Raw genomic sequence first — 144,179 nt, forward strand, 5'->3', positions numbered from 1 at the left:
GCAATTCTCGGCCAAGTAATGGCCTTAGAATCCACCAGCTATAGCGGCCTGTTCAGAAGTTAGCAACAGTTAGGTGGTAAAAATAACATTTTTCTTTCCTGTCATTCCACTTTGCATTAATTCCTGAAAAGCACCTGAATGGTTAATTTCCCCAAAGTCAGTTGAAAACTTGAGTAGGTCCCTAAAAAAAAATAGGTTTTGTAAATTTCCTTGAAAAAATGAAAAATGACTGCTACAATATTAAAGCTTATAACATCCTGATAAAATAAAAGTACATTTTAGAGATGGTGCTGGTGTAAAGCAGACATGATGATAATGTTATTTATTAACTATTTTGTGTGGTAACACTGTCTGGATTAAAGGGGTAATCATTGAAAGTTTGAACACTTGCTAATTTTTATCAAAAATTTGACAAAAAAATTTGTGTTTATAAAAAAAAAAAAAAAAAGTATTTTCAGAATCACCAAGATGGGTTGAAACATTCCAAAGTTATTGCTACGTAAAGTGGCACATATCAGATTTGAAAAATTTGCGGTAAATAGTGCTGGTTCCAGAAATGACCTTTTTATATTTGCTATATTCATGTGATCGGATGGCTCTGCATGAGAGATATCAGGCCAAAAACAAGATCAAATCCTGCTACAGGCAAGGTCTCGGAAACTGTCAGACTTTAACGATCTTCAGCAAATTACTGGCAGAAATGTCATATTTCAATTACAGATGATTTCTTCCATCATAGTTTTGAACATAGTTTTGAAGGCTGAAGGAAGACCTTATGTCCATCTAGTTCAGCCTATTTTTAGTGCAGCTGTTCTGCATTGTTGATCCTGGGGAAGGCAAAAAACCCACAGAGTAGAAGCCAATTTTCTCCATAGGGAAAAAAAATTCCTTCCCCTTCCCCTATTGTACTTTTTTTGCAATTTCACTGCACTTGGAATTTTTTCCCATTTCTGTTACATGACATGGTAAAACCAATGGGGTCGTTCAAAAGTTCAACTCGTCCCGCAAAAAACAAGCTCTCACATGGCCATTTTGACCAAAAAATATAAAAGTTATGGCTCTGGCAAAAAGGGGAGCAAAAAATGAAAATGTATAACCAAAGATACCCCTGGTTAAGGGGTTAAGTAAAGCAATGCCTGACTTGGATATTATATCTGAAATAAGCATTCAGTGTTTTAGAATTCCACTATTAGTAGATACCGTATATACTCGTGTATAAAACGAGATTTTCAGCCCATTTTTTTGGGGCTGAAAGTCCCCCTCTCATCTTATACACGAGTCATATACCTGGGGGTCGGAGGGGGAGCGGGGGTGTGAGAGATCATACTTACCTGTCCTGCCACGGTCTCTGCAGCCCCCCAGCTTCTCCACTGTCCCTTCCTGCCTTCAGCGGTCACGTGGTACCGCTCATTAAACTTATGAATATGATGAAACGCGCGTTGGGGCGCTTGTGGAGGACCGCATTAGCCGACCACATTTACATGTAAGTGCTTTGAATAGACTTTTGTCTTCTGAACACAGCATCCACTGTTAGATGATATAACTGCAGTCTTTGTACTGCAATACCAATATATGGTTAATATAGACTGTGGTAATGTCTGTGTCATAATGTGCACTAATTTGCATATTCAGTAGGTCAGGCTTCTGTCGCTGTTTTCTCCTATGTCAATTCTGTAGTAGCCTTGATATTTTGTTTTTGCATATTATCTTTTATTATTGAATTATAGAATAAAGTAAATATTGACTTTACTGGCATGGTATACTTATTTTCTTGTTCTTCTGTGGTTGATCATATTAGCGAGTTGTGCCATTTTACTTCATGGGTTTTTGTACTATATATTATATTGTATGCCTGACCTGGCTTTTGGAATTGTCACAGGCATTTATGGAATGGATGCTTTTGTGGGTTAACAGGTGACTTAAAGGGGTATTCCCATCTCTAAGATCCTATCCCAATATATAATTGGTGTAGTAGTAATAATAATAATAATATTAGCAAATGCCTATAATTAGAAATGTAGTATTGTTCTTCTGATTTGCTATCCCCTTACACCAAGTATACGGCGGTAGCTTAGGTATTCATGGTTACGACCACGAACTGTCACTATATGAGTGGTCGTAACCATGGATACCTATGCTGCAATGCCCTGCACATGGGGTAAGCAACATAGCTAATCAGTAGAACTATACCACATTTTTAATTGGAGGTATTTGCTATTACCCCTACATGTTGGGATAGGATCTTGAAGATGGGAATACCCCTTTAAGCTCTCCAAACACATTAGACTATCGGACGCAGCAGCCGATATGCTGACAGGTTCAACTGACACTCTAATATAGTGATCCTCAACCTTTCTTACCTTGAAAGCCACATTTATTATTGAGAGGGTCTTGAGGCACATCCAAAGCACCCCCTCAAATAGTGACATTCAGCTTCTGCCTCCCCCAAAGTAGTTACACCCAAAGCCACCATTATTGGTATAATGACAGCCAAAGCTTGCCCCCAGAAATCACACCAATTCAGTTTACTTGCGTCTAGTGGTTCCAACCTTACTATCATTAGGCATTTTTTCATCAAGCACTCCCACTACACTATTGGATCCAGCTTCAAGCAGCCCATCTATCTGGCAGTATTATCTTATGTCCAGCTTAGATTTTACTAAATTTTTCTTTCCAACCCCAAGAGCACTACATGAGCATCCAGATATGATCATCTGTACACAATAGTCACCATCTGGAGACCTGCTCTTCATAGCTGTTTTCTTGGCCTGATGCTAATTCACAAAGCTGGCAGAGAGCCAAGAGCTACAGATCATGGTCCTGTGAACCAAATGTGTTTTTTGAGCCACAGGTTCGGGATTCCTGCTCTAATGTATATGTACGTGCTGCCCAAGTGATTGTCAGGGTAAATGTCGATCAGCATGTCTGATTGTGAACTACTGATCGTTTTCTTCTCCCGGAAGCTAGCCGCCCGCCAGACATGTCTGTCGGCAGCTTTTTCACCGAGAACACAGCAGTGCTCAGCCAAACAAGCACTCCTGTGCATGGGAGAAGATGGTGGTCAGTTGAACGACTGATAGCCATTTAATGTGCATGATAGGCTTTATTCTTGTCCTTAATCTGTTTTTTGTCTTTTATTAATTAAACTCATGACAGTGTTGCAGGACTCTCAATGTTTATGTTGAGCTTATATATTAAAAAAGAAAAGCTTTTTAATTTTCTTTTTAAGAGGTCTGATTTCTTGCTTTTTTAAATAAAGTTTATATATGTTAAAAAAAAAAAGTTACTACTGTTTTTGTACAGAAAATAATTGTCATCTTTTGGTAGGTGGGAGGCTGTGTAAACAATCAATTTACTATTTCGGCTGTGTCTGCCTCCCTTTCTCATACTTTTTCTCACTGCATTTTGATGCATCTCTATCATCTCCAGCATTACCCCTTTCTGCAATTTATGCTGCAGTAGCCCCTTCCATGGGATCGGTAGACGGGTGCTCATTTGCCAAGTGCATCAATAAATCAGTGGTTGTCCTTTTGTAGCTACTAACCACTACTTATTGGTAACCCCCCACAAGTTCTGCGAATTTGAAGGTGCTCTGACATGACAATTCGGCACTTCTCAGTCGCTCAGATCCCTATGTCCGTTTTCCCGTCGTTCGAAAATATCAACTTGAGTGGACTGTCCACATGACTAATATACTAGTCTCTTACCTGTCCACAGGTGCCATTGTCATGAGATGGTCTCTAGATGTTCAATGTGGCCTTATATTTTGGTGGGATTACTGCTCCTAGAATGCAGTACAGCACTGTAATGAAGCATTTACTAATTATTTGGCGGTTTCTTTTATTTATTTGTGTATATAAACCTTTTATGCCGAAATGTTCATGAAATAAAGATCACAAGACTGGTCTTGAGATTTATTTTATAGGTAATCATGGGGTGGCTAATCGTAGGGTAAGGGTACTGTTACACCTAGCGATGCACCAGCGCTCCCGACCAGCGATATGACGCGGTCAGGATCGCTGGTGCATCGCTAGGTGGTCGCAAGTGAGCTGCCACACAGGCAGATCTTACCAGCGACATCGCTGGGGACGGGGATCGCTACTTACCTGTCAGACGCGGCGATCCTGCGTCCTCCCGCCCGGCTCCACGCGTCGTTCGTCGGCGCCGCAGGAAGCTGATGACGAGAAACGGTCCAGGAGCTTCTCGCGCGATCAGCGATAACCAGCGGGGGAGCGGGTCGGAGGTAAGTATCACATGTAGCGATATCGCTGCTACGTCACAAAATCGGTGACTTTACAGCGATATTGCTAGCGATATCGCAGAGTGTAACAGGGGCTTAACATATTGGCCACATAAATGGCACAGTAAAGCTTTGATTTTGAATATTTGTCAAAGGTTGTTACAAGGTCACATCTCTAAATTGTCCAGAGCCAAACAGGGAGTATTTGCCAGCTTAGATTCTCTGTATTCTCACCTTTCCATGCATTAACTGGTTCCATCATGTCTGTGTTCTTCCACGCCATGCTGCCTGTTAAACCTGTATCTGATTGCTTACTACCTGTCTGCGTTACCTACAGGGCTGTGGCCCTTTTTTTCCTGTAGAATTTTCTTACTTGCAATGCTTTCTAATTTCCTTCTTCTATGTGCCTTCCCCACCCTCATTACTCATAGCAAACTCCCGCCACTTCGCGCTCCACATTTCTTGGCGGCAAAGACTTTGTCTTGTACGCGGGGGAAAGTTTGACACTCCTTGTAGACTGGCAGATAGCCCAAGGTGAAGACAAAGAGGTTATCCTTAGTACATAATTACACCTAAACTGTGAAAGGTGATGGGACTTACAAACCAGGGTGAATGTACAGTACAAAGTATTGAAATTGTATTCTTTTAACTGAATATATAGAATTGCTTTAAATATAAAAATAATAAAAAAAACTGAAGTGTAAAGGCATTCATATGTTGTGTTTCTATTTCAATAGTTTGATTTTTTGTGTTTGTTCCTCTTTTCTTGTGGATTGCTTCCGTTCCCAAATACATCTACATATTTTCAAGTCATCTGTTTGTCTTTCTGTTAACTGGTCATGTCTTGGATGATGCTGTTAAAGTATTCTAGTTGGGCTAATAGAGATGAAAGTTGGCATGTAGCCATGTAACTGCAAAGCATGTCTTGCCAAATAAGAAAAACCACAGATAAGCAATATTCATTATTATCTTACTTTTTAGCATAATTCACCCAATACGTAAACCTGGTTAAATTGGGTGTAAGTATAACCTGCTCCAGAGGGGAGATGTCATCCACAAAGAAGCCACTGCACTAATTAGAATCTGTGATGCACCTAACACAGTTACAGTTGTGCTCAAAAGGTTACATACCCTGGTAGAATTTTTGCTTTATTGGCCTTTTTTCAGAGAATATGAATGATAACACCAAAACTTTTTCTCCACTCATGGCTAGTGGTTGGGTGAAGCCATTTATTGTCAAACTACTGTGTTTTCTCTTTTTAACATCCGCAATAGACTACCTTAAAAAGCTGAAGGTTTTACAGTGGCCCTCACAGTCCCCTGATCTGAACTATAGGTAATGATTCACCACACACTTCCTTGGATATGAAAGTATTTTAGTTCACATATAGTGATGCAGATATAGAATGGTGCATGGATATGTGACAAGAAAATATTTTAACGTTTCAACCCTGCCAGGGTCTTATTCATAATGTCGCTGGGAAGCCAAAAGAAGCATTACATAAATAACAAGCTACATGTATACAAAAATATACATAGAAAATGCCTCTATCGTGTTCATCATGGATACATGGTAAATGCAAGAACATTCTTCAGCAGTCTGTTGGGGTACGTTCCCACAGTGAGTAAACTCTGCGGGTTGGACACTGTGTACATCCGCAGGGTCCAACCCACAGCTGCCAGATCTTGGAGCATAGTGGATGGAATTTCACGACCCCCTGGAAGTTGTCACCGAAGAATGACGTGACAGGGAGATTGCGTGACCATAGAGTAGGCCGGAGATGAGGCGTTACCATGGGAGCTGGCGATGTCCGCACCTGCGCAATGGGATGCAGAAAGAGCCCATCCTTAATGAGATAATCTCCTGTGTGGTTGGGAATAATAAATTTTATTTCTATAGTGCCGACATATAACGCAGCACTTTACATTTCAGAGGGAATAACAGCGTTGCAATGGAAATGGGTGAAACCCACTTCTGTGTTGTCATATGTGTTGTTAAAGTAATTCATCATGTGCAGTCCCCCCACTCACTTCATCACTTGCAGTCCCCCTCACTTCAGCATGTGCAGTCCCCCTCCACTCACTTCATTATGTGCAGTCCCCCTCTCCCATTCACTTCATTTCCAGTCCCCCTCCCCCCTCTATTTTCATCATTTGCAGTCCCCCTCCCCCTTGCATCATCATTTGCAGTCCCCTGTCCCCCACTCACTTCATCATTTGCAGTCCTCCCACTCACTTCATCATGTGCAGTCCCCCTCCCCACAACTTCATCACGTGCAGTCCCTCTCGATCACTTACAGAAGTTGCAGTTTCCCTCCACCTCCTTCCCTCACCCAATTTATTCATTTTATGAAGAAAATAAAATTTTTTCATACTTTTTCACAGAAGATCCCCGCATACGCGCCGCACCTCACAACACTTTAGTTAGTGCCCGGTGAGCAGAAACAGAAGAACGGGGCTTTCCTTGTGTGTAGCTTACTGTACATGTTTTTTTTTAGTAAACAGATTCCTTTCAGGGAAAAAAAAAAGGCTTGGGACCCCGTCATTTTATTAACCAGCAGAGGGAAAGCGGACAGTTGGGGGCAGATGATTATAACCTGGGAAGGGGGGGTAATACCCATGTAGCTTCCCAGGCTATTAATATCAGCTCATAGCTGTATACTTAGCCTTTCCTGGTTCTTAAAATGGAGGACCCCCAAAAAATGACGTAGAGTCCCCATGTAATTGATAACCAGCAAAATCTAGCAAGACATCTGCAGGCTAATATTAATAGCCTAGGAATAGGCCATGGATATATCTTGCACTCCACATATGTACCCCATATGTAGCCCTACATGTAGCCTGCTCACTCACAAGTACCTGTACCCCCATATGTAGCCTGCACCTCATATGTACCCCCACATATAGCCGGTACTCCTGTATGTACCCCCACATGTAGCCTGTACCCCTATATTTACCCCCATATATAGCCTGCACCCCACATGTACTGCACATGTAGCCTGCACCCCCTCACACAGCCTGTGATCCCATGACCTCCTGTCCCCTTATTATTTGTCACCTGTGCCTCTTCTATGGCATCCTACCGGGAAAACACTTCATTTGTACTCTGAAGCATGGCTCCGCCCATAAGTCACGTGGGCATTATGTCATCTCTATCATTTATCATCTTTAATCGAGGCAGAGAGAGAGGATCGCTGCTCCTCTTTTCATTTACCCCCCAAAAAATTAAAAAGTAAAGATGGTGGTTTCCTACCCAGTCTAGCGGAGGTAAGAAATTGAATTTCTGGAATATTCTTCATTCCTTGAGCTAAAAGCAAATGCTTACGAGGGAGGCTGTGAACAATTTTGCCCATTCAGGGGAATAATCCCAGGGAGGGGAGCATGAAGCCACATGTTTAGTCAGGGAGTGGCAAAGAGTGATGCCGAAGGGAGAGGATCTAGGATGTGTTCCTGGTGCACCTGGATAGATGGCCTATGGAGTTTAGAGATCAGTTGCCTGCTGGGCTAGACCCGTGCTACAGTTGAGGGATCTGTCGTCTGGATTTCAGGAACCTTCTTAAGGGCCGTTGCTGCTGGATACATGGGCTTCAGTTGTGTTACTTGCCGGCTAGAGGAGCTTGGATTGTGACTACAGGCTATACTGGTGGGAAATATGAAATTTGTGTCAATCAAAAGTTTGGAGACTGTGAGTATCGCCTGGTACGGGGGCAGTGGGACTACTGGCCCTGGAGAGGGGATTTTGTGGACTGGGGGCAATGTATTTTGGCCATCTTCCTGGAGTTGTTATAAAACCATGGATGTAAGGAATAAAAAAATAGTTGCATCGTTAACCTGCCTCGGTGATTATCACAACCTCAGATCTTCACAAGTGGTGGCAGCGGGTGGGATCACCTATTTCTGGACAGCATAAAAGACGAAGTAACAGGTGACTTGGCAGAAGAGATGGCAGACTCCATGTACAAGAGGCTCAAGAAGGAGGAGCTGAGAGCACTTTGCTCTGAGAGCTAGAGAGTTTGCCTGAGGACAACCGAGCGACCATAGAACAACACTTGGCCAACTGGGACTGTGAACATCCACAGGAGGCGGTCAGTTCAGACGTGGAAGAGGGCATCTCCATGGTGGTACCACAACCCTGGGCTGTCATCCAAATGTAGGATTGACCGACTGAGTTGAGGCGGAAGCTGGATGTGCTAGAAGAGCAGGCCACAGAGAGTGGGTGGCAGTGTTAGGCAAATATTTGAGTGTGAATGTAGCAGTACCACTACACATCTTTAAGGTACCGGGATATCATAGAATCGTAGAGTTGGAAAGGACCTCCTGGGCCATCTGGTCCAACCCCCTGCTCAAAGCAGGATTCGCTAAATCATCCCAGTCAGATGTCTGTCCAGCCTCTGTTTGAAGACTTCCATTGAAGGAGAACTCACCACTTCTCGTGGCAGCTTGTTCCACTCATTGATCACTCTAACTGTCAAAAAGTTTTTTCTAATATCTAATCTGTGTCTCCTCCCATTCAGTTTCATCCCATTGCTTCTAGTCTTTCCTTGTGCAAATGAGAATAAAGTTGATCCTTCTACAATGTGACAGCCCTTTAGATATTTGTAGGCAGCTATTAAGTCTCCTCTCATTCTTCTCTTTTTCAAACTAAATATTCCCAAATCCTGCAACCTTTCCTCATAAGACAGGTTATGCAGACCGGTCACCATTCTGGTCGCTCTTTTCTGAACTTGCTCCAGTTTGTTGATGTCTTTTTTAAAATGTGGTGCCCAAAACTGGACACAATATTCCAGATGAGGTCTGACCAACGAGGAGTAGAGGGAAATAATGACTTCACGTGATCTAGACTGTATGCTTCTGTTAATACATCCTAGAATTGCATTTGCCTTTTTTGCTGCTGCATCACACTGTTGACTCATTCAGTCTGTGATCTATTAGTATACCCAAGTCTTTTTCACATTGCTTAGCCCTATTCCTCCCATTCTGTATATGCTTTTTTCATTTTTATTGCCCAGATGTAGTACTTTGCATTTTTCCCTGTTAAAAACCATTCTGTTAGTTGCTGCCCACTTCTCCAGTTTATTTATATCCTTTTGAATCCTCTCTCTCTCTTCTCTAGTATTAGCTATCCCTCCTAGCTTTGTGTCATCAGCAAATTTAATCAGTTTACCCTCAATTCCTTCATCTAAATCGTTGATAAAGATGTTGAACAATACAGGGCCCAGGACAGAGCCCTGTGGTACCCCACTTGAGACATTCTTCCAACTGGATGTGCAGCCATTTACAACCACTCTTTGGGTCCGATCACTAAGCCAGTTATGAATCCACCTAACAGTTGCCTTGTCCATTCCATACTTAGTCATTTTTTCAATAAGGATTGTATGAGATACTTTGTCAAATGCTTTGCTGAAGTCAAGATATACTATATCTACAGCATTTCCTTGATCCACCCAATCAGTGATATACTACAGTTCACTATGGGCACCTTGGATATTGATGTACATCTCCGATTATTTGAGAACCTCTGCATGAGGTGTCAGTCAGTGACTGTCCCAGATTTGAGAGCATTGGTCTGACAGGGAAAGCAAGAGATATTTTTTAATAACTTGTCTTCTGGGGACCAGAGATGTTACCATAGCGTTCGCAGAGCATTACTAGAGAGATATGCCATCACACCTGAAATCTACTGGAGGAAATTTCATGAGACTGACAAGTCCGATGCACACACGCACCGGAAGTTTGCTAACACATTACGTAAAGCATGCACTTGGTAGATAGAAGGAATGGGGGCTAAGGAAGCAGAACATGTCTTAGATATAGTCATGTTAGAATAATTTATGAACAACTTTCCAGGTGACTTAAAAGAATGGGTGGCGGATAGAAAACCACTCAGACTGGATGAGGCTGCAAGATTGACTGAAGAGAGTTCTGCCAATCGACTTGAGCTACGTGAAAGGACAGCGCCAGTGAGTCGGGAACAGGAGCTTATGGGGAGGCCAGCAATACCCATGGACTGGCGAGCAGAGGAACTTCAGGGATTTTGGACTTCACGAAGAGGGGGAGGGTCCTAAGCCCCCAAGTACGGCCCAAGTCAGGGCGAGGAGAGATAAGCTGCTATAACTAAGGACGCATGGTACACTTTGCCAGGGAATGCTGGGAATGTTCTTGCTCACATCACAACCTAGGAGAAGGGTTGGTGTGCCACCGGGCCAATGTAACCTGAAGTCAAGGATCGGTTCCCACTGCGTCAGCCAAGAGGGAACAAAGCGATTTCAACAAGGCGAAAAATTCCCAAAATGCAATGACTAGAGTTGAGCGAAACAGGTTGGCCAGATTCATAAGTCGCCGACTTATGGCAAAGTCGGGTTTCGCTGACCAAAACCCGACCACAGTGTCAAGTCGGTCATGCGGTCGGCAAAACGAGCGCCAAAGTCGTATTCCCTAGAATGTTTGCACGTGACTTTTTTCAGCCACTGAGCACGGACGTACACTGTGGGCAACGAGATTGTTAGGAATCTGGGTCAGTCCATGCTTATGCAGCAACCCAGATTCTCACATTTGTCTCCAGAGGCTGTCCTTTTTCCCTGCTACTGAGCATGCTCACGGGACGAGCTCTCACTGGAGTTCAGGAGTCAGGTGCTCAGGTCCTGCTCCTGATTTGATTGGTTATGCTCGGGGCTCTGGAGATTTCCGGCAGGTCCCGTGCGCTATAAAAAGTGCGCATGGCCGCTATGCCATGCGCTAGTATTTTCTATACTTGCTGCTGTGTGCTTGGTGATGGATGCTTGGTCTGGTGTATGACTTATTATGAAACCCCTTCCCTCGGATATTACGTTTGTGTGAGTGATTGGGACAGCCAGTATTGCGCTAGCGCCAGCGCGCTCAAGCATCATTCATTACAGCAGCCAGCGTTCTGCATTGCGCCTGCTAAGTTCGCGCTTGCAGTCGTTTTTGGCGTCCGCAGTTGCGACGCCGTGCACACGGTCTGCCACGGTAAGTCTATCTGGTTGTAGTGTTGTCTTGAACTACTCCGATCCCTGGCTACCGCACATGTGCCGCTGATGGTCTGTGAAGCTGATACAGACTCAGCGTTCTTTGTATTTTTGTTTTGCTTGCAGCTCTGTCTGTGAAACAGCCTGCTTCTGCATTACTTTTCATGTGCAGCTCTGTGACCTCAACAGAGCTACTTTTGTGCACCAGGTCCAGTTAATCCTTGTGCACATTATCGTCCCTGTGTTCTGCCATTTTAGCAGCGGTTATTTCACCTGCCGCACGGTGGACCCCGGGCGGCGAACACGTTTATTTATATTTTTTTAAGCGTGTTCCGCCGTCGTAACAGAGATGACATGTGCAGCGTCCAGGGGGAGAGAGAGTTTTCGCGTACTTTAAAAAAGCGGTCTGGCATGTAGGTGTGTTTACTGTCCTCCACTCCCTGCCGACTTTGCTTCCCCATTGACTTGCATTGGGTTTCGTGTTTGTCGGACCTTCGACTTTTCCCGATAGTCGGCCGATTTTCGTTCGATTCGACTTTTGAGAAAGTCGGGTTTCATGAAACCCGACTCGACCCTAGAAAAGGCAAAGTCGCTCATCTCTAGCAATGACTGTTGCCATGAGGAAACTTGACCTGGGGAGGAGAATTCCATCAGGGAGGAGGCCAAGAGACTTCGGGACACTAGGTCTATCATCTCTTTGATCAGCCCAGGTACTGTCCCCCCAGAACACTATTTACCAGGCCTCCAAGTGACCATCCCCATAGCTGGGGGTCAGCACTCTGGGGTTGGATGCAATGGATACAAGATCGGTTCTCGTCAGGTGCGTGTGGAGTTTCCCCACATCAAACCAAGGATCAAGGGAAGAATATGGAGGACTACAGGGGAGGAAAAGACCATTGTCCCAGCAAACTAAATACAGAGTCCTCGTCTCAGGGCTTGCCCCATCAGGGAGTTGGCAGGATCTGAAAGATAATGAGAGAAGCTGGAGATGTTTACTACGCCGAGGTACACAGGGTGGAATGGGGACTGTGGAGTTTATTTGCAAAGGCAACATGGAATATGCTTTGAGGAAACTGGATGATATAAACTTTTGATCTCATGAAGGTGAAACCTCTTACATTCATGTCCATGCTGAAAAAGTGGGGGAGGAGTGTGAAGAGCTGGCCTTGTTCTGAAGACTATTGGATGTAGAGCGGAGTCAACGGCTCTAAGGGATGCAGACTTTTTCTAGTATAGTTACGTCAATATTATTGTGTTTTATTAGATTTGCTTGCTGCGTTTTATTAGAGATGTGCTTGCTCGTCAGTTCAGCCTCAATGTTTCCACTCAGTGACAGTAAGCAGAGGAAGACATGCTGGTTGGACCTTATGTACACATAGATGGACTATGGAGTTTGGAGATCGGTTGCAGTCTGGGCTGGACACATGCTACAGTTGAGGGATCTGTTGTCTTGATCTCAGGAACATTCTTAAGGGCTTTTGCTGCTGGATACATGGGCTTCAGTTGTGTTATATGCCGTCTAGAGAAGCATGGACTTTGACTACAGACTATACTAGCGGGAGATATAAAATCTGTGGGCCAATCAAAAGTTCAGAGACAGTGAGGCTGTGTGCACACGCTGTGGATTGATCCGCAGCGGATTCTGCTGCGGTGTACAATACCATTAAAATCGATGCAAAATGAAAACCGCTGTGCAGGCGGTGAGGATTTTTCTGCGGTTTCAAATCCGCAGCATGTCAATTCTTTCTGCGGATTCCACTGCGGTTTGGCACCTGCTCATGGCAGGTGTCAAACCGCAGGGGAAACTCGCAGGCTAAACTACAGATAAACCGCAGGTCTTTTGACCTGCGGATTTACAGCGGTTTTTGACAAATTCGCACGGATAGATCCGCAGGACAATCCGCAGCATGTGCACACAGCCTGAGAGTCGCCTGGTACAGGGGCAGAGGCTAGGGATGAGCGAGTATACTTGCTAGGATTTGGTACTCGGCAAGTAATGCGGTACTCGAATCCTGGCGAGTATTTCACTACTCGCCTTGCAATATTCGGCACAGTCCCTCACAGTACCTGCACAGTCCCGCACAGTCCCACACAATCCCGCACAGTCCCACACAGGCCTGCACACTGCGCAGTCCCCGCACAGCACCTGCACAGCCCAGCTCAGTCCCGCACAGCCCGGCACAGTCCCCGCCCAGCACACACACACAGCCCATTTCTCGCCTTTCCCATTGACTTACATTGGACTCGCTACGAGTACCCGAGTATTAGGAAGTACTCATAACGAGTACAGCGAGTCCGAGTATTTCACTACTCGCTCATCCCTAGCAGTGGCACTACCAGCCCCTGGGCCACAGCATCACATTGACTCGGCTTACTTGCCTTCTTGAGAACATAAATTATTTGTGACATAAAAGGAAACATCAATCAAGTCTGTTTTTACATGATTTGTATTTTGCTTAGGATAATGATATCTCAGACAATGATTCCATTCACTTACTGTTGATTCTCCAACTATATTGAAATTTTATTCCACGTGTTTACTTCTCTTTCAGTAAAATATTTTTCCACTGCCCTGTTGTCCACTCCTGATATTTAGGTACCCACTGATGTGTGCTATTCAGGCTGGACACTGGTTAGCATGACTCCGACTAGTCTGCAGCTATACAGCCCCATAAGCTGCAAGATGCTGTAGTGTGGCCCCTATCATCAGAATCATAGCGTAAAACTTCTGAAACGATTCCACATTTTTGCACAACTTGCAGCTGCATAAAAATTTTGCAACTTCTCGCATTTTTTACTCCAGCTTCGCCAACATTTGTTTGATCTTTGGTTTACGTATCCCTTTGTGGTTTGTCTCTTTTCCCAGGCCCTTGGTTCCTTTGGGTCATATATTTTGGCAAGGGTGTGCCACTATATACCAACTGAAGTCAAGCTGTTTCCCTGTCTTTTCGGACATCAAGGCATCCGATGGCTTTGAAATGGGACTATCTTAGCTCGTCCTTCAGAGGTGTTACAATCCTACGCATATTCTATCGGCTGTATTAGCCTAGACTGCATTTCTTATTTCTCATTTGTTTTGGAATTCCTGTCTTCCTCGGTCCCTCATTATGATATTGTACTAACTGCTTTGATACATGTATCCTTTTGGGGCCATACCTTGAAAATGTGGCATGGGCCTACTGTACTGTATTTTATATGTTCGCATTCATAGTACCATATTGGCCTCTCATTTGGAGATTTGTTCTACATTTCTGAGTTTTTCCGCTTGATTACCCTCTTCACAGTACCATATGGGACTTTGTATTGAGCTTTTTCACTGTACGTTCCGTGTAGGCATGTAGAGCTCTCTTTTACACACTGTTTGATCATACAAGCTTGATACTTACCCATATACTTACCTGATCTTTATATTTGGAACTGGTTTATTCAAGCAGGATCAACATTCTAGGGTGGTTGTACACTGGGACATATATATGCATGTACTTTTATTGTGCTGGGACTGCCATTTTTTTCCCTGTTGACTTGACACACTGGGACCACTATCCTATTTGGAATTTATGTTAGGAATCCAAGCTGCTTTCAATTTGTGGTGACTCTCTTGGATAAATTGTGAGATATCTACACAATTTGGATGTCTATACATGTGTATTTTCTATTGAGATAATAAAGTTTTTTGTATGTACATTATAGTATGTCATTTCATTATTATTCATTTTCTTTTCAAAAAAATTTTTACTTTTATTTTTCCTTTATATTAATTTTTATATTTTTCTTGTTTTCTTCTTTTCTTGATATTTATGTCATTCTTAGTTGGTATGTGTGGTTCATTTGAGTGTGAGGGGGCGATATATGCTTGTTTGTATGTGGGCGGCATGGGACTTTTTCATTGTTCCTTTCACACGGCACAACGATGTTGGTGTTGGGTACGTTATATTTTGTGTACTTTATTTTATTATATTGATTTTGTTTTGCACATTTTTGGTTGTGTCGGGCTTTGCCCACTGATATGCAAGTTATGATATACCATTCCGCTCATTATATGTACACTTGGCTTTTTCTTACATTCTTTCAGTGCCCTGGCCGCGCACGCGCAGTGGAGTTTCTCTGGCATATGCGCGGTGAGACGCCGGTCACACACTTTTTTGATTGCTAGGCTTTTGATATTTTGTGCATGTATTTGCCATCTTTGTGCATTTTGCTTGTCGTGGTTTGCGCATGCGTTGTGCAGTTTGCGTGCGCATTTGTGTGTTTTCAATATGAACCTCTCTTGGACATGCACTTATAGATGCTTCCAGCACTGTAATGTTACTGTGCATGCGTGATTAAGCATTCTTGGCACATGCGCAGTAAGGACTCTAGTTGACCATATAAATCCTTTCTTAGACTTGCGCTTTAATAGCCTCCAGCTTTCCAGTGTTATTGCGCATGCACGATTGAATACTCCCGGCGCATGCGCAGTATAGGATTCAACTGACTTTATTGACAGTGACTACGCACGGATATAGATAAGGTAGCCGCGACGAATGCTATTGCACACGCGCAATTGGATATCCCCGGCGGATGTGTGTTATAGATTCAAATTGACCGTACAAATCTTTTTTTGGACGTGCGCTTTGAAAGCTTTCAGCTTTAAAGTGTCTTTGCGCATGCGAGATTGAATACTCTCGGCGCATGCGCAGTATGGACTTCAACCAACTTTATTGTCATTTAGAGGCAAATGCATCTTAAGGAATTTAGCATATCTTACTCCAGGTCATTCTTCATCATGACTGTGTGTTCTGACATCTTAGCACTGAGTGCTACCTATGTGTGTGAACCTATAACGCTGCCCTTCACCTTGCCAAACAGACCTACTTCACCACCCTGATCTCCTCACTAGCCAACAACCCCAAGAAACTTTTTGACACTTTTCACTCCCTCCTCAGGCCAAAAGCACAAGCCCCTATCACAGACATTTGTGCTGATGACCTGGCCTCCCACTTTACAGAAAAAATAGATAATATCCGTCAAGAAATCTGCTCCCAACCACCAAGTGCTGTGACTCCCATCCCTTCCTACATCTCCCCTGGCTCACTCTCCACATTTGATCCCATAACAGAAGAAGAAGTCTCCAGACTCCTCTCTTCTTCTCGTCCGACTACATGCACTACCGACCCCATTCCCTCACATCTCCTCCAGTCTCTCTCTCCAGTCGTCACAACCCACCTAACTACAATCTTTAATCTCTCCCTCTCCTCGGGCATTTTCCCATCCTCCTTCAAACACGCCATCGTTACTCCATTACTAAAGAAACCTGCTCTCGACCCATCCTGCACAAACAACTACAGACCAGTCTCCAATCTCCCCTTCATCTCTAAACTTTTGGAACGCCTAGTTTACTCCCGCCTTACCCGTTACCTCTCCATTCACTCCCTTCTAGACCCTTCACAGTCCGGCTTCCGCCCCCTACATTCGACTGAAACTGCACTCATCAAAGTGACCAATGACCTTCTGACAGCAAAACGTAACAGTGACCACTCTCTGCTCATTCTTCTTGACCTATCTGCAGCTTTCGATACTGTTGACCACCATCTCCTACTCTCTAGGCTCCAGTCACTAGGCATTAAGGACACTGCACTCTCCTGGTTCTCTTCCTATCTCTCTGACCGCTCCTTCAGTGTTTTGTTCTCTGGCTCCACGTCATCTCCTCTTCCTCTTGCTGTCGGGGTACCTCAGGGCTCAGTCCTTGGCCCCCTTCTTTTCTCTCTCTACACGGCCCCAATTGGACAGACCATCAGCAGATTTGGCTTTCAGTACCATCTTTATGCTGATGACACACAACTATACACGTCTTCCCCCGACCTTACCCCCGCTGTACTACAGAACGCCAGTGACTGTCTGTCCGCAGTCTCCAATATGTCCGCTCTCTATCTGAAACTCAACCTCTCCAAAACTGAACTTCTTCTGCTCCCGCCGTCTACTAACCTCCCTAAATCTGACATTTCCTTCTCCGTGGGTGGTACCACAATAACACCCCGGCAGCAGGTGCGCTGTCTGGGTGTTATGTTTGACACCAATCTCTCCTTTACATCCCATATACAATCCCTTGCCCGCTCTTGCCGCTTACACCTAAAGAACATCTCTAGAATCCGCCCTTTTCTCACTATGGAAACAACAAAAACCCTCACTGTTGCATTGATCCACTCTCGCCTGGATTACTGCAACGCTCTATTAATTGGCCTCCCCGTCACTCGACTATCCCCTCTCCAGTCCATACTCAATGCAGCAGCCAGGATCGTCCATCTGGGTAATCGGTACTCGGACGCGTCCGCTCTTCGCCAGTCCTTACATTGGCTGCCCATTCATTATAGGATCCAATTCAAAGTACTTGTTCTCACCCACAAAGCTCTCCACAGTGCGGCACCCCCTTACATCTCTTCTCTCATTTCTGTCTATCGGCCTAGCCGATCGCTGCGCTCTGCAAACGACTTTCGACTAACCTCTGCACTAATCCGTACCTCCCACTCCCGACTCCAAGACTTCTCCCGTGCTGCTCCTATCCTCTGGAATGCTCTACCCCAAGAAATCAGGACTATCCACAATTTGCATAGTTTTAGGCGCTCCCTCAAAACACACCTGTTCAGAGCGGCCTATCACATTCACTAATCAAAGTCATTCTCTGTGTAAGTGTGTGTGCGTAGCCCATTCACTATCTCCATCCATCCTTCACTCCTGCAAGATGGCTGGACCTTCATTGTAAATACACCATTGTAAATACACACCTGTACTTTGTATCTCCCTCACCTCATTGTAGATTGTACGCTCTCACGAGCAGGGTCGTCTTATTTCGTCTTATTTTGCTTTAATTATTGTATTGTTAGCGTTGTTACTTATGACTTGTGTTTTGAAACTGTTAAACTGTAAAGCGCTGCGGAATATGTTGGCGCTATATAAATAAAGATTATTATTATTATTATTATTATTATTTAACTGTTTCATTGAAACCACTGGATTGTAGATATAATAGTTTCAGAATCTAAAAGGAGTTCTGTTGTCTTACGGTAATTTAAAGAACCTATTAGGGACAGTAGAAAATTATTAAAGGGTTAATCCCACAATTGTAGTGATTTTCGCAAAACACAGTAAAAGCATACTGTGATAAAACACTCCGGGATCGGCTTTGCTGGGGTCAAAGGTCACGTGCGTTCAGCATGAAACTCAGGCGCAGAGCTGGGATTCGGGTGTAACTGACCCTGGGTCAGGTTTATTAACGGTGAAAGCAAATGCAAAAGGAAATAAAACATAAAACAAATCCTTGCCTGTCCGGCACTAACTAAACAATGGACAACCTAACTACCAACTGGCGGGCTTCTCCCGTCCAGCCAAACCACAGTTGCAGTGGGCACTGCTTCCACTCACGTGTGTCTCTCACACAGACAGGCTCTCTGTGTTCCCAGGCTGAGACACTCACACAACCACCTGGCATCCTTTTATATCCACCTCCCATTATTCATTAGCAAGCAGGTGCGATACTGACCAGACTAGGCCACATAGGAAAGGAATCTGGGCGAGATATACCTGCCCTCATCCACTATTCCCACATGATTCTCACATATCCCCCCCCCTCTGCTCAGACCACTCCGGTCGAGCAATGACACCCGCCAAACAGTGCACTCGGGACAGGGCATCTGCATTTCCCATCTGTACCCCTGGGCGGTGCTCCACCGTAAAAGTGTAGGCCTGCAGGGCAAGGAACCACCGGGTCACCCGGCTATTCCGTTCCTTGTTCAAGTGCATTCACTTGAGAGGGGCATGGTCAGTGATCAGCCTGAATTTTCGGCCCACCAGGTAATATTTGAGGGCCTCTAGAGCCCACTTAATGGCGAGGCACTCTTTTTCTACGATTGCATACCTTTGCTCGTGTTTATTCAGCTTCCTGCTGAGATAGAGGACTGGGTGTTCCACTCCGTCCCTCACTTGTGAGAGTACGGCCCCGATACCAGTATCAGAGGCATCCGTTTGTACCACAAACTCGCTGCGGAAGTCCGGAGTCACCAGTACGGGCTGAGAGCAAAGTGCCCGTTTTAGGCTATGGAAGGCTTCTTCAGCCGCTAAACTCCATTTAATCATGACGGAGTCTTTCCCTTTTGTAAGATCCGTCAGGGAGGTAGCGATGGCTGCAAAATTGGGTATGAACCGGCGATAATAGCCGGCGATCCCCAGAAAGGCTTGCACCTGCTTCTTGTTGACAGGTTGCGGCCAGTCCTGAACCGCCTGAATCTTATCGAGCTGGGGTTTAACAACACCCCTCCCAATTACATACCCCAAATACCGGGCTTCTTCCAGCCCGATATGACATTTCTTGGGGTTCGCGGTTAGACCTGCCTCCCACAGGTCGTCAATCACAGCTTGTACTTTCTGGAGATGAGTCTCCCAGTCCAAGCTGTAAATGACAATGTCATCCAAATAGGCCGAAGCGTACTGCCTATGTGGCCTCAGGACTCGATCCATCAGTCTCTGGAAGGTCGCCGGTGCTCCGTGCAGTCCAAACGGCATATACACATACTGAAATAGACCTTCCGGCGTAGCAAATGCCGTCTTTTCTCTGGCAGCCTCCGCCAGAGGGATCTGCCAATACCCCTTTGTTAGGTCTAGGGTCGTAATATATCGGGCTTTACCTAACCGATCTATTAACTCGTCGACCCGGGGCATAGGGTAGGCATCAAATTTTGAGACCGCATTCAGTTTCCTGAAGTCATTGCAGAACCGGATTGTGCCGTCCGGTTTAGGAATTAACACAATCGGGCTGGACCAAGCACTATGCGATTCCTCAATGACACCTAACTCTAACATTGCCTTCACTTCTCGGGAAACGGCTTCACGGTGCGCTTCCGGAATTCTGTAGGGTTTCACGTGAACAGTGACACCAGGTTCCGTTACGACGTCATGTTTCATTAGCGTAGTCTGCCCTGGTTTTTCTGAGAAAAACTTCTGGTTGTGAAGTAGAAACTGCCTGACCTCAGTCTTTTGCCGCTCCGAGAGAGTCTCTGCAACCCGTACCTCCGGTACGGTATGCGAGCAGATGGGACGGGCCAGCTCCGCTGACAAGGCAGACCGATCTTTCCAGGGTTTTATCAGATTTACATGATAAATCTGTTCAGGTTTCCGTTTACCTGCCTGGTATACTTTGTAGTTTACTTCACCAACTCTTTCCTTAATCTCAAAGGGGCCCTGCCACCTTGCCAGGAACTTACTGTCCACCGTGGGGACCAGGATCAACACCCTATCTCCGGGTGCAAACGTACGGATCTTGGCGCCCCTATCATAGATTCTTTTTTGGGCTCCTTGAGCCTGCATCATGTGTTCTTTGACTATATAGGCATAACAGCCGCAATACGGTCCTGCATTTGTGTGATGTGATCTATCACCGTTTTAAACGGAGTGACCTGACCCTCCCAGGATTCCTTGGCAATGTCTAACAGTCCGCGAGGACGTCGGGCGTACAACAACTCGAAAGGCGAGAACCCCGTGGAAGACTGGGGCACTTCCCTGATGGCAAAAAGCAAATACGGAAGTAAATAGTCCCACTTCTTCCCATCCTTGTCTATCGCCTTTCTCAGCATCTGCTTCAGAGTTTTATTGAACCGTTCGACCAACCCGTCTGTTTGAGGGTGATACACGAATGTGCGTAACGGTTCGATTTGTAACAACCGGCAGAGCTCCTTCATTACCCTGGACATAAAGGGGGTCCCCTGGTCGGTGAGTATCTGTTTTGGTATACCGACCCGACTAAACACATGCACCAGTTCCTTTGCAATCGTCTTGGTGGCCGTGTTACGCAAAGGGATGGCCTCCGGGTAACGAGTGGCATAATCCAAGATGACCAGGATATGTTGGTGTCCACGTTCAGACTGTGGAAGGGGCCCAACTAAATCCATCCCAATCCTCTCAAACGGGACCTCAATAATAGGTAGGGGTATCAAAGGGCTACAGAACCGGGGCTTAGGCGCAGAGGCTTGGCAGTCAGGACAAGACTCACAATATACACGAATATCGTGATGCATGCCTGGCCAAACAAAACAGTGTAATATCCTTTCGGTGGTTTTCTGGACTCCCAGGTGACCTCCCATCACATGTCCGTGGGCCAGGTCCAGCACCTTCCGCCGGTAGGGTTTTGGCACGACTAATAGTTGCACCGTGTCTTCCCCCTTTTTCTCTATCCGATAGAGTAAATCATTCTCCAGAACCATGTAAGGATATGCCAGCCTAGAGCCAGGTTCTACGGGTACCCCATTTATTAATTTTACATTTGTCCTAGCCTGAGAAAGGGTAGGATCCTTTATTTGCTCGCTTTGGAAGTCATCTTTCTGAACTTCTAAATCTGGCAAACGGGGAGGTGGACGGCTGTCTGCCTCCTCCGCTTCCCCGGTCTCCTCCGTATCACCCGCCATGACTGAAAACGGGAACTGCAGGTCATTTCCCGCAGACTCTTCCCCCGAATCTTCCGGGGAGACCTCTTCCAGGGGTTCGGGACCCACACGCACCCTGGGAGAAGAATCATGTACACGATTACCTGAGGGCATCAACTGATTCTCCCACAATTGCCAGAAGTGGGGAAAATCCCGGCCCAGGATAACATCATGCAATAACGCCGGGACGAGTCCCACTTTATGTTGCACAGACCCATAGGAAGTAGTAATGCATATGACCGTGGTGAGGTACGAACAGGTGTCTCCATGCACACACGTTACAGAAAATTTGTCTGATGGTCCAGTCGGGGCTGACACCAGACTGGCCTTCACCAGAGTCACCACACTTCCCGAGTCTAACAATGCCACCACATTTTTGCCATCAACAGTTAAATCACACAAGTGTTTTTCCACATCCTTTTGACCATTCACACTCACTACCCGTGCAACCATAGACATGCGGTTTTTAGAGTCTGTGACATCGCACTGCATGGGTTCAGTAGTGACCAGACAGTTCGCAGCAATATTTCCCATCTCTTGGCAGCGGAAACACCTAACGGGCCCCTTGCTTAGACCATAGTTCGTTACTCTCGGCCTCACAGTGCGGGCAGTCCCGTTTTCCTCCCCCACTGTCTTAGGGATTTTTCCATCTCCCATACTCCCTGGAACAGTCTTACCAGTTCCACGTGGAGATGATGAAGAACGAGGTGGGGTAGCGTCGTCTCGGAGTCCTTCCGCCACGGAGTAACGTTCAACCAGATCCACTAGTTGATCTGCCGTCGCAGGATTTCCATGGCTTACCCACTTCCTCAGGGCTGGAGGTAGAGATCTCAGGTACTTGTCCATGACGACTCTCTGGATTATCTCTGGCGCTGTCAGCACTTCGGGTTGTAGCCACTTCTTCGTCACGTGGATCAGGTCGAACATCTGTGACCGCGGTGGTTTATCCGGCTGATAAGTCCATTGATGCACTCTCTGTGCACGGACAGCGGTCGTCACTCCCAGCCGGGCCAAGATCTCGGCTTTCAGTTTGTCAAAGTCCTGCGCAGCTTCAGGCTCTAAGTCATAATAAGCCTTTTGGGCCTCACCGGAAAGAAACGGGGCAATCAGGCCGGTCCATCGTGCCTTCGGCCATTTTTCTCGCACCGCCGTCCGTTCAAACGTGGTCAGGTATGCCTCGACGTCATCTTCGGTCGTCATCTTCTGCCAGTACCGACTCACGTGAATCACTCTCGACTCGGCTTCCAGGTTAACCTCATGTAGGCTTGCCAGGCGCTGCGCCACCTGCTGGAGAAGCGAACGATCGGTAGCTGTCATGTCCACCAACTCCTTCAGCTGGGCCATCATCACCCGATTAGCTTCTTGCTGGACGGCGGTGGACTGTACCAGCGCTTTCACCACGTCCTCCATGCTCATGCTTGCAACGTGTTGCCCGCGTTCTCCACCACAATGTGATAAAACACTCCGGGATCGGCTTTGCTGGGGTCAAAGGTCACGTGCGTTCAGCATGAAACTCAGGCGCAGAGCTGGGATTCGGGTGTAACTGACCCTGGGTCAGGTTTATTAACGGTGAAAGCAAATGCAAAAGGAAATAAAACATAAAACAAATCCTTGCCTGTCCGGCACTAACTAAACAATGGACAACCTAACTACCTACTGGCGGGCTTCTCCCGTCCAGCCAAACCACAGTTGCAGTGGGCACTGCTTTCACGCACGTGTGTCTCTCACACAGACAGGCTCTCTGTGTTCCCAGGCTGAGACACTCACACAACTATCTGGCATCCTTTTATATCCACCTCCCATTATTCATTAGCAAGCAGGTGCGATACTGACCAGACTAGGCCACATAGGAAAGGAATCTGGGCGAGATATACCTGCCCTCATCCACTATTCCCACATGATTCTCACAATACTTATTGTTAATATACAGACTAAGCCTAACATAACATTTGTTTCTCCATTTAACCCTTTGTGCATTCAGCTTCATGACGCCCCCTGAAGAAGAGGACGAAATGCGCGTCGGGGAGAGGGACGTGGCACTAGGCTCCACACATGTAAGTTCTGCTGATTGATTTATTCATTATAGTTACTTGCCCATAGCTTTTTGGGGATGACATTTTCTTTGCTCCATTTCTTTTTGCGGTACATTGGCTATGGCATTGGTCTGGCTGTGTGCAATATAATGGAGGCTGATATATAATTAACCCTTAGCTATGAGAACTTAAAAGGCAAGCACCAGATTCTTTTTGAATTTTGATATTGATGTGTTTAAAGTAGCCTTTAGCCTTTTTGAGTCCCACCACAGAGGTTACCTTAGCTTGTCATTTAGTCTTGTTAATTTTTTGTTATGTAAAGAAATTTTTCATGTGGCGTAATAAAAATATTTTTAATATTATTTTCATATTGTGCTTTTTTCTTTTCACCGGTCACTTTTCATGGAACAGATGGGTTTGATACTACCCAGTAGCACTTGATTCTCAATAGTTTAAATGATACAATTGAATCTTCATTGTTGTTACTTTCATCCCTATATATTCCATTCCTTCAACTATTCTAATTTATTTCCCCACTTATATCACCAAACTTTTCCCCTTCCCTAATAATTCCTCTCTTTACCCCTTGAGCTCATATTACCTATGCTTTATTATTATGCCCTAATAATTACAATTCCACAACTGTGTATTTTCTCAGTTCCTCTTTTCAGTGCCCCCTCTTCTCAATTTTATTCTTTTCCTACTTTCTCATATGCTCTTCAACATTGTAATTGCATTACCAAGAAGGAAAGGCACAGAGTTATGGAAATCGCAGGGTTGGTGGAGATGTAGAGAGATTAATGACTTGAAAATAATAAAAAATTATATACTGTAGATGAGGTTATTAATGGTCATCTGATGATTGTTCTGTCGTGCTGAATGCACTTTGGCACACAAGTCATCAGGATCCACTGCTGGCAGCTCCTTTTGCAATTTTCAGTCAATGATGATCAGATGTGCTCAATGGCAGACAAGTCCAGAGATACGGCAGGCCACAATAGGCACATTTAAGCCATGGAGGCTCCTGTCAGATGCATGAGTAACATGTGACCTGGTGTTGTTGTGTTGAAAAATAGTTCCTGAGAAACTTTGGAGAAATGGCTGCAGTACTGATTTTATGACCAAATCAATGTATTTTTTTTTCCTTACTCCTTGTTCAAATTAATGTAATGCCGAGCTGTTAATGTACCTGAAATGAAGACTAGAGGGGTCTGTCTACTGTAGGAAAAGGAAGAAATGTTCCAGCTTCTGGTAAAATTTTCACGAGCCAACGACTCATGTTTAGCAATTGCAGGAAAAGGAAGAAATGTCCCAGCTCCTGGTAAAATTTTCAGAGTAATATTATTCCATCAAAAAAAAAATTAAAAAATAGTGGACAGGAACAGGAGCAAGCGACGCATTTCGAACACGGTTGTTCATTATCAAGTAGCTTGATAAAGAACATCCGTGTTCAAAACGCGTCGCTTGTTCCTGTTCTCTATTTTTTATTTGTTTTTTGATGGAATAATATTACTCTGAAATTTTACCAGAAGTTAGAACATTTCTTCCTTTTCCTGCAATTGCTATACATGAGTGGTCGGGCTCGTGGGTCCGTGCACGCTGGACTCCTACAAACTACAGCTGTGAGCTGGCATTATCCTTCTCTGTTGTTTGTCTTCTGTACATTATGTCACCCCACACCATAATCACCAGGAGTAGGACTGGTGTAATTTTAAATTGTAAAAATTGGACAGCACTCCTGTGACACACAGCAGAGTGCTGCTTTTCCCCATAGACCCATGAAAATTGAATTGGTAAATTTCATCTGCAAATTTGATCACAAATGTAGGTGCGGTATGTTTTCTCTCCTTGTGAAAAACATAGAACACATATATCAAAAAGGGAAATATGAATGGGCCTTAGGTGTGAATTAAAGCTGTACCTACCAGTCAGCAGGAAATGATATTTGACACATCTCTGGGCTGTTTTAATGTTATGGCTGATCCATAGTGTGATTACAAAGTGTGATTACTTCTTTCTGGTTGCTAAAATGCCATTTTCCTGGTGATGAAATGAAAGTGCATGAAGTTATCATCATGCAAGACCTTAACTTTAACAAAATACTTTAGAATATAGGTATGGTCATTTCATTAAAGAAAACTGACTGCCAAAAGTTTTGCATATACTGTTTATTGATCACAACATAGAAAGTAATTCATTGTTTACAATGCCATAACTTACTATTTTGTAGCGTAACCTCTTGATTTAATTATTGCACCACACCGACGGGGCATTGAAGCCATTAGGGTATTCAAGACATCTTGAGAGATCTTGCTCCATTCCATTTGCAAATCTGCAAACAATTAAGCTTTATTGCTATGGGTACGGGCCCCAACTCGTCACCCTATCTCATCCCAAAACTGCTCTATAGGGTATAAATCAGTTGATCGGCTTGGCCATTGCAACAGGCGAACATTCTTCTTTGCTAACCAATTTTTTACTAAATTGGATGTGTGCTGGAATTTTCAGCCCCTGCCTACTTTGGTTTTACCATGTGGCAGCATTACATTCTCCAGTATCAGTATATCCTGGTACATGTTAGCATTCATATTTCATCAATTCTATGCAGAGGGCCAATGGCAGATACAGAAAAGCAGCCCCAAACCATTACATTGCCACCACCATGTTTCACTGTAGGTGTTTGGTACCTTAAATCTTTATGTTTTCCAATTGGGCTGTATGTACAGTGCTTGCCATCACTACCAAACAGATTGAACTTGGATTCATCCAACCACAACACCTTAGACCAATCTGTCTCTTTCCATTGGCTGTGTACTTTGGCAAACTCAATTTGGACCTTCCGGTTCTTTGCAGAGATGAAAGGCTTCTTGACTGGAACTCGTGCATTCAACCCCATTGCTCATAGTCAGAGCGCCACAGATTGGCCACTCACTGTGACCCCACATTCTTCGTTCATTTCATGTGAAATCTGTACAGCACTTTTATGAACATTAGATATTGACTTTTTCTTAATAATATGATCAACTTTGGAGGAAGTTTTCCATAGTCGTTCCCTTCTAGGTTTGTCAGCTGTTCCATAACCTTCTTTTTCTTCTGTTTCTTTCTTTATTATACCTGACACTAGATGCTGAGAGCAATTGAATTCCATAACTACCTCTTTTTGGCTTTTGCCTGACGTCACTCTCAGAATAATAAGTTTCCTGACAGCTGGTGATAAGTTTGGTTTTGTCTTTGCCATGTTTTAACACAAAAACAAAGAAACAAAAAATTTGGAGGCAAAATTCGACTACCCATGACAAAATATGCAAAACATTTGGCCCATCAAATGTTGAAAATTAACACATAATGGGATAAAACAATTTCAAACCCAATTTTCATCCTTATAGCTGACAACCATTTGCTTCCGGTTTACTAAAATCACCAGAAAAATGGAAAGTGGCATCACAACAACCAGACAGAAGTAGTTACACTTTCAAAAAAAAAGCTCAATATTTGGTACCAACTGTATATAGAATTTCTTATGCAAATAAGCATATTGTCTCTTCAGAGAGGAAGAAGACTGAACTCTAGCGCCACCTATAGGAAGTAGCGATTCTAGAACTCATTATCAACCGCATAATATGACTTAGGATAAATATAGGCACAAATATAGACAAGTACAATAAACATGAGAAAAACAAGGCACACACAAGTACAGAAGGAGAGAGGACCCTGCCCGTGAGGGCTCACAGTCTACAGGGATGGATGAGGGTACATTAGGAGAGGGTAGAGCTGGTTGTGCGGGGGTTCAGTAGACTGAAGATCACTGCAGGTTGTAGGCTTGTCGGGAGAGGAGCATGCAAGGTATTTACTGTAAGTCTCCCCATACTGGTGAGCCAGACCTGGCAAGTCACTCTTCACAAGGAGAAACCTTACCCCTTATGCAAAATAGAAAAAAAAAATGTGGCCGTGTGAACGAGCTCTTGGATTTATTTGCATAACTACTACCAATGAAATTTCAATGAAAGAAACATATCTCAATGTGAAAACCAAAGGCTCTATCATAGACTATGAACAGTTTATTTAATTTGGCTCATTGCTGACTCCCAACAATTTCTTTTTTCTTTTTTTTTAAAACCCCTCAGAATTTCCCACATTGAATCAGATGCATCTTTGTCTTGTAAGAGGTATACTTGGGGAGCGGTTCATGGATAATTGCTAAATAATGATATATAATGGTAGATCTGTATAATATTATACTGTGGAGGGTGTGGAATTGTGCTTTAGAAATTAAAAAAAAAAATGGGATAAAAGCATTTTAGGATTGCTGAAGAATTATGGACCAGGGATCCTTTTAATGAATGTTTAGTGTGAATGACTACTTTATTTTGTTGGAGTCCTATACATCTGCAGTTTAGTTGGTTCAGTATATTTTAGCATTGTTCATTCACAAAAGTATGTTGAAATCTATATTTTCATATCTTTGGACCATGCTGCCCCCTGCTGGTGTTTGGTTTTACGCACCCACTTTAGCTGCGATAGCGAGCAGAGGATTTCAGCAGACACCACCGACCAGAACAGGACATTTTATTGAATTAGATTCATAAGAGGAACCATCAGAGAGAAGCTTTCAGGTCTCGTGACACACAGAGCCCGGTAGCAGTCCTTGTAAGAGTGTCCATGTTCGTGTATTCTTTGTACTCTGACAAATGTTACATCTCGGCACGTGTAACACGAAATTACATGACTTCGATATATACAGTGTCCACACACGCACATATATATGTAGAACAGGCTGGGTGATGGCATAATCCACTATTCTACCCGATGATGGATTTTTTTGTGCATATTTGTGTTTTTGGTTGAAATTCTTGATCCAGGTTTATAGACGAGGCCTCATCACCAACCGACATATTGCAAATAACATGGAAAACTCTGGACATAGTGTGCTTGTAGGTATCTATACAACTCGTCATACAGCGCTATTTATTACAGTGTGTCCAGCACTTGCAAGTCTTCCATTTGTGTCTGCTCACTGGCCACCCACCATATTGTACCTTGCCTTTAGGAATATGATGATGGATCGGTAGATCTTTTTCTAGATTGTTATTATGACACTCAGAGTTGTATTAATACATAGGACTATAAAGGGCACAAAGAATAACCACAGAACTCTGTGCTGTACGGAGGACTATAGAGGACGGTATCTGCAGGGTAGTGACACGGCTGTGGACACCAATAAGAAACTTGGGATTCCGCCTTAAATTACAGTGACAGTTACTGACCCATAAAATATAGATTTAGCCCTTTTGCATACGCAGCAAGGGGCAATGCATGGGGATTGTGTACGTTGTAAAGCTATTGTACAGAAATATTTGCAGATGTCTTTACAGAACAGTAATTGACAATTAGACCTATAGGGACATGGGTGACTCTAGTACTCTGTAGTAAAGTCATGAACACAGACCACAGTGAAGCACTGGTAAAGGCCTTTACAAGGATCATTGATGTTCACAGCCTCACTACATTAGATGCAGGGTCAAGGCATTTGCGCGATTTGGAACAGAGCCCATCTTCTCTCTTACACAGTGTTGGTGCATGGGGACACATGCAATGGCTCATTGTAGGAGAGCTCTGATCTGTTTAGATGTGGTGTCATCATGGAGGTGACGGGTTGTATATCTAAAAAATAAACATAAGAGTTGTCATGAAACATGACCTTTTTATCATCTCTAGCCAAGCTAACTACTTGAAATCCCCCACCACACTCTAGATAGCTGTTGGGTTATTCAACTGAAAGCCCAACTCCTCATTGGAAAGAGGACACTCCTTGGTCCTTTATGAGGGAGCCGCTGCCAGACATTTTTGGCGGCAGCTTATCTCTTAGAGAACCAAAGGATCAGCTCTATGAAATTTGACAAACAAGATACTTCTGTCCCCCAAGATCATCTGGAAGCCTCCATACTCAATAGACTGTCCTCCGAATCCATCAATATTGTTGGGATTGTCCGACATTAGTCTAATTGAAAAGGTCCTGTCGCCAGATTAAAAGTGGCCCTTTTTTTGCTGTTATTTAACTCCTGCCACTCCCCTGAGTAGTCTGATTTTTTTTTTCCAATCCAACATACAGTTCCATAGATATGGATCTTTTCATGTAGTGATCATAGAATCATAGAATCGTAGAGTTGGAAGGGACCTCCTGGGCCATCTGGTCCAACCCCCTGCTCAAAGCAGGATTCGCTAAATCATCCCAGTCAGATGTCTGTCCAGCCTCTGTTTGAAGACTTCCATTGAAGGAGAACTCACCACTTCTCGTGGCAGCCTGTTCCACTCATTGATCACTCTAACTGTCAAAAAGTTTTTTCTAATATCTAATCTGTGTCTCCTCCCATTCAGTTTCATCCCATTGCATTGATATTTTTTGTGGCCTTTACAAAGGGCATTGCTTACAGAGTAATAATGCAGAGCAGCCTTAATACACCCCCCCAAGGAATACCATCAACATCTCTGGAACCAGATGGCGGATTGAAACAACAAAATACGGATTAATCAGGGTTGCAGAGGGAATAAAATTAGGCAAAAATTGGACAACATTGATCTGGTACTAGGCTTTCTTTAAGAGACACTGTACATACCTGAGAGCATTCAGTAGACCTTCTGTGCTTGTTGATGGCTGGTCTTTTAGCACCTTGATACAGCCTTTCATCTATAAACAAGATAAATGGATATGTAGATATGAGATTTATATTACCAGTTTAAATAAATTGTATGACAATATTCATATAGTCGCATACCATTTCACATCTTTTGAATGTTGGGCACCAATAGAGGGAAGAAAGGAAAGCTTTGCCAAAGCAAACTCAATGGACCCAAGAGATGATTTTGACAATGAACCTTTAAAATTATATTCTATAGCATGTTACAAAACAGCCTGCTAGATGGACAATGAGCTTTACTTTAGTAACAAAATGAAAGCTTTTACTTTAATTGACTTGTGTTTTTAGCAGTGAATATCATTATTGCATTTACGCCTATTTTTTCTAGTTTCTGAAGCTTTGCGCCCAGTTTTTATTTTAATTTGCGCCTTTTCTAAACTCTATTTTCTATGTGTTCACTTATTTTTTTTATTATGTTCACCATTGACAGCGAGTTTTGAGGTTTCCACATGTTTTTGGATGATTCATCAATTGTGACTTTTCAAAAAGTCACAAGGGACACGAATGTACATCTGTTACCCACCGCAGTGATTTTTTTTTTAGCAAAACGTGCAATTTTTTTGCTCTAGAATGTAATATAACAGTTCAAAGCCAAATAAAGAACTTTTTTTTTTTTTTTTTTTTAAGCAAAATTCATGTACTAGTAAGAAGTTAGTGTAAAAAAAATGTGGTCAATGACATAATGCAAAGGAAAAATTTAAAAGGAAAATTGACTTAAAATAACACCCAAATAGGAATCATGCCCCATGAGTTCGGCTGTAGTAAAAGCGTAAAATTGAACAATGCTAGAAGTGTTAAAATAGTCTTATGTTGATAAGATCTGATCTCGAAACCCATGACCCATAGAATAGAAACCAGCAGGAGGCGACTCCTTTCCGGTCATGTGAGGACGGTCAGTAAACACTACATGCAGCATCTTCAGATAGTTCTCATATAGCGGCTTAGTTATTTCTATAGTGTCACTGCTGGAATGATGAGTTATTGGTAAGAAATCCCAGCATCAATCACATATCCGACATCACTCACAGTAATTCCATTCATTAGATCCCTCACCCATACAGTTAGGTCCATATATATTTGGACAGAGACAACATTTTTCTAATTTTGGTTCTAGACATTACCACAATGAATTTTAAACAAAACAATTCAGATGCAGTTGAGGTTCAGACTTTCAGCTTTCATTTGAGGGTATCCACATTAAAATTGGATGAAGGGTTTAGGAGTTTCAGCTCCTTAACATGTGCCGCCCTGTTTTTAAAGGGACCAAAAGTAATTGGACAATTGACTCCAAGGCTATTTCATGGACAGGTGTGGGCAATCTCTTTGTTATGTCATTCTCAATTAAGCAGATAAAAGGCCTGGAGTTGATTTGAGGTGTGGTGCTTGCATTTGGAAGGTTTTGCTGTGAAGGAAACATGCGGTCAAAGGAGCTCTCCATGCAGGTGAAACAAGCCATCCTTAAGCTGCAAAAACAGAAAAAACCCATCCAAGAAATTGCTACAACATTAGGAGTGGCAAAATCTACAGTTTGGTACATCCTGAGAAAGAAAGCACTGGTGAACTCATCAATGCAAAAAGACCTGGGTGCCCACAGAAGACAACAGTGGTGGATGATCGCAGAATAATCTCCATGGTGAAGAGAAACCCCTTCACAACAGCCAACGAAGTAAACGACACTCTCCAGGAGGTAGGCGTATCAATATCCAAATCTACCATAAAGAGAAGACTACATGAAAGTAAATACAGAGGGTTCACTGCACGGTGCAAGCCACTCATAAGCATCAAGAAAAAAAAGGCTAGACTGGACTTTGCTAAAAAACATCTAAAAAAGCCAGCACAGTTCTGGAAGAACATTCTTTGGACAGATGAAACCAAGATCAACCTCTACCAGAATGATGGAAAGAGAAAAGTATGGCAAAGGCGTTGTACAGCTCATGATCCAAAGCATACCACATCTTCTGTAAAACATAGTGGAGGCAGTGTGATGGCTTGGGCATGCATGGCTGCCAGTGGCACTGGGTCACTAGTGTTTATTGATGATGTGACACAGGACAGAAGCAGCCGAATGAATTCTGAGGTATTCAGAGCCATACTGTGTGCTCAGATCCAGCCAAATGCAGCCAAACTGATTGGTCGTCGTTTCATACTACAGATGAACAATGACCCAAAACATAAAGCCAAAGCAACCCAGGAGTTTATTAAAGCAAAGAAGTGGAATATTCTTGAATGGCCAAGTCAGTCACCTGATCTCAACCCAATTGAGCATGCAATTTCACTTGTTAAAGACTAAACTTCAGACAGAAAGGCCCACAAACAAACAGCAACTAAAAACCACCGCAGTGAAGGCCTGGCAGAGCATCAAAAAGGAGGAAACAGCGTCTGGTGATGTCCATGATGAGTTCAAGACTTCAGGCAGTCATTGCCAACAAAGGGTTTTCAATCAAGTACTAGAAATGAACATTTTATTTACAATTATTTAATCTGTCCAATTACTTTTAGTCCCTTTAAAAACAGGGTGGCACATGTTAAGGAGCTGAAACTCCTAAACCCTTCATCCAATTTTAATGTGGATACCCTCAAATGAAAGCTGAAAGTCTGAACTTCAACTGCATCTGAATTGTTTTGTTTAAAATTCATTGTGGTAATGTCTAGACCCAAAATTAGAAAAATGTTGTCTCTGTCCAAATATATATGGACCTAACTGTATATCCTTTATCACTGATTTCTGTGAAGCTTGGTATAATTAGAACTAGTGTTTTATATTGTAAGTAACAAATTGCAACATATATCATTTAATTATTATTCTGGTGCTGTCAGCATCACCGTCACATTCATACTTATAATGAGTAGGGACACCATAGAGATGTATACAATTTCTTTTAACATATTTTTATCGTCATATGCACCATTAATGAAATATTAATAAAATATATATGTTTTTCATTATTTGAGCTGGAAATACTTATATCAATTTGTGACCAGCCTTCTAATATGTTCCCTGTATAAATTTATTTCTAATTTCTTCACAATATTACAACATGGGCGGACACATAGCCTGTGCAACCTGTGGAGGAGATGGGGGGCCCTTTCAAACAATATTTTTAGAAGTATAAGGGTACCGTTACACGTAGCGATGCACCAACGATTCCGACAACGATACGATCTGGCTAAGATCGTTTGTGCATCGATAGTAAGCAGTCATACAGGCCGACCTTCATAATGACGCATCAGCGATCAGCGATGTCACTAACGACCACGGCGATCGTTGGTACCGTGTCACACACTGTCTATAATAGCGATTCAGACTTTGAATAGGCGTCCTTCAGCGCTATCTATATGAGTTCGGAGTCACCAACGAGGTCGCTCGTCGTTGATAAGGGGCGTCAAACACAGCGATGCATGCTGGTCAGTGTGACGCCAGCGATCAAAAAATGATCCTGAACGTTCGCGCACGATCAGCGACATCGCAGCAGGGAGCCGGTCGTTTCCGCGTGTCACACTTAGTGAGATTGCTAGCGATGTCGCTGTTGCGTCACAAAATCGTTGTCGCTTCAGCGATATCGCTAGCGATCTCGCCGTGTGTAACGGGGGCTTTAGATCGTTGTACTTGGGCCCCACCAGTGTATTAGGCAACTTATGGCCCCAGGAAGTTAGGGTGTTTGTACCAGGGGGATAACGCCCTAATTGATGGGGGTCCGCCCGCAACGATTCACAGCGATTTTTAGAATGGGGCTCTGAAGAATCCCCATCTGGTATGGCGCAGAGGTCGAGCATGCGTACCTCTGGTCTATTCATTCTCAATCTTACTGCTGGATGTCACTGAGCACAGCACTTGGCTGTCTTCACTAGGCCTCCTTCACACGTCCGTATAAAACCGGTAACGCAAAAACAGTATTGGTGTCATCAGTGTGTCATCTGCTGCCCAATGTCATGCTCACCATAACTGCATGCACCTGGCACAGAGGCTGTACAGCGGCACATGGACCAGGTACTACGGGACAATGCATGGTCTATTGGTGCCGAATCAACACGGCTATTTCCCTTTGATAGTAATAGAGATGGAGAAAAGCTTTATACAAACAGCTTCTGATGGGTGCATGCCACTAGAATGGCTTTATACACCTCCATATTAAAAAAAAATTAGGGGGCATAAAGATGGGGGATGGGAGACATGGGAGACCTATTACAGCGGAGTAAAAAAATGGAGCCAATATGGCAGTGTGCATGAGGACGAACTGTGTATGGTAGGTGCTACCGATCTTTACATTTTTATGGAAGTGAAGATAATTTAAGATAATTAAGCCTACATCTCTTCTAAAGCCCACCATACACAAAAGATGTCTGTCTGACAAATGATGGTCCTGCCAGTTGTCAGCAGCTATTACGGCCGTCCCTCGCGTACATAGGATCACTCCTGTTTTCTCCCTCAGTTATCCTATGCCAGACATCTATGGAGGGGGAACAAAAGAATCAGCAGTCCAAAATCGTACATGTCGGATCCTTAACTCCCCTGACATAACCTGCCTGGGACCCCATTACATCGGGCATGTTTGGTTGACTATAAGGGGGGTTTACATCAGGGTTGCTAACCATCCAGAACTTTATGATTATGGTTTTACAATGAGTCTATATATTGGCTGTCTGTCATTTTTGGATTAGTTCTCCAGAGAAAAAAAATAAAATAAATTTAGTAATCCTGAGTGAACTGCAAAATGTCATGTACTTACATCAATTTTGGAGGTTTTTGCAAATGCTCCAACAGGATGCACATGGTCATACAGAATGATAACGCCGACCATCACTCTCATACAGAACAGAAGTGTCTCAGTGCTGGTAAATCTGCTGCGGTACCCTCTGAAGTGAAGGGAAAAAAAAAAAAGTATAATGAATAGCCTCTTACACAATAATCCCATTGTGTGGTCTGGCAGCTCAAACCATGCTGAAGGAAAAAAGATTATGTGTATGTATGGGGTCCCTAGCTTTTAAAGGGAGGTACCTAAAAGGGGGCCTCTGCTGTGATTTTCATAGGGAATGTGAAAGCTTTAATAGGCCAGGCCTTCTAATGACATTTCACATCTGCTTTATATTGCCTAATAAATAATAGGTATACAAGGAGGGGAGAACCTTCCTATAAAAATATTAATTCTTTCACAATTTTTAAGATTTTTGCTTGCTGTCAGTGGAAAAGTTGTTCTTTTCATTGAAAAGCTGTAAACCTTTTCAGAGCTAGAATTATATGTGAGCTGCAGTAAGTCCAACAGTTCCATTTTTTATAATATGTCATTATAGACTGTACTAGTCTAGGTTGTTTCACTAACAAAAGATTGCCTTGATGGGGTAAAAGTGGAACAAACTCACAGTATTAGGGCTCTCTCACACGACTGTATAACTTGGACGAGCTCTATCTGATGTTTTATAAGATAGCACTCGGACCGGTGTTATTCTATGGGCCAGTGCAGATCTGCGTGTTTTTTTCTCATGCCGATAAGATAACAATCGCAGCACGCTGCAAGTGAGTCTTCAAATCAAATGTTTTGCACCCACTCAAGTTTACAGGTGCGTGTAAAACATCGGACTGCACTCGGTTGTCATCCGAGAGAATCAGATCAAACTTTGATCTTAGTTTGAGCCGAGTGTCATTACCGTAATCGATCCGATTCTGTCGGGAGAGAGAGTCATTATTTGTGTCAGTGAGCCCAGACGTGTATGGACAGTGGTGCACTTGACAGCCTCAAAGGCATATATGAGATGGTTGAGTTCATATTGGGAGACCCGCATTACATCGGTACATTATTGGCTATACACGTGAACAGAAATGTCCTTAAAGTTGAAAGCAAAGACAGATTTTGAAAATGAAGCAGTATTAAAATACAAACCATATTTAAAAATGTGTGGTGTAGAGAAAAGATAAAGTGGCACTCACCAGTCTAAAAGTTCATTCTTTATTAAACATGCGGTTCACAGCAGATCGACCCGTAGAAGCGCAACAGCGCGAAATGGCTGTCATCACTCACATAATCCATCTCCCATTCTCCCTGTGGACATGCTGTGAACCGCGTGTTTAATAAAGAATGGACTTCTAGACTGGTGAGTGCCACTTTATCTTTTCTCTGCACCACTATTACCAATACTTTTTTCTATTGGTGTGCACCCGAAGTGTTGGGTTACATGTGCTCGTCATGGCTTATTAAGCAGCAACGCACCTTATACATGTGGCGGCTGTGATTTAAGTGCGGTGCAGTTCATTTCCCTGCTTGCTTAGAGAATATTTAAAAATCTTCTGAAATGTTAAATTATGATTAAAAAATTTAAATTGGAAACTCTATATTACTGCTACGGGGCTTTTAACTTAGAACACGTACATGAAGCTCTGATGTGTGAATGGGACCTTAGCTTTCTCTTATTCGGGCATCAATCAGGTGTTTGATTGCAGTGACAGGATGAGAATGTACATGCCATGTATGTGTGACTATCAGCTTTTATAACAAGATCATGTCTGAGTACTTACGGAGTTTCCAGCATGACTCTGCACACGCATGCCATTGTGCTCAGGCAGTCTGTTGTGTCCTCAATAGGCAAAGACTTGTTCTAAAGGGAATTACAATAAGTATATTAAGTATCATCAGCTTATGTGTCCAGTCATCACTTGGTCCCCAAAGCAGATGTATACCAGCTTGTATATACATCGCTCAGTCTCCGGAAACCTATATATCTACTACAACCTAAAACAGTGCATGCGGAAAGTATTCAGACCCCTTTACAATTTTCACTCTTTGTTTCATTGCATCCATTAGGTAGATTCAAAAAAGTTCATTTTTTTTCTCATTAATATACACTCTGCACCCCATCTTGACTGAAAAAGAAAACAAATGTAGAAATTTTTGGAAATGTATTAAAAAAAAACAAAACCCTGAAATATCACATGGTCATAAGTATTCAGACCCTTTGCTCAGATACTCATATTTAAGTCAAATGCTGTCCATTTCCTTGTGGTCCTCATTGAGGTGGTTCTACTCCTTCATTGGAGTCCAGCTGTGTTTCATTAAATGGATAGGACTTGATTTGTAAAAGCACACACCTGTCTATATAAGACCTCACAGCTCACGGTGCATGTCAGACCAAATGAGAATCATGAGGTCAAAGGATCTGGCCAAGGAGCTCAGAAACAGAATTGTGGCAAGGCACAGATCTGGCCAAGGTTACAAAAGAATCTCTGCAGTACTCAAGATTCCTAAAGGCCCCGTCACACTAAGCGACATACCAGCGATCCCGACACCGATATCAAGGTGTCAGGATCGCTAGTAAGTCGCTATGTGATCGCTGGTGAGCTGTCACACAGACAGCTTCACCAGCGATCAGCACAGCGAGGCCGAGCGCCCGGCATCGCTGGCTATCGCTGTAAAAAATAGAATCAAAATAAAAAATATAGTTATTCTCACCTTCCGACGTCCCGTTCAGCCATCCCGCCTCTCTCCACGCTCCGGTCCCAGTGATCCTTTGCACGAATGACTGCGAGATGTCACGGTCTCGAGGGATAACAAAGTCTCGCGGTCATTCGTGCAAAGGATCACTGGGACCGGAACGTGGAGAGAGGCCGGAAGACTGCGCGGGACATCGGAAGGTGAGAATAACTATATTTTTTATTTTTTTTATTATTTTTTACACCTGCTCGCTGGTCTCCCACCTGTCACACACAACGATGCGTGCTGGTCAGCGGGAGACCAGCGACCAAAGAAATGTCCAGAGATTTCTTGCAGCGATCAGCGATACCGGCAGGGGGGCCTCTCGCTGATCGCTGTCACACATAGCGATCTCGCTGGTGAGATCGCTGTTACGTCACAAAAGTTGTGACTCAGCAGCGATCTCGCTACCGAGATCGCTTAGTGAGACGGGGCCTTAAGAGCACAGTGGCCTCCATAATCCTTAAATGGAAAAGTTTGGGGCCACCAGAAGTCTTCCTAGACATGGCCATGCAGCCAAACTGAGCAATCGTGGGAGAAGAGCCTTGGTGACAGAGGTAAAGAAGAACCCCAAGATCCTTGTGGCTGAGCTCCACAGATGTAGTAAAGAGATGGGAGAAAGTTCCACAAAGTCAACTATCCCTGCAGCCCTCCACCAGTTAGGCCCAACGGAAACCTCTTTTCAGTGCAAGACATATGAAAGCCCGCACAAAGTTTGTTAAAAAAAACACATGAAGGACACCCAGACTATGAGAAATAAGATTCTCTGGTCTGATGAGACGAAGATAGAACTTTTTGGTGATAATTCGAAGTGGCATGTGTGGAGAAAACAAGGCACTGGTCATCACCTGCTCTATAAATTCCCAACAGTGAAACGTGGTGGCAGCATCATGCTATGGGGGTGTTTTTCAGCTACAGGGACAGGATGACTGGTTGCAATTGAAGGAAGCATGAATGTGGCCAAGTACAGAGATGTCCTGGATGAAAACCTCTTCCAGAGTGCTCTGTGTTAGGAGTGGCGGAAGGCACTAAATAAAAAATATAAATAAAGTGCGTTCGCCACTCCGGGTCCACCGTGCAGTAGGTGTTGAAACCGCTGCTAGCTGGTGGCAGAGCAATCTGGCGGTAGTGTGCACCGGGTTAGATATCACCCAGGTGCACCAAGCAATCTCTGTTGAACACACAGAGCTGCGAAAACAAAAGATAATATAATAACGCTGAGCCTGTTAGCGACACAGGGACTCAGCGACACAGAAGCAGTAACAGGTCACCGGAGTAGCCTTAGATGACGGCACTACATCCACCTAGACCTACCTTAACTGTTCGTGTGAAGAGCGTTGCAACTGTGAACGCAAACTAACGCTGCTACAGCAGCGCGGTGTGGAGAAAGCCGCAGGGTAGCACCGCAGTAACGCAAGCGCGATGTGGGACGCTAGCAGGTGTGCTGTGGAGCAATAGCGCGCTGGCGCTAATACTGGCTTTAACTCAATCCCTCACGCAATCGTAATATCAAAGGAATGGGGTTTCAAATGAGTCATTCACCAGAACATGCATCCATCCACATACACACAGCAGCAAGTATGACTATACTAGCGCATGGCGGAACAGCCATGCGCGCTTTTTATAGCAAACGGGACCTTCCGGAAGTCTCCAGAACTCTGAGCTGGGCCAATGGAATTAGGAGCAGGACCTGAGCACCTGACTCCCGAACTCCAATGGGAGATCGTCCCATGAGCATGCTCAGAAGACGGAAAGAAGGACTTAGCCTCCGGAGAGAGTTGCTGCAAAGCAATCTCCTCTGCAGTCTCTTCTGTAGTAGAAAATGAGCAGGAGACTGCAGAATGTGAGGGTCTAGATTCCTGCATAGTAAGGGCAGAAATCTGACTCCTAACACTCTGGACCTCAGACTTGGCCGATGGTTCACCTTCCAACAAGACAATGACCCTAAGAACACAGCTAAAATAACAACGGAGTAGCTTCTGAGTAACTCTGTGACCATTCTTGACTGGCCCAGCCAGAACCCTGACTTAAACTCAATTGAGTATCTCTGGAGAGACCTGAAAATGGCTGTCCACCAATGTTCACCATCCAACCTGATGGAACTGGAGAGGATCTGCAAGGAAGAACGGCAGAGGATCCCCAAATCCACGTGTGAAAAACTTGTTGCATCATTGCCAAGAAGACTCATGGCTGTACTAGCTCAAAAGGGTTCTTCTACTCAATACTGAGCAAAGGGTCTGAATACTTATGACCATGTGATATTTAAGTTTTTTTTTTAATAAATTTGCAAAAATTTCTACATTTCTGTTTTTTTTCCAGTCAAGATGGGGTGCAGAGTATACATTAATGAGAAAAAAAGTGAACTTTTTTGAATTTACCAAATGGCTGTAATGAAGCAAAGAGTGAAAAATTTTAAGGGGTCTGAATACTTTCCGTACCCACTGTATATCTGCTTACAGCACTTTTCTGTTTGCAAATGAGCCCTGTAGATCCCAATTTACTACAATGCAATGTTAATAGTCATCGCTTTTGTACTCATTACACCTGTCAGGAACACCGCACTGCACTTGCTCACTGAGCCAGTGCGTGTGTCCTGAGTAAAACAAACTGTGCCCAAAGATACCTGTGGAGTGGGGCAGCAGCGGTGAAAATGCGTGCTTCAGACAAACAGGACCTGAAGCACGTGACTGCTGAGGGCGTGGCCTAAGCTCCGGAGAGCTAGGAGCTGTAGGAAAACTCCTAGAATGGTAACTACAAGTCCAAACACACAGTAATCTCCAGCGATCTCAGGCAGGAAGGTAGTTATAAAAAATGTTCCTTTATGTCTTTTCGTTAAAAGAACATGTTACAGGTAGTGGATACCCCGGTGGATGGTAAAAATTCCAACGCGTTTCAACTCAAGTCTTAATCATGGATCCATGATTAAGACTCTTTTGAGTTGAAACGCGTTGGATTTTTTACCATCCACTGGGGTATCCACTACCTGTAACATGTTCTTTTAGCGAAAAGAAATAAAGGAATATTTTTTATAACTACCTTCCTGCCTGTGATCGCTGGAGATTACTGTGTGTTTGGACTTTTATCTGTGGCGCCCCTGAGGCTCAGTCGCCACAGAGGTCCTGCACCTTCTCCTAAGGTGTAGTGCCTCACCATCCAGGTAAGGTGGGAACTCCTTTCCACGCTCCAACACTCGCACCCCACACAACAGGGTAGTTCTGCACAACCACATTGCGGCTAAGTGCTTAGAGAGTGGCAGAGCACCTCTGGTGGTTCCCTGCATGGAACACTGGATGTGCTGGGAGGTGGGTGGAGTTTAGATATATAAAAGAGTGGGAAAGTGTAGGATTAGAGGTGCAGTCTGGCAGAAGGTCAGGCGGGTAAGAAGTCACTCAGACAGGAGTGCGGATCCCTGGAAGAAGGGATGGAGGAAGGAGTGCTGCAGCTGCCTCAGTGATCTGAGCCAGCTGGCACGGGAAAGGAACAGAAGGAGAAAGACGTAGAACTGCAACCTAAGCTTCCATAAGAGAGAGAAGGATCAGTACGGAACAAAGGAGTAGGAGAACAGAGAGGAGACGTGGGTTGGAAGAGGAACCCTGCCTATAGGTTCTCAGCGCAAGGCCGGGGCCCGGTCCCCGAGGTTGTATGGACACTTATGGTTCTGCAGCAGACACCGGTGGAGTAATTGGCTGTAAATGCACTACTCCCAACTAAGACTTGGGGCACAACAGTAATCGAATAGAGAGCCAGGACTCTGGAGAAAGGGGTCCCCGAGAGAGGCTATAGCTGTCTGCCATACGAGTAGAATTGTTAGGAACATCTGACAGGAGGAACTCCAGAGTACCACAGTACTGGAGATCTTCACACCCTAAGGCGCAATAGAGGAGTCGTTCAGGAAAGGTACATGTTGGCAGAGTGTTGGAGGAGCTTTCCATCTGGCCTGGAGGTTGGCTGAGTCTCTGATCCGGAGGACACGGCCCGGAGGCAGGCACCCTTGTTTACAGCAGACTGTGAGTAAAGCTTTGAAACTGCAAACCTCGGTGTTCTCCATTCATTCTTCCGCCAACCCACTCAGCACCGCTACATCTGGGTACCATCTTTTACACTGCCTGCGCCTTTCCATAACCATTACAACTACATTGCCCTGGGACATCAGCCCTGCCTGTGGAGGGCTATACAACCACTGCTGCATCCTACCATCTGTCCCAGAGGATCTGTCTGCAGCGTCGGCTTAACACCTCCATTGCCGAGCACCACAGGTGGCGTCACAAACTTTTCCATTCTATTAACTACATATACATTCCGCCATTGACTTGGGCGCCCAGGGCCACGGTCCAGGTCACTGCTGCTGTGACACATTCCCCTGACACCGGCCCGGTACCGAGTACCCCACAGCACTGGGAGGGCGACCCATATCCACAGGCCAGGGCGGCTCCGTGCGACGGTGTGGTTCCTGCTATCTGGAGGACGCTACGGGGTGAGCTGAAACATTTTTTGGAGAATGGTAACTACGGGACAAAGTTACCAAGGAGCATAGACAGGGACGTAAACCAGATCAGTTCGGGGTCCAAGCATGAGATAGCATGACAGTACCAAAGGATTAGACAGAATGGATAGTCAGGACGTAGCAATAGATCAGTAAACCAGAACGGGCAATAGATGGTACAATAGGGACAAACTGTAACGGAGTAACAATAGCCAAGCCAGGGGGTCAAAACTGGAGAAGACAATAGTACTAAAACGTGAGACAGAGAACAGAGTGAGCGGACAGACCAGGTCATACACGGGAAGCAAACAAGCAATGCAGTATACACGCACACCAGGGGGTCAGACACACAGACAGAACAGCAGTATAGCTAACAGGGAATCCTAGTCTAGAGTGAGTATAAATACCCCTCCCAGATCCAAAGGGAGGCCAGCAAAAGTTAACCCTGAGAGAGCAGGACATAAACCATGTCCTATATCATGACAACACCCACCTCAGAGACAAACTTAGTGGTTGCATTGCTCAGAGTTTTCAGCATTGGAGTGGCATCCGCATAAAATAGGGACATGCGATTGGCCATCTCATTGTTCACATCACAGTCAGAGTCCACCTGATAGACAAAGAAAACTCCTGAGAAATAATAACATACATATAGCAAATCTGTTAACAGGTTTTTGGCACCTAATAATGTAGAGACCAAGACCCTGATTCCAGTGATGTGTCACGTATTAGGCTCCTTGCTGTAGTTTTAATAAAATCACTGTTTATTTTTTGCTTTCTGCCTATGTGTACACAGAAACCTGCCAATCAGTGATGTGGGCGGGGTTATACAGAGCTCAGCATTCAGATAACTAGTAGATCTGCAACAGATAAAATAGTGATTTTAGCAAAACTACAACAAGCAGCCAGGTAAGTGATACATTGCTGGATTCATGGCCTCTGCCCCTACATCATGCTGCTCTCAGGGTAGCAAAAACCGGGTTACAGATTCCCTTTAACACCTTAATGTCCAATGACGGACACAGTCCGTCATCAGACATCTCCCCTGCTTTGATGAGGGCTCCGGCGCTGAGCCCGCATCAAAGCCGGGACATGTCAGCTGTTATGAACAGCTGACATGTGCCCGCAATAGGCGCGAGTGGAATCGACGTCGGCCCGCGCCTATTAACTAGTTAAATCCTGCTGTCAAAGCTGACAGCGGCCTATTAAATAGCATTTCCGGCCGCCAGGCCGGAAATGACGTCATCACCGACCCCCGTCACGTGATCGGGGGTTGGCGTCATGTTGCCTGGACAACCAGAGGTCTCTGAGAGCTCTATGGTTGTTCCAGGCATATGGCTTTCAGCGCCACCCGGTGGTCGGCGCTGAAAGCGCAGCAGTAAATCTGTTACATGTGGGCGATCTGCTCATCGCCCATATGTAGCAGAGCCGATCAGGTTGCACATGCTTCTAGCCTCACCCCCTTTCGCCTCAATCAAAATAAAACAGTAAAAAAAAAACCCACATACACATATTAGGTATCGCCGAGTTCAGAATCGCCCGATCTATCAATAAAAAAAAGCATTAACCCGATCGCTAAACGGCGTAGCGAGAAAAAAATTCAAAACGCCAGAATTACGTTTTTTTGGTCGCCATGACATTGCATTAAAATGCAATAACGGGCGATCAAAAGAATGTATCTGCACAAAAGTGGTATCATTAAAAACGTCAGCCCGGCACGGAAAAAATAAGCCCTCACCCGACCCCAGATCATGAAAAATGGAGACGCTATGGGTCTCGGAAAATTGCGCAAATTTTTTTTTTCTTTTTAGCAAACTTTGGAATTTTTTTCCACCACTTAGGTAAAAGAGGATATAGACATGTTTGGTGTCTATGAACTTGTAATGACCTGGAGAATCATAATGGCAGGTCAGATTTAGCATCTAGTGAACCTAGCAAAAAAAACAAGCAAAAAACAAGTGTGGGATTGCACTTTTTTGGCCATTTCACCGCACCTGGAATTTTTTTCCCGTTTTTGAGTACACAACATGGTAAAACCAATGGTGTCATTTAAAAGTACAACTCGTCCCGCAAAAAATAAGCCCTCACATGGCCATATAGATGGAAAAATAAAAAAGTTATGGCTCTGGAAATAAGGGGAGGGAAAAATGCAAAACCAAAAATACCCCTGGTCGTTAAGGGGTTAAGTTGAGCGGCCATACACAAGGTGGACATTACCTGGAAATTGTTCAGCCGGTTGCGACTCACAGTCCTTCTATAGTAACTAAAGTCATTTTGTATTGCAGGATTTGTCATCTAAGGGGAAAGAACAGTTACATTATATGAGAGGCTAGAAAATAATATGACAAAAATACTCTAAAAGAGTAATAATGGTTAATAGTGAGAAATGTGCTGCATGGGAAATAATTTTAGGTTACAGTGATTACATTAAAGTAAGAACCTAGAGAAGAAGGGCTCTCCTGAAAAGTCTTGGTGCATTTACAAAAGTCTAATACAGGCAGCATGTATCTAACAATGGCTGCACAATTTCAACAATACACGTATATGTTTAACTCTGAAATAGCTGCAGTTTTTCAGGGAAAAACATAGTTTAGTCCTCGCTGGGACGAGACTGAGCAGCACGGGAGACTGATCGGGCAGGCGTTTCCTCGGCAGCTTCTCCCTGCCAGTTGCCCTGGAGTGATAGGTCTCTCCCTATACATGCACGCTAGGACAGACCTATCATTCCAAGGCAGTGGGAAGCCACCAGGGACCCACCAGCCAACTAGTCTTCCATGCGGTTCAGTCCCGTCTCAGTGGGATTCAAACTATGTTTTTCTCTGAAATGCCGTTGCGTATATGGCTGAAATCACGCGGCTAGTGTCTGATACATGCTGCCCATGGATTGGGTAGCACGCATTAGCTGTCAGGTTCAGTTTAATTTCTTACAAAAGTGAAGGTACCTAATATTAGTATTATTGAATAAATACGAATAATAAAAAATCTTGATAGTGGTCAGTTCCTTCATACCTTGAGCTCATCGAAGCTGAGGGTGAAGTGCAGGATTTCGGCAAACTGTTTGGCCAGGGCCTGCTCCCTCTCCAGGTGCTGTGTCGGAGCATATGGGGGGGATGTAAGAGCTTCTAGAAGGCTGTGCAATGCGTTTTCTGTGAAGAACAACAAGCTAATGTCAAACATTTAAGGAAATGTTTGCGTTTTGGAACATTAGCAAGTTACCGCAATATAATGCTAAAATTAAACTTTCATTATACATTCAGATTGTTCACTTTCTTTTCTTTCCTTCTTTTTATTTCTTTCTTTAATTTAAAAGTTATTACTAACTCTTTTTTTGCTTCAGTGCATTTACATTGTAAACCAATTAAGTTCTTTGAAATAACCTGTTTAGCAGATCCTGTCTCCACCGGCTGCAGGAGCACAAGGTCCAGTCGGTAGAATCACATTGCCTTCTATAATGTAGGCTAGCCTAGTAGACACAGGAACCTAAAAGATACATTGATCCTCTGTTTCCTACTACATAAATATGTTCGGGATTGACCTGAGACTGAATCTACAATACAATGTTTTTAGAAAATGATTATTGTGCAAACTTCTACCCTATAATGTTAATGTTCTCGCTAAATAATTGGAGGTACACTTTTAGCCTTTTTTTTTTTTGTTTTACAGGAAGTAAATTACTAACCAACTTACCAAGTCGTAGAGAAAATTCATAGAAGCGTTTTAGTTTAGCTACAAGAGGACAGACAGCTCTCCATGCTTCCTCTTGTAGGTGCACATCTGATGGATTCTGGATGGCCTAGGACAGGAACATGATAATAGTGAGATGCCTATATGTTATCCATATAATTCCATTAACTGCTGCGCCAATCAATCAGAAGGAAATGGTCCTAACGTTCAGCATATACAGTATTACAATGGAGAGTAAGGAGAGTATAGTCATGATACTGAGACTAAAATACATTACTAGTGCCACCTTAAAGCTAATATACACAGTGGGTACCATGCAGGGCTGGACTTTGGTGTACGATGTGTGCGGTTGCGCAAGGTGATGTATAGAATTAGATTACTTTAGGTATTGAATTCTTCTTTGGTCATCAAGATTGGACAGCAATGCATGGACAGGTTGCGACTCTCCTGATCCAAGCATAACAGCTTCATAGAAAAAGAGTATATGAAGCTGTCACAATCAGGTTGAGAGAGCTATGGCCAGTCCGTGCATTAGCAATCCATTCTAAGATGGATTGCCATGAATGTCTGAATGAGCCTTTAGTAGTAGCGTATAACATCTTGGCAATGTATGGTGGTGGCTGCTCTGGTCAATGTATCAAGCTGATATTTAAAGTGAACCTGTCATCCAGATTTTGCTAAGTCAACTACAGGCATTGTCAGGTTGACAGTGTAAACTGATTAAAATGATACCCAGGATGAAGAAATCTGTCTTGTAGTTCTCGTGCAATTAGTGTGCTCTGCGGCGGGACTGTAGGCAGAGTCTTATCTTCCTGCTCTAGGCCAGAGAAACCAAGGAGAGACCTGCCCACAGGCCGTCCCAAAGCACAAACGTGTTCCTCATCATAGAGACAGACTGTTTGTTCTTCGGGGCAGCCCGTGGGCAGGTCTTTTCTTAGGTCTCTGGCTTAGGACAGGAAGACAAGACTCTGCCTACAGTCCCGCCCCAGAGCACGGGTATATCATTAACTGAAAACTTCTAGCACTGATTATACAAAAACCACAGGATGGATTTCTTCACCCCAGGTATCAGTTTAACAATGGCAACCTGCTAATGACTGTAGTTTACTTAAGGTACTGTCACACTTAGTGATGCACCAGCAATCCCGACCAGCGATATGACCCGGTCAGGATCGCTGGTGCATCGCTAAGTGGTCGCTAGTGAGCTGCCACACAGGCAGATCTCACCAGCGACATCGCTGGGGATGGGGGTCGCTACTTACCTGTCAGACGAGGTGATCCCGACGTCCTCCCGCCCGCGTCCACGCGTCGCTCGTCTCCAAAGCAGGAAGCCCAGCAGGAAGCTGACGACGAGAAACGGACCAGGACGTTCTCACGCGACCAGCGATGAGCAGCGGGGGAGCCGGGCGGAGGTATCAGACATAACGATATCGCTAGCAATATCGCTGTAACGTCACAAAAACCAGTGACGTTATAGCGATATTGCTAGCGATATCGCTTAGTGTGACAGGGCCTTTAGCAAAATCCAGCTGACAGGTTCGCTTTAAGGATTGGACTGTGTACCACTTATGGTGAGGCACTTTATGGTATGGGTATTTGAAGACTGTACGACACACACCATATAGTAGGGGTGACACCACAAGAAGGTAGGCAGTATCCAATGTAAGGCTACCTGGAAACAATGGATGGAAATGCAAATCAGGCTATGGACACAGAGCATTTTTGGCAACTGTTGGGTGCATATGCTCCGGAGGTACAGTCAGAAAATATCAAAATATCATTTCACTTTAGGCATTTAAAAAAAAAATAAATAAATAAGTATACTGTATGGTATGTGTTTTGTGGTGGCATGCTCTATAGTGAAGCGCAGTCAGCAGGTCTTTCCCACACAGCTACGCAAACAGCATGCAGATGCATATCACTCAAACGGAGTTCAAAAGAACACACTTTTGTCCTTTTTCTGGTGAACGGATGCTTATGAGAATGCTAAAATATAAAAAATGTTTAAATGCACAGATACATTGTGCATTTAACGTTAGACATGGTAGCACATCTTCCTTTCTTTCTTTTATACTAGCTGTAATAAATGAGACATGCTATACTGTTAGTAAAACGAATCTGTCACAAGGTTTTTGCTACCTAATCTGAGAGCAGCATAATGTAGGGGCAGAGACCCCGATTCCAGCGATGTGTCACTTACTGGACTGCCTAGTGTAGTTTTTATAAAATCATGTTTTATCAGCAGGTGATTATCACTGGAGGACTACATGGCCTGCTGCCAGGTAGTCTAACCCCACCCCACCACTCACGGCAGCTTTCTGCCTATGCACAGTGTGCAGAGAAAGCTGCCAATCAGTGGTGTGGGTGGGGTTATACAGAGATCAGCACTCAGAGTCCTGCTAGATCTGCAGCAGATAAGTTTTTAATCAAAATTGCAGAAACCAATAAAATGAGTGAAACATTGCTGCAATCAAAGACTCCCCCTACATTATCCTGCTCTCAGATCAGGAAGCAAAAACCTGGCGACAGATTCTCTTTAAGACAGTAAAATATGTGTCAGTTTGTTAAAAGCCAGATTTTAATGAGCCGTATACTGATCTCTTGAAAGCATTTCTGAAGGCACAAGAAAGAGGCTGACAACTCCTCCTGTCTTATGTGTAATTATGCACTGAATAAACTGTAATTAGCAACAAACACCATAATTAAATAATTGCTTAGTATAAAGCTATTCTGGATGAAATGTAATAACAGCCACCTTAACATCAGAAGACAGTGATCATTACAAGAGGACAAGAAGTCTCACCTTTCGTATTTCCTGCCCAGCGCCCCGGTATGACTGCAGCTCAGCCAAGATCCCCTGGGCCTCTTCCAGAACGGAATTGACTTGGTTCCACACTACAGTCTCTGCCTCCGTAGGCTGAGCATCTGCAGGCACCAAACATAGTTAGACAATGTATACTGTTACCAATACAGAACCTGCAGTAAAAGTAAATGTTTGTGGGTCTATGTCTCTCATAATGGTTTAGTGCAAAGATCAGAAAATAATTATCTTTTTGTGAAAGTGTAAGGATATGTCTCCACGGTCAGTATAGGCAGCACTTAGGACGCAGCTCCGTCCAAGCGCTGCCCCCTTTTTGTACGCACGGTGATTCTGCATGTGTTCATTGAACTGTGCGGAATCGCCGCATTCTAAACTTAGGACTGTGATATTTATCTTGGGGAGACTGAACGTCTCCGCAAGATAAATAGACATGCTGCGGTCTACATAAGATGTTCCGCATGTACGGTTACGCAGGGATGCCGGAGGCGTTCCTGCACGCATAGTGGAGATGGGATTTCATAAAATCCCCTACACTATGCTGTAACATCTGGACGCTGCAGATTGGAAGTTGTGGCTGTACGCAGCGTCCAATCCACAGCGTTTCCTGACCATGGAAACATACCCTTAGACAGAAAAATATCCGTAAGTGCCCTTGGGAATGTCTATGAGAAAAAAGCAGATTTCACCTTCTTATACTCTGTCTAAGGCTGGGTTCACATTAGCGTTCGGGGGTTTTGCCGAGGGCTGCGTACGTCTTCCGTTAAGCTCCGCCTACTTCCGCATAACTTCTGCATGCGTCCTGCATACCTATCTTTAACATTGGGTACGCAGGACATGCAGATGTATGCGGATGCGTCGTTTTGACGGGCCCGCCGTCCGCACAAAACGCAACCTGTGTTCCCGTGTGGTCGGCGGGCGCATCAAAACAACGCAACCACATACATCCGCATGTCCTGCGTACCCAATGTTAAAGATAAGTATGAAGGACACATGAAGAAGTATGCGAAAGTAGGCGGAGCTTAACAAAGGAAGTACGCAGCCCTCCGCAAAGCCCACGAACGCTAATGTGAACTTAGCCTAAACCATTGCTTTGTTTCCAAAAATATTTAACCACTCTGCATGTGCCTGCAGGTTCATACATACAGCGGTCATACAGTGGTGCAACAATTACATGACCTGGGTGTTATAAGGGCATATTGTGCATATCTAAGGCTGGGTTCACATCATGCTTAAATGGGTTGTCCCAAGAACAAAGTTCATTTTAATCAATAGACCTTGGAATAATACCAAGTTCCACAATTGGATGTGTTAAAAAATATTTTCCTGTGCTGAGATAATCTTATAGCTGTGCCCCTGCTGTGTAATTGCTGTGTCTGACCGTACAGGGACATGGTCTGATCATACCACAGCTCCTGGGCAAGGGAGGAAGAAAGAGTATACAGACAGGACAGCATGGGACTGCAGCTGATTCTTTTTTTGAGGTAAAACATTGTTTAAAAACAAGCATGGAAATGTTTTACCTCACAAAAAGAATCAGCTGTGATCCCGTGCTGTTGTGTCTGTATATTCTTTTGCTTTCCCCCTGCCCAGGAGCTGTGGTATGATCAGACCATGTTCCCTGCACGATCAGACATGACCATTACACAGTACACAGCAGGGGAACATTAATAAGATTATCTCAGCACAGAAACATTTTTTTTTAAACAGATTCAATTGGGGCAATTATTATTATTCCAAGGTCTAGTGAATTAAAATGAACATTGTTCATGAAAAAAACCCTTTAAGTGCATTTGAGGAAGTCTGCCAAACTTATTCCCTGGCCATACATAACTCTATTCCTATGCGAAGTGGCTCCTCTGTCCACCCGCTACGCTAGGGAACTGCAACACAGCCCTATTCGTTCAATAGGAACATTTATTTCCGGCATCAGCAGGGTCCCACAAGCCATTCCCCAACCACCCCATGCAACATGTCATAGCACTTTACGTTTAGAATATATGAATGTACTATATATATACAGTGGGTATGGAAAGTATTCAGACCCCTTTAAATTTTTCACTCTTTCATTACAACCATTTGGTAAATTCAAAAAAGTTCATTTTTTTCTCATTAATGTACACTGCACCCCACCTTGACTGAAAAAAACAAATGTAGAAATTTTTGCAAATTTATTAAAAAAGAAAAACTTAAATATCACATGGCCATAAGTATTCAGACCCTTTGCTCAGTATTGAGTAGAAGTACCCTTTTGAGCTAGTACAGCCATGAGTCTTCTTGGCAATGATGCAACAAGTTATTCACACCTGGATTTGGGGATCCTCTGCCATTTTTCCTTGCAGATCCTCTCCAGTTCTGTCAGGTTGGATGGTGAAAGTTGGTGGACAGCCATTTTCAGGTCTCTCCGGGGATGCTCAATTGGGTTTAGGTCAGGACTCTGGCTGGGCTAGTCAGGAAAGGTCACAGAGTTGTTCTGAAGCCAGTCCTTTGTTATTTTATCTGTGTGCTTAAGGTCATTGTCTTGTTGGAAGGTGAACCTTTGGTCAAGTCTGAGGTCCAGAGCACTCTGGAAGAGGTTTTTATCCAGCATAGCTCTGTACTTGGCCGCATTCATGTTTCCTTCAATTGCAAGCAGTCATCCTGTCCCTGCAGCTCAAAAACACCCCCATAGCATGATGCTGCCACCACCATGTTTCACTGTTGGGATTGTATTGGGCAGGTGATGAGCAGTGCCTAGTTTTCCTCACACATACCGCTTAGAATTATCACCAAAAAGTTCTATCTTCGTCTCATCAGAACGGAGAATATTATTTCTCATAGTCTGGGAGTCCTTCATGTGTTTTTTAGCAAACTCTATGCGGGCTTTCATATGTCTATCACTGAGGAAAGGCTTCCGTTGGGCCACTCTGCCATAAAGGCCCAACTGGTGGAGGGCTACAGTGATAGTTGACTTTGTGGAACTTTCTCCCATCTCCCTACTGCATCTGTGGAGCTCAGCCACAGTGATCTTGGGGCTCTTCTTACCTCTCTCACCAAGGCTCTTCTCCCACGATTGCTCAGTTTGGCTGGACGGCCTGGTCTAGGAAGACTTCTGGTGGTCCCAAACTTCTTCCATTTAAGGATTATGGAGGCCACCCTTGAGTACTGCAGAAATTCATTTGTAACCTTGGCCAGATCTGTGCTTTGCCACAAGTCTGTCTCTGAGCTCCTTGGCCAGTTCCTTTGACCTCATAATTCTCATTTGGTCTGACATGCACTGTGAGCTGTGAGGTCTTATATAGACAGGTGTGTGCCTTTACAAATCAATCCGTTTAATGAAATACAGCTGGACACCAATGAAGGAGTAAAACCATCTCAATTAGGATCACAAGGAAATGGACAGCATGTGACTTAAATATGAGTGTCTGAGCAAAGGGTCTGAATACTTATGACCATGTGATATTTCAGTTTTTCTTTTTTAATAAATTTGCAAAAATTTCTACATTTTTGTTTTTTTCAATCAAGATGAGGTGCAGAGTGTACATTAATGAGAAAAAAATTAACTTTTTTTAATTTATCAAATGGCTGCAATGAAACTAAGAGTGAAAAATTTAAAAGGGTCTGAATACTTTCCGTACCCACTGTATATCCTCTTTTTAAGTTACTAATGGTAGGGGTATGACAAGGGTTACATGATGGTTATGAATGGGCTAAAGCTGGACATAGACATCACTATTATTCTTATCTCTTAAGGCCCCGTCACACACAGCGATCTCGCTAGCTAGATCGCTGATTTTGTGATGCCACAGTGATCTTGCCAGGCAGATCGCTGTGTGTGACGGGGATCAGCGACCAGCCCCCCTGCCGGGTATCGCTGATCGTGCTCGATTGGCCTGGGCCATTTTTTGATCGTTGGTCTCTCGCTGGCCAGCACGCATCGCTGTGTGTGGCAGCGAGAGACCAGCGATCAGCGACGCTGGTTTCTAATGTAAACATTGGGTATCCAGGAGCTGCGGCTCTTGGATACCCGCTGTTTACCTTGGAAACCGGCGTACATGCTGGTTTCCAAGGTAAACAGCGGGTATCCAAGAGCCGCGGCTCCTGGATACCCGATGTTTACATTAGAAACCAGCTTGCTCGCTGGTCCTGATCGCTGGAGGGGCTGTCTAACGATATCCCAGCGATCCCATCCATGTCGGATCGTTGGTGGGATCGCTGGGACATCGTTATAAGTGATCTTTTATGCAAATGGAAGCAGCGAGGCCCCATTGATTATTATGGGGTCCATTTGGTGACCATGTTTTAGAAATGATAAAAAGTCTTGAACTTTAAAAAAAATATTTTTTTAAAAAGAACCCATACAGACCCCATAATAATCTCTGGGGCTCTTCTGCTTCCATTTGTGTAATTGATGCAAGAAATCACTTATTCTGTTTTCTGCAGACAAATAGAATATCAGATGTGACCAGAGTCTTAGGGTGTATGCACACGTTGCAGATTCTGCAGCGGATCCGCAGCGGTCTTGGTCCTGCAGGTCCGCAGCAGTTTCTGCTGCGGTGTACAGTACCATTAAAGCAATGGAAAATGAAAACTGCAGTGCACACGGTGCAGATTTTTCCGCACGGATTTGCTGCAGTTTCAAAACAGCAGCATGTCAATTCTTTGTGCGGATTCCGCAGCGGTTTAGCACCTGCTCCATGACAGGCGTCAAACCGCAGGGGAAAACCGCAGGCTAAACTGCAGAAAATATGCAGATAAACCGCAGGGTTTTTGACCTGCGGATTTAGACAAATCCCCGCGGAAAATTCCGCAGCAGAATCCGCAACGTGTGCACACACCCTTACAAGTTATGTTTTACGATTATTCTGAGAAAAAAGTCTCCTATCTTGGAAAAAATATTGTTTGGTGCATGTTTCTTTACAAGTATTAAAGAAATATTCTCCATCCTGTAGAATGTAAGCCCAAAAGGGCAGGGTCCTCTCTCCCCTCTATATGAGTCTGTGATTGTTAGTTTGTTTACTGTAAGTGATATCTGTAATTTGTATGTAACCACTTCTCATGTACAGCACCATGGAATCTATGGTGCTATATAAATAAATAATAATAATAAATAGAAATAAGAATGCTGAGATCTGGTAAGTAGTTTTGTTGGCAAATCTTTATGTTTATGATCAGCTGTAATGGGAGAAAATTATTGATAAAGTGATTTTATGGGGGTCAAAAAAATAATATACATTTGATTGCAATTATTTTTCAGCTTTATATCTCATCTTGTGAAATCCAAAAATGACAGTGTTGCATATATTAAAAAAAAAAAAAGAAAATTAGCAACACTTGCAAGTCTTGAAGCAGCAAGACGTAATAATAGTCTTGCAATGTATTGTGAGCTATGTGCCTACCAGCTTTTAGCTACGCAACCACAGATCACTTTGCGTTGAGGTTAAATGTGTCTGAATGAGTCATCCTGAAGTTGCCTTATACTGAAAGCAGACAAACCTGTAAATGTGCCACCTCTGATTTTAATGCCAAAATCAGGCAAGTTGGGACAAAGTAAAGGAAATAAAGCTACAAATATATCAGGCAATACTGGATGACTTGCATTAGACTACATGAAGAGCTAAAGGCAGAAGTAAGATTTATGAAACTGAACGAAAATTTGTATTTTTTTTTTTACCCATAGCAAGCTCATACATTGCAGATTTGTTATTGTGCTTTTGTAAAATAAAAGTTGTCCCGTGACCAGCTTTTCTTTTAAGTAGTTTTCATAAATTTGCTTTTTAGATTCTTTCATAAGGTATTTATATAATTAAGAACATTTTTGGAAATATTACCAGCCAGACTCTTTCATATTCAGTGGGTCTTGGTCAACTGTTTAAAGGCTGGTAGATCAAAGGATCCCTTTGGGAAATCCAACACGCCAAAGCATTCCAGGTTGGGAGGTGGTCAGTCATCCATACACATTGGGATGGCCAACATATATCTAAAACAGTGTATCCCAAAGGCCGGGATCACACATGCGAGAAACTCAGACGAGTCTCGCATGTTAATATCCGGCACTGCCGACGGCCCTCGGGAGCGGAGTGTGCGGCTGCATGTATTGCCCTACTTATTGGTTGAGGGACTTTGAAGTGATCATGTTCTTCACATCATTTCAATAGCTGCAGCCATGTTTAGTTTAACAAAATATATGACTCATTCTGTACTTATTGTAATAACTTAGTGATTTCAGAAGAAAAAAAGAGAAATGTTTTAAATTTTATTATGGCGTTTCACAACACATGGCGAAGCCCAAATGTCATCTTGGCCTGTCTGGTGGGATCTAAGCATTATATTGGTCTGATGAGGTTTTAATAGAAAAAATTGAGAAATCCTGATCGAATGTGTACGGACAATTTATCAGGCAGCTATGATGACAGCTATAAAAGATCACAGCCTAATATTGTCTCATAAACCTTGGCTCATAATTATCCAGAAAAATGTCTCAAAGTGTCCTTGCTGACATGAGCTAATGTGCATTTTAAAACAATGGTTACAGTTAAAGCACTACTCCAGCCTGTTTTTTTTAAATTTTTATTTCAGCGATGGAGTGATGGCAGTAATGTAAGTTCCCTGACACTAGTATTATACTCACCAGCCAGAGTCTTCAGCTGTTCTCAGTGCCGCTCCGGTACTGACTTGCCATCTTGTGACCCCCAACTTCTGGCTGACTGGAAGTGAGATGTAACGGTCATAAGCTCTCAGTGTAAGTCTATGAGACCCTCGTTCTGGCCTTGTGCTGACTCTCATTGACTTACATTAAGAAGTGATCACCAGCTCACCCCCAGCAAACAGTGGAGCGATCCAATAGGTCACAAACTGCAGAAGATGACTGGAGTGACACGGAGAGAAGAAGAAGATGGCAAGTAGTAAGTATAATACGGACAGGAAACTTATACTAGTGCCACCCCTTCAGCAGCTAAATAAAACACAAACAACTGGAGTAGTGATATAAAAGAAATCAGATGATGTTTAGCTTCAATGGATTAGTCAGGTATACTAGATAGAGAATGCAAAGGGGCCATATTTCTGCTCTTAGGTGTTAACCAGTTACGGAAAATTTCTATTTTTCCATTTTGCTTTCAAGTTTTTTTTAACAGCCTATTTTACTTATGATTTGTAGCGGTATAAAGAAGTGAACTATAACCACAAGAATAAAAAAAATATAATGGCATGTTAAAAATGAGAATGTATATGTGCAATTTGTGAAATCCCTCTAGCTTTTAGTAACCCATGTTATCTTGTAGCATGGGACCATATATTTAAATAATGAAACCTTATCAAATGAATCATCACAGTATAAAAATGCAGTGCTTTATGATGACATCAAATAAAAACAACATAAAAATAAAATGAAAGCAAAATTAAAAAAAAAAAACATGGAAAAATAAAATGATCTCACGTTCAAAGTCAAGGAAAAAAGTGGGACACTGTTCTAGGTCGCTATAAGACAAGACTTTTAGAAGGTTCCCCATCTGACACCTAGAAAAAAAGACAAAAAAGGAGGGAATGATGGAGGGAAGCAGTGTGATAAGCAGGGGAAAGTGTGCCCATAAATTGGTTCTCCAGGATTTGGAAATTGGTGATATTGATTTCAGCATGAAATGTTGATACTTTTCATGATCCAAATAATTTAACTGTCCAAAACCCAGAGAACGCTACAACTTACAGAGATTTTACACAATAGCTATTATATTCAAAGCAGATCTGTCAGCAGATTTCTGAATACAAACTACGTACATAATTAAATAAATCTCACAGATCTGTTGAGGCTATTGTACTTTCTTTGAAAATCCATCTCAGAATAGCTGTACAATCCTGATATTAAAGCAAGCACTTTACGAAAGTGAAGGCTCAAAAGGTCCAAGTCTATTCAGTCACTGCCCACCCTGCCTGACTGACAGCTGCAGCTTGTACTAAGCTGTGTGAGATCTCAGGGAGGGAGGAGAGACACTGAGGAGCTGTCCCTCAGGCAAGGACGGCAGAGACTTAATTTACATTTTCAAAAACGATTAGCCATTCTTATTTATTTGTTTTACTCACTTATGTACATTCTGTCATGTATTTTCAATGTCGTCACACTAGTCTGATAAAGTCCAGAAAATCAATTTAATAATGTGTGCATTTTGCATTGTGAAGTCTAGTGATGATTAAGAAACAACCCTCTTACATACAACATATCTTATCTGTTGATATACATTTGTTACTTATATTTTCACACCTGAGAGCAGAAAACCTGGAGTCTAGTCTTAACCTGATTTTATTTATATAAAAAAAAAAATAACAGAATTAATTTACAGTGGCACAAATTTCTCTCGTTCTGAGGTCAGAGTCAGACTGGCCTACCATACCAACAGAGAAACCCTGGTGGGCCCAGGCACTGACACAGGAATGGGATCAACTAGTCGAGCAGAAGACAACGCCATTTTGTCATTTAGATCTGACTTTGGAGCTAATTATTTGTCGCTAAGGTTGAATTTTTGGGGGTTGATTCACAAATAACTTATTAGATCATACTGATGATATATCTGATTATTTTACAAGTAGATATGTTCTTTATTTCAATCGATAGCCCATAATGTTCTTTCGTGAGCCCAAGCCTGAGTATAGGTGTAATCTACTGTGCAAGAAACCCATATAAAGACAAATACCGGAAATAGAAACATTTTACATTTCACTTTACCAATGATTCCTGCAGTCATCACAGCCCTGGGCCCAGACACTGATAGAATCATCTTCCTCTACCTCACTTAGGCTTGGTTCACATTAGTGTTTCAGTCCGCAGCGTGGTGCTGCGTACTTCTTTCCTTAAGCTCCGCCTACTTCCGCATGCATCCTGCGTGTACCTATCTTTAACATTATGTGCTCAGGGACATGCGTTGTATGCGGATGCGTCCATGTGCGTCGTTTTGATGTGCCCGCTGAACACAAGGAAATGCAACATGTTGCTTTCGGAGGGCACTTCAAAACGACGCACGCGGACACGTCCGCATACAATGCATGTCCTGCGTACACAATGTGAAAGATAGGTACGGAGGACGCATGCGGAAGTAGGCCGAGCTTAAGGAAAGAAGTCCGCAGCACCATGCTACGAACACAAATGCTAATGTGAACCCGGCCTTAGGGCCACGTCACACATAGCGACGCACCAGCGATCCCGACAACGATATGACCTTGTCAGGATCGCTGATGTGTCGCTACATGATCGCTGGTGAGCTGCCAAACAGGCATCTTCACCAGCGATCAGCACCAGCGACACGGGGGGGTAACAAAGGACACACATCGCTTAGTTACCCACTGTATACCTTAGTTACCAGCACGCTGGTGCAGGGAGCTGGTAACCAAGGTACACATCGGGTTTCTAAGCGGCGCGCGGCACTTAGAAACCCGATGTGTACCTTGGTTACCAGCTCCCTTCACCAGCGCGCTGGTAACTAAGGTACACACCGGGTTTCTAAGCTGCGCGCCGTTAGAAACCCCACGTTTACCTTAGTTACCAGTGCCAGATCGCTGATCGCCGGTCTCCCGCCTGTCACATGCAGAGATGCGTGCTGGCCAGCGGGAGACCAGCGATCAAAAAAATGTCCAGGCCATTCCAGGACGATCAGCGATAACCGGCAGGGGGGCCGGTCGCTGGTCAGTGTCACACACAGTGATCTCGCTGGTGAGATCGCAGTTGCATCACAAAACTTGTGACTCAGCAGTGATCTCGCTAGCGAGATCGCTATGTGTGACGGGGGCTTTATTCATAGAATCATAGAATGCTAGAGTGGGAAGGGACCTCCAGGGTCATAGTGTCTAATCCCCTGCTCAAAGCAGGATTCACTAAACCATCCCAGACAGATAGAAAAAGAAAGAGTTTTCCAGCTTCCAAAAAATTCAAATTTATTGCCTGTGGTGCGGGGAAGCATGGAAACCATGGAGTCATCACGTAGGTTCAATAGGAAAAGGAAGAGTTTTCCTGCTTCCAAAAAATCCAAATTTTTTGCAGATAAAAGCAAAGTCACAAAGCATACAGCTCACATGATAGTGAATAGAGCAACGCGTTTCGAACAGTGAAATGTTCTTTCTCAAAGCTTCTCAGTGCTTTGAGAAAGAACATTTCACTGTTAGAAATGTGTTGCTCTATTCACTATCATGTGAGCTGTATGCGTTGTGACTTTGCTTTTATCTGCAAAAAATTTGGATTTTTTGGAAGCAGGAAAACTCTTCCTTTTCCTATTGAACCTACGTGATGACTCCATGGTTTCCATGCTTCCCCGCACCACAGGCTATTAAGGTGAGCTGGTTCTTCCTTTTTTTCTTTGTGCATCCCAGACAGATGTCTGTCCAGTCTCTGTTTGAAGACTTCCATTGAAGGAGAACTTACCACCTCTCATAGCAGCCTGTTCCACTCATTGATCACCCTCACTGTCAAAAAGTTTTTTCTAATATCTAATCTGTATCTTCTCCCATTAACTTTCATTCAATTGCTTCTCGTGTTTCCATGTGCAAATGAGAATAAACAATCACTATATTTTGCAGGGAAACAGCTTGGACATTACAATCAGAAACCTCAACTGGATTTAAAACATCAGTCAGCAGCAGGATAAATGAAGACAATTTGCAATCAACCTATGTCTATGGGCTTACTCACATTACAGTCAAATTTCATACTACAAATCGTGACTGAATGATGCTTATAAGTCCTATATGTGTCTACAGATGGGGAAGCTTCATTAAGCTCTTCCCACTGGGAGTCAGTCATCCCCCAAACACAATTTAAACTAAGCAAATTGTAATATAGGAGACTCCATCCTTGTAAAAGTGATACCTTCACTATATAATCTGTTCTTCATTTTGCAAAATATGTTCTTTATTCTCATATGCTAATTGGGTACTTGGTTTGCCCTTTGCGTGGCTTCAGTACACTTTTCCTCTGCCCGCATTTGGATGCCCCACTGGAGTTTCAGCATGCCACCACACAGCTCTCTCCTCCTTTGTGCGTAGTGGAGGCAGGGGGTATCCAAATTCAGGAGCAGATTTATATAGGAGATAAGTGCCTTAAATGCCTTTGGGGCTGGTTTCAATTGTGTTTTTGTGGAGGCAGACTCCTTTTATAGCTGATAGAGCTTTTTTTCTCTCAGCCAAAGCCTATGGTAGTTTTAGACTTCTCTTTTTTTGGTGACAGTCAAAGTGTTTCCATCTTCCTTGACTGACAACAGCACACAGATTCCAAACATAGCATTTGTTTCTATACCGCATACTACCCTTTCAGAGCTGATGCAAGACTAGTAGCTGCTTCTGCTTCTTTTGGTCTGGAAAAAAAGACTGTTAATGATTATATCAACTTATGTATTGATATAAGAAATTTTACAGTCAAGGAGGCAGAGGATTGAGAAGTGCTTTGACACACCCTGAGCACTTAAAGTTCATTTGCATATGAATTAAAACAGCTGTTTTTTTTAGTCAGGGAGCAATGTATTGCATAAGTAAATATGTGGATGACATTATCTTTCAAAGTAATATAAACATATAAACAGTTTAAGGATTGATCTTGCTGACAGGATCAGTTGCTGTCTCTTGTATAGGTAATGCTGCCCACACCATAGAAGCAGAACAGGGAAATACTATAAAGCCCCCGTCACACATAACAATGTCCCAGAGATCCCACCAACGATCCGACATGGATGGGATCGCTGGAACATCGTTAGGCTGATCACTGGTGAGCTGTCACATAGACAGCCCCTCCAGCGATCAGGACCAGCGACGCTGGTTTCTAATGTAAACATCGGGTATCCAGGAGCCGCGGCTCCTGGATACCCGCTGTTTACCTTGGAAACCGGCGTACACGCTGGTTTCCGAGGTAAACATCGGGTATCTAGGAGCCGCGCGACTCCTGGATACCCGCTGTTTACCTTGGAAACCAGCGTGTACGTGGCTCCTGGATACCCGATGTTTACATTAGAAACCAGCGTCGCTGATCGCTGGTCTCTCGCTGCCACACGCAGCGATGCGCGCTGGCCAGCGGGACACCAGCGATCGATAAACGGCCCAAGCCGCTCGAGCACGATCAGCGATAACCGGCAGGGGGGCCAGTCGCTGATCCCCGTCACACACAGCGATCTCACTGGCGAGATCGCTGATGTGTCACAAAATCAGTGACAGCTAGCGAGATCGCTGTGTGTGACGGGACCCTAAGATCCATTGAGAAAAAAAAATCCTCAATTCATATTCACAACCTCTTGGGTTCCAATTACCAAAAAGAGATGGAACTCATCAGAAGATTATGCTGTCACTTGACATTAGTATTGTTGAAGTCATGCAGGGGGAATAAACCGATGCTATGAGCCCCTCACCCATTTATTTCAACCCATTCAGTTACACCCCAAAAAGACAGCGACACTAATTTTCTTTGGAAATTTTTGGCCACAGCAGCCTTTATTTAAACAAACAACAATAAAAACATTGCAGTATAAATAACATTTGACACGCTGGGAGGAGTTCTTGAGGCTTCCAAAATCTGGTGATTACCAAAACATACAGTGAACATAACATACCAACAATTTACTCCCAGCCATTACCCCACTGGCTCGGGAGCACCAAAACACAAGGGTTCACTGTTCACTAGAATTTTCTGGGGATCCGACCACCCTTGGCGAAACTCCCCTCCACATTTCACCAGATCCACACCATCTTAAATCCAAAAAGAGGACACCATATACAAATGGATCCCCCAGACCAATTTCCAACCAACTACAAGGACTCCCCCCAACCGCCACAATGAGGGCCATTGAACACTTCAAAAGGCCCGGGAATCCCCAGACCGAACAGCTATGGCCCTCTCTATGCCTTTTTGTAAACCGAGGGCCCAGATGTCACTACCCACCGCATTCAAATGAACCCCATCAGCCAACCAAAAATCATTCTACCATTTCTCCAATTCGAAATGCCTCACTGTAACGCCCCCATTCCTGGAAACAAAAGAAGACACTGCCCTATTGACCTTTATTCTGACTTTATTAACCTTCACAAGCGACCTCATCTTGGGCCAGTGTTTTCGCGGCACAATTTCAGACCAAACAATGGTAATTCCAAAATATAACAACCACAACCACAGTAAGTCATGCTTGATATCTTTCACCAACTCCCTGAAAGGCCGAAACCCCAGATCATTACCTCCCACATGCAAAACCAAAAACAAGCTCTGTCCAATCGGGCACTGCTATGTATCTCCTGCAGAACCCTGTTCCAAGACATCCCCCTAAAGCCGAGCCACCAGATCACCTCCGTACTCCTGGGAAAACTGTGCTGTCTACTCTCCTTCCTGACGTCAGCTCACAAAGCTCCCCAGTAGAAAAATGATTGGACGAAAATCCACACAAGTAGCGAAGTGGTGCCTGAAAAACAATATACAAAGTTCTAAAACACATCATAACAAAAACCCTCAAACAAAAACCCTTCACCCACAAAAATCCGCAACCACCGCTTGAGGTCTAACGTAACTGCAGTAATGTTTGGACTGCCACCCCCCAATACTGAATAGCTTCGACCCCCAGACCACACACAGCCGCCTCAGTTGCTGCCCCAATACAAAAGGATGAGGCGCAAAACGAGACTCATGCAAACCCAGCGAGTGAACAGCCTTCCTAAATACAGCTTTAAGCTGATACCTGGACAAAAAAGACCCGTCCGCATGACACAACAATGAACCCTCCCGACTGAGCTGAAAATCCCAGAACACTTGTAAACACCTGACTGGGCACCTCAAAGAATCTTTGACCGGGCCCAACACGACCCGCCTACCCCTGCCCTCCTGATCTGTATTTGACCTCTGAAACCAAAACTCCACACCACCCGATGTGACTACATCATCTCTGGCCAAAAGCCCACCCATCTTTCTCTTACTTGGCAAAACCAGTTCCCCCACTCTCAAAGCCCCAAAAAAAGGCAAGGGAAAAAGCCAACCTGAAAAAGCAAACTTCGAAAATCGACAAACATAACGATTCCAATACCCCCAGTCTTTCCAACAAACTGAAAGAAACCGGCCGCCTCATGTCCCCTTGGCCATTACTCCAGCGAAATCCTTTCACTGCCTGTTTCTCTAAAAAGCCTTCGTCAAATCCTGTTGGCCCAGTAGCTTAAAACAAAAAGACATCACTCTCTCCTCAGGTAGTCTGAATTCTCAATTGACAGTGTCAATAACAATGCCCAAGAAATGTAAACACATACTTGGACCTTCCGTTTTGCCTGGAGTTAGCGGCTCCCCAAAAAGCTATGCCACCCTCTCAATTGCTCTTAAAATCCTGTGACAACACGCCGACTCGGCCGGACCAACACACAAAAAATCATCCAGATAATGAATGATAGAATCAAAACCTGAAACATCCCGAACCACCCATTCCAAAAAAGAACTGAAGGCCTCAAAAAAGGCGCACAATAAAGAACACCCCATAGGCAAACACCTATCAACAAAAAACCAACCTTCTCAATAACAACCCAACAATTTAATACTGTCTGGATGAACCGGTATTAACCGGAAAGCGGATTCGATATCTGTCTTAGCCATGAGAGCCCCCTTACCACACTACCTATCCCACCTTGTTGCTTCATCAAAAGACCCCTAAACCACAGAGCAGAGCTCCGGGCCAATCCCGTCATTCACCGACATCCCCCGAGGATAAGACAAATGATGAATCAGCCGAAACTTATTCGGCTCCTTGTTAGGCTCAACCCCCTCAAACTACCAAATCCTCAAAAGAGGATCCGTAAATAGGCCTGCCATGTGACCCAAAGCAACCTCTTTGCCTAATTTCTCGGAAACAACGTCTCCATATAACACCGCCGACCGAAGATTCTTAAGAACCCGCAGTATGGCAAAAGGAGGAGCCGGGATTACAAAACCTTCCTTAAAACCTGAAAACAGCAAGTCCGCTTTGCCCTTGTCCGGATATCTATTTAGATAAGGGACCATCTTTTCCAGGTTCACTACTGCCTCCCACTTTGGGCTTGCCTTTCTTGAAACACTTGGTGGCCCCATGTGATGAGCCACTCCAATGCGAGCAGAGGTGCTTAAATTTGCAGTTCGCTCCAAACTTACACTGGTCATCGTTAAATTGCCAGCACAGGCCCAATTTGTGTCCCCCTGACTGTCCCGCCTGACCCCCCCGACCCTGATGAGCTGGGCTGATTATTGACCTTGCTGGCGCTCCTGGCCCCCCCCATGAAAAGAGTGACCAAACTTATTTTGTGCCATGACCCGCAACCAGAGACATACAGTGGGGAAAAAAAGTATTTAGTCAGTCAGCAATAGTGCAAGTTCCACCACTTAAAAAGATGAGAGGCGTCTGTAATTTACATCATAGGTAGACCTCAACTATGGGAGACAAACTGAGGAAAAAAAAATCCAGAAAATCACATTGTCTGTTTTTTTTTTCATTTTATTTGCATATTATGGTGGAAAATAAGTATTTGGTCAGAAACAAAATTTCATCTCAATACTTTGTGATATATCCTTTGTTGGCAATGACAGAGGTCAAACGTTTTCTGTAAGTCTTCACAAGGTTGCCACACACTGTTGTTGGTATGTTGGCCCATTCCTCCATGCAGATCTCCTCTAGAGCAGTGATGTTTTTGGCTTTTCGCTTGGCAACACGGACTTTCAACTCCCTCCAAAGGTTTTCTATAGGGTTGAGATCTGGAGACTGGCTAGGCCACTCCAGGACCTTGAAATGCTTCTTACGAAGCCACTCCTTCGTTGCCCTGGCGGTGTGCTTTGGATCATTGTCATGTTGAAAGACCCAGCCACGTTTCATCTTCAATGCCCTTGCTGATGGAAGGAGGTTTGCACTCAAAATCTCACGATACATGGCCCCATTCATTCTTTCATGTACCCGGATCAGTCGTCCTGGCCCCTTTGCAGAGAAACAGCCCCAAAGCATGATGTTTCCACCACCATGCTTTACAGTAGGTATGGTGTTTGATGGATGCAACTCAGTATTCTTTTTCCTCCAAACACGACAAGTTGTGTTTCTACCAAACAGTTCCAGTTTGGTTTCATCAGACCATAGGACATTCTCCCAAAACTCCTCTGGATCATCCAAATGCTCTCTAGCAAACTTCAGACGGGCCCGGACATGTACAGGCTTAAGCAGTGGGACACGTCTGGCACTGCAGGATCTGAGTCCATGGTGGCGTAGTGTGTTACTTATGGTAGGCCTTGTTACATTGGTCCCAGCTCTCTGCAGTTCATTCACTAGGTCCCCCCGCGTGGTTCTGGGATTTTTGCTCACCGTTCTTGTGATCATTCTGACCCCACGGGGTGGGATTTTGCGTGGAGCACCAGATCGAGGGAGATTATCAGTGGTCTTGTATGTCTTCCATTTTCTAATTATTGCTCCCACAGTTGATTTCTTCACTCCAAGCTGGTTGGCTATTGCAGATTCAGTCTTCCCAGCCTGGTGCAGGGCTACAATTTTATTTCTGGTGTCCTTTGACAGCTCTTTGGTCTTCACCATAGTGGAGTTTGGAGTCAGACTGTTTGAGGGTGTGCACAGGTGTCTTTTTATACTGATAACAAGTTTAAACAGGTGCCATTACTACAGGTAATGAGTGGAGGAAAGAGGAGACTCTTAAAGAAGAAGTTACAGCTCTGGAGGCCTCACCCGCCGGGGATGTTGCTCCCACAGTGCAGATTCATCAACTGGCCCTGCGTTCCCACTGATGATCCCGGCCACCTGTCTCTCAAGCCAGCCCTGAGGCTGCGTCAATGCTGCAGTCCTCCAGCTCTCAAGGATTCGCGCCATGCCCGACATGGTGAGTGGAGCTGACAAATCTTAACCCCAGAGAGCGGGAACTGAACGGGCCCCACCCCAAACCCATACATATATATATACATATATACAATCCCACTAGAATCCGCGCCTTAATTAAATATCCCCCAACTCCTCCAAACCCCCGTCATGCCGACCTCCGCCCATGCCATTGGGGGGCGGCTCTGCTCTGACCTTTCTTTTCTCCTAAAATGGAAAAGGTAGGAGTAAACAAGGTTCTGGTGGGGTATGTGGTAGCAAAGTGAGCCCCCAATCAAATTTTTGTTTCTATGCCATTGCTAATGGGGATGAATAGTCTAAATTCCCTTCATTTGGCACACACATACGTTTATACCTATTTTAAATGAGACTAATGAAATTAATAGCACATTTTTGGTGTGTTGGTGGCAACTGCAACACTTGAGGAAGCCCACATAAACATGTGAACTGCATGCACAAGTTAAACCGATTTAGACTCTGGACCCTATTCTTCTAGGCCAACTATCCTCTCAAAAACCCAGGCGAAACCTGATTTACAATTCTCCCTTTACAAACCGAACAACACTCATCCACATTCCCCATTAGATTCTTCTCTTGGGACCCTTAGGTCTGAGAAAAGAGCCACTGTATATTGCAACTCCTCTTCTGACCATTTTGAACAATAGTGTATTATGGCAATTAGCTAATCGATGGGAAACTCCATCAAAATCAATATTCCTCTGCTGCATGATTGACACCGGTTAGCAGAAGCTGGGCACTGCTAAGATTGTCTTTCTGGTGCCATCTTGTTATACAGGTTCGGTGTTCTACAGTTGTGGCCAAAAGTATTGACACCCCTGCAATTCTGTCAGATAATACTCAGTTTCTTCCTGAAAATGATTGCAAACACAAATTCTTTGGCATTATTATCTTCATTTAATTTGTCTTAAATGAAAAAACACAAAAAGAATTGTCCTAAAGCCAAATTGGATATAATTTCACACCAAACATAAAAAAGAGGGTGGACAAAACTATTGGCACTGTTCAAAAAATCATGTGATACTTCTCTAATTTGTGTAATTAACATCACCTGTAACTTACCTGTGGCACCTAACAGGTGTTGGCAATAACTAAATCACACTTGCAGCCAGTTGACATGGATTAAAGTTGACTCAACCTCTGTCCTGTGTCCTTGTGTGTACCACATTGAGCATGGAGAAAAGAAAGAAGACCAAAGAACTGTCTGAGGACTTGAGAAACCAAATTGTGAGGAAGCATGAGCAATCTCAAGGCTACAAGTCCAATTCCACAGACCTGAATGTTCCTGTGTCTACCGTGCGCAGTGTCATCAACAAGTTTAAAGCCCATGGCACTGTGGCTAACCACCCTAGATGTGGACGGAAAAGAAAAATTGACAAGAGATTTCAACGCAAGATTGTGCGGATGTTGGATAAAGAACCTCGACTAACATCCAAACAAGTTCAAGCTGCCCTGCAGTCCGAGGGTACAACAGTGTCAACCCGTGCTATCCGTCGGCGTCTGAATGAAAAGGGACTGTATGGTAGGAGACCCAGGAAGACCCCACTTCTTACCCCGAGACATAAAAAAGCCAGGCTGGAGTTTGCCAAAACTTACCTGAAAAAGCCTAAAACGTTTTGGAAGAATGTTCTCTGGTCAGATGAGACAAAAGTAGAGCTTTTTGTGCAAAGGCAACAACATAGAGTTTACAGGAGAAAAAAAGAGGCATTCAAAGAAAAGAACACGGTCACTACAGTCAAACATGGCGGAGGGTCCGTGATGTTTTGGGGTTGCTTTGCTGCCTCTGGCACTGGACTGCTTGACCGTGTGCATGGCATTATGAAGTCAGAAGACTACCAACAAATTTTGCAGCATAATGTAGGGCCCAGTGTGAGAAAGCTGGGTCTCCCTCAGAGGTCATGGGTCTTCCAGCAGGACAATGACACAAAAAACACACTTCAAAAAGCACTAGAAAATGGTTTGAGAGAAAGCACTGGAGACTTCTAAGGTGAATCCCATATAACACCTGTAGAGAGATCTAAAAATGGCAGTTTGGAGAAGGCACCCTTCAAATATCAGGGACCTGGAGCAGTTTGCCAAAGAAGAATGGTCTAAAATTCCAGCAGAGCATTGTAAGAAACTCATTGACGGTTACCGGAAGCGGTTGGTCGCAGTTATTTTGGCTAAAGGTTGTGCAACCAAGTATTAGACTGAGGGTGCCAATACTTTTGTCTGACCCATTTTTGGAGTTTTGTGTGAAATGATCAATGTTTTGCTTTTTGCTTCATTCTCTTTTGTGTTTTTTCATTTAAGACAAATTAAATGAAGATAATAATACCAAAGAATTTGTGATTGCAATCATTTTCAGGAGGAAACTGAGTATTATCTGACAGAATTGCAGGGGTGTCAATACTTTTGGCCACAACTGTATAACTTTATTAGAATGTAAGGATGAACTAGACTGCCAGCCACTAAACGCAATGGTAAGAACAGTAGAAGAAAGAAGAAACAAGATGAGCATAGAAGCGTATCTTTTGGCAGATCTCTAATTAAAAGGAACCTGTCAGTCCAAAATTCACTATAAAAGTAAGAACAGAGCATGTTAGAGGTGATTATTGACATCCAAAACATGTGTCTTTCACAGTTGGTTGCTATTGGCGAAAGTAAAAAAACAATGTAATGATTGAAATACCTTGTCCTACTCCTTTCCAGTCAATGAGATGAGTGGCAGCGAGGAGCTGCCATGGTTTTTCTCCAGTCATGCCTACTTTCAGTTGATTAACATCCTGTTCAGCCTGTGAACTTGCTGAGTGGGACATCAATCAGTTGAACATTGGGAATGATTGGAGAACAGCTGTGACTGGTCATTGGAGCAGAACACAGCAAGGAGCAGTCATGGCTGTTCTCCAGTTATGCCCACTGTTCTACATTGTGTGTGAGGGAACAGCAAGGAGGAGGCAGAATGATGACGAGGCAGAGTATAAGACAGGGGCACAGTATAGAAACTGGGCTGTACAGTGCGAGACACAGTGTCAGAGGACAGTATAACAAGGGGCACCCAGTATGGAAAGGAAAGAACAGTGTGGAGGGCATGTGCGATAAGAGGGACAATGTGGGGGGGTCATATTTTTTGCCGGGAGCACAGTGAGGGACAGACATCTTTATTCAGTAGCATTATAATTGCGCTGTTATTTTTGTCGGGATGCACTGCAGAAGACTGTAGAAGAGAGAAGTCGGCAGAGACGAGCTGTGGATGTGAAAAGTTATCATGACGCCTGAATAAAATGGAGCAGAAAAGAATGAGAATCAGAGAAAATGTCACCTGTAAGGTTCCTGGATGTAAATGTTTATTTATGATACTGAATACGTCTCACCAGTACTGGGGTTCCTGCATGGTCTGCAGTCTGATAATAACAACTCCCAGTATCTCCTTACCAACGTTAACAACACACTGGGAATTGTGATCATGCGATACAATTATACCTGACATTACAATTGATGGCTATAGTAATTTGGTGCTGTGTTCATGTACTGATAGTGGTTCTGGTGATGTATGCCTGTGCTGATGGTGGGTCTGGTGATGTATTTATGTACTGATAGTGGTTCTGGTGATGTAGCCCTGTACTGATGGTGGATCTGGTGATGTATTCATGTACTGATGGTGGCTATTGTGATGTATTTCTGTTTTGGTGGTAGTACTGGTGATGCATTTCTGTACTGATGGGTTCTGTGATGTTGTATTTCTGTACAGATAAGGGTTCTAATGATGTATTCCTGTACTGATGGTGATTCTGGTAATGTATTCTTGTACTGATGGTAATTCTGGTGATGTATTCTTGTGCTGTTATTGGTTCTGATCCTGTACACAGGTAACAATCTATCACTTGTAAGATCCCATGACCATGTTAATAAAGTATTGTGCCGTCTGACAACATAAGGTTTACTACATTTGTATTTATGTTGGGAGCATTAAAGGGGTTGTAGAGGTTTGTGATGAAAGTCTGCAGTCACTATATGTAACTGCGGACTTATGAATCTTCACAGAGTGCACACTGCCCGCTGCTAGTATTCTCCGATGCCTGCAGGGAAAGTGAGAGGTCACATAACACCAAGTATGTGATTTGCATACATGCGGTCACGTGCTGACTACACACACGTCGCCTCGCTCAATTCACAGAATTGAACAAGTCCAAGCACGTCTAGTCGGAATATGGCCGAATGCATGCAAATTGCATGCTTTCATTCAAATGAGTGCCTGCTACCAGCTTGGGAGAATCCTGACAGCATGCAGTACGCAAGTTGTGAAGATTCAGAAGTCTGCAGTCATATACAGTGACTACAGATGTTCATCACAAACTTGGACAGCCCCTTTAATTATAAAATTAAGCAATGCCCAATCCTAACAGAGCGTTATATGCTCACTGTCATGATTCAGCTCTGCTGGCCAGTTCCAGTGGTCATATCATGAACACTCATATGTGATATTCATACTTACGGCATAGGGTCACATGCTGATTAGCTTCTCTTCCTGCTTCTCTCAATGAAACATTGGCTGCAGTGTTTCACTAAACATTGAAAGAACTATGAAGAGCAGCTAGTCAGCACACGATTGTAAGCATGTAAATTGCATATGAGCAGTCACATGACGACTACTTAAATCACTTAAAGGGAATCTGTCACCCCATTTTAGCCCCCATCAGCTGCCGACACTGCCATCAGGGGCTTATCTACAGCATTCTGTAATGCTGTAGATAAGCCCCCAATGTAACCTGAAAGGTAAGAAAAACAAGTTAGATTATAATCACCGGGCCGGGGGCGCGGTCAGGTGTGGTGGATGTCGCGGTCCGGCCGGCGCCTCCCATCTTCATACGATGCCGTCCTCCTTCTCACTTCTACCACGGCCGGACCGCGACACCCATCGGACCGGACGTCAGGGTGAGTATAATATAACTTGTTTTTCTTATCTTTCAGGTTACAACGGGGGGCTTATCTACAGCATTACAGAATGCTGTAGATAAGACCCTGATGGCGGTGCTGGCAGCTGATAGGGCTAAAATGGGGTGACAGATTCCCTTTTAGCAGAGTATAGGAGGAGGCACCAAGATGAATTTTTGCCACAGGCGCTGGAAAACCTAGATCTGCCTCTGCTCTAGCATAGTATGGTCTTCCTTTATAGTAGATACACCACTGCTGATTCCTTTCATACAAACAGTTTGTAAATTCATGCAACATCTTAACATCGACTGTGGATGTAGACAAGCTAAATATCCTGATAATTTCAATTTATAGCACCAAGTAATATTGTAAGACGTAGAATATATCACTGCAGAATTAACATAGTAGCATTTATAAGCCTGTATGTGGCCATCTTCTGTGCTTTAATGGAGCCAAAATCAACCTGGCTCTGAAATCACATGGATTGATTAACTGCCACTAATCCAATTTATTGCTTGAAGCTCCTTTCATTTATTTTATTTCAATTTGGTGTTTGATTTTCAAACCACCGACTGCATTTCTTCATTTATCATTAATCCACATGTGTAGCCTGAATGCATAATCCTATTTACAGAAGGTTGGCAATCCTGATCCTATCATTGGATTAAAAGGGTCAGGCTTTTAACTTTTTCATTGCTCATTTTAGGCCGAATTTTGCAATCAATGAGATGGGTTTTCCTGTGTGTTTATCACTATTAGGGAAGTATGCTGAAACTTCAGAATTTTAGTCTTCTCCATTTAACAGTGTAATAACAAGTATAATGTACTGTATAGTGTATGTAATAACAAGTATAACGTATAGTCTGTGTAATATGTGTAATGTATAGTTTATGTAATCACATGTGTAAGGTACAGTGGAAGTAATAGTGTAATGTATAGTCTATTTAATAACATGTGTAATGTATAGTTTAAAGGGAACCTGTCACCTGTTTTGGCTGCTATAAGATGCGGCCTCTGCCTTTCAGGGCTTATCTACAGCATTCTATAGTGCTGTAGATACAGTGGGGAAAACGTATTTAGTCAGCCAGTCAGTTCTCCCACTTAAAAAAAGATGATAGAGGCCTGTAAATTATATCATAGGTAGACCACAACTATGAGAATCAAAATGAGAAAACAAATCCAGAAAATCACCTTGTCTGATTGGGCAAGAATTATTTTGCAAATTATCGTGGAAAATAAGTATTTGGTCATTAACAAACGTTCATCTCAATATTTTGTTATATATCCTTTGTTGGCAATGACAGAGGTCAAACGTTTTCTGTAAGTCTTTACAAGATTGGCACACACTGTTGGTGGTATGTTGGCCCATTCCTCCATGCAGATTTCATCTACAGCAGTGATGTTTTGGGCCTGTCGCTTGGAAACACGGACTTTCAAGTCCCTCCAAAGGTTTTCTATGTGGTTGAGACCTGGAGATTGGCTAAGCCACTCCAGGACCTTCATATGCTTCTTACGAAGCCACTCCTTCCTTGCTCTGGTGGTGTGCTAAGGATCATTATCATACTGAAAGACCCATCCACATTTCATCTTCAATGCCCTTGCTGATGGAAGGAGGATTGCACTCAAAATCTCACGATACATGGCCCCATTCATTCTTTCATGTACACGGATCAGTCGTCCTGGTCCCTTTGCAGAGAAACAGCCCCAAAGCATGATATTGCCACCCCCATGCTTCACAGCAGGTATGGTGTTCTTTGGATGCAACTCAGCATTCTGTCTCCTTCAAACACGATGAGTTTTGTTTCTACCAAACAGTTCTACTTTGGTTTCATCAGGCCATATGACATTCTCCCAATATTCTTCTGCATAATCCAAATGCTCTCTAGCAAACTTCAGATGAGCCCGGATATGTACTAGCTTAAGCAAGGGGACACGTCTGGCACTGCAGGATCTGAGTCCATGGTGGCATAGTGTGTTACTGATAATAGCCTTTGTTACGGTGCTCCCAGCTCTATGCAGGTCATTCACTAGGTCCCCCTGTGTGGTTCTGGGATTTTTGCTACCATTCTTGTGATTATTTTGACCCCCACAGGGTGAGATCTAGCGTGGAGCCCCAGATCGAGGGAGATTATCAGTGTTCTTGTATGTCTTTAATTTTTGTATTATTGCTCCCACAGTTGATTTCATCACGCCAAGCTGCTTGCCTATTGCAGATTCATTCTTCTCAACCTGGTGCTGTGCTACAATTTTGTTTCTGGTGTCCTTTGACAGCTCTTTGGTCTTCACCATAGTGGAGTTTGGAGTGTGACTGTTTGAGGTTGTGGACATGTGTCTTTTATACTGATAACAAGTTCAAACAGGTGCCATTACTACAGGTAATGAGTGGAGGATAGAGGAGGACAGGTCTGCAAGAGCCAGAAATCTTGCATGTTTTTAGGTGACCAAATACTTCTTTTCCACCATAATTTGCTAAATACATCTTGCCAAATCAGACAAGGTGATTTTCTTGATTTGTTTTCTCATTTTAACTCTCATAGTTGTGGTCTACCTATGATGTCAATTGCAGGCCTCTCTCAACTTTTTAAGTAGGAGAACTTGCACAAATGGTGGCTGACTAAATACTTTTTTCCCCACTGTAAGCCCCCGGTCTGAACTGAAAGATAAGAAAAATAAGTTTTATTATACTCACCCGGGGTGCTGTCCAGTCCGATTGGTGTTGCAGGTCCTGGTCTGGTGCCTCCCATCTTCTCGTGATGCTGCCCTCCTGCATCGTCATTGCTCCCCGGCATCGCACTCCTGCGCAGGCATATTTCTCTGCCCTGTTGAGGGCAGAGCAAAGTACTGCAGTGCGCAGGCTCCGGGAAAGGTCAGAGTGACCCAGCGCCTGTGCACTGCAGTATTTTACTCTGCCCTCAGAAAGGCAGAGTAGTACACATGCGCAGGAGTGCGATGCCGGGGAGCGATGAAGAAGCAGGAGAGCAGCGACACAAGTAGGCAGGGTACGTTCCTCAGGAAGCCGGCGGTGGCAGAAGAGGTGCAATGCTGCAGGCACGGTGTCGGTGGTGAGGCAGAGCGGAGTGCATTATTTTCCAAGTGGCCATTTTCCCTAAGCCGTGGGCTTCAGGAAGATGGCCGACGAAGGCATTATAGAATGCTGTAGATAAGAACTGAAAGACAGTGGCCGCATCTTATAGCTGCCAAAATTGCTGACAATTGCACTTTAAGTAATAACAAGTGTAATACAGTGGGTGAAATAAGTATTGAACTCATCCCAAAGTACCGTATATTGTAAGTACCGTATATTTCAGACTATAGGACATTTTTCCCCCCTAAAATTTTGGGGGGTACATCTTATAGTTTGAATGTAGCTTATCAGGAGATTGCGGCGGTGGTGGAGCAGGATCACGGGAGGCAGGGTACGTTCCTCAGGAAGCCGGCAGTGGCAGAAGAGGTGCAATGCTGCAGGCCCGGAGTCGGTGGTGAGGCAGAGCGGAGTGCATTATTTTCCCAGTGGCCATTTTCCCTAAGCCGTGGGCTTCAGGAAGATGGCCGACGAAGGCAGAGCTTGCCAGGATTTGGATTGCAGTCTGCGTATGCACCACCTCCAGTGGTCCACAGCTTTGGGAAAATCGCCACCGGAAAAGCAAGGCACTATGTTCTGCCTCACCGCCGACACTGAGTCTGCAGCATCCGCTCTGCCTCCGACACCTGGCCCGCAGTATTGCATTGCTGGGGCACCCACTTCTCCCACCCAGGGTATGCATTGCCCTACTTCTGCTGCCGCCAGCTACCTGAGGAACGGACCATGCTTCCTTTGACCCCGCTCCACCATCACCCAGGTAAGATACTTTAAATTCAGACTATAAGATGGACCTCCATCTTATAAAGATATTTTTTTCCTATTTCCCTCCCCAAAATTTGTGGTGAGTCTTATGGTCCGGTGCATCTTATAGTCTGAAAAATACAGTAAATATGGACATCTATGGTTTAATTTCTTTGGCTGTGTGGATTAGATTGGTTGTTAACAACATCTTGGGAGAATTTCATGTCAATGGCACCTTTAGAAAAACAGGTGTAATATATAGCTTACATAGAAACAAGTTTAATATACAGTATCGTTATGTAATAACAAGTGGAATGTATAGTCTATGTAATAGCAAATGTAATGTATAGTCTATGTAATCAAACGTGTAAGGTACAATGTAAGTAATAACAAGTGTAATATATAGTCTACATTATAACAAATGTAATATATAGTGTACATAATAACAAGTTTAATATATAGTCTATGTATTAGGTGTAATATATAGTCTAGGTAAATTGGGACATGGAAAGTGTGAGTAGTACAGGTTGGTAGTGTTATTATTACACATTACTCTAATGGTTAACAGAAATAGATAACTGACCATGAATGGTTGTTCTTCTAGACGTTTTTCTCCGATACCCATTTATATTCAGCTTCCTACAACATCTAAATGTTATCAACAGAACTTTGGGAGATAAGCAGCCTTCACATTTGTTACCACTTATCTGATAAGTAAAATAAAATTCATCTTGACTGTAAACTGTTTCGACTGCCATCTCAGTTTGTCAGGTCACAGTGTCAGAGTCCCTTACAACCAGCCTAGCCACCACAGGCATAGTGTTCCGCAGTGTTTACAGTATGGCACATCTGTCGGCGAATTGGCTATGGACGTATGAAATAAACAAGCAAAACATCAGAGCTCGGCCAGCCATACACAGCAGATAGCTTGTATGCTTGTGCATGCCTTCATCATCTCCCGCCTCGACTACTGCAACATCCTTTTATTTGGTCTCCCTGCTAACACCCTCGCACCTCTCCAGTCCATCCTTAACTCTGCTGCCTGACTATTTCATCTTTCTCCTCGCTACTCCTCCGCTTTTCCGGTCTGCAAATCTCTTCACTGGCTCCCATTCCCTCAGCGTATCCAGTTCAAATTACTAATACTGACCTACAAGGCCATCTATAACCTGTCTCCCCCATATGTCTCTGAACTAATCTCCCGATACCTTCCCTCACGTAATCTCCGGTCCTCCCAAAACCTCCTTCTCTCCTCCACACTTATTCGCTCCTCACCCAACCGCCTCCAAGACTTCTCCCGAATAGCCCCTTTCCTCTGGAATTCTTTGCCCCAACATGTCCGACTATTGTTCACATTTGGATCCTTCAGACGGAACCTGAAAACCCACCTCTTCAAGAAAGCCTACAGCCTGCAATGACCCCGCTACCTCCTCACCACTCCCGGAGATATCACCTCAACCAACACCGGAACTGCTGCAGCCCACCAACCTACTGTCTCCTTCCCCACCATCCTGTAGCATGTAAGCCCGAAAGGGCAGGGTCCTCTCTCGCCTCGATATCAGTCTGTCATTGTTAGTTTGTTACTGTAAGTGATATCTGTAATTTGCATGTAACCCCTTCTCATGTACAGCACCATGGAATCAATGGTGCTATATAAATAAATAATAATAATAATAGCTGTCAGTCAAACTATCGTTCCACTGTTTCACAGTGACGCTCAACTTGGCCAAGCATTCTTCTGTTCTCTATGAGCTTATATCTTTGCTCAACAAAAGGATGGAGCTATTGAACTGAGGATTTTTTGAACATGTGCATATGTTGTTTTATACCATGTAGTCACAATAAATTCCATTTACTTGTTTGATCCACACCCAGGCCCAGAAAAATAAATTTTATTTAAGATGGAAATATAAAACTAGAGTAGTTAGATCTGGGAGAAATTAGATCCTTTTAAAATGGTTTTGGTATGTTGAGTTTGCACATTTTATAGCACCTAGTGTTTCTTAGCAGACTTCAGCTGCTTTATTCCATGAAGACTCAAGTGTAACTTTGTTTATGACATACTTGTACTAGATATATCTGCCTAAATACTTGCAACTATGTAAAAACTTATTTTACAGAAAATATAATTAATGACCTCATATTGCATACTTTTGTATGATGCATCCATTATACACTCCTCAACAATCGTCATTGAAATTGCAACACCAAGAAGGAAATATCATGGAATTATGGAAATCATAGCACCGATAGTCAAGTTAATGATATGTAACTGATGAATAAATGTTAACAAAATTTTCAAAACATCTTGACTTATTCAGTATCAAATATGAACACCATACCCAGAAATACACGCATTTACAAGTCTTGGTATGCTATCAATGAGGTTATTAAAGATTTTCTGAGAAATGTTCTGCCACACTTAATGCACTGGGGTGCACAAATCGTTAGGATGCACTGCTGGCAGCTTCTTTTTCAATTGCCAATCAATGACTTCCCAGATGTGTTCTATGGGAGACAAGTTAAGAGACGCTGCTGTAGTAGCACGTTTAGGCCACGGAAACTGATCACAGTAACACAAGCAACATGTGGCCTGGCATTACCATGTTGAAAAATGGATGCTGGTAAACTTCGGAATTATATCTTTACCACTAGTTCCATGACCAAATCAGTGTAATGCTGTGCTGTTAGTGTACCTGGGGAGAAGACTATAGAAGTCTGAATATCATACATTAGGCATGCCCACACCATAATCCTGGGAGTGTGATTGGTGTTCCCTCGAGAAGGCATTTTAGTGGTGCTGCCCTTATGGTCTCTAGACCAATTTCTGACTAGCATTTCATGCAAGGCAAAAGCAGAACTCACTGCTGAAGAGTATAGACCTCAATTTCAGCTTCCATTGCTGTCCTGCTCTGCACCATGACAGCCTTTAGGGTGGTATGAAAACAGTGGAATACCTTTAGCTGGATGTCAATTTTATAGCCCAGTATTTTGAAAACACCTTCTGATTGTGTAGACACTAGTTGATGCATTGGGCTTGGTATGTGGCATCAAATTTCACTTTCAGTAAAGAATGAATCCACCATAAAACCAGTGGTACATCCATTTCTCCAAAGTGTATCAGGAGCTGTTTTTCAACACGATAATGCCACGCCGCATGTTGTTTTGCTACTGTGAGCAGCCTGCATGGCCAAAACATGCTACCATGGCCTGCCTCATCTGCAGACTTGTCTCCCATCAAGCATATCTTGGACTATCAACAATTGCAAAGGGAGCTGACAGCAGCGGATCTAGATGATTTGTGGCTTTCACTGTTGCAGAACATTTTTCAGACAACCATTAACAACCTCATTGATAGCATGTCAAGGCATTTAAGAGTGTGTATTTCTGCGAATGGCACACATACTTAATAAATCAAAAATTAATAAATAAATCATACTGAATAAATCAAATTGTTTTCAAAAATGTTTGCTTCAATTTATTTTTTATAATTTTCATGTCATTAACATGTTTATTGGCCCTGTGATTTCCGTAATTCCATGACTTTTCCTTATTCGTGTTGCAGTTTCAGTGTTGAGGAATGGAAGTGGTGAAGCATTATCATACAATTAAATCTCATCAGTAAGTGGTGGTAGTCTGACTAATGTGACAATAAAATCTCGAATCTTTAGGGTCAAAGGCAGAAAAAACTGCAAGCTACTGTGATCTTTATACTAGTTTTGTATAATATACAAATACATAACTTGCCTTTATGAATTATGAAAATTATCCTCATGCCCACAATGCATATTTGTAAAACTTGGTCCGGTACTCCATATTGTGTCCATATGAGAACAGATTTTTCTTAATTGATTACTAAATTATAATACAAAATACACTTTGATCACAGTTCTGTAAATTTGATTGTACCACCCACTTGTCCCCACCTCACATCTCACACCCAACAAAAAAACATCACATTTCTATAAAATGTACACTTAAACTCATGCAATTATTAAAAGGATTTTCCAGGATGGCCTATTCCTGGGTTAGACAATCATTGTTTTATTTTGTGATTCTGACTTGCTAATCAGCTAAATGATCATTTGATCACTTGATCATTTAAACAGGCACAGCACTGCACATACATTTGTGGCTTTGCCAGGTACTGCACCCCAGTCTTATTAAAGTGAGGAGAGACCATTAATTTTGAAGTACCGTACAATAAAATATACATACGTTTATAACAAAACTTGCAAGAATAATTATGTGTAGGGGTAGAATAATTCCGGTACAACTGCCGCTGTAGGACGGTTGGTCAGATAACAAAACGTTAACCTTAATAACATCAAAACAACAACTCCTCAATGTGAGTATGACCCATTTTTTCTCTTCCATTATTCCACCAACTGAGATCTCTGCTATTTTTTGTGGTACCGCTTAAAACAATCCGACCAGATTTGCTTTTCATTCCCTTTCCCTATTAATTCTCTGTACTTATGCTGCCCTATTTTTCCAGTAACTGTTCACAGTTCCTGTTTAGAAATTCTATTAGTCCTGCCTGCACTTATAATTCTACTCATTATCATGAAATATAGGCTATCTATTCTCCCTACTCTGTACGATGCATTACATCGGTATTCACCCACTATTTGTAAGGGAAACTGTCTTGTCTCTGCTTTTGTCTTGTTTCTGGCAATAACAGTTAACGGCTTTTTTATTATAATGCTTAGTATAAAATATTATTTTGCTAGCTTCTATGCTAGAAGGAAAACTCCTGTGAGTGATGACTTACACCGCTCCAATCTGCATAACACATGAGTACGTTTATGAATATAGAGGCAGATTTATTAAAACTGTCTAACGCCGGTTTCAGACATCAGTTTTTTTTCTCTCATATTAAAAATATTCCGTGTGTCTGTTTTTGCAATACTTTTGCATCTGCTTTTCTCACACGATAAAAAAAAAAATTCTTAGATTCTTCTATCTGTTAAATAGGTAAAGGAAACCTGTCACCATGAAAATGCAGTCCAATCCTCAGTCACCATGTTATATAGAGCAGGCGGAGCTGAGTAGATTGATATATAATTAGTGAGAAAAGATTAAGTGTAATTTGAATTTTATCAATTTAAGCCTCTGACCTTACTAGGATTTTTGGTCCAGTGGGTGGTCCTGTTAGAGTTGAGTGAATTTGTTTGTTCCTGGATCGCGCCGGCTGATCAGCTGATCAGTGCCGTAGCTGCATGTGTCGCGGCTGTGTGACACTTACAACACATTCATGGAGAACCCAACAAACAGGCTAACAATGCACGTCTTGTGACTGTGACACAGCCGCGACACATGCAGCTGCAGCACTGATCAGCTGAACAGTCGGCACAATCCATGTGTCCAGGTTCCCGCTGTAGCTTATTCGGTAAGCGCTATAGCTTGCCGACTAAGCAGGGACCCGAACAAATTCGCTCAATTCTACTTGTAAGCTCGGACTAAACAGTAGTAAGATACATCAAATTTATCATAGTGGCACATGCTGGTTGTTAAATTTGTTGCATCTTTAGATTACCTTTTCTGTATTTACACAACCAATTAGTTGGCATACTTTGTTCCAAAAATTTGTGCCAAAATTTGTTCCTCTTTTGGCTCAGGGTATCGCATAATAGACCAGACCCTTTGCCTTGAAACCATATTCCTTGTCAGATAAACTACGGAACAAGTCTAAAACTCCTAATGAATGTGGTGACAGGATGGATTATGGCACATTTTGCATAGCATTTCTCCACCACCGTACTGCTTATTTTGCGTTGGTCCGGTTTTACTCATTGCCTCCATTTCCTGTGGTTTCCTGATGCCATAGAGCAGCTGGCTGTGATAGCTGCTATAGATCGGGCCAAGATGTTGGTTAGGCAAAATGTCTGACATTGGTGCGGATATACATCACTTTCTGTTTCCAAGAAGATCTAACAGAATTAAGAAGTTTGGAATCTGAACACGGAAACATTGTAAATTGGATAAAAATCTAGGAATAAAAGGGCATACAGGAATAGTAATCATGTTTGTAGAAATGTTCTTGCTCGTGAGTCTATGATTCTTGGGGAATACTTTTTTACAAAAGGTATTTAGAGTCAAATATAAGAATATTAACTGTGACTTTCTTAAATGTGAAAGTACCGTTGGCATAAGTGTCTGTATGATATAACTGCAGTGGTGAGGCTCTGATTACATGAATATTTGAGGCTCTGTAGCATAGTGCGCAATTCTCCCATCAAAACAACAGATAACACTCAGAACATGAGGGCCCCTTTTATTGTCAGTTGGGTCAGTCTGGCACTGTTGGGGTCTACTGTGTGAAGAATCCATCCTTCTCATTTTTTTGTTCCTAAGTGTACAAGTGTCAGACATAAAATATAAAAGTACCCCCTTGCATTAATATTCTACTTAATGAAGAAATCTTCCTCCTGATCTTCCACCACATATCTCACAAGAGTCCAACTTGCATCAAAATCTTGCACTCGAATATGTAGATAACCAGACAACTTACTTTCAAAATCCAAGAAAAAATGTGGACAATTTTCTAAGTCTTTGCCCAGAACCTTAATGAGATTTCCCATGACCCGTCGACCTACGAAAGATCAGAAATAGTTGACAGTGACTCACACGTATAAAAGTATTCCACTGTGTCAGTCCTAAGGTGTCTGCAGGTCCTGAGGTAGGAAAACTAATGCAAACATGTAGATCTGCCAGGCTTACATGATGAATTAGGTGTAAGTTTCTCTCATACTTTCTTCACGGAAATGCAGCTTTTTGTCTTACCACTTCTGTTTTTGTCTATTTCTGAGCAGCAGGAGGAAGCTGGGAGTCAGTTTGTATTTTTCACACTTCCTGTGTGAGATATACTATGATCACCGTGGTAAATTCTATATGCTGATAAGTAGATTGCTATCCCCTCTATATTACAATGGCTGCTGAGTTTAGTCATTCATTCAACTGAATTAACATGGGAAGCACCAGTTAAAGGACAAATCCAGTTTATGACATACATTAATAATTATCAAGACTTTACAATGAACATTACTTTTGCACCTACTTGATACATGTTTATTGTGTTGAAGCAACTAATGATGGCACGGTCTTGAATTCTTTAAGGGGGGGGGCGAACCAGGTTGGAACTTATCCCCTATTTATACTATACACTGAGTGTCCAATTGCTGGGACCCCCACCAAACCCAAGAACAGGATCTTTAAAGTGCCACTTCTGAATGGAGCTATCATGTCCCGATCATGCGGACATCTGCTGCATTCATTCTCTATGAGATTGCTGGAACCAAGCGCAGAATTTAGCTGGTGGACGGATAAGGGATAATTCCAAATTGGCACAACCCCTTTAGGGGTATTTCACAGTAAACGAGATCGCTAACGAGATCGCTGATGCGTTACCGATTTTGTGACGCATCAGTGATCTTGCTGTGTGTGGCACGCATCAGCGACTGGCCCCCCCGCCGGATATCGCTGATCGTGTAGGAATGTCCTGGGCCATTTTTTGATCGTTGGTCTCCCGCTGGCCAGCATGCATCGCTGCATGTGGCAGCGGGAGACCAACGATCAGCGAGCTCCCAGCGCTGTAAGCAGACGCTGGGAGCTGGTATCCAGGGTAAATAGCGGGTAACTAAGCGCTCGTCCCTTAGTTACCCGCTGTGTACCCTGGATACCAGCGTGCTCACGCTGGGAGCTGGTATTCAAGGTAAACAGCAGGTAACTAAGCGCCATGCGCGCTTAGTTACCCGCAATTTACCCTGGTTACCAGCGTCCTCGCTGGAACTGATCGGTGGGAAGTCTGCCTGTTTAACAGCGCACCAGCGATCCTGACCTGGTCGTATCGTTGTCGGGATCGCTGGTGCGTCGTTTAGTGTGACGGGACCCTAAATGGCTGGGATGTCTTTGGACTGGAGATATGCTACTGTGGCATACTGTATGCTTGATGCTTCTTATTGTGTAATACAAGATATTCATTTTTATCTTATTCTCTTATTTTCTCACCAATAACAGCTCTAAGACCAGCAGCTGGAGAGCAGATACCTGGAATCACTTCATTAGCACAAAGATCTGAAAATGAAAAATATGCAAAGGTCAGGCAACTTGTACATAGCATAAAAAAGCCTTATGTCTGTTTTTCAGTTTATAAAATATTGGGGCATAACAATGAGAACCATTTGAGATAATAATAATTATTATTTATTTATAGAGATACCAGTAATCACAGGTTACATTCATATGAGGCCCCATTCAGACATCTGTTATTTTACACTTATGCAAAAAAACAGCATGAGTGTTTAGTATTTTTCATCCAATTTCAATCAGGGTTTGGTCAGTTTTTACCATAATTATTTCATCATTGATTTTCCCATTTAAAAATATAAATAAATAAATAAATAAATCACAAATCTTCTCCCATCCATTACGATGTCAATGATGAACATCACACCGATTGTACACTGATGGTATCTGGGTCCTGTCCGAGACCATGTGTCTGCAAAAGAAATCACAGAGACATGTCCATTTTTGGTCTGAGTCACGGATTAAGATTGCCCATAAAAGTCTATGAGTCAATGTAAATCATAAACAGAACATTGATGGCATCAGTATGTAATCCATGCACTATCCAGGATTAACATTGGAGATTGAGAAGCTTTGTAATTTATTTAATTTTTTCATGAAAATTAAATCACTAATTAGAAAGATGGACACACTGACCAAACACTGAAGAAAATTGGATCTAATACTTTGATGACACATTGATTAAACACTGATGAGAATTGGACCTTTTTTTGCATACATGAAAATTCATGTGCTTCTGAACAAGGCCTTAAGAAATGTATGTAGAAATCTTACTGGCAGTATACAGTACCCATGGCTGTACAAAACAGAATCTCTTGGGTGAATATAAGGCAAAATGTTGAACCAAGTGCTGTAGGTGGTCAAAATCTATGTTATCTGACAGGCTGGGCTACATATCGTGACAGCAGCTCTCTAACAAGTCGTGTGACCAAAAACATGTCTGCAACTTGCTGTTACACAACTATTTTAGAGCTCTGATTTTGCTGTGAATAAAACAGCTAAGTTGCAGACAAACAGCAACAGCTTCCAAATGCAAATGCCACACCTGGAATCAGCTCCAGACCTTTCACCTGCTTAACTGATTATGGATTGATGGAATAGCCCATACAGACCATGAAACTGCTTTTAAGATAATTGTCCAATTACTTTTGGTCCCTTAAAAAAAAAAGCAGCTACATATTAAAGAGCTTTAATTCCTAAACCCTTTGTCCAATTATAATGTGAATACCTTAAAATTAAAGCTGAGTGTTTGCGCTTTAAGGCCATATTTATTATATAACTGTATCTTGAATATGTTTTGGTAGATAGCTAAAATGCCAAATCTTTGTCACTGTCCAAATATTTCTGTACCTAACTGTAACTTGATTTTTTTCATTAAATCCTTGCGTATGCTAAGCTTTAAAGTCCTTTGGGCAGTTCCATTCAGTGATGGCATCCAAAGTTAGCTATTGATCACCAAGTAGGACCTCCTTCTGGACTCCCAAGGTCAGACTGAGTAGAGATTATGTAAATGAGTAAACGTCAAGTGCTGTGGAATATGTTAGTGGTATATAAATAAAGAATATTGTTATTTATGCCATACATCAATCTGCTCTGCTCCTCTTGTTCTACAACTTGCTGCCCGCTGCAGGTATAACGTGACAGGTTCCATCTATAAATTATACTTTCTCCATCAGTCTATGGTACTGTGGCTCTTTTCCAAATATCAGCACTAGGACATAGCAATATACAATGCATATCTAACTCCTGGCTTGAGCACTGCATACGTGAAAGGATGGCTTGTGAGACTGTGAAATCAATGCATTATTTATTGCTATTGCACTCCATGCATGAACAGCAAATTGCAGAGGACATTAATGCTTTGTACGCGGCTGCCTTCGTCGCCTCTGTAGATAGCCTTTTCCATTTGTAGCTACACTTCTTTAAATGTCACAGGACTGTAACAACACAGTGGAAGTGGCCTGAGCAGGACCAATGGCTTCTTTAAGTCACAACTTTCATTTCTCCTTTTTACACAAGCAGTGCACAGTGTCTTCTGCCTTTTTTATTTGAAAACATGAATCGCATTTCTGTAATTTATATTCATTGTAAATTCAACTTTATAAAGAGGAAATAATTCCATGTAATGGAAAAGTATTTATTTACAAATCTATTAATTCTATACTTTCATCTTTCAGACTTTCATATCTCTATGACCCTTATTATTTCAAACACTTTTTGTCACCGCTAGTTACTCTATGGAGCAGTAAGTGACACTTCTATTGCAACCAATGATTTGTATTAAAGGGTTATTCTCAAGTTGTCTCTTGAGCAGCTCTCTGCCCTGCAGTCTCCTTACATCCTGGTTTCTGCGGGCGGACACTCCTCCTTGAGTGACAGTTCTGGGGAATAACAGAGCTGCAGTATTAGTAGAACTATAAAGCTGAGCACAAGTTCTGCTGTAACACATCAGGCTGTCAGTAGTTTGTTCTGAGTCTATGCTGTTACTATTTAAATATAGAGATGACATGGCAGTTGATCATGCGCAGGAAAATGGGAGCCATGATTAGGAGACTTTGGAATCTGTCAGATTTGTAATGGTAGCATGTAATGAGCTAAAGAGGCAGGAGGATGGAGGTAAGCAGCTAACTGCTATATACAAATCTATGATCTGGAAATAGGTGGCTGGAATGTTAGGAGTAACTCCTATCCTGGAAAGTAACTACTGTGCACTCTGGGTCAGGGTCTAGTAGCCATGGAAGTACGCTGTACACTGTGTAAGATAAAAGCTGACTTTAGGAGAGTGACAGAAAATACAAAAACCTTATTTTTATGCTGCCTTTAATGAGATTCATCACAAACATAATGTAGATCACATTTGGTGATTATTTATTTAAGCCATCTAACTTTATACAGTGTAAACCTAATCTCTTATTAACGTTTTACATACATGCACATCATATGTCAGGTGTGAGTTCATAGAGAGTGCTCAGGAATTAGGCAAGATGATTGTGGGGTACTAATGGGTTGGCATGACAGCTGTGAAACAGTAGAAGTCCCCCATGGCTGCCATGTTGGTAGTTCTGATGGAGGCTGTGATTTTAGCTCAATACTGAAACAGTTGTATTTCAGGTTAGAATCAACAATAAGGTGATCAGGTTTAAGTCCTCTATGAAGACTAAAAAGAAAGAAAAGTTTGGTAAAAATGTTAAAGTCATTGTCACGATCCATTTTTGGATCTGTCAGATTCTGGATTCGTTGATATAAACTTTTTTCCTTTCTGGCCCCCGGGTGTTAATATCAGTTTTTGCCCTCGGTGGCCGCTGGTGTTACTACATGTTTAGTCTGCTGGGGGAGACCACTCCCGCCTTCCTATATAAGGTCACCTGATACACCAGCTGACTGTTGGTAATAGCAGGTCCTTTGCTAACCAACCTTTGAGAAGAAAAGAGCTATCTGGCGCAGTGCTTTTTGCAGCCTATCTGGAGCAGTGGTGTTTCTGCTTAAAGCTGAGTTCGGGTGCCATACTGTGCTGCCTCGGAGCATTGGCAGCAGAGAAAACTAAGTTGTTTGTTTTTCCCCGTCCGTTATTTTCCCTTGTGTTTTATTAGTACAGCGGTGGGACTAGAGTCTGCACTTGCCAGTTCCCTAGTAAGAGATAGGTGCAGGGCAAGTGAGGGACTGAGGTATCCTGGTCGGCGACAGGTTGAAAGAACCTGTATAGGGAACGTGAGGAGAGTTCAGGGCACTTCCTTAGAAGAGTGCAGGAGGTGTCCATTTCCCCGTTCCCTATTTTCAGGGCCCACCATTGTAATTGTGTCCCCGGTGTCCCCTTGTCTGTCTTGGTTGTTTTAGTGACCGACCAATCTTTGGGTCACGTCACTCTGGGCCAAGTCACATCGTGACAGTCATTATTACTTTTTTAAAAAGTAAAGACATTGAAAAAAATATATTTAGTATTGCTGCATACGTAAAGGTCTGACCTATCAAAACATGAGGTTATTTAATTCATATGATAAAACCCTGAAGGAAAAAAAATCAAAATGCCAGATTTTTGTTTTTTGTTGCTGCACCTCTCTCAAATAAAAAATTGATCAAAACACATTGTACGTTGGTAGTAGATGTTAGTGAGGTTCACATCTCTTGGTCCCTAGCACAGTACATGTAAGTGGGGGTCCTGAAAGGGTGTGTGGACTTGTACTGTGGCGTCGCTATGCCTGTGAAAGTCGTATGTGACCGAGGACATTGGTTTGCCAGGACCAGTCGTTGGACAGTTCAATGAGGCAAACCAAAAAATAAACTTTTTACTGAAGGGAACTTGGTAGGGAATATATACAAGAGACAGCAGGTACACAGTCTTCTGGATGTTTTATTTACAACTCAGAGCATTTTCCACAGTTTCCTTTCTTCTTTTTTCTATCTTCACCTTTCCTCTTTACTATCTTCACCTTTCCTCTTTACTTTCTTTACTTGTCCTCTGTATTCACTGTTTCTCACTACGTCATCACAACCCAACTTGACACTACAGTTTTGTTTAGCAAGAGTATTTTACTTGACCTGTGGTTCTATGTCTGTTCTCCCATTAGGGTGCCAGTATGGCCAGTACTTATGTCTAGTGCTGACGCTCTAGAACTCCTGCCCGGGGCTTTCTACTTGTCTCAAATACCCAGTCTTGTCTAGGAATGTTACCTTTAAGAGTTAACTCTGGGGCTTTCTGATAGATGTCCTGTCCCAGGATCGTCTCTGGTAGATCACTCTGTCTCTTAATTTCTTCTCCAGATCTCGCTATCTCTGTCCTTCTTTCTCCTCTTACTTTAGGGATAAGTAAATTGTCACTTTCTTTTTAATTCCTTTCTGCCATATGACGTACTATCCCGTCCATGTGCCCTGGGACTTAATTCCCAGGGACGGGATAGTACCGCTGATCGCGGCCGAGTGTTAGCTGATTATCACAGCTGACACCCGCACTATGTGCTCACGGACCGACCCCGACACATTAACCCCTGGCACACTGCGATCAAACACGATCGCAGTGTACCGGGGGGTTTAGGGAAGCATCGGCAGGGAGGGTGCTCCCTCCGTGCTTCCCTGAGACCCCCACAGCAGTGCAATGTGCAGTGCTGCTGCGGGGGCCTCCTTCCCTGCAGGTCCCCGGATCTAAAATGGCAGCGGGGACCTTCGGGGGCCTGCAGGGAGCCGGCTTCCTCAGTGCCTGCAAAGCGCAGGCATGAGGAAGCCTGCAGCACTGCCTGTGACAAATCGCTGATCTGTCACAGCGATCTGTGATGTGACAGATCAACGATCTGTCACATGACAGTGATGTCCCCCCTGGGACAATGTAATAAAGTTAAAAGTTATTCATTTTTTGGAAATAAAAAAAACCACAATAAAAGTACACATATTTGGTATTGCCGCGTCCGTAAAGACCCGCCCTATAAAACTGTCCCATTAGTTAACCCCCTTAGCGAACCCCTTAAAAAATAAAAAAAAAACAAAGCAAAAAATAATGTTTTATTATCATACCGCCGAACAAAAAGTGCAATAACGCACGATCAAAAAGATGGATATAAATAACAATGGTACCGCTGAAGACGTCATCTTGTCCTGCAAAAAATGAGCCACCATACAGCATCATCAGTGAAAAAATAAAAAAGTTATAGCTCGCAGAATAAAGAAATGCAAAAATAATTATTTTTTATATAAAATTGTTTTCATTGCCTAAAAGCGCCAAAACATAAAAAAAGACATAAGTGAGGTATCGCTGTAATCGTACTGACCTGAAGAATAAAACTGCCTTATCAATTGTACTGCACGTGAAACGGTGTAAATGCACCCCCCTAAAGAAATTCTTGAAATGCTGGTTTTTGTTCATTCTGCGTCCCAAAAATCGGAATAAAAAGCGATCAAAAAATGTCAAGTGCCCGAAAATGGTACCAATAAAAACGTCAACTTGTCCCGCAAAGAATAAGACCTCACATGACTTGGTGGGTCAAAATACGGAAAAATTATAGGTCTCAAAATGTGGTGATGCAAAAACTATTTTTACAATAAAAAGCGTCTTTTAGCGTATGACAGCTGCCAAAAATAAAAATACGCCATAAATAGTAAATAAAACCACCTGTTATCACCCCCTTAGTTAGGGAAAAATAATAAAATTTAAAAAATGTATTTATTTCCATTTTCCCATTAGGGTTAGGGCTGAGATTAGGGTTAGGGGTGTGTTGGGGTTAGGGTTGGAGTTAGAATTGGGGGGTTTCCACTGTTTGGGCACATCAGGTGCTCTCCTAACGCAACATGGCGTCTGATCTCAATTCCAGCCAATTCTGCGTTGAAAATGTCAAATGGTGCTCCTTCCCTTCCAAGCTCTGCCATGTGCCCAAACAGTGTTTTACCCCCACATAAGGGGTATCAGCCTACTCAGGACAAATTGCAAAACAACTTTTGGGGTCCAATTTCTCCTGTTACTCTTAGGAAAATAAAAAATTGGGGGCAAAAACATCATTTTTGTGGAAAAAAAATGACTTTTTTATTTTCACGCCGGGGCGTTATAAACTTCTGTGAAGCACTTGGGGGTTCAAAGTGCTCACCACACATCTAGATACGTTCCTTGGGGGGTCTAGTTTCCAAAATGGGGTCACTTGTGGGGAGTTTCAACAGTTTAGGCACATTAGAGGCTCTCCAAAGGCAACATGACACCCGCAGACCATTCCATCAAAGTCTGCATTCCAAAATGTCACTACTTCCCTTCCGAGCCCGACGTGTGCCCATACAGTAGTTTTATCCCACATATGGGATATCAGCGTACTCAGGACAAATTGCACAACAACTTTTGGGGTCCAATTTCTCCTGTTACCCTTGGGAAAATAAAAAAAATTGGGGACTAAAAGATCATGTTTGTGGAAAAAATATGATTTTTTTATTTTCACGCCCGGGCATTATAAACTTCTGTGAAGCCCTTGGGGGTTCAAAGTGCTCACCACACATCTAGATAAGTTCCTTGGGGGGGTCTAGTTTCCAAAATGGTGTCATTTGTGGGGGGTTTCCACTGTTTTGGTACATCAGGGGCTTTCCAAACGCGACATGGTGTCCGATCTCAATTCCAGCCAAAAAAGTCAAATGGCGCTGCTTCCCTTCCGAGCTCTGCCATGCGCCCAAATAGTCGTTTACACCCACATATGGGGTATCAGCGTACTCAGGACAAATTGCACAATAACTTTTAGGGTCCTGTTACCCTTGGGAAAATAATAATTGGGGATGAAAAGATCATTTTTGTGGAAAAAATATGATTTTTTAATTGTATGTGTGTACTTTATAAACTTCTGTGAAGCCCTTGTGGGTTCAAAGTTCTCACCACATATCTACAGTCTTGGCCAAAAGTATTGACACCCCTGCAATTCTGTCAGATAATACTCAGTTTCTTCCTGAAAATGATTGCAAACACAAATTCTTTGGTATTATTATCTTCATTTAATTTGTCTTAAATGAAAAAACACAAAAAGAATTGTCCTAAAGCCAAATTGGATATAATTCCACACCAAACATAAAAAAGAGGGTGGACAAAAGTATTGGCACTGTGCGAAAAATCATGTGATGCTGCTCTAATTTGTGTAATTAACAGCACCTGTAACTTACCTGTGGCACCTAACAGGTGTTGGCAATAACTAAATCACACTTGCAGCCAGTTGACATGGATTAAAGTTGACTCAACCTCTGTCCTGTGTCCTTGTGTGTACCACATTGAGCATGGAGAAAAGAAAGAAGACCAAAGAACTGTCTGAGGACTTGAGAAACCAAATTGTGAGGAAGCATGAGCAATCTCAAGGCTACAAGTCCATCTCCAAAGACCTGAATGTTCCTGTGTCTACCGTGCGCAGTGTCATCAAGAAGTTTAAAGCCCATGGCACTGTGGCTAACCTCCCTAGATGTGGCCGGAAAAGAAAAATTGACAAGAGATTTCAACGCAAGATTGTGCGGATGTTGGATAAAGAACCTCCACTAACATCCAAACAAGTTCAAGCTGCCCTGCAGTCCGAGGGTACAACGGTGTCAACCTGTACTATCCGTCGGCATCTGAATGAAAAGGGACTGTATGGTAGGAGACCCAGGAAGACTCCACTTCTTACCCCGAGACATAAAAAAGCCAGGCTGGAGTTTGCCAAAACTTACCTGAAAAAGCCTAAAACATTTTGGAAGAATGTTCTTTGGTCAGATGAGACAAAAGTAGAGCTTTTAGGGCAAAAGCATCAACATAGAGTTTACAGGAGAAAAAAGAGGCATTCAAAGAAAAGTACACGGTCCCTACAGTCAAACATGGCGGAGGTTCCCTGATGTTTTGGGGTTGCTTTGCTGCCTCTGGCACTGGACTGCTTGACCGTGTGCATGGCATTATGAAGTCAGAAGACTACCAACAAATTTTGCAGCATAATGTAGGGCCCAGTGTGAGAAAGCTGGGTCTACCTCAGAGGTCATGGGTCTTCCAGCAGGACAATAACCCAAAACACACTTCAAAAAGCACTAGAAAATGGTTTGAGAGAAAGCACTGGAGACTTCTAAGGTGGCCAGCAATGAGTCCAGACCTGAATCCCATAGAACACCTGTGGAGAGATCTAAAAATGGCAGTTTGGAGAAGGCACCCTTCAAATATCAGGGACCTGGAGTAGTTTGCCAAAGAAGAATGGTCTAAAATTCCAGCAGAGCATTGTAAGAAACTCATTGATGGTTACCGGAAGCGGTTGGTCGCAGTTATTTTGGCTAAAGGTTGTGCAACCAAGTATTAGGCTGAGGGTACCAATACTTTTGTCCAGCCCATTTTTGGAGCTTTGTGTGAAATGATCAATGTTTTGCTTTTTGCTTCATTCTCTTTTGTGTTTTTTCATTTAAGACAAATTAAATGAAGATAATAATACCAAAGAATTTGTGTTTGCAATCATTTTCAGGAAGAAACTTAATATTATCTGACAGAATTGCAGGGGTGTCAATACTTTTGGCCATGACTGTAGATAAATTCCTTGGGGGGTCTAGTGTCCAAAATGTGGTTACTTGTGGGGGGTTTCCACTGTTTAGGTACATCAGGGGCTCTCCAAACGTGACATGGCGTCCGATCTGAATTCCAGCCAATTTTGTGTTGAAAAAGTCAAACTGCGCTCCTTCCCTTCTGAGCTCTGCCATGTGCCGAAACAGTGGTTCCCCCCCACATTTCAGGTATCAGCGTACTCAGGACAAATTGCACAATAACTTTTGCAGTCCAATGTCTCCTGTTACCCTTGGTAATATAAAAAAAATTAGACCTGAAGTAATTTTTTTGTGAAAAAAAGTTAAATGTTCATTTTTTTTAAACATTCAAAAAATTCCTGTGAAGCACCTGAAGGGTTAATAAACTTCTTGAATGTGGTTTTGAGCACCTTGAGGGGTGCAGTTTTTAGAATGGTGTCACTTTTGGGTATTTTCTATCATATAGACCCCTCAAAGTGACTTCAAATGTGATGTGGTCCGTAAAAATAAAATGGTGTTGCAAAAATGAGAAATCACTTGTCAACTTTTAACCCTTATAACTTCCTAACAAAAAAAATTTTTGGGTCCAAAATTGTGCTGATGTAAAGTAAACATATGTGAAATGTTATTTATTAAGTTTTTTGTGTGCCATATCTCTGTGATTTAAGGGCATAAAAATTCAAAGTTGGAAAATTGCGAAATTTTCAAAATTTTCGCCAAATTTCTGTTTTTTTCACAAATAAACGCAGGTTATTTGAATGAAATTTTACCACTACCATGAAGTACAATATGTCACGAAAAAACAGTGTCAGAATCAGTGGGATCCATGGTAGCGTTTCAGAGTTATTACCTCATAAAGGGACAGTGGTCAGAATTGTAAAAATTGGCCCGGTCATGAACGTGCAAACCACCCTTGGGGGTTAAAGGGTTAACTTAGCCCCTCCAACTCTGGGCTAGTCCTAACCATTAACTCTCACTATGCCTATTGTCAAACTACACTAACTATCAATATTATTTATACCTTTAACATTCATCACAATTCACATTATACATCACATTTCAGATCACACTACATAACATTCAAAACGTTTCACATTCAAAACTACAACTTGTCCTACAAAAATACAGCTATGTCAACAACAAAAGTTATGATTCTTTAAAAAAAATTGCAAAGCACAAAAATGTAAACTGGCTGCAAAAGGAAGGGGTTAAAATGTGTCAAAATTTAGCAGTGTCTTATTCTGTTTCATACATTTTATGCATCTTTAGACTGTCGAGTCTAAGTTTACACCATTTGCTGTTTGACTTACTTTGGCTCACAAGGTATGGCCAAATTGTGGCTCAATTTTGACCCGCGGGGTTGTGATTGAGAGCTCGTCCCTTTCTCTACCCACTTACTTACATGCCATGCTATTTGTTGTATATGTAGGAAAAAACATGTCTGACATATCTAAAACACATAATAAATGTGATGCAAGACAAGATAGGCAGTTCTTTTGGCACAAATTAAGCCAGATTCTGGTGCATGTAGCTTAATAAATCAGCCCATTTTCTCTCTACAACAGTGATTCTTGTCTTTTGAACTCAGGATACTGGAAACATTTCTTAGTGGTGAAAAATAAAGTTTTGCATTAAAAGGGGTTGTCACAGTAAGAACACCTTTGTCTTTTAAGGTCACTTGAAACCTTCCTCTATGAGCCAAAATACAGTGCCTCTAGCAAGCAGCAGCATCGTTTAGCAGACTAAAGGCCCCGTCACACTAAGCGACTTACCAGCGATCCCGACACCGATATCAAGGTGTCAGGATCGCTGGTAAGTCGCTATGTGATCGCTGGTGAGCTGTCACACAGACAGCTTCACCAGCGATCTGCACAGCGATGCCGAGCGCCCGGCATCGCTGGCCATCCTGTAAAAAATAGAATCAAAATAAAAAATATAGTTATTCTCACCTTCCGACGTCGCGTTCAGCCATCCCGCCTCTCTCCACGCTCCGGTCCCAGTGATCCTTTGCACGAATGACCGCGAGATGTCACAGTCTCTCGGGATAACAAAGTCTCGCGGTCATTCGTGCAAAGGATCACTGGGACCGGAGCGTGGAGAGAGGCGGGATGGCTGAACGCGACGTCGGAAGGTGAGAATAACTATATTTTTTTTATTATTTTTTACACCTGATCGCTGGTCTCCCGCCTGTCACACACAGCGATGCGTGCTGGCCAGCGGGAGACCAGCGACCAAAGAAATGTCCAGAGATTTCTTCCAGCGATCAGCGATACCGGCAGGGGGGCCGCTCGCTGATCGCTGTCACACACAGCAATCTCGCTGGTGAGATCGCTGTTATGTCACAAACGTTGTGACTCAGCAGCGATCTCGCTACCGAGATTGCTTAGTGAGACGGGGCCTTAGTCTACCTAATGGCTTCAAATTTAAATCTACATTTCCCCTGCAACATAAGAGATGTCTGGCTAACCACTACTTCCCCTATCAAAAATAGCTGTTTGCTGTACGATCCAACTCCAAAATCACTGGCACTTCTATTCAAATTCTGCCTGTAAGGTGAAAGCCTACACAGATAACTTATTCATTGCATTCAACTCTGCCATCCACCTACCTAACCTGAGGAGTGGAGATCTAACACACAGATACCCTATATGGCCAAAAGTATTGCGATACCTACAGGCATTAGGTGTTGGTTTTCCCTTTGCAACTAAAACATCTTCCACTCTTCTGGGTAGGCTTTCTACAATATTTTGGACCATGGTTGTACATTTTTTTTTGTTCATTCATCCAGACAAATATTTTTATGAAGTAACATAATACTGTTGGATGAGAGGGTCTCGCTTACAATCTCAATTGTAGTTGTTTCCAAATGTGTTCTATGGAGTGGAGGGCCACATCAAACTCACTGAAGCATGCCTTTATGTACCTTGCTTTGGGCAGTGTGGGACACTTATGCTGGAACAGAAAATGGCCTCCCCCAAACTTGGAAGCATACAATTGTCTAAAATGTCTTAGTATGCTAAAGTATTAGGATTTCCCTTCAATGGAACTAAGGGGTGTAGGTCAACCCTTGAAAACAAGCCCACGGCATTATCCATTCCCCATCAAATTTACAGTAGGCACAATAGTCAGTTACGTAGCAATGCATCTGCCAACCCCCGATTTGTCCATCAGGCAGCCTCATTAGTCACTTCACATAACACATTTCAACTGCTTCAGAGTCCAATGGCAATGTTCTTTTCACCACTCCATCCTACTCTTGGCATTGTGCTTGGTGATTTTAAGCTTGTAAACTGTGCCGACAAGCTATTCAGCACAGTTTTTTGTGCTGATGCACTATGTACCTCAGTTCTCAATGCCTCTGCTCTGCAACTTTATGTGGTCAACCACTTTGTGACTGTTGCTTTGGTCCTGAATGCTGTCATTTTTCAATAGTACCACTCACAGTTGGCCCTGGAATATTTAGGAGGAAAGAAATTTCACAGTCTGACTTGTTACAATGAAGGCATCCTATAGTAACGTGTTCAATTTCACTGAGAACTTTGGAACAGGGGTCTCAAACTCGGCAGAGTAAAAGGGCCGCACATAAAAAAAAATTTGAGCTGGCGGGCCGCATTCCTTTCAAACTTACTACACCTCATACACACGTGGCTCATCTTCGTACACACGTGGCTCAGCTCCATACACCCCGTACACAAGCAGCTCAGCTCTGTACACCTTGTACACACACGGGTCTGCTCCGTCCACCTCGTACACACACGGCTCCTCTCCATACACCTCGTACACACATGGCTCCACTCCGTACAGGCTCCGTACACCTTGTACACACACAGCTCCGCTCCGTACACCTCGTACAGACACGGCTCCGCTCCGTACACTTTGTACACAGGCGGCTCCACTCTGTACACCTCGTACGCACGCGGCTCCACTCTGTACACCTCGTACGCACGCGGCTCCTCTCCGTACACCTCGTACACACACGGCTCCTCTCCGTACACCTCGTACACACACGGCTCCTCTCTGTACACCTCATACACACACGGGTCCGCTCCATACACCTTGTACACACATGGCTCCGCTCCATACACTTTGTACACACACGGCTCTGCTCCGTACACACATGGCTCTGCTCCGTACACACACTGCTCTGCTACATCCACCCTGTAAACCCCTCCTGACCCCACATAGAAACTTGCCTTCATCCAGCACCATAACAACCAGCACAGACCAGCAGCATCCTGCATACACTGAGGCCCCTGATCATGTGACCCCTGAATTATCCCCCTCCTGTGACCTCATATCAGGTCCTGTGCACACAAAACAGCCATCGCGTGCTCCTGAATGAGCACCTTCCACCTGCCTCAGGGAGAGAGACATGTGCACCGCGTGCCGCAGATGCCTGCCTCAGGGGCCGCATGCGGGCCGCGTGTTTGAGTCCTCTGCTTTAGAACAAGCCATTCTTTCATAAATGTTTGTAAATGCAGACTGCATTGCGAGGGGCTGAAATTTTAGATATTTGTGTCAATATGACTTTAAGATAAACCTGAATTAATTGAAGAGCTGAAGTTTTTGGTTAAGCTTTCCTTGAAATACCTGGATATACACTTTTCTCCTAATTCCCAGTCTAACTTCTGGTTGAACTTTTCATCTATGCTCTGAAGATTTTATCAAACGGTCAAAATGGACATTTAGTTTGGTAGATGTAAGATCTTTAAAATTAATATTTTGCCCAGAAATTTTAAATCTCTTCCAGTCCTTAGCAGTTATAAAGAGTTGTCAGCAGGTTTTCAAACCCTAAAATACCATCATCTGTAAAGCATCTGAAATGTTGATTATGTTTAAACCTTTGTATGAAAAGACCATTTCTCTGCTTTCTAGAAATCCATTGGCAAATGATTATGCAAATTAACTCGAAAGTGCAGTGAGCTTGACCTGCACTATAGTGGCATATAAAAGTTTGGGCATGCCTGGTCAAAATTACTGTTGTTGTGAACAGTTAAGCAAGTTGAAGATGAAATCTCTAAGGCTGTGTGCCCATGTTGCGTTTTTTTTTTTAGAGTTTCCGCTGCATTTTTGTAGCCGTGGAAACGCTTAAAAAACGCTTTGAAAACACATCCCATGCAATCCTATGGGATTCCGCAGTTGCTGTGTCAATGCTGCGGATTTTACTGCTGCAGAATCGCATAACGGTAAAATCCGCAGCATCTCCATTATTTCTGCGGAATTGCGGCGATTCCGCCGCCATAGGATTGCATTGAAACGCTCACTTTACGCATGTGGCCATCCCACCATGCGTGAAGTGAGCGCTTCATGTGCGGATGGTACCCAGGGTCTGGAGGAGAGGAGACTCTCCTCCATGCCCTGGGTACCATATTCCTGTAAAAAAATAGAATTAAAATAAAAAATAGGGATATACTCACCTCTTGGCGGCCCCCGGAGCCTTCCTGCCTCTTAGCCACGCTGCCGGCATCTTCCGTTCCCAGGGATGCATTGCGCGAATCACCTGAGATGACGTAGCGGTCTTGCGAGCGTGACGTCACAAAGGTTCATATATTTTTTTTTTTTTATTATTTTTAACATTCTCCCTTTTACTATTGATGCTGCATAGGCAGCATCAATAGTAAAAAGTTGGTCACACTTGTCAAGCACTGTGCTTGACAAGTGTGACCAACCTGTCCATCACTTTTCTAAGTGTTGCTTCAAATCGCTTGGAAAAGCGCAAGCATTCTGCAAGCTAAAAACGCTTGCAAAACGCTTGTTTTGCGGGAAAACGTATGCGAATTCCGCTTGCGCTTTACCCACGGCAGGGAGTTGCGGACATGCTGTGAACGTGGGCACTTAGCCTAAAAGGCCTAAAATTAAAGATGCCACATTTCCTTTGTATTTTAGGTAAAAAAAGAAAATATATATTTTTATCTTTTACATTTTAAAAATTACAAAAAGGAAAATGGACTGATGAAAAAGTTTTGGCCCATTGCATGGTTAGTACCTAGTGGCACCCCCTATTGAAAGTATTACAGCTTGTAAACGCTTTTTGTAGCCAGACAAGAGTCTTTCAGTTCTTGTTTGAGGGATTTTCAGCCATTCTTCCTTAGAACATTCTTCCAGTTCTGTAAGTTTCCTGGATCGCCTTGCATACACTACTATTTTAAGGTCTAGCCACAGATTTTCATTGGTGTTCAGATGAGGGGACTGTGAAGGCCATTGTAAAACCTTCATCATACGCCTTTTGAGGTAGTCTATTATGGATTTTGACGTGTGTTTAGGATCATTATCCATTTGTAGAAGCCATCCTCTTTTAAACTTGTTGAAATTTCATTGAATCTATTCTTTTCTCTACCCGTGAAATATTCCCCATATCATTGGTTGCAACACAACCCCAAACCATGATTGCCCCCCCTCTTGCTTAGTGATTGGGAGGTGTTCTTTTCCTGAAATTCTGTGCCCTTTTTTCTCCACACATAACTGATCATTGTGGCCAAAGAGTTCTATTTTAACCTCATCGGTTCACAGGACTTGTTTCCAAGATGTATCAGGCTGGTTCAGATGTTCTTTTGCATAATTCGGACACTGAATTTTAAGGTGACGATGCAGGAGAGGTTTTCTACTGATGACTCTTCCATGAAGGCCATATTTGTGCAGGTGTCTCTAAACAGTAGACCAATGTACAAGAGCTCTGGCAAAAATTAAGAGACCGCTTTCAAATGTTCAGTTTGTCTGATTTTTCTCTTTATAGGTATATTTTTGAGTAAATTGTAAATTGTTCTTTTAGTCTATAAACTTCTGACAACATGTCTCCGAATTTCCAAGCAATAAATTTTGCATTTTTTTTTTTTACAAAGAAAAATGGTCAAAATTAAAAACAAACAAACCCCAGTGCTTTCAGACCTCAAAGAAAACGAGTTCATAATCATTTAGAAGCAACAATACTTGTCAAGCCTTTAGAAAAATGCATATAATCAGTTTTGCTATGCTTGTATTGAATGGTGGTGTATTGTGATAACTTATCCAACAGCGCCATCTATTGACAATGTTCTAATTACAGTTTACTTTCTGTTTCATTGCTTACTGTGCAATTTGATATTTAAGGCTCATCAAAGCTTCCGTAGTTCCCATCAGCCTCAGCATTAGCCTTGCCCCCTTCTTCTCCAGCAGCCATTTTGTCCTCATGGATGCTGACATGCTGATTATCTCTCCCTGATTTTCAACCTATCTGGTTGTTTACCTCCACGTAGCACAGTCGGCGAGTTATTTCCCCCTTGTTTGAGCTCACCATATTGAATTATATAGCTACTCTGTTCTATATTTTTTTTATCAAAGTAGTCTTTTGATATTACAGATGTTTATACTACTGCCATGTTGTGTAATTTCACTGTGAATGTCCTGTACCATACATAATGCTATGTATTTAGATATGTTGTATGCCTTCTACTGAGTACTTTCATTTTTCTTATAGTTTTACACTGATCCTATCAATAAAAGTTGTAAAGGACCCCCTGCGTCTACTTCAATGCATCGATAGGAAAGCGTTTAGTTGTCTGTCAACTCGCTTTTCTTAAGCACAAAGTTGATGGTGCCAGAACAATACTAATGTTTTAACTCAGGAAGAGTTCAGAAATCAATATTTTGTGGAATAACCATGATTTTGAATCACAGCTTTCATGCGTCTTGACATGCTTTCCACCAGTCTTTTACACTGCTTCTGGCGCAAAAATGTAAGCAGTTCTTCTTTGTTTGATGGCTTGTGACTATCCATCATCCTCTTGATTACATTCCAGAGGTTCAGGTCTGGAGAATGAGCTGCCCATGACAGGGTTTTGATGTAGTGGTCTCTTAATTTTTGCTAGAGCTGTATACATACTGTATATAAAAATATATATAAATACATATATATATATTTATGCTTAAAATACAAAGGTAATGCGTAATCGTTAACTTTAGGCCTTTTACAGATCATTTAATCTTCAACTTGCTTAACTGTTCACAATAGCAGTAAGTTTGACCTGGGGTGTCCAAACTTTTACATTCCACTGTAGCTCTCCAACCTCTCTACCTCAAGCAACCACCGGTCTCGTATCAGTGACTGCAGAAACAGATACTTTCCGAGGCACCAGAGAGGTGATTCTATTTCTTTATTTATCCAAAATGCAACATAAAAACAATGCTTCGGCCATTGAGCGGCTTTTTTAAAGCATAAACGAAATGGCAGATGAAGCTAACATATATGCAGTACACAGAGCCATTTTATATCTGGAAACCATTGGTCTACTCGTTCTGACTCCTCCCTTGGTAATTACTAGGTCCCTAGTGACTAATAATGGCAGTTCACAGCACAGCATTATATGACCTATCCATACAGAGGATGTGATGCCTTCATGTGAGACTAGTGCACATTTTCATATACAGTGACTGGTGGTACTGTGCGGCTTTATGTAAGCTGAGAATAGCGCCCTCTATGCAGAGACATGGGGACCACAGATTCGCCATATCAAAATCTTTCAGCATGTATACCGCCTCCATGGGAGGAGCCATTGCTTTATGACATCCAGCCACATGACTATGGAATGGGCGGTCACTAGCCCACATGATGCCATAGAGGCACATGACCTCGATGTAGTGATATCCACATCAGAGCACCAGGCATACATACAGCTGGCGTATGAAGATGCACCAATGCCTGATACACTGACATGGGGAGTTACACCTAAGTTTGAGAAATATTCCCTGATTGGTGCTTCCATAATAGTGGTGTTCCCCCCTTTTTGAATTATGGCACCAATATACAACAGCAACATGATCATGAACATAGTATCATGATGACATGGCACTGCACATCATTGATACTCATCTTACTTTGCTATGTGATTTTATGTTACTGTTGTTTTTAAATTGTATTGTGTTTTAATGCTATATCTTTCAATTGTGTACAGACTCCATGGGAGGGACCTGCGGGAGAAGTCGGAAGGAGTGGCCCAATGGTTCCCAGATATAAAATGGACAAGGGTACATTGCTTTTATGATGCATTTTGGACGAATAAAGGACTAGAATCATCTCTCTGGTGCCTTGAAAATGATTTGTCTCTGATTTTGCTGATAACTTGGTGGGAAGTTGTCCCAAGGAAGCACAGAGCTTGTGTAGTGGTGCAAAGGGAACTACCATTATGGACACTGTCAGTTTTCCTATCAGTGACTGACAGGTCACTCTTCTCTGTGACCTGCTCTCCCACCTGAGATCTCACGTATGTGTCATCATTCCCAGGGGTGGCGCATGCGCAGGAAGGTCCTGGTGACGTTGCGACAGTTGGAATATCGATCAGCACATGAGTCGGCCTGCATGAGATCTCAGGCAGGTTGTCAAGTCACCGAGAAGAGTGACTTATTTACTGACAGGGCAGGAGACTAGTGACAGGAACAGAAAGGAGAGAGGCCAGAAAGCTCTAAGTGCAGACCAAGCTCATTTGCATAAATATTCGCCAATGGTTTTCTATAAAATGGAGAACAGTACAATACAAAGATACAGACCTAATAAGCATTTCAGATGCCTTACATAGATGAGTTTAATTTAGGGTTTAGGGACCTTCCAACAGGCTTTCTTCAACGTTTCTGCCATTTTTTCCCCTCATGTCTATTGAGAATATCAACCATTTTGGATTGGACGGGTCTTCTATTAAATCCTTAACATCGATTATTGATCTTGACACCATTGATATTTGATGACATTTTCTGTGTACACCTGGACCAAACTACATGCACATAAAGACTTCTTTGGAACCTTCCAACTTCGGATTATGACTGACTTGTCATTCTCTGTTCATGACTTATTCCCTCTACGCATCTCATCCAGACCAACCTCCCCCTATGTGTCTTCTTCAGTTCGGGGTGTACTTGGGTATGGCATTCAACTTGGAACAGAGGCACCAAATGTTTGTTTAAGACACAAGTCCTTTAAAAGTTCACAATTTCAGGAGCCAGGACACAGGGCACTCTCCCAATGGGACACAATCCCTACCCATTTTCTTAATGTCATGCCTGCGATAGGGGCCCATCGCTCATTCTCCACCACTGTACAGGTCCCCGTATATATTACACCAAACTCTGCTAAACCCACTGATATAGCATGGATCGGCTAATACTCTAATCATCCAATTCTACCTGAATAGATGATGTTGGGGACAATAATTTAATCAGCCATTCTCCATGAGATGACCATCTGCCAGCGGAGTCTTGCAGTAGCATAGCGAACGCAGAAGCACTTAGCTGAGTCGAGCGGTCCCTTGTTTGGGACAGTCAGGGAAGATAATGTGTATGTGGTCATTAATCCTTTTGTATTATTGAAGAGGTGTTCTTTCAACTGATTTCTGGTGATAGCTGCTAAAGCATGTATTTTTTTGGAAGAACAGACTGTCAATATGGTTCTTTAAAGTCAGTGACCTAATGTGTATAGTAAGTTTGACATCTTCACTGCATAATAAATTCTACAAAATTTGATATCACTGGATAAAGATTTTAAAATCTGAGGAGTACCAGGTAATTCTTTGAGACTCATTCTGAATACTAATTTCCTTTGTGGCAGTACTTATTTTCCCTATTTAATTGCTACCAGTAACCAATCCCCCCCTTATTCTTTTTGTTTTTATTCTCATACCCTTTCTACCTTGCTTTCCTTTCTTTGTATCTGCCTTTACTCCTACCCTTCTCTTCCCTTTACTATTTCCTTTTCCTTTGCTTCAAACAAATTGGAGGTGGGTCATCCATGCTGTATGTTTTATACTTCTTAAAGGGAACCTGTGACACAATTTACCTCTCAATATGGGCATACAGGTTATAGAAAGCTGAAAACAGTCCTCCCTGTGTGTCTCATTACAGATGTCTTGTTATTGTTAAATCATCTGTTATCACTTAATATAAATGACCTATTCTAGGATATAGGGAGGACGCTGTCTGGAAGATATCTCTGCCTCTGCAATTCATCTACATATATCTCTCCTCCCATCAGCGTTACTCCATCCTTGTGACGTAGGCTAGTTGAGAGGAAATCTTGCGCATAACTGTTATCTTCTTTCCTCTGCAGTCTTCTGGTCTTCTATGTGCAGGTGCCGTTCTCAGTGTGTTTAGACATGCGTGTTGGAGAACACTAGGAACGTCATCTGCCTGGAAGAGGTCATGTACATAAACGAATAAAAGTTGATTTATCAGCAAAAAGGCATCTGATATGAAGCATACAGGTATCAATTTTTTCAGCATTCTATAACCTGTATGCCCATATTAATAGCTTAGATAGATCAAATGTGATGACAGATTCCTTTTAATATGTTCAGAATAATTCTGATTGCTATGCTTTGTCTCTGGGACGCCCTCACACCCAGGGCTGTGGGGTACTCGGTACCAGGCCTGATGAGCTTCAATGGGAGATATCACGGCAGCTGTGACCCGGCCCGTGGCCCTGGGCGCCCATTATAAAAGGGGGTTGTTTCAGTGTGCTCGTGGTGGTGAAAGTTTATAAGTGATTCGTGACGCCACCTGTGGTGTTTGGCAATGGAGATGTAAGCCGACGCTGCAGACAGATCCCTCTGGGACAGATGGTGTGGTGCAGCAGTGATGTTATAGCCCTCCACAGGCAGGGCTGTAGTCCCAGGGCAGAGTAAGTGAAGTGACACGTAGATGGTGTAGTGTCTGGCGCAAGGGATGCAGCAGTGCTGGGCAGGTTGGCGCAGGAATAAGTGGAGGACACCAGGGTATGTAGTTCCAAAGCTTTACTCACAGTCTGTGTACAAACAGGTGCCTGACTCCGTGCCGTGTCCTCCGGGTCAGGGACTCAGTCAACCTCCAGGCCAGATGGAATACTCCTTTCCAACACTCCGCCAACATGTGTCTTTCTGAATGTCTCCTCTTATAGCGCCTTTGTGAAGTACTCCTAGTACTGAGTTACACTGGAGTTCCTCCTGTCCGATGTTCCTATGAACTCTACTTGTACGGCAGATAGCTGTAGCCTGCTTCGGGGACTCCTTGCTGCTTAGTCCCGGCTCACTATCCAGTTGCTGTTGTGCCCCCAAGTCTTGTGTGGGAATAAAGTGGTCACTACTTCTATTCCTCCGGTGTCTGCTGCAGGACCATTAGTATCCATACAACTTCGGGGACGGCTTAGAACTTCTAGGAAGGGTTCTCTTCTAACCCATGTCCTCTGTTCTCTTTTACTCCTCAAGTTCTGTACTAATCTTTCCTTCTATGGAGAATCAGGCTTTCAGTCTACGTTGCTCTCTCTCTTCCTTTCTCGTGCCAGCAGACCCAGGTCACTGGGATCTGCTGCAGCACTTCCATCCATCTATCCCTCTCTTCAGGGATCTTCTTCTCTCCAGCTCTCTAACCAGCTCCTAAACTCTTCCCGCTCCTTGTAATGTAAGCTAACTCCACCCACCTCCCAGCACGTTTCGAGTTCCAAGCAGGGAGCCACCAAGGGGTGCTTTGCTATACTCCAAGCAGGGAGCCGCCGAAGGTGCTTTGCCACACTACTTTGTGGTGTGGGGTGCAGGTGTTGGAGTGTGGTCAGGAGTTTCCACCTTACCTGGATGGTGAGATACTACACCTCAGGAGGAGGTGCAGTACCTCCGTGGCGACTGAGCCTCAGGGGCGCCACATCTCTCGCAACTGTTAGTTTACCAAATATATCCCTCAGTCTTTTTTCACTGGGAGGATCAGTTAACATTCTGTGATACTTCATTGTTATACAAAAAAATGAAATTAAAAAGAACAGATGTTTTCCAGGTTGTCTTTCATATTTTGCAGTTGACTATGTTGTGATAACTCACTTATTGAAAGGGTTAGACTTGGAAGATAAACCATATAAAGCAATAATTTTGCATCTGTAAGAGTCTTGTAGCAGGTGAGTGTTCTGATGAAAATACCCACTTCACCTACCCTTTGTCCAAAGAAAGGAAATTAATCATATAGATGTATTCCATTTATATAAACTGTAAAGATCTAAACTCAACTCTTATCAACACACAATATCAAAACAAAACAAGATCCACGGTTTTAGCTATAGCTTTTCATTTGCTTGGCTTCATATCTCATTTTGCCACCACATTCCTTTTTTCACTGTGCCTACCTAGGACAGAGGACATCGGACACACATAAGTGAGACGATGCTTCACACATTAGGGTCCTGTTTCACTTAGCAACGCACCAACGATCCTGACAACGATACGACCTGGTAGGGATCGCTGGTGCTTCGCTAAATGATCGCTAGTAAGCTGGCAAACAGGCAGATCTCTTCAGCGACGCAGCAACGATCCAGCGATCAAACACAGCGATGCGCGCTGGCCATCGGGACGCCGACGACGAAATAATGGCCCAGGACATTCCTGCACGACCAGCGATATCCAGCGGAGGGGGACGGTCGCTGCTGCGTGTCACATGTAGCGAGATCGCAGGCTTGATCGCTGTTGCGTCACAAAATCAGTGACGCATTAGCGATCTCGCTATGTGTGAAGTACCCTTTAGGTTATCAGCCAGTTGAGGTGATATTGGTGGGTTTGGACAGCTTTATTCCACTGTGTATGGTCAATTTAAGGACAGTGCTTTTAGAATCAGTAAACCATGATGAGCTCCCCTACCACACACATTAGAAGCACTTGCAAGCAGCTACTAAAGCTATAAACAAGGGCAGTGAATCTGATTTAGATTTTGATCAGGAGATAACATAAAACTAGGAGAACTGTAGAGACTAACCATAGACAGTCATGTTAATATACAGTGTATACAATCACTACACTGCATGTTAAACATACTGAGGTCTAATGACCTGTTGTTTAATGGAGCTTAGGAACCTTGCTGCATGTCTACATGATATATCATACTAGTGTTATGGCTAATCTATCCTTAAACTAACATATGAACACAACTGTTTCAGAGATTTACAATTCTTCATTGCCATGTTTGTTATTGCTAAACTAGAAAACTAGATGAGATTACCGTTGTAGGCATCCACCATCACCATAGGTGGATTATAATGAGGGCAATCTGGGCTACCACTCGGGGCCAGGGGCTCCGAGGGGGTCCATGGCCAGACTGCCCTCATTATAATGCTTTGTGGACCGCCATCGGCAGCATACATATCCCGGCAGGGAGCTTTTCTGGAGCTCCAATACAGACGATTCAGAATGACAGCTGATCCTATCGCCTCTGCTGTGACGTAATGGCCCGATTACATCATCAGCTGGTGCGCTCCAACATGTACGCGCCACAAGTACACGTGGGGCATCGTGGGGCACCGTTGGAAGGGGAGCGAGGTGAGTATGTGGTTTTTTTTAATTATTGTGTATGAGATGTGTGCCTATATAAATGGGCTTGTACTGTATATAGATCGCTGTGTGGGGGTGCATAATGTATATAGGAGGCTATTTTGGGGCTCATACTGAATATAGGCAGCTATGTAGGTACTCATACTGTATATAGGAGGCTATATTAGGGCTCGTACTCTATATAGGAGGCTATATTAGGGCTCATACTGTATGTAGAAGGCTATATTATGGCTCATACTGTATATAGGAGGCTATATTAGGGCTCATACTGTATATAGGAGACTATATTAGGGCTCATACTGTATATAGGAGGCTATATTAGGGCTTATACTGTATATAGGAGGCTATATTAGGGCTCATACTGTATATAGGAGACTATATTATGGCTCATACTGTATATAGGAGGCTATATTAGGGCTCATACTGTTGTGAGTTCATTTTCCCCTTCACCATTGAGGTCTGATGAACTCCCTCTTCTGGTGAAGGAAGGTAGTGAGGCTGATTACCAAGCACCTGGGCAGGATGATGATGACTGGGTGACGGGAATCACTGACTGGATATAAGGCAGCCGACATCCTTCTGCCTTGCTGGTGATCTCTCTGAGGGATTCTAGGAGACCAGTCTGATTCCTGCTCCTCAAAAGCTAAGTTTTCTGCTCTACTTTTTGCATTTGTGTTTTGTTTTTTTTTTGCATTGTTTTCCTTGATTTCTGCCATTCCCTGCTGGGGTGAGCTGAATTCCTTTTTGCTCTGTCTTCAGAAAATACCTGAGTACTGATATAGTCTTTTTGAAGCCTAGCGTCTTCAGGGCTTTTTTCCCTATCAGCTGTTGGCTCTTGTTTTGATAGGGTTTTGGCGGATTACAGACAGCAGCTTTTCTATCCTGTCCTCTCTAGTTAGCTTGGGCCCCATCATTTGCTCAGCCTATCTTTCAATCTGTGTGAGTGTTTTTTCATCTTGCTTCACCGTCATTATATGTTGGGGGCTGCCTATTGCTTTGGGGTCTGCTCTGGGGCAGTTTAGATTTCCCTTTCTGTCTTTAGTCTATGTAGTTCTCCGGCTGTGATTGAGGGGTCTAGGGCACAGTAGGAACCCCCCACGGCTACTGCTAGTTGTTGTTGATAGGTTCAGGGGTCTGCAATCCGATAGCTGCCAACTTCTCTGGTTTTCTGGACTTAGCTAGTATTTCTGTTTTTGCCTACTATGGTGACTCATTCATAACATCATACTGTATATAGGAGGCTATATTAGGGCTCATACTGTATATAGGAGACTATATTATGGCTCATACTGTATATAGGAGGCTATATTAGGGCACATACTGTATATAGGAGGCTATATTAGGGCTTATACTGTATATAGGAGGCTATATTAGGGCTTATACTGTATATAGGAGGCTATATTAGGGCTCATACTGTATATAGGAGACTATATTATGGCTCATACTGTATATAGGAGGCTATATTAGGGCTCATACTGTATATAGGAGGCTATATTAGGGCTCATACTGTATATAGGAGGCTATATTATGGCTCATACTGTATATAGGAGGCTATATTATGGCTCATACAGTATATAGGAGGCTATATTGCAGCTTATACTGTGTATAGGAGACTGTGTCGGCTCATATTGTATATAGACTATGTGCAAGCTCATACTGTATATTAGGGCCTATGTGAGCGTTCATACTGGATGTAGGGGACAGTGTGTGGACTCATACTGTATGTAAGGGGCTGTGTGTGGGCTTATACTGCATATAGGACGGCTGTATGGGGAATCATATTGTATGTAGGGTCTATGTGGTGGCGTATAGCCTGGACCTGTGAGCTGTTATCCTGATTGTAGTACAGCTTATAGTCTCCTTTTCTTGCCTTGATTGAAGGAATTCCCTGATGAACCCCCTGACCAAAAGTGGGGGGAAGCGCGTCGGAAGTAGATGCCAGTATTCTAAGTACACAACTGTTCAGGCCATATAGAGTATGTATATATATATATATATATATATATATATATAAAATGTAGTGCATGTCCATAGAAACATGACTGAGTTATGTGGGTTTTTAAATAATAATGAATTTTTAAATAAAGACTTTTTTTGTTATAGTTTACATGTATAAGGGCCCCATAGGTTGATCGGTTTTGTTGCTGATTGAGCGGGCCATGTGTGGACTCATATTGTATGTAGGGGACTATTTGGGGCTCATACTGTATATAGGGAGATGTCAGCATACTTAAAGGGAATCTGTCACTTCATTTTTCCGATATGAGATGCGGCCACCGCCATCAGGGGCTTACAGTGGGGAAAAAAAGTATTTAGTCAGTCAGCAATAGTGCAAGTTCCACCACTTAAAAAGATGAGAGGCGTCTGTAATTTACATCATAGGTAGACCTCAACTATGGGAGACAAACTGAGAAAAAAAAATCCAGAAAATCACATTGTCTGTTTTTTTTTCATTTTATTTGCATATTATGGTGGAAAATAAGTATTTGGTCAGAAACAAAATTTCATCTCAATACTTTGTGATATATCCTTTGTTGGCAATGACAGAGGTCAAACGTTTTCTGTAAGTCTTCACAAGGTTGCCACACACTGTTGTTGGTATGTTGGCCCATTCCTCCATGCAGATCTCCTCTAGAGCAGTGATGTTTTTGTCTTTTCGCTTGGCAACACGGACTTTCAACTCCCTCCAAAGGTTTTCTATAGGGTTGAGATCTGGAGACTGGCTAGGCCACTCCAGGACCATGAAATGCTTCTTACGAAGCCACTCCTTCGTTGCCCTGGCGGTGTGCTTTGGATCATTGTCATGTTGAAAGACCCAGCCACGTTTCATCTTCAATGCCCTTGCTGATGGAAGGAGGTTTGCACTCAAAATCTCACGATACATGGCCCCATTCATTCTTTCATGTACCCGGATCAGTCGTCCTGGCCCCTTTGCAGAGAAACAGCCCCAAAGCATGATGTTTCCACCACCATGCTTTACAGTAGGTATGGTGTTTGATGGATGCAACTCAGTATTCTTTTTCCTCCAAACACGACAAGTTGTGTTTCTACCAAACAGTTCAAGTTTGGTTTCATCAGACCATAGGACATTCTCCCAAAACTCCTCTGGATCATCCAAATGCTCTCTAGCAAACTTCAGACGGGCCCGGACATGTACAGGCTTAAGCAGTGGGACACGTCTGGCACTGCAGGATCTGAGTCCATGGTGGCGTAGTGTGTTACTTATGGTAGGCCTTGTTACATTGGTCCCAGCTCTCTGCAGTTCATTCACTAGCTCCCCCCGTGTGGTTCTGGGATTTTTGCTCACCGTTCTTGTGATCATTCTGACCCCACGGGGTGGGATTTTGCGTGGAGCACCAGATCGAGGGAGATTATCAGTGGTCTTGTATGTCTTCCATTTTCTAATTATTGCTCCCACAGTTGATTTCTTCACTCCAAGCTGGTTGGCTATTGCAGATTCAGTCTTCCCAGCCTGGTGCAGGGCTACAATTTTGTTTCTGGTGTCCTTTGACAGCTCTTTGGTCTTCACCATAGTGGAGTTTGGAGTCAGACTGTTTGAGGGTGTGCACAGGTGTCTTTTTATACTGATAACAAGTTTAAACAGGTGCCATTACTACAGGTAATGAGTGGAGGAAAGAGGAGACTCTTAAAGAAGAAGTTACAGGTCTGTGAGAGCCAGAAATCTTGATTGCTTGTTTCTGACCAAATACTTATTTTCCACCATAATATGCAAATAAAATGAAAAAAAAACAGACAATGTGATTTTCTGGATTTTTTTTTCTCAGTTTGTCTCCCATAGTTGAGGTCTACCTATGATGTAAATTACAGACGCCTCTCATCTTTTTAAGTGGTGGAACTTGCACTATTGCTGACTGACTAAATACTTTTTTTCCCCACTGTATCTACAGCACTACAGCATTCTGTAATGCTGTAGATAAGCCCCTGATGTAACCTGAAAGATAAGAAAAACGAGTTAGATTATACTCACCCAGGGATCCGGTCCGGTCTGATGGGTGTCTGGTCCGGCCCGGCTCCTCCCATCTAGCGATGACGTCCTCCTTCTTACTTCTGCCGCGGCTCCTGTGCAGGAGTACTATATCTGCCCTATTGAGGGCAGAGCAGAGTACTGCAGTGCACAGGCGCCGGGAAAGGTCAGAGAGGTCCGGCGCCTGCGCGTCATATCGCTGGTCGAGATCGCTGGTACATCGCTAAGTGTGACAGTACCTTAAGTCTGATCTAATCATTGGCATCAGCCATAGGTGAAGGAAGATCGAAAATGATCTAAATTGGATTTATTTTTGCAAATATAAAGATATCTACACTTGGGGACAATCTGAAGCACCTGAACATCACAAAGCCAACTGAACAATAGAATACCCTCTCTGACTGTACACTAGAGGCTGGACAAGACAGTACGCTAATGTTAATGTCAAATAAATCCATTTGATTGGGGCGTAGGTTATTTGCAGATAAAGGACGCAGTCCAGGTATGATGGACTTTGTTTGCTCAGGTGCTGTGTCTGTTTGCTGCTGTGTGTCAGGTTGGCACAGTGGCTGATACATTTGGTCTATCATGCAATATATACTGTAATCAATGCTGCTGCTGCTTCAGCTACTTGTAGTGGTAATGTTGGCACCTGCAGGAGAGAGCTGGCTCTCCAAGGAGTGTAGAGGTGTCCTGGTCAGACATGATGCAGTCAGAAGGTGCCAAACATATAGCACATTTTATCCTGGTAATATGTAAATTTTGCATCTTCTTCATCTCCTCCACATCCTGCTGCATGTGACATTGTCATTTAGAATCCCCAAAAACACCAGTGGAGGGATGGACTTATAGAAGTTAGTGTAGTGCAGCCACAATGCACTGGGCAATGTGATTTTCGACAATGCCCAATTGGAGTTGATAGGGACTCAGGAGCCATCCAGTGTGTTTGCTGCTTGATGCAGGGGAGCAACTTGTTCACTGTATTGGTTTTGTTGGCCATGATGCTCATAAGGTCATAGCTTTGCAGCGCTTCAACCTACAAGAACAAAAATATTGATGGTGGGGAGTGGATCCAATATTCTGCTCTTTTGCTGTTGGGGAGGATGTGGAGGAGGTGAACAATCAGTTGGAACCAGTGATTGCCTTACTATCTGCTCTGGTTATGGCTGCCATTCAAAAATTGACCCAATGGGCCATTGAAGACATTTGCTGTCAGTGTCCATAATTGGTACTACTAGTTAGTACTTAAGGATGCGGCCCAGCTACCAGAAAGAATTGTGAGAGGAGAAATGGCAGGAGGACTGCTCACATTGTTGGTCAGGTTGCTTTTTCCACAAGCTCAGAATGCTGCTTCATATGCTGACAGAGAGGAGAATTTACTAGTTACTCTATTTGAGCTGAGGTGTCCCCAGCTTATTTTCTTCCTGCACAACCTGCATACTGCTGTCTGACAACGCTTTTGCAATGTGGAAAAGTATTCCCACACTCGAGATTTCTATACACGAGTCACCATGACTATGACTAGAGCTTTCAGGCACTGTTGAACCTCCTTCACCCACAGCAGTTTTGGCATCACCTGCTCTTGATCGGACCACAGATTAAAGGGAATCTGTCACCCCTTTTTTGAGATATCATATAATGATATCATTCAATTGTGTGTCACATAAGGATTCTCTTAGTACTTTTGCTTCCCCCTGACCCCGCACCTTTCATGCATAAATACCTTTTTTATATCGGTTCAGATGTCTGTAAACTGCCGCTGTCCGGTCCGCTGGGCGGGGCTTATTCAACTGCACCCCCCTCCCTGTCTTGCTCTATGCATTTCTTCTTGTGTAGAGCAAGACAAGGAGGGGGGAGCAGGTGAATAAGCCCCGCCCAGCGGACCGGACCGTGGCAGTTTACATACATCTGAACCGATATAAAAAAGGTATTTATGCATGAAAGGTGCGGGGTCAGGGGGAAGCAAAAGTACTAAGAGAATCCTTATGTGACACACAATTGAATGATATCATTATATGATATCTCAAAAAAGGGGTGACAGATTCCCTTTAAGTAAATCCTCCCCCAGATTTAGCTGGACATCATGACTGATCTTTATCGCAGATTCTGCTAATAATAATAAATTTTATTTCTATAGCACCGACATATTCCGCAGCACTTTACATTTCAGAGGGGACTTGTACAGACGATAGACATTACAGCATAACAATAATCACATAGATCATAACAGATACCAAGAGGAATGAGGGCCCTGCTCACAAGCTTACAGTCTATGAGGAAAGAGGTAGACACGAAAGGTGGGTGGTAACAGTTGCCCTGATTGTATGGACCAGCCATAATGTTAAGTGTGTAACAGTACAGACACAGAGGGCTGATAGATGATGCATAAAGCATGTGGGAACATGAGGCAGGGAACCTGGCTATGGTAAAACTTTTGGCTGTGCCACACAGGGATAGATTAGGTTAATGTACTGAGGCGGTAGGCCAGTCTGAATAAATGCGTTTTCAGGGCACGCTTAAAATACCCTCCTCCTCTTATGAAATCACCTCCTCGTCACCCCGATCTAGTTCCCAGGTCTTGTCAACTATGCAATCACCATCATTATCATGATCTCTGACTTGGTTGACAGTTGTTTCAGTTTGGAAAATATTTTGAGCTCCTGCACCCTACTCTCCTGATTCCCACCTCTAGAGTTCACCTGACTTAGAACACCACTGCCACCTCGGCTGCCACTGCCCCTACTACAATGGCTGACAGAGTGACCAACATAGCTAGGCATGTGTATCATGCCTGACATCTCAAACAGCACAACTTATCTGAGTCCAATGTTGACTATTTATCTCATCTTACACACCAACTGGAAGAACTTCATGTGGTGAAATATATTCCATAGTCCCTATTGTTGACTAAGGGTACCGTTACACATAGCGATGCACCAGCGATCCCGACAACGATATGGATCGCTGGTGCATCGCTAAGTGGTCGCTAGTGAGCTGCCACACAGGCAGATCTCATCAGCGACATCGCAGGGGTCAGGGGTAGCTACTTACCTGTCAGACGCGGCGATCCTGACGTCCTCCCGCCCGCATCCACGCGTCGCTCGTCGTCACAGCAGGAAGCCCCAGCAGGAAGCTGACGACGAGAAATGATCCAGGACCTTCTCGCGCGACCAGCGATAACCAGCGGGGGAGCCGGTCGGAGGTAAGTATCACATGTAGCGATATCGCTAGCAATATCGCTGCTACGTCACAAAATCGGTGACTTTACAGTGATATTGCTAGTGATATCGCAGTGTGTAACGAGGGCTTAAGAAGCAGAAAGTGTCACAGGGATGTAACTGAAGGAACTGAACTTAATCTAAATCTTTGATCAGTCACTGCTGATAGCTCTCCTCACTCTCCTTCTCTCTTCTTATCCACTGAATCTTTGTGTTTTCTCTTTGTTTTTTTACAGACCACTGATTTTCTTCAATACTGCTGTTGTACAGCACACACGCTCTATAGAATGTGTTTGCTATTTAATGACGTTCTCTCTATTTTATTGCTAAGCAGTGAGCTGTAAAAGTCCTCTAACTGTCCAGATTCACACCAAAATGGATACTACATTCCCTGCCTCATTTTTATACAGACTGTGGTAGTCCCTCCTGATTGTCTGTGCTATACCATGTGATGCGATAGCTGCAAAGCATTATTGGGAAGTCCTCCCAGCTGTGTCACAGTGCATGTGAGCTTTGTCTGGCTGTTGTAATCTCCTGCAATATGTAAAATTGTTATAGCCATTTTAGGGTATTTGTGCAAAAGCAAATCATAATTTTTTTACTTCGCCAAGTTCAGAAAATTTCTAAAAATGTCACAAAAATGTAATTCACATTGAATTGATTTGCTCATCTGTAGATGCTATAAAAATTGAAACCAATGGAAAAAACCTGATGTGATGGACATGGGGAAAGTGCAAGAGTATGGAAAACTAATTGTTCTGCGCTGCCACATGAAACTCTCCTGGAGCATCCTTGTACAATTAGGAGTTTTCTTTTCATAGCCTACCGAAAATGCTATTAGACAGATCTTGTATAGTTTTTCGGTCGCTGCTTTCCGGTTACATGCACTTGTTTGACGAAATCAAATTTTGCACCACTGACTTCCTTTCAAGATTCTTGTTTGATTTCTATACAAGCCTTCTATTCTAAGAGATAAAACTGTACGTAGTGGTTTATTCAATATACCGTACTCATAAGGTTAAAATCCAAATTCAGCATAAGTCATTGAAAACAGCAGAACATTTTACATAAGTCCAACACAGGGTTTTGCCTTTTGGCTTCAATTGTGAGGCTAAATTCTGGGTTGGGTTTGTGCAAGGTGTGTCACTGTTTTTTAATGTTTTATGTTTAATTTGGATTTTAATCTTGAGTTTACGAGGATGTTTCTGATTGAGGATGCTTCAGGAGAGTTTCCTTTGACAATGTAAAACAGCGATGTGTCTTTTTATAATTACTGTTTTTGGAAAAATTTTAGACTGTGTGTTCCCAACCTCTGGGAGCTCTGTGATTATTCCAGATTCTGGCTGATATATCTTCATACATATAGACTATGGCAAGCTTGTTTCAGTTTACTAGTGAAATATAAGGGTGTTTTATTGGTCTCTGGAATCTCTTTAAAGCATACATTCACATTTGAACGTTATTTTACATTTCGGCATAAAATAGACTAACTTTTTACATTGATATACTTAGCCTGAGATACAGCCTATATTATTCCTAAAAATTGTATTTAGAATTTGCAGACCTTAGAGCATAAATCGGTTAACATACTTTGCTAGCTAAATGTATACAAAGAACTTGTTCTAGAACTTTTGCATACTATAAAGTGCAGTCTTAACAACAGGCATATTGCAGTAATCTGATATAGGAAAAATTAATTTTCCCAATGTGCTATTAAGCTTTTAGAGATATAGCTGTCAATAAGCTTGTTGACCATTTTGGACAACAACTAACGATAATAACATACAGGCTGTTACACAGGCAGACATAGAAATCATGGGGCCTCATGGCAAGAGTTTGTCTCTTTCAAAGTACATAAATGCAGTCACAGAAAGCAAAATATATTCCAACCTTTAAACACAGGAGAGAGACATGTTTTAAAACATGTGCACAGAAATGGTGCCACTGCTAAAGTCCCCACAAACAGTATGATACTTCACAGTGAATCCCCCCCACATAAATTGTTTTCCACTGTACCCCCACACAGTATTATGACTCCATAGCAAGCCCCACCAATATGATGCCTCCAGAGTTCTCCCTGTCAGTATGAGGATTCCATAGCCCCTCCACACACAGAATGATGGTTCCACAGATTTCCCAAACAGTATGATGCCCCCCACAGTGCCGTCATACAGTATGATGGCCCCAGAACCCACTCCACACAGTTGATGGTTCTCACAGCTCCACAAACAGTATTATGCCCTCACAGCCCACCACACCATATATATCATGGACCGCCACATCTCCTCAGAGCATTCAATGGTTCCACAGTGCACCATACAGTATGATGCCCCCACAATCCACCATATGGTATGATGCCCCCCATAGGTTCCTCACACAGTATGATGGCTCCACAATCCAGTACGATAGCCCCCACAGCCTCCAACACAGCGCGATGGACCGCACACCATGAATGATGCCTCCCACAGCCCTCCACATTTTATGATGTACACCATAGCCCCCCACAGCATGTATAATGCACCCTATAGCCCCTCACACACAGTATGATGGCCCCCACTCCACCAAGCCATATATGACAGCCCCCACAGCCACACACATCAATATATCTCACCATACACTCCTGCTTTGAATGTGAGACTAACATCATTTTATGGAAAACTATCTTGGATATCTCATGCATAAATTTGACTTTCAACTATTTTGCATATGATTAGTTCTGTAGATCGTTGACATGTTGCTGCATTGTTACTGTTTTGCTCTCAAAAATCTAAATTTGTATTGTTAATATTTTGTAAATTCACCTTTGACTTTCAGCACTGCCTGAATCCTTCTGGGCATGCTCTCATCAGATTCAAACATGTCTCTATCGAAATCTGATCTCAGGTCTCTTCTACACGTTTCCAAAGTTGGTGCATACTGGTGGACTCACTTGGTTATCTATACAGCTTTTTCTTCAACTCTTCCCACAAGTGTTTGATTTGGTTGTGGTCTGCGGACTGTGTGGGCCAATCCAGCACCTATTGTTGTTGAGCCTTTTATTCACCAATATGCTTTAGGTCATTGTCCTGCTGGAACTATATGTCATCCCTTTCATACCCATAGTACACGAGTGTACGAAGTAACTAGTCTTGAAGGACACTCCCATACAGATCAGCATTGAGACCACCATCGATCCTGGTCAAGTATCCAACGCCTTTATTTGTGGAACAACCTCATATCATTAGGTTTCCTCCACCGAATTTGACACTTCCTTCAATTTCTCAATCCGTTAGCCCCTTTTTCCCTTGTTTCTTCCAGACCCATTTGCACCCATCAGTGCCTAGTTTATTGACTTTCATCACAATCACCTGTTTCAAATCTTCTATTGTTCACATTTCATACTGTTTTGTAGACTTGAGCCGATGTTTATGATGATATTGAGCCTTAACGGGGAAACAGAAGTTGTCATCCTTCTCTTCCATGCTCCCCCTGCTTTCCTAAGGATTGTCCAGCCACATGTAATACAGGACATTTACATTTTTTAAGTTATGGTGAGTTCTGTTTTTCTGCATATCTCACATTTATGAATTAGATATCCAAGATAGTGGATAGTGAGATATGGAGCGGGCGTAATGTCATCGCGCCTGAAACGTTGCGATGTCAGAGCTCACATGCATAGGGTGAATGATGGAGCTGGGAGCAATGGCTGTTATATTCAATGGTATTTGCATCCTAAGGATGGGGGGTGGTGTTGCTTAGCACTGGCCCCCCCAGCTCATGGGACCCATAGGGGCCAGAAGGCCTGCTCTTATGGGAAGTACGCACCTGGGCTATTATTTGGGACCAGTGCAAGATGAATAAAAATAATTTTCTAAGAAGGTTACTCATGTATGTTCAAATAAAAAATCCGGACTACAAATTTTTGCTATTGTGCACATGAAAAGAAATATCTCCCCAAAGTATATAAAACACAATATTTAACAGCTTTCATAGTAGACATTTAGATATTGTCTAGCAAATATTTTTTTCAGGCTTGAAGGACAAGACATAACTAGTATATAAGGACATGACAGATTTTCATGAATGTGAACTGTGTATAGAAATATGACTGTGGACAACAAGGTGTTTGACTTGGTCCTGAGTTTTCTGACAAAAAGAAAACCCACTGGCACTCTTGAAAACGGAATAATAACTGACTGTGTATTATACTTGCAGTTTACATTCTGCGTTGGTACTATTGGCCAGGTGTTTAGATTCTGGAATGATGAATAGTCATCCATAATAATATTACATCACAGGAACACAGTGGTCAATCACTGGCATAGGACATTACCATTGATATGGAGCTAAGCTACCGTAATTGATACTTCACTAACTTAGTAACTTCTTCTCAAATCACATCGTTGAGAACCTATGGTGTAGATCCAAGGTGACGTCTTCCCTGCATCTCATTCCTGCGGTGGAAATGGCAGTACTCTATATGCTAACACTGCTTTCTTCTAGGATAATATGTTACTTAGTTTTTTTTAACAAAGCACTTAAAATATAAGAAAGTACCTATTTTAAGATCCCCCTTCAAACCCAAAGCAGAACCATATAAGGTTTCCTTCACACCACGTTTATGGACAACCTCCCCTGTATATACTGTATTTAGTTAGCAAAATAAAGTATCCAAATGTATTCTCTTATGTATCAACAGGTCTCTGTCCTCCAAAAACATGCCATAACCTCAAGTTATTTAGGTACGCGTGTGATAACTTTATGTTTTGAAGGTGCATATTTAATAGGTAAGATATCTGGATACTGTTCCTTGATAATATTGTAAAGAGTAGCCTAATATGCTATATACTACAGTATATGCAATTTTATGGTAGGTCAATGGCATATATTGTACTACCAAAACCATAACGTTTCATGAAAAAAAAACCCTCTATGTTGTCCACCTGATGTGATTGGGGCTAAAAGCTGCATTGCTATTACAATTAGCAAATACACTTTGATGGGTGTAGGCCCTATATTTATTATTCTTTTTTTTTATCTAGCACCATCATATTCCGCAGCGCATTACAAACACCATCTATAAATATAATGTTAATTATGAATAGTTTTGCACCATTGTAGCCTATGGAGAACTATGTTTTGGTTCATTAGAACCGTGGATGTGTCGGGATGTCGCAACCACTGTGAAATCATAAAACGATAATACACATGAAAATAAGCAACCTTGTCATATATCTTATCAGAGAAATTAGTTTCTTTCTCTTCCTAAATTAATCTTTCATGCTCAATACATGGATAAAATCTGTAAAATCTGCATTCTGTGAAAACAGATTTCCCCGTTGCTGATATAGAAGATGGCAGTTGGTGCTTTTAAAATTCGATGGATGGGGGAGGACAGAGAGGCAGACACAGACATTCACCTGAAACGACAGTTACATTTCTCTATAGAACTTTATGAGTACCAACTGTCATCTCCTCTCTCGGTAATGAGAAAATCTGTATTCACTGAAGACAAATTTTACTCATGAATCGAGAATTGTGAGTATAAATGATCAATCCAGGAGGAGAAAGAAGCATATTTCTCTGATAATTTATATCACAAAGTTTCTTATCTTCATGTGTAATATTGATTTATGGGGAAAAAAATAAAATGACAATTACTCTATCAGCTCAGCTCACACTTTGCATCTTAATGTAGTTTGTTTCTGCCAATATTAGGACTGGATGCAATAAAAAGGGAACTATAGAGCTTTTTCCTTGAAGAACAAAGCATCATGAAACGCTAAAGGGCCTGTCACACTAAGCGATATCGCTAGCAATATCGCTATAACGTCACTGGTTTTGTCACGCAGCAGCGATATTGCTAGCGATATCGCTGTGTCTGATACTTACCTCCGACCGGCTCCCCCGAGAACGGCCTGGGCCATTTCTCGTCGTCAGCTTCCTGCTGGGCTTCCTGTGGCGCCAACGAGTGACGCGTGGACGCGGGAGGGAGGACGTCAGGATCGCCTCGTCTGACAGGTAAGTAGCGACCCCCGACCCCTGCCTGTGTGGCAGCTCACTAGCGACCACTTAGCGATGCACCAGCGATCCATATCACTGTCGGGATCGCTGGTGCATCGCTAAGTGTGACAGTACCCTAACGCTGGGCCAAGCTTTTTGACATACTGTAGATGTGTAAACTCTATTTGGAAATGAATCCTCTGTACCAATCAGTCTGCATCTGCTCTTCAGGATAAGGTAGTGGCATCCATTCATGTATTACGAAGCCAGGCCATATGAGTGAGTGAAGAGGTGCATTTCCAGATTCCAATCTTTATCATAAAGCCCGACTGTGGCAGCACCCTTTTATATTTTTGTATAAATGTTTCCTATAGCAATCCATTAGATAACATGGTTTGGTTACCAATGTGCATTCAGAGGCTCTATGCCTTGGTGGCTACAATACAATGGGGCCATTTGGGTTTTTTTGTATCACATTTATAGCACTGTCTGAAATGCTATTGTTCAACCTCGACAACTCAAAAAATCAACCAGTCTGTGTTCATCAGAATATATAGAGAGACTATCACCCTACCTGATCAGTCCTAACTAGCTTTACACCAGGTGAAGGTTTAAGAAAAATTAGATTATTTTAATGGTTTCTAAGACATTATAATGTTGTGATGGATTTCCTGACATTTTCTAGCTAACCATTAGCAGTGTATGTGCAACAAGGTAATGACAGTACCATCATCATCTTCAATTGTCAGGAAACTTATTTTTACATATTTTTTAACTTCTTTAAAACACCAAGCAAAAAAAAGATCACCTCCTTTGTTCCAACATCAGATGCTGCAAGCCTTTACCATGCCTTAACACCCCCTTGGCTGCCCAATAGAGGGTTCCTCCACTTTGTGGATGCCATGTACCAGTGTACCCGCTGCAGACAACTCCCAACCCTTCCTCTCTACTACCTCTCCCATTGAATCAGCTGTGCCTTTCCATAGTGCAAATCCATTATCCAGCTTCACTAGAGGGAGCGAAGACTGGAAGGAGGGGTGGAAGCACAGTGCGGCAGGAGAAGTGAAGGAGAGAAAAATGGAGGGAAAAAGGCAGAGGAAAAGAAATGAAAAGAAAAAGGCTTAGGGTTAAAGATGAGACGACTGAGCAGGACCTTGGTGTTAGACTTGACGCCCATATCATGTTATGACATTACAAATATTTATCCCTATAGTCATTCTTCATGTAGAATTCTATGATATAGACATTTTCAATACAAAGCGTATAAGCAAGACTAAATAGTTATGATAATGGTGCACTTTGAAAAATCTCAAGCCCATTGGGCAACCATGATCAGTGCACATCTCAGAGATGTGGGTACATCTTTGCACAAAGCTTCCTCCACCCCTGACTTCTACATATCTTGTAATGCAAATATAATACAGAATGTATGACCCCACTGACAGATCTGCAGCACATGTTACACAGGCATTATACATAGCATGCATTCATCTTACAGCACGCGGCCATGTCTCCTGTACAATCATATGCATATTGTCAGATTAGAATATCCACCTTGCACATACAATGGGTATACCGGCATATAGCTGTACACTTCTAAGCGCAATTCTATATTATGGAACATTATGAATGAAAGAACCCAAAAATCCATACATCCCATACCAATATGCTCATAAATGACCAATGTCCTCTCCATGCATATTCACACACAGCACTCACCGCAAGGCCATCTGCAGGAGCGTGTGAGGATAGGAGGGTCAGCAGCACAGTGTAGCTGTGTGTGTATGTGTGTGTCTCTGTACCAAGGAGTCTTGCAGCTGCTAACTGTGCAAAATACATTACAAAAGCAGTCTCCCTCCCCCCAGACCCACTGTGACGTGGGCATGGGCAGATTAACCTGCTGTATGCTGACAATCGGTGGATCACCCCTATGTGGAGCATCAGCACCTTGGAGCTCTTTCTTAAAATAGCAGCGCATCAACCCTTTAACCCGCTGCATGCAAACTATTACTGCAAATGAAAAATCCGCATGCTACCTTCATGTCACATAGCAATCGCATACACATACTGACTGTTACAGGCGACATCCTATTCTTTGTCATTGACTAGCGTAATAAATGAATACTATAAATTATAAATTGCAAAGATGGAAGAAAAAAAATGTATAGAGAAATTCATCAAAGAGTGAATTCACCAGAATCATGAATGAAGCAAGAATTCGCGATAGGGATTTGCAGAAAGAAATGCCAGTCACAAATGAGGATGAGCTCTCTTCTGTACCAAAAAAGGTTTCTGTGAGGATAACCAATAGGAATCTGACATGAGCTCCCCCTGCCTAGTAACTGAATCCTACAAACCCAAGGAACCTTCAGTGGAAGATGTGGGCAGAGAGGATATCTTTTATTAACGGCCATTTGCAGATTAAATGTAATGACAGTGATAGACTGTTCAAACAAATGGAGGGAACACGTCATCATACTTAAGGCAATTACACTTCTGGGATACCAATCTATACAGTTAGGAAACATAAACAATTTTGAATAAATGTCATTTGCTTTGGAGCAAATGGAAGTGACCACAGGTGCACTGGAAAGGTAACCATAAGACAACCCCAAAAAAGCAAATGGTTTGGAAGTGGTGGCCACAGCCAATTTCTCACTCAAAATCCTTCCTGACTGATTCTTATCTAGTTTTGCATTTTGCTACTTTGCACAGATAGTCCAGTTCGTTCAGGATGGCACTTCCACAGGTGCTATCGGAAGGAAGGTTTGGTGTGTTTTCCAGGACAGTCTGAAGAGCATTGAGCAGATGTAAAGGTAGGGCAGGGCAGTAGTCGTGGCTGAGCTTATCGGCCTTTGCAGGCCCTGACCTTCCTTTACATAAAAATCACGTTTCACTTTCAGCTTACAGTACTTGCCTCTCTGTTCTCTGCGCCGTCAGGGTTCTTCCTTTGCTCTCTAAGACCACCTTTGGCCGTTTGTGAAATAACAGAAACACAGTCCAGTTGTAACTCAAAGGGCAAAACTTTACTGTCATGTCTTCACAGCACATCCAGGTTCAATAAAATATACACAGCAGGTTCCACATTACACGTCACTCCAGCTTTCGGTTCACTTCTCTCCCTGGCACACGGCTCAAAATCGGGTCGTACCATATTGTACCTTTTCTTGGTGTCCTCCCTGTTCAGACTTACTGCCACCTAGTGTTCTGTCAGCCGTTTCACCTTGGATCTTGGGGCATCAGCCCATGCTATGACCTGAAGACAACAATCACGTCATGTGAATAGTATTATGCGTATATATATATATATCTATATATATATGCATATATATAGAGAGAGATAGCTATAGTATATACTGTATAAAGTGTATATATAGTATAATATAAATATATGAATATTAGATAATGTAAAGGTTATGCATAATAGTAGTCTACAATGCAGAACAAGTATATGGTGAGACATAAGTTAGGAATTAAGACAGAAGATAGAGTGTGATAAGCACTGTAAGTGTAGAATGCTTAGTGTATAGTGTTATACGATGCATAGTGTTTGTAAGGGAGATCTGCACAACAGATATAGTTTGTAAAGATGTGCCCAACAGGTTGCAGAGACAGATATATAGTTAAGTGTTAAGACTAGCCCACAGGAGTCATGGATAGAGTTAGTTGGAGTTCGTTAGACACAGTGACAAGGTTAAGTTCAAGATGCAGTGGGATGATAGCACGATGATTACATATTGTTCTGGGCAGTATGAGACTGTACCAAATTCCCTGTGGAAATTCCTGCAATGTCCGGAGCTCAAGGCTCAATACAGGTGCTATGGAGAATACCTCAACCTCTTCCGTACAGAGGAAGATAAACGTTGAACCACGTATGGGAAAAGTAACGGATCTCGGGGGTATTGCGGATCTGGACTGGGAATTCTTGGGACTGACAGGATCACTGAGCATAGGGATAGTCCAGGTAGAATAGAAAGAAAACCTTGTAGTGTACTTTATTACGTAAATAAGAACCGGAGGGAGCGGTGCCAGATACTGCCTGTTACAATCTGATGAACTTCAACTGTTCAGTAAATGAGTTTTAAAATGAACTGGGTGTCCTTTTATCTGTGTGTGTCGACACTTGTAATCGAAGACGTTGAGATGGCTGAGGCCTGCAAGTGAGTGTGACACAACCCACACATAGAAGTAGAAAATCTGGGTCTTAACTGATTATAAAAGGTAAAGTTTTGTTCTGAGAAAGAGGTCCTGCACGACCTTGAACCGCTTGACTATTTAACCTGTTTTGAAATAAAGCTTTGAAGAATATTGTCTGCCATTCATCCTTATCAGCTGTGCAGATTTGGACACATACACCCGGTTTCACCACAACACACATGACAGCACACTGGTTATGGGACATGAGTTTCCTGTAAAGTGCAGGGGTGACATGGAGCAGCAACTTAACCATGGCTACTGCCTTGTGGCACCTTACACACTTGTACTCTGACTGCTGGTAAGTACCGAGACGAAATCCTTGGCCATTATCACGCCTTATGTTGATGCAGTGGGCTCTGGGTTGCTCCTGGTGCAGAACAATGCCAGAGTGTGTGGGCAGTTACTGAATAATGAAGGTATTGATGTCATTGTTAAGACACCCATGTTTCACAGACTGGAATCCAACTGAGAACCTCTAGAACAGTATGAAATCAGTGCAACACAAGCTGCCAAGTAAGGTCACAGACCAGTTCAGGAGCTCACCGACGCCCTGTTACAGGTCTTGGAGAAGATCCCACAGCACACTATCCATTGCCTCATCAGGAGCATGCCCCAGAAGCTGTCAGTAGTGCAGGCATGTGGGGCTATTGACACTACTGAGTCAGTGTGATGACCTTGAAGCAAATTGGATCTGATTGTGATTTCAATTGTTTTATTTTTATTTTCCAGGTCACTAGGAATTTAGCCCTCGGATGGTTAATGATTTTGATTTCCATTGACTAACAGTACATCGTTACGTCAATATGAATGATACAAATTATATCAGTAGACTTTTTCAACTTGAAGCTTTTGTTCATTGAGATCTGATGAGTGACTTATGTGCTCCTTTAATTTTTTATTTTTTCAGCAGTGTATACTTAAGTAAATATTCCTGCATATAAGCAAAACACATACATTTGGAGATGAAAAATGGTTGTGTCACATGGAAAGAACTATGGCATTGATTCACCAAGACTTACAATTTTCACGCCAATCTTGATTAAAGGGCATGGTAGAGTAAAACACACCTGATTGATTCAAACCCTTAATGTACTAGGAGAGCCTGTCAAGTGTCGTGCGCCTCACCACATTTTTTAATCCAGTCAGGGACTGGAGTAAGATTTCTGGTGTAGAATGATGTAGAGGAGCTGTGGCATCATTCCCCATCCCACTCCAGTTCTGCCCATTTTGATATAGCTGGGCGAAATTTCACAAACATTTTACAACTTTTCAACGATTTTTACTCCAGTTTTCTTTTATATCTTTTATTGAATAGGGCTTTTATCTTATCTACTATTACAAACACAATATTTGACATGGTCGTAAAGCAAGTTCATAGTCAAGTGGCTTAAGCAATCTTGAAGGACAAAAATGATGAAGGAAGCCAAAATAAAGTTTATAAACAAATAAAAAGTTTGCAAAGACACAGCTGGGAGAATGTTGACTTTGGTATAGGGAGCTATCTCGTATCCAGGTAGCTCAGAGAGTAGCGGAACTGGAGATGCTCTTAGATTGATTATTGACAAAAGGCCTAAATGTGTATCAATTTGTAACGGTGACTCAGTGGTTAGCACTGTAGATTTGCAGCGTTGGGGTCCTGGGTTCAAATCCCACCCAGGACAACATCTGCAAGGAGTTTGTATGTTCTCCTTGTGTTTGCGTGGGTTTCCTCCCACACTCCAAAGACATACTGATAGCGAATTTAGATAGTGAGCCTCAATGGGGACAGTGATGATAATGTATCTAAAGCGCTGCAGAATAAAAGAGTGCTATATAAGCAAAGCATGTTAAAAAATATCATCCTAAAAGCCATGGCTATAAAAACAAATCTTGGCAATCTCTTTTTGTTAAAAATGATCCCAAAATATAAGCTGATCTAAAAGGTGTTCTCCAGTGATCACCAATAATCTTTAAAGGCACCAGTCAAAAAAGTGTTCAGTTCCTCCAAAGTGCATTAGAGGGAAAATTAAGCATTGCATGGATTCAATTGGAATGAAATGTTTGTCAGTGTTCTGAATGCGCACTTTGAGTCCTACAGAAAGAGAGTTCTTCCTTTTAGCAGTTTACTTCAATTAATGGATGAGAGTATAGAATGGTAGTCTTCTCTCTAATAATGCTCTAATAGCTCTAAATTCCCAATGTGCTTGTAACAACCCTGTCGGCATCACTGCGTGTCCTCTCTTCCCCCACCTGCTTTACACACCAACTTACCCACTACTCCAGGCCATGGTGTGGGTTCTGTCTTCTGCCGGCTCCATGCTGTGTGCCCCTTGCTTCCTGTCTGCTCTCTGCATGCTTCCTGGCTGTGTGCATAGGGGGCCGGTGTCGGCACTCTCTGGTTCTTATGCAATCAGTGTGCACCTGCCTAATGTGCTCCCCGCCTATCACCAAGAGGCCTCTAGTATTTAGGACAGCTCCACCTGGTGGAAGCTGCCTGTGCAATGTCTTAACTCAGTTAGTGTCTTGCTGCTGATTTGTCAGGTCCTGTCATGTGTTTCGCCTTCTCTGGAGGCTTGATTCCTAGTCCTGTGTCTGTGCCTGTCTTGCCGCCCTCCAGGAGGCAGAATATCCTGGTCTCTGTGTCTTTGTTCCTTGCCTTGCCTTTTATTTGTCCTATCTGCCCTCCAGGAGGCAGTATATCCTGGTCCCTGTGCTTTTGTTCCTTGCCTTGTCTCGCACCTGTCTGCTCTACCCTCCAGGAGGCAGTATATCCGGCTCTCTGTGTCTTTGTTCCAGTACCTTGTCTCACACCGTTACCATGTCTGAACTCTGTTCTACCTCTGTCTGTCAGTCTCCTTGTCCGTGGCTATCCTTGTGTCCTCTCCGTCTGCCAGTGCTCCGCACTCTTGCGGTTCTGCCTGTGCTCCGCACTCTTTCGGTTCTGCCTGTGCTCCACACTCCTGCGGTTCTGCCTGTGCTCTGCACTCCTGCAGTTCTGCCTGTCCTCCGCACTCTTGTGGTTCTGTCTGTGCTCCGCACTCCTGCGGTTCTACCTGTGCTCCACACTCTTGCGGTTCTACCTGTGCCTCGCTTCTGCTGATGCGGAAACTCTTGCTGCAAACTGCAGCTCCTCTCCGCAGTCTTGTGGTTGTATCTTTACTAAACTAATAGTTTGAGTTAGATTTAGTATTTGAAGGAAAAAGACTGAAACCCCCTTATTCGGTACACTCACTCAGCCAAAGCTGAGATCAGTATGCCAATCCCAATCGAGTGAGGTGATATTATGGGACCCCCTGGGATGGCACACTGAGTATAAACCGTTCAAAATTCACAATAACAATACATATAAATGTAACAGAAGTTCTTAAACAATCTAGGGATACCCAGGTATCTATGACTATGGTACCGTTAACCTGGGGTGAGTCTCCACTCAGGCATACAAAATGCATCGGCTGCAGCCAGTCCCCAAATCTTCGGCGCCAAACAGTTAAAGCAAAACAAAGCTCTGCGTCTTGCCGGCCGTTGTGGAGCCCACACGCCAGGGACTTACAGTTCTGTAGCCTCAGGATGCGGACCAGGATAGCACTTCAACGGGGCTTGTCAGGATCCCTCTCAATATGGATGGTACAGGATACCGTCTCTCCTACAGCAGTCACTCACAGGTTCCCTGAAAGCAATCCACCTGGGTCTGCACAGGGTAAATATCTTCTGTTGCTTTTTAGCCTCAGAATAGCAGGGATTACACAGAGCTCCAATGTCACACAGCTCTCTTGAAAGTTCCATATTGCTCCACAGCAGAACCACAGTTTCCCAAGAAGAAGGAGTTAACACCCTCTCAAATATGCTGGCAACAAACAGTCTTTTACAGAGTCCAGACTTTTCCCTTCTTATCAGCTGCCTCACACACACAGCATCTCACATGGCAGTCTCTATGCTTCTCAAATCATCACTTCCAGTGTTCTATACAACAGACACTAGGCCCCACCCTCCAGCACACACAGTTTCCCAGGCTTTCACTCCCAGCCCAGACATGCAGCAGCAGGGTCCTAATGCTCTCCTGATGTCATCACAGTTCACCCTCTTACAGCCACAATGTATGAACCCAGCCCAATAAAGTATTTGAAAATATAAAGTATATGCGAGACAAGACCTTTATTATGGAAAGGAAGAAACAGCTGTTCAATAATGGGTCTGTGCGAGGTTCTTGTGATGGGGTACTTTGTTGTCAGTGTCTCCTGGTACAAGTTATATTCTAAAAGGATATAACATAATTTTTGTAGAAAAAAAATGACAATTTTTTTCTATCACAGGAACTTCATTTTATACATACATTCAAATTTATGGGTAGAATGTTGTAGAGCAGAAGGAACTAAGCAGATCGATAAATAGTTTTGTGGGAAAACAATCTGCAAAACTTTTTTTCCTGTTATTATGGTACTTGCTTTTTCTATGCTTAGTAGTTCAGTGGGTGGCATCTCTTAATATAGTCACACACAGCAGGCTGTAAATCACCGATTGGCCCACCCACTGGGCTTCGAAGCATAGACAGAACAGAGATCTAAATTAATTAAATACAAGTGTAAAGCCCCTGTCACACACAGTAATCTCGCTAGCGAGATCGCTGTGTGTGACGCTTATCAGCGACCGGCCCCCCTGCGGGGTATCGCTGATCGTCCTGGAATGGCCAGGACATTTTTTTGATCGCTGGTCTCCCGCTGGCCAGCACGCATCGCTGCATGTGACAGGCGGGAAACCAGCAATCAGCGAGCTGGCACTGGTAACTAAGGTACACATCTGGTTTCTAAGCGGCGCTGCCTGTTTGGCAGCTCACCAGCGATCATGTAGCGACACACCAGTGATCCTGACAAGGTCATATCGTTGTCGGGATCGCTGGTGCGTCGCTTTGTGTGATGGGGCCCTAACACCTGCAGGTGCACAAGGACGTGTGTTCTCCTCCATTACATACTGCTGAGAGCCTGACACTGGAGAGCAAACAACAGAGGCACAGAGTGAGTGCTGACAGCCCAGCATCTCAGTATGTGAGGGGAAAAGATAATTCCAGAGCTGAACCACTTCTGCGGACCAGCCAGGTTATCCACCGCCGCTTGGACTACTCCAGAGAAGGACCCCACATCACTCCATGTGTTCCCAAAAAACTGAACACTGCAGCCTTCAAGCTGGATCCTGGTGTGACCTGAGAGTTGCTGCATAAAGGAGTGAGTACATTCTGCACCTGTGGTTCCACTGCTAAGGCATAAATAAGAGAATGGTTGTTGAGGAGATATCACTGGGACTGTAGGTCTACTTCTAAGAAATTCATGAGAGAACTGTTACTGAAGGGATTTTGCCTTAATTGTGACATTAAAGTGCGCTGACAAGCCCTGACGAGTGTAACTGGACCCCAATGTTGCACTGCATTACCTGTATTGCTGCACCCATTTATAGGTTATGTGTTATTGCTTATTAGTTAGGAGTGTCTGCTGTTACTTAAAGGGAAAGTGTCTTTCTTAGCTGTGGGACAGCAGCATAAGTAGAAGGTGGAGTTCATATTTATATAGTTGTACTGTTTTACCCCCTAGAGATTGCCCTGTGATATCACAACATCCAGACGTACTTTAAAACACCTCCTGTACCTTGAAAAATGTCACATATATGTTGGATTTGTGTGACATCATTTGTTTACTGTTCCTTGTGTAACAAGATGGCATGGGGTGGTAGTCATGGGCGAGTCCACTTAGTCACATTCAGTAAGCACCCCTGCCCCTTTAACATGAAAGGACAGTTCTAGTCCCAGCCCCAGGTCACAGTGGGTTACCTCAGGATGACGACTGCTCTCCATGTTGGAACAGCGTCCTCCGGATGCACAGCACATTGTAGAGCTCAACAGTGGCAACTTATATTCAATAAAGGCGATAAAGAAAAGAAGGTACAATTCCTAAGCTGTCCCTATGTCCAGCAACAGCTGCAGCAACAGGGGCAATGGCTCCCAGGAGCTACAAGTCTCTTGTAAGGCACTCACACAGTCCTTGTGCCAGCTCTGTTCCCCTCCAAAGGTATGGCCAGCTCCCAGTAGGGGAGCACACCTGGGCTAGCCTGCCCAGTGGGGCACTGACTTGCAGACAGGGAGTTCCTGTCTGCTTGGATGCTGCTGGCTCAGCCCCCTCAATTAACCCTTTGCTATCCCTAAGTTAACTAATACATAAGCATTACAATGATACAATAAGACATTACAAACACAGCACAGCATTATTAATACACACTAGTACATATGTGAGGGAGAGCCAGGGCCATAGTCATGGATGAGGATATCGGTGTATCTGTGCCCTGGCCTCCCATCACATGAAAATTGTGTCCATTACTCTGCATACCTGTGTCTTCACTTTCTGCGCTGTCAGGGTCCTCTTTGCGCTGCTGAAGACTCCCTATAGACGGTTCGACATTAATAGAGACACAGTCCATTTCAATTTTCAAAAGAACAACTTTACTGGTTTCTTTACACAGCACATCCATATTCTTCACAGCATTAACAACTGGTTCCACATTGCACATCTCTTCCTCTTTCCTTGCACTTCTCTCTGTCACACAGAACGTACCCAGGTCAGACCATCAGATACGGTTCCTCACCGTCCTCCCTGTTCAGTTCTGCTACGGTTAGACATTTCCTAGTCTGTTTCACCCCAGACATGAGAGTATCAGCCTCCAAAGTCAGTTGCCACATGGTGAGCGACCTGCCCTTCTGTACTGTCTCCTGCAGTGACACAGCGTCCTCCCGGTCTATGCTTACTGTATCTGGGAGTTCCCTCAGATGTTTTGCCCCGGATCTGAGGGCATCAGCCCATGCGATAAGTTGCCACATTATGGAGCCACCTGCGTCTCCATACTGCCACTGTTTCTGCCTTAAACTGCTGTTCCAAGACTGCTTGGCCCACTGCTGTTATGGCCTGCTGCTGTTATGGCCTGGTGCTTCAGATGGCTGGGCTTCTCCCTTAACAAACGTTGCATGGTCACTGCTATCATTCCAGGCACTTAAGCCCGTGCAGGCGGTTTGGGCACCGTGGCCCGACTGCTTCCTCTTAGCTGCAGTTGACCCCTCCTATGTTTAACTATTTGCTACACTATACTATCTTACATTCACTATACTGCCCCGTCTAGTGGCCAGATATGGGTACTATCCTTTCCCTAATAACTGGTACACAACACAACAAATATATACAAATATATACATTACATTATGCACATATACACTATATCATATCTTACATTCACTATACTGCCCCATCTAGTGGCCAGATATGGGTACTATCCTTTCCCTAATAACTGGTACACAACACAACAAATATATACATTACATTATGCACATAGTATTCACAGTATCAACCCAAAGGAAGGGAGTGGAGTATTGACGGTCCCGTACACCCCTTACACATACCTAACAGCAATACATAGGGCATAACCCACTGTCAGGGCACCGCATGGGGGCCACATCGGGGAAGGGGAGAGGGAGCAACCAAGGGTCCTCTCCACCTCCTTACACCTGTTATACCCCAGGCTTTTTATACCATTTAAACCCTGTACAATAAATCTGTCGGGTTGTTGTAATCTCATCTCTTGTTGTGAGTGTGTACAGAGCATGGACAGGGGTCTCCCGAATTAAGGAGTTATCCAAAATCTATTTTTTTTTTCAAAATCCTCTAAGCCAAATAATTTTTCTAAAATAACCCAGTCATTAATATGTGCGGATCAGACAAAATTCTAGTTCTAATTCACCCATTTTTTTCCCCAGGAAATTCAATTTGCAGAAGTTATTCTCTATGTATTTATTCACCCTTATAATACTCTGGAGTGTCTTCAGATCCCCGAGCATGATAAACGTGATAGGTCAAAAAATCAGTTGGTGGTGGTGAGTAACAAAGGGGATGAAGAGGTGAGTGTTGAGGTGAGAATAATGATTGATTTATTTATTGTACATTTGTACTGGTCCATTATGGTTCAGAAATTAGTTATGGCCGTCGACCACCGTTTGGCTGAATCTATGCTGAAACAAATTTGAAAAAATCTGCATTTTGATAGTTGCAGATTTTTCTAATATTTGAGTAGAATTCACCATCATTAGAATTGATTTGCTCCTTTCTACCAGCCATGTCTTCTGATCCTCGCTGGCTATATTCTTACTCCCACAAGCACCCTGCTTCTTCAGTCTCCATGCTCCCTCTTGTGTACATCTGACATTAGACACTACTCCAATCTGCTCTGTGATCTGCTATTGATAATGGGGCAGAGTTAGCAGAAGGAGACATTGGTAAGGCAATATTTATAAATCAGTTTATTTTATTAGTTATTTATTAAAAATTATATCAATTAATGTAATTCTTTTCTGTTACCACCGTTTCCGTGTATAGATTTATATTCTTCCACTGAACAATTCTGTATGCTTTTATAGGTATACCGTGAAAGCCAAAAGTGTTGGCACCCTTGAAATTGTTCCAGGAAATGCAAAAGAAGAGTGGTCCAAAATTTCAGTTGAGACGTGTAAGAAGATTGCTGATGGTTATAGGAAGTGATTGATTTCAGTTATTTATTCCAAAGGGTGTGCAACCAAATATTAAGTTGACGGTGACAACAATTTTGTCCAACCCATTTTGGGGGTTTTATGTGAAATTATGTCCGATTTGTCTTTTTTCTGTGCTTTTTTTGTGTTGTTCCAATACACACAAAGGAAATAAACGTGTATAACATAGCATGTATAGCTGCAATAATTTTCTGTTAGAAATGCTTCATTTTCTGGAACAATTTCAAGGGTGCCAACACTTTTGTCCATTACCCTATATTTCCTTTGTGTGCGATTCTAGATTTAAATGAGAAAAAAACAATAGTAGTTTGGTGGCAAGTAGGTCTCTGCTCACTCTGCTGCACATAGCGAGATCGCTGAAGCGTCACCGATTTTGTGACACAACAGCGATCTCGCTACATGTGACAAATAGCGGCGACCGGTCCCCAAGCTGGATATCTCTGATCGTGCTCGAATGTCCTGGGCCATTTTTTCATCGTCGGCGTCCCGCTGGCCAGCGCGCATGTTTTACGCCGATGGCCGACAGCCAAGCAGCACAGTTGGGGAGCAGGATATCTGTTCCACCTTTGATAACAGCAAGCTCATAGCACCCTATGTCTACACTGTGAAATGACGATGGCGCAACTACCATTCCTTGAACAGGAACTATCTACTGAGCATGTGCAACCTGTCATAAAAGATCCACAAGACTTATCCTTGAGAAATCAGGTAAGGAAAACCGCTGACATTCAGATTTCTGGAGTTGAAGGGGCCATATCAGGAATAATAAACATTTTTGTTAACTGATTGCATTTAAGAAGTTCATCTAGTTTAGGATTTAAAGCCACCAAGCTATGATTGATATTGTGAAAATAATAAAAAATGACTTGTACAATAATTGAAGTCTGACATTTTTTATTTTAGTTTGCATACATTAAGCATTGCACATCTTTACAGCCATTATTAGGCTGCAGTCATGCATGCTGTTTTAGTTGCTTTTTTTCCACGCTTTGCTAATACTTTTCTTTCATACATAAGCATCCTTTCTGTTTATTTACTGCTGTTGTAAAAAATACACAAAACTAAAATTTCATAAAATGCATGTGTAGTTCTAGCCTTAAAATGTCTGAAAAATCTGTATATGGGCATAGGTCATAAAAATGAAATTTTAGGGGTTGTGCAAGATTTGTGAAATGCCGCACCCAAAACAATTTAACTTTTCGTCCAAGCAATATATGACCCAATAGAACTAATGCAGTGATTAGCTGCAGATGTCATGTGGGCTATGTGAGCTTTGTCGTTTGCAGTCAATGTAAACAATATACCAATAGGTAGTAGCGGGGATCCACCACTGGAACGAAGGGTGAGTATTATTTTTACACTAATGCTGTCTCTTAAATGGGTTATATAGTCTAAAATAAAAAGTCTGCAGTCATACAGAATGACTGCAGAATTATGACTTCAATGCAAGTGTATGGATCAAAGCCACACCCACTAGTCGGCCTGTGGCCGGGCATATGCATATGGCATACATTACTGCCATTCCTGACTCAGAAACCAGCGAATCCTCACAGCGTACAGTGTTGTGAATTCTCTTACTTCTGAGTCGGGGCTCCCTCTGGTGGTTACTGTGGGTAGTGGAGCTGGCCGGATTGACAGAGGTCTGCCACCTGATGATGATGATGATTGGAGATCTGGGGTTACTAATTGGGAGTATTTAAGTGAGCAGGCTTCCCTCAATTGTTGCTGGTGATTAGTTCTTCCTGTGCAACTTGAGGACTGCTGTCTCCTGCCTGATCCTGCATTTTTCAGCTAAGTTGTTCATTTGCTAATCCTTTGCATCTGATCTGGTTTTGCCTCTTTCTGCTTTGCTGTGCGGGTTCAGCGTGCTCCCTGCTGGGGCTGTGCTGGACCCCGCTCCATATGTTACAACTTGTGTCAGTTTGTTCAGTCCCCTGTTATATATTAGTCTCTTTTTCTTTGCTGCCAGTTTACACCAGAATGCTGATATAGTGGGGGGAGAGGTCATGAGACCTCAGTGTTTTTTGCACTTCAGACGTGTTGGATTTTTTAGGGTTTTTGTGTGATTGCAGACAGTGTCTTTCCTTTCCTATCCTTTCCTATCCTATCTAGACAGTTTGGGCCTCATCATTTGCTCAGTCTATTTTCTGCCTGTGTTTGTCCCTCATCTGGTCTCACCGACAATATATGTTTGGGGCTGTCTATTCCTTTGGGGTTCTACTCCGGGGTAGTTTAGATTTCACCTTTCTTGCTTTAGGCCTAGTTAGTTCTCCGGCTGGACGAGGCATCTAGGGCATCGTAGGTACGCTCCACGGCTACTGTTAGTTGTGTTGCTAGGATTAGGGGTCTGCAATTCGCTAAGTTACCAACCTTTCTGGTTTCCGGGTGGCCTTGCCTATTCCTGCCATCCTCCTCGGTGACCTGTTCATAACAGAATCACCAGCCATACTGTAGACTCTACGGTACTCTAAAGAAGGAAAGAATTGTAAAACAAAAAAAGTGTCAGAATTTTTTAAATATATTTTTTCCTCTTTTTCTCTGTGGCCGTAGGAGGATTTTTTCTCTAATGGAGACTAAGTAATTGTTCGATCGTGTTAAGCAGCTCACTGCTGAAGTGCAGGGAATTTCTGCCTATCTCACTCAATCATCTGCTGTAGAACCAAAGATCCCTACTCCTGATGTGTTTTCTGTGGATCGGTCTAAATTTTTGAATTTTAAGAATAATTGTAAACTATTTTTTGCTTTGAAACCTAACTCATCGGGGAGCTCTGTGCAGCAGGTTAAAATTGTCACCTCCCTGCTGGGCGGCGATCCCCAGGATTGGGCTTTTTCTTTGACACCTGGAGATCCTATTCTGGCTAATGTGCATGCGTTTTTTCATGCCCTGGGGTTGTTGTATGATGAACCTAATGCTATTGATCAAGCTGAGAAAACCTTATTGGCATTGAACCAGGGTCAGGATTCTGCAGAGTTATATTGTCAAAAACTCAGAAAGTGGGCGGTCTGGCAGAAACCGTAAAAGATGTTATGGTGGGATTTCCTGTCCCCTCTGGTCTTGACGACTCTGTCATTGGCCATTCAAATTGATCAATGTTTACGTGAACATAAAACTACATGAGAGGCGGTGCTGCCTTTCGAACGAACTTCTGAACCCATGCAATGTGATAGGGTTTTGTCTAGGGCGCAACGTCAAGAGTTTAGAAGGTGTAATAAGTAGTGTTTTTTGTTGTGGGGATGCATCTCATACTATTTCTGTCTGCCCTAAACTTGAGAAGTGTTTTGCTCACGCATTTGCGGTGGGCAGTGTACAACCTAAGTTCCTTTTGGCGGTTACCTTGATCTGCTCCTTGTCTACATTTTCCGCTAAGGCTTTTGTTGATTCAGGAGCGGCTTTGAATCTGATGGATTTTGACTTTGCCAAACGTTGTGGTTTTCCCATGGTACCCCTGCGGACTCCTATCCCTTTGAGGGGTATTGATGCTACTCCTTTGGCGGAGAATAAACCCCAGTTTTGGACCCAGGTGATAATGCGGGTCTCCCCGGACCACCAAGAGAATTGTAAATTTTTGGTGTTGCACAATTTGCATGATATTATTGTACTGGGTTTTCCTTGGTTGCAAACCCATAATCCTGTTTTGGATTGGAAATCTGTGTCTGTGGTGAGTTGGGGTTGTCAATATGTTGTTAGTGACACTCCTGTTTTCTCCACCTCTCCCCAGTCTCATGATATTCCTGACTACGTGGCTGATTTTTCTGATTTATTTAGTGAAAGTAAGTCCGCGTCTTTGCCTCCTCATAGGCGTTATGACTGTGCAATTGAGTTAATGCCCGGTTGTAAATTTCCCAAGGGTCGTCTTCTCAACTTATCGGTACCTGAACATGATGCTATGCGATCTTATATCAAGGAGTCGTTGGAGAAGGGTCATATCAGACCATCCTCTTCACCTTTAGGTGCTGGGGTTTTTTTGTGGCCAAGAAAGATGGCTCATTAAGGCCATGTATTGATTATCGTTCCCTTAACAAAATCACTGTTAAATATATATCAGTACCCATTACCCCCGATTTCTGATTTATTTTCCAGAGTTAAAAGTGCTTGTTGGTTTACCAAACTTGACCTCAGGGGGGCGTATAATCTTATTCGCATCAAGCACGGAGATGAATGGAAGACAGCGTTTAATACCCCGGAGGGACATTTTGAGTACCCGGTGATGCCTTTTGGGCTCACTAATGGCCCTTCCGTCTTCCAATCTTTTATGAACGATATTTTCCGGGAGTTTGTGGATAAGTTTTTGATCATTTATCTGGATGATATTTTGATCTTTTCCAGTGATTGGGATTCTCATGTGGAACATGTCCGGACTGTGTTCCGGATTTGAGGGAAGATACTCTGTATGTTAAGGGATCGAAATGTCTCTTTGGTGTACAGAGGATTTCGTTTTTGGGATTCATTTTGTCCCCATCTGCTATTGAAATGGACCCGGCCAAGGTACAGGCCATTTATGATTGGGTTCAGCCCACTTCTCTGAAGGCTCTCCAGAAGTTTTTGCGTTTTGCTAATTTCTACCGTAAATTTCTAAGTAATTTTTCTGGTATTGTTAAACCACTGATGGATTTGACCTAAAAGGGCGCTGATGTGGTGAATTGGTCTCCAGAGGCAGTCTCGGCATTTCAGGAGCTTAAGCGGAGATTCACTTCTGCTCCGGTTCTACGGCAACCTAATGTTTCACTCCATTTCAGGTGGAGATATATTCTTCTGAGATTGGTGCCGGAGCCGTTTTGTCCCAAAGAGATCCGGTAACCTCTAAGATGAATCCCAGGAGGATAATCCTTGGGTCTCTGCTTCTGACATTCATGCCGAGAGATTGGTTTTTGCTTTTCACCGAGCCCATCCTGATCGGCCTGGTGACGTGGATGAGGGTTCGGTGACCCCTCCTCAAGGGGGGGTACTGTTGAGAATTCTCTTTCTTCTGAGTCGGAGCTCCCTCTGGTGGTTATTGTGGGTAGTGGAGCTGGCTGGATTGACAGAAGTCTGCCACCTGATGATGGTGATTGGAGATCTGGGGTTACTGATTGGAGTATTTAAGTCAGCAGGCTTCCTTCAATCCCTGCTGGCGATTAGTTCTTCCTGTGCATTCTGAGGTCTGATGTCTCCTGCCTGATCCTGCATTTTTCAGTTAAGCTGTTCATTTGCTAATCCTTTGCATCTGATCTGGTTTTGCCTCTTTCTTCTTGTTGTGAGGGTTCAGCATGCTTCCTGCTGGGGGCAGTGCTGGGCCCCACTCCATATGTTACAGCTTGTGTCAGTTTGTTCAGTACCCTGTTATATTAGTCTCTTTGGCTTTGCTGCCAGTTCATACCAGAATGCTGATATAGTGGGGGAGAGGTCGTGAGACCTCAGTGTTTTTTTGGACACCAGACGTGTTGGATTTTTTAGGGTTTTTGCGTGATTGCAGACAGTGTCTTTCCATCCTATCCTATCTAGTCAGTTCAGGCCCCATCATTTGCTCAGTCTATTTTCTGCCTGCGTTTGTGTTTCATCTTGTCTCACCGACAGTATATGTTTGGGGGCTAGCTATTTCTTTGGGGTTCTACTCCGGGGCAGTTTAGATTTCACCTTTCTTGCTTTAGGCCTAGTTAGTTCTCCGGCTGTGTCGAGGCATCTAGGGCATCGTAGGTATGCTCCACGGCTACTGTTAGTTGTGTTGTTAGGATTAGGGGTCTGCAATCCGCTAAGTTACCAACCTTTCTGGTTTCCTGCCATCCTCCTCGGTGACCTGTTCATAACATTAAACCCTTTGGGGCTCCCATCTAGCCTAAATAGTGGTAACTGGAATGGCTGGCCCAGTTATGGGAGGGGGAACTGAGAGTTAGTGCCAAGTTCAGGAAGTGTCAAGGGCAGTTAGCGCAAGTGTGGTGAAGACACAGAGTGGTCATATGCAATAGGCCACTAGGGACAACATGAACACGTTACTCAGGTCAGTGGATTGCTATAGAACCCTTCTGTGCGAATCCGACTGTCGGCCTGGGAACCTCAAGATAAGCCTGCGGAGCTGCAGGGAAAGATAGACTCAAGCTCACAGAGGCGGGAGATGACGCAATCCGGTTGCACTGCTTGTCAGGTTGAGTGGACGCTTGGTGATCACGCTAACCCTGGATACCACTTACTTCTCGACACAAGGTAAAATTGCACAGAGCACTTTATTATTATATATGTACATTTCTCTTCTATTGCCTGGATGGTCACTCTCTACTGAGGAACAGTTATTTTCAGTAACCTAGGGGACTCTGCATTGGGTCTATCTGACAACTTATACTTTTTATTTTATTTAATTTTACAAACATATTCAGATCAATACATAAGACACATTACCTCACCCCCTCTGACGTTTTTGTGGAGTACCTCGAGGATTTATTCTTTATTGTCAACAGGATGTTATATACGAGTAATACTGTACACAGTATTTATTTCTTTGTGCATGCTCCTTGGGAGTTATTCATTTTTTGACTATAATAAGCCTGGTGTATTATAAGGATATTTAGAGACATGAAATGTCACTATAAGGTACTCCATCTATACCAGTATATCTATTTTATCCTTGCTTTACATTTTTCTCACCTATTAGTGTCTCCTATATGACATTTTTGCTTGTTTTGTTACTGTTTTTTAATCATTTGTGATTTAATAAAAATATTTTTTTATCATGGATCTCTTCTCCATTCAATCCATAGTACATTTGGTTAGCGTTTTTGTTGGTTCCTTTCCTGTCTGTGTCTGCTCTTAATGGAGAAGGGTGGAGACTCAACAGAGATTACTTTCTAGAGGGCAAAATTCGAGAAATATCACTATCTAGGACGCTTGCATTAGTATTTTCTAGAGAGGGGACATTTTACTATGTAAAGGGAACAGAGGATGCTATTATTATGTGAGGCATTAAGAGGAGCTCTGTTAACCATGCCACGCAGCAGGAGCAGTAATGGGGACAAAGACAGAAACAGCAGGCTTTGCATTTGGTTACCAGCAGAATGGGTAGTTTGTGCAGGTTTGAAAAGATGGGGATGGTGCTGGAAATATGAACTTTGCAGACAAGTCGCTGCTGGAGATGTTTTGACATTTCTTATGGGCCAGATGGAAAAGCCATGACAAGTGCGATACGCTGGGGAACAAATTTAAAAAAAAAATTGGTTTGGTGCCTCAGGTATTAGGCTTGATTTTGCGTATATTCAGTCTTCTGAATCAAAATGTGTGATTCATTTTTTAGTAGCAGCTCTACTTTTTGAGATAATGTACAGTTTCCCACACATGAATATGGGATTTTTCACTTGACATGGGGTATAAATTATAGAATAAATGAAGGTCTGTAAGGTATATGACAAATGCTGTTGAATTCTTATTAAATGCAATGTGCATTTTAAATAAGTATTAAGGTACTAGATGGTGGCCTGATTCTATCTCATCGGGTATTCTAGAGTCTCTGTTAAAATAAGAAATAGTGATATACTCACCTCCCGACGGCCCCCGGACTCTTTCTCTCCTCTCATCACGCTCCCGGCATCTTCCAGTCCCAGAATGCTTTGCGCGAAACACCGCTGATGACGTCGCGCTCACGTGTGAGTGACGTCATCTCCGGCCCTTCTCGCTAAGCATTACTGGGACCGGAAGATGCCGGGAGCGTGGTGAGAGGCGGGACAGAGTCCGGGGGCCGTCGGAAGGTGAGTATATAACTATTTTTTATTTTAACAGAGACTCTAGAATACCCGATGCGATAGAATCGGGCCACCATCTAGTGTATTATACTCCTGTTACACCCGGAGCTGCTGTCACTGTTCTGCTGTTACCTAATGTATTGTACTCCAGTTACAGCCAGAGCTGCAGTCACTGTTCTGCTGTTACCTAATGTATTGTACTCCAGTTACACCCAGAGCTGCTGTCACTGTTCTGCTGTTATCTAATGTATTGTACTCCAGTTACTCCCAGAGCTGCAGTTACTGTTCTGCTTTTACCTAATGTATTGTAGTCCAGTTACACCCAGAGCTGCAGTCACCGTTCTGCTCTTACCTAATGTATTATACTCCTGTTACAGCCAGAGCTGCAGTCACTGTTCAGATCTTACCAAATATATTGTACTCAAGTTACACCCAGAGCTGCAGTCACTGTTCTGCTCTTACCTAATGTATTGTACGCAAGTTACACCCAGAGCTGCAGTCACTGTTCTGCTGTTACCTAATGTACTCCTGTTACACCCAGAGCTGCAGTCACTGTTCGCTGTTACCTAATGTAGTGTACTCCAGTTACACCCAGATCTGCAGTCACTGTTCTGCTGTTACCTAATGTATTGTACTCCAGTTACACCCAGAGCTGCAGTCACTGTTCTGCTGTTACCTAATGTAGAGTACTCCAGTTACACCCAGAGCTGCAATCACTGTTCTGCTGTTACCTAATGTAGTGTACTCCAGTTACACCCAGATCTGCAGTCACTGTTCTGCTGTTACCTAATGTACTGTACTCCAGTTACACCCAGAGCTGCTGTCACTGTTCTGCTGTTATCTAATGTATTGTACTCCAGTTACTCCCAGATCTGCAGTCACTGTTCTGCTTTTACCTAATGTATTGTAGTCCAGTTACACCCAGAGCTGCAGTCACCATTCTGCTATACTCCTGTTACAGCCAGAGCTGCAGTCACTGTTCAGATCTTACCTAATGTATTGTACTCCAGTTACACCCAGAGCTGCAGTCACTTTTCTGCTGCTACCTAATGTATTGTACGCAAGTTACACCCAGAGCTGCAGTCACTGTTCTGCTGTTACCTAATGTATTGTACTCCAGAATATGTACAGGACTGTGCCTGTGTAATGAGCGACGCAGCAGTGATGCCTTTAACGGCGGTAATGTGCCTATACAATAAGCAATGCAGCCGTGTTGCCGCAACAACTAAGCAACTGTCGCTGATTGGTCGCGGCCTAACTGCCGCGACCAATCAGCAAGGCGGGATTTCCATTACAGACAGACAGACAGACAGAATTAGACAATTATATAGTAGATTAGTCAAATACATAACTGACCATCTGTGATTCTACACTGATTCTGTCATCGATGTGCTCCACAGAAATGTGTGACAACCCAGTAGAGCATTTGACAACCTCGGTAACGCCTTTTCACTTCACATTGAGTCAGTGTGCTCCTGGATTTGAGAGTGAAAGGTTGGCATTAACTAGAGACTGTATGTTCCTTCCTAGAATACTTTAGAATTCAAAGATGTGGTGCTAATTCAGCAGAATACCATTCTTAAATTTATTTTTAATTTTGTCTAACCCTTGCAGGTGATAACATGGCCTCCTCATGAAGACTGTATTTGAATCATCCCGACTGCTTTTGCTACATTTGTGGAGAGTATATGTGGTACTAGCAGGTATGCAGGATGCAGTGACGAGCTGAAGACAGAGCAAGGGTTAAACTCAACTGTTATATATAGAGAACGGATAAAGCTGACAACGGTTTTCCGCGCAGGGAAGCCAAACACAAATACAATTAACACAGGATCAAACGGTACGGCGAGAAGTAACGGCTATATGGCCACGGTATGGCCTCCTAACGACCTTTGTGTTAAACGAGGATATGAACAACGGAGTGTCACTTATCGGTCTCTGACGTCCTGCAGAGTTGGTGTCTGGGGGATGTCCGGGCAGCGCCTTAGCCGCCGGGTCCAGCCAAAGAAGAGTTGCCGAAGACTTCGGAAGTTCCTGCGCTCTGGTGCTGGGTGGGCTGTACAGGCCCCGCGCGGTTCCCCCACTGCCGGGGTTGTCTTGTCAGGAGGTGAGACAGAGGCGGCCGCAGGTCCCGCTGTACAGGCCGCAGCCGAGGTATGGAGCGGGGCAGAGGTGAGTATCCTCCTCGCGCTGCTCGGCACCGTACACTTCACTCTCACTCCTGGACGCCACTTAGACTATTCCATGTCTTTCGTCTCTCTACGCGCCGAGTACCCCTGCTGGTCTGCACCGCTCATTTTATAATCGCTCCACCCACTTTCTTTGACCCGCCTCCACGTTTCCTGGTCAACGGTCGGTCCTGGCCTGTAATTGTTCTCCCCGGGAACGTACCGCTCAGGAACTCATGTGACAGCCCTCCTAGTTCCGGCCCGAACACACGGCGGGCCCCTTTTCCGGGGTCCGCTCCCCTACATATGCAATGAGGGAATCAAAGAAAATCCATTTCTGATTTTGGGAAAAGGGCTTACCTAAGGTATTTTAGTACAAAACTAGTGGACCAAGACAAGACATGGGCTCCACACATTGTCAGTAAAACTTGTATTGAGCTGAAAAATAGAATGGACAGCACATCCAAAAATCGTACATTGGTCTAATGCCGCTAGGCAAATATATATATTACTGAACATTAGGTTCTTAGTTTAACATTCTGATCAGACTGTATGAAGCTCACTGCCACTTCACGGCAAACCTCTTAGTGCGTTCCTATCGCCCTAATGGAGCGGAGTCGTGCGCTGACCACTGCTGCAGCGACAATGCATCGGCAGGGCAGACGGCACGGTGCCTCACAGAGCCCATGCTGCAAGACTGAGCAGCACAAAACCACAGCAACAATGGCTGCCACACAGCACCAACAGCAAATGAAAGGAACATTTTAACTCACCTTCCTCAAGCTCTCCAGTGAGAGCAAAAGTGGGCTAGACCCCTTTCTTGGCAGTTTTCTGCTAATATAAAATCACCTGTGCCAAATGGGAGGAATGCACATCATCCGAAGAAAAAAAGGACAGATCATGCAATACGCTGAAAAAGAGGATGGACAGCACCTTCAAAAATCATACATTGATATAATGCCGCTAGGCAAAAATATATGTAACTGAACATAAGGTTCTTAGTTTAAAATTCTGATCAAACTTTATGAAGCCCACTGCCACATCAATAAGAGGTTCGCCATGAAGTGGCAGTGGGCTTCATATAGTCTGATCAGAATGTTAAACTAAGAACATCATGTTCAGTTATATATACAGCTCTGGCAAAAATTAAGAGACCACTGTAAAATTTTCAGTTTATCTGATTTTTCTCTTTGTAGGTATATATTTGAGTAAAATGTATATTGCTCTTTTATCCTATAAACTACTGACAACATGTCTTCGAATTTCCAAGCAATAAATTTTGTATTTATTTTGAGAAAATGGGAAATGGTCAAAATAACAAAAAAATGCAGTGCTTGCAGACCGCAAATAATGCTAAGAAAGCAAGTTCATAATCATTTAGAAACAACAATACTAGTGTTTTAACTGAGAAAAAGTTCAGAAATCAATATTTTGTGGAATAATCATGATTTTTATTCACAGCTTTCATGTGTCTTGGCATGCTTTCCACCAGTCTTTCACACTTCTTTTGGGTGACCTTATGCCACTCCTGGTACAGAAATGTAAGCAGTTCTTCTTTGATGGCTTGTGACTATCCATCTTCCTCTTGATTACATTCCAGAGGTTTTCAGTGGGGTTCAGGTCTGGAGATTGGGCTGGCCATGAAAGGGATTTCATGTGGTGGTCATTCATCCACACATTGATTGACCTAGCTGTGTGGCATGGCACATTGTCCTTTTGGGGAACATTGCCTGAGCAGAAGGAATCAACTATTTTTTCAGGATAACCTTGTATGTGGCTTGATTCATACGTTCTTCACAAAGATTAACCTGTCCAATTCCAGCCTTGCTGAAGCATCCCCAGATCATCACCAATCCTCCACCAAATTTTACAGTTGTTGCAAGACACTGTGGCTTGTACGCCTCTCTAGGTCTCCGTCTAACCATTAGACGACTAAGTGTTGGGCAAAGCTGAAAATTAGACACATCAGAGAAGATTACCTTACTCCAGTCCTCTATGGTGCAATCCTTATGGTCTTTGGTAAACTTCAGCCTGGCTCCCCTTTGCTTCTCATTGATGAAAGGCCTTTTTCTATCTTTACATGACTTGAGCCCTGCTTCTAGGAGCCTGTTACAAACTGTTGTTGCGATGTACTTCACCCCAGTTGCATTTACCATTCCTTTTGTAGGTCACTTGATGTCATCCTGTGGTTGCTGGGTGACATTTGAATAAGATGATGGTCATCCCGGTCAGTGGAGATTCGTTTTTGCCCTCTGCCGGTCTGTAGCTTTGTTGTCCCCATTGTCTGCTGCTTGACCTTGTTGTAATGGACTGCCGTCTTAGAAATTTTAAGATTGAAGGCAACATGACGCTCACTGTATCTCTCTGCTAGTAAAGCCAGAATTGAGCCCTTCTTTTCCTCACTCAAGACTTTTCTTTAAAACTCCTTTGGCCTGGTTAAAAGTTATTTTTTCATTCATATTACTTTTTGGATATTACTAGCACTTGTTTTGCCATCCAGCTTGCCTTATTGCAAGAGGATTGTGAACACCACAGCGGGGTTTTTTATACTTTCCTTCGTTAAATAAGATTTGGCTCAGGTAATCACCTAATCAGAAGCACATTAAGTAGAATGA

The 144,179-nt window shown here is 43.2% G+C and overlaps 1 protein-coding gene across 6 annotated transcripts; it reads right to left on the reverse strand.

Annotated features, from left to right (window-relative positions):
- Positions 1–28,257: 28,257 nt before the first annotated feature.
- Positions 28,258–120,847, reverse strand: LOC141087068 (CYFIP-related Rac1 interactor A-like). Of its 6 annotated transcripts, none has more exons than XM_073572946.1 (12): positions 120,667–120,847; positions 82,418–82,483; positions 80,922–81,002; positions 48,833–48,954; positions 46,033–46,138; positions 45,355–45,491; positions 44,563–44,640; positions 42,839–42,955; positions 36,911–36,990; positions 35,130–35,256; positions 30,322–30,392; positions 28,258–29,368 (listed from the first exon to the last, which is right to left on the reverse strand). In XM_073572946.1, the coding sequence occupies exons 1-12, from the start codon at positions 120,830–120,832 to the stop codon at positions 29,305–29,307; spliced, it is 1,215 nt and encodes a 404-aa protein (XP_073429047.1). In that variant the 5' UTR covers positions 120,833–120,847; the 3' UTR covers positions 28,258–29,304. The 6 variants fall into 6 exon arrangements, with proteins under 6 accessions (XP_073429047.1, XP_073429048.1, XP_073429050.1 ...); XM_073572947.1 differs by lacking the exon at positions 120,667–120,847 and adding an exon at positions 120,610–120,658; XM_073572949.1 differs by lacking the exon at positions 120,667–120,847 and adding an exon at positions 56,265–56,344 and having other exon boundaries at positions 82,418–82,435.
- Positions 120,848–144,179: the final 23,332 nt, after the last annotated feature.

The sequence above is a fragment of the Dendrobates tinctorius genome, unplaced genomic scaffold, assembly GCF_039654945.1.
Source record: "Dendrobates tinctorius isolate UK_male_01 unplaced genomic scaffold, ASM3965494v1 ptg000007l, whole genome shotgun sequence".
Lineage (NCBI taxonomy): Eukaryota > Metazoa > Chordata > Amphibia > Anura > Dendrobatidae > Dendrobates > Dendrobates tinctorius.

Excerpts from the sequence above, each read along its gene's own strand:
- LOC141087068 (XM_073572946.1), bottom strand. The coding sequence starts at position 120,832 with ATGCCCACGTCACAGTGGGTCTGGGGGGAGGGAGACTGCTTTTGTAAT. Across the intron at positions 82,484-120,666 it reads CTCCTGCAGATGGCCTTGCG|ATCTTTGTGCTAATGAAGTG; the intron begins GTGAGTGCTGTG and ends TTTCATTTTCAG. Across the intron at positions 42,956-44,562 it reads ACCGGCTGAACAATTTCCAG|GTGGACTCTGACTGTGATGT; the intron begins GTAATGTCCACC and ends TTTGTCTATCAG.